At 36.1% G+C, this 141615-nt stretch overlaps 12 protein-coding genes, 3 long non-coding RNA genes, 3 other non-coding genes and 2 pseudogenes across 26 annotated transcripts; 7 read left to right on the plus strand and 13 right to left on the minus strand.

Moving 5' to 3' along the window:
* Positions 1 to 1873: 1873 nt before the first annotated feature.
* LOC130746991 (uncharacterized) lies at positions 1874 to 6350 on the minus strand. 3 transcript variants are annotated; one of them, XR_009022282.1, is made up of 6 exons: positions 6099 to 6350; positions 4757 to 5729; positions 4172 to 4605; positions 3288 to 3402; positions 2311 to 2352; positions 1874 to 2136 (listed from the first exon to the last, which is right to left on the minus strand). It is a non-coding gene; the product is annotated as an uncharacterized LOC130746991 (long non-coding RNA). The 3 variants fall into 3 exon arrangements; XR_009022281.1 differs by having other exon boundaries at positions 4757 to 5044; positions 5533 to 6348; XR_009022280.1 differs by having other exon boundaries at positions 4757 to 6345.
* Positions 6351 to 6609: 259 nt separating this feature from the next.
* On the plus strand, positions 6610 to 11583 carry LOC130746981 (G-type lectin S-receptor-like serine/threonine-protein kinase At4g03230). 2 transcript variants are annotated; one of them, XM_057599787.1, is made up of 8 exons: positions 6610 to 8421; positions 8956 to 9414; positions 9651 to 9791; positions 9887 to 10092; positions 10170 to 10380; positions 10478 to 10715; positions 10856 to 11006; positions 11100 to 11269. In XM_057599787.1, exons 1-8 carry the CDS (start codon positions 7095 to 7097, stop codon positions 11118 to 11120), a joined length of 2754 nt encoding a protein of 917 aa, XP_057455770.1. In that variant the 5' UTR covers positions 6610 to 7094; the 3' UTR covers positions 11121 to 11269. The 2 variants fall into 2 exon arrangements, with proteins under 2 accessions (XP_057455770.1, XP_057455769.1); XM_057599786.1 differs by having other exon boundaries at positions 6620 to 8421; positions 11081 to 11583.
* An 8925-nt stretch (positions 11584 to 20508) lies between these two features.
* On the plus strand, positions 20509 to 25926 carry LOC130746979 (G-type lectin S-receptor-like serine/threonine-protein kinase At4g03230). Its single transcript, XM_057599785.1, has 8 exons — positions 20509 to 21961; positions 22234 to 22734; positions 23456 to 23593; positions 23706 to 23917; positions 24008 to 24218; positions 24319 to 24556; positions 24679 to 24829; positions 25185 to 25926. Exons 1-8 carry the CDS (start codon positions 20632 to 20634, stop codon positions 25491 to 25493), a joined length of 3090 nt encoding a protein of 1029 aa, XP_057455768.1. The 5' UTR covers positions 20509 to 20631; the 3' UTR covers positions 25494 to 25926.
* Positions 25927 to 29184: 3258 nt separating this feature from the next.
* On the plus strand, positions 29185 to 29908 carry LOC130746992 (calcium-binding protein PBP1-like). The gene has a single exon (XM_057599796.1). It carries the CDS (start codon positions 29406 to 29408, stop codon positions 29778 to 29780), a length of 375 nt encoding a protein of 124 aa, XP_057455779.1. The 5' UTR covers positions 29185 to 29405; the 3' UTR covers positions 29781 to 29908.
* Positions 29909 to 32521: 2613 nt separating this feature from the next.
* Positions 32522 to 34826, minus strand: LOC130742941 (putative F-box/FBD/LRR-repeat protein At4g03220). Its single transcript, XM_057595049.1, has 3 exons — positions 33681 to 34826; positions 32979 to 33152; positions 32522 to 32876 (listed from the first exon to the last, which is right to left on the minus strand). Exons 1-3 carry the CDS (start codon positions 34746 to 34748, stop codon positions 32574 to 32576), a joined length of 1545 nt encoding a protein of 514 aa, XP_057451032.1. The 5' UTR covers positions 34749 to 34826; the 3' UTR covers positions 32522 to 32573.
* A 4520-nt stretch (positions 34827 to 39346) lies between these two features.
* Positions 39347 to 42236, plus strand: LOC130746994 (beta-amylase). Its single transcript, XM_057599798.1, has 7 exons — positions 39347 to 39554; positions 39688 to 40086; positions 40620 to 40784; positions 40878 to 41141; positions 41221 to 41430; positions 41543 to 41782; positions 41882 to 42236. Exons 1-7 carry the CDS (start codon positions 39495 to 39497, stop codon positions 42032 to 42034), a joined length of 1491 nt encoding a protein of 496 aa, XP_057455781.1. The 5' UTR covers positions 39347 to 39494; the 3' UTR covers positions 42035 to 42236.
* A 43-nt stretch (positions 42237 to 42279) lies between these two features.
* LOC130746993 (putative pentatricopeptide repeat-containing protein At3g11460, mitochondrial) lies at positions 42280 to 44794 on the minus strand. The gene has a single exon (XM_057599797.1). It carries the CDS (start codon positions 44732 to 44734, stop codon positions 42626 to 42628), a length of 2109 nt encoding a protein of 702 aa, XP_057455780.1. The 5' UTR covers positions 44735 to 44794; the 3' UTR covers positions 42280 to 42625.
* A 68-nt stretch (positions 44795 to 44862) lies between these two features.
* TRNAA-AGC (transfer RNA alanine (anticodon AGC)) lies at positions 44863 to 44935 on the minus strand. The gene has a single exon. It is a non-coding gene; the product is annotated as a tRNA-Ala (tRNA).
* Positions 44936 to 46524: 1589 nt separating this feature from the next.
* Positions 46525 to 51906, plus strand: LOC130746995 (formin-like protein 3). 2 transcript variants are annotated; one of them, XM_057599799.1, is made up of 7 exons: positions 46525 to 47080; positions 47211 to 47955; positions 48172 to 48619; positions 48721 to 48917; positions 49161 to 49396; positions 50125 to 51044; positions 51283 to 51906. In XM_057599799.1, exons 1-6 carry the CDS (start codon positions 46919 to 46921, stop codon positions 51025 to 51027), a joined length of 2691 nt encoding a protein of 896 aa, XP_057455782.1. In that variant the 5' UTR covers positions 46525 to 46918; the 3' UTR covers positions 51028 to 51044; positions 51283 to 51906. The 2 variants fall into 2 exon arrangements, with proteins under 2 accessions (XP_057455782.1, XP_057455783.1); XM_057599800.1 differs by having other exon boundaries at positions 51286 to 51906.
* A 584-nt stretch (positions 51907 to 52490) lies between these two features.
* On the minus strand, positions 52491 to 53760 carry LOC130742942 (protein VASCULATURE COMPLEXITY AND CONNECTIVITY-like). Its single transcript, XM_057595050.1, has 3 exons — positions 53434 to 53760; positions 53117 to 53322; positions 52491 to 52884 (listed from the first exon to the last, which is right to left on the minus strand). Exons 1-3 carry the CDS (start codon positions 53530 to 53532, stop codon positions 52707 to 52709), a joined length of 483 nt encoding a protein of 160 aa, XP_057451033.1. The 5' UTR covers positions 53533 to 53760; the 3' UTR covers positions 52491 to 52706.
* Positions 53761 to 56279: 2519 nt separating this feature from the next.
* On the minus strand, positions 56280 to 72241 carry LOC130746996 (histone-lysine N-methyltransferase ATXR3-like). 3 transcript variants are annotated; one of them, XM_057599803.1, is made up of 20 exons: positions 72025 to 72241; positions 69520 to 71860; positions 69328 to 69384; positions 67192 to 68355; positions 65355 to 65713; positions 64737 to 65270; positions 64528 to 64628; positions 63155 to 64184; positions 62906 to 62977; positions 62160 to 62270; positions 61959 to 62059; positions 61447 to 61546; positions 61256 to 61351; positions 59039 to 59206; positions 58821 to 58946; positions 58675 to 58728; positions 57584 to 57831; positions 57388 to 57496; positions 56978 to 57280; positions 56280 to 56739 (listed from the first exon to the last, which is right to left on the minus strand). In XM_057599803.1, exons 2-20 carry the CDS (start codon positions 71789 to 71791, stop codon positions 56563 to 56565), a joined length of 7182 nt encoding a protein of 2393 aa, XP_057455786.1. In that variant the 5' UTR covers positions 71792 to 71860; positions 72025 to 72241; the 3' UTR covers positions 56280 to 56562. The 3 variants fall into 3 exon arrangements, with proteins under 3 accessions (XP_057455786.1, XP_057455784.1, XP_057455785.1); XM_057599801.1 differs by having other exon boundaries at positions 65355 to 65716; XM_057599802.1 differs by having other exon boundaries at positions 65355 to 65716; positions 71945 to 72241.
* Positions 72242 to 77242: 5001 nt separating this feature from the next.
* Positions 77243 to 77330, minus strand: TRNAY-GUA (transfer RNA tyrosine (anticodon GUA)). Its single transcript is given in 2 exon segments — positions 77243 to 77278; positions 77294 to 77330. It is a non-coding gene; the product is annotated as a tRNA-Tyr (tRNA).
* Positions 77331 to 77373: 43 nt separating this feature from the next.
* Positions 77374 to 79029, plus strand: LOC130746998 (probable rRNA-processing protein EBP2 homolog; annotated as a pseudogene).
* A 1371-nt stretch (positions 79030 to 80400) lies between these two features.
* On the minus strand, positions 80401 to 80482 carry TRNAS-CGA (transfer RNA serine (anticodon CGA)). The gene has a single exon. It is a non-coding gene; the product is annotated as a tRNA-Ser (tRNA).
* A 305-nt stretch (positions 80483 to 80787) lies between these two features.
* LOC130747000 (BTB/POZ domain-containing protein At3g22104) lies at positions 80788 to 84432 on the plus strand. Of its 3 annotated transcripts, XM_057599806.1 has the most exons (4): positions 80788 to 81437; positions 81786 to 81849; positions 82458 to 83561; positions 83788 to 84432. In XM_057599806.1, the coding sequence occupies exons 2-4, from the start codon at positions 81826 to 81828 to the stop codon at positions 84241 to 84243; spliced, it is 1584 nt and encodes a 527-aa protein (XP_057455789.1). In that variant the 5' UTR covers positions 80788 to 81437; positions 81786 to 81825; the 3' UTR covers positions 84244 to 84432. The 3 variants fall into 3 exon arrangements, with proteins under 3 accessions (XP_057455789.1, XP_057455788.1, XP_057455790.1); XM_057599805.1 differs by lacking the exon at positions 81786 to 81849 and having other exon boundaries at positions 80789 to 81437; XM_057599807.1 differs by lacking the exons at positions 80788 to 81437; positions 81786 to 81849 and adding an exon at positions 82036 to 82289.
* A 6095-nt stretch (positions 84433 to 90527) lies between these two features.
* LOC130746999 (tricyclene synthase EBOS, chloroplastic) lies at positions 90528 to 94097 on the minus strand. Its single transcript, XM_057599804.1, has 7 exons — positions 93812 to 94097; positions 93436 to 93694; positions 92844 to 93219; positions 92432 to 92650; positions 92160 to 92298; positions 91390 to 91638; positions 90528 to 91072 (listed from the first exon to the last, which is right to left on the minus strand). The coding sequence occupies exons 1-7, from the start codon at positions 94046 to 94048 to the stop codon at positions 90764 to 90766; spliced, it is 1788 nt and encodes a 595-aa protein (XP_057455787.1). The 5' UTR covers positions 94049 to 94097; the 3' UTR covers positions 90528 to 90763.
* A 2550-nt stretch (positions 94098 to 96647) lies between these two features.
* Positions 96648 to 98870, minus strand: LOC130742943 (uncharacterized). Its single transcript, XR_009021306.1, has 3 exons — positions 98427 to 98870; positions 97140 to 97715; positions 96648 to 97067 (listed from the first exon to the last, which is right to left on the minus strand). It is a non-coding gene; the product is annotated as an uncharacterized LOC130742943 (long non-coding RNA).
* An 8250-nt stretch (positions 98871 to 107120) lies between these two features.
* LOC130743420 (uncharacterized) lies at positions 107121 to 107860 on the minus strand. Its single transcript, XR_009021472.1, has 3 exons — positions 107752 to 107860; positions 107387 to 107468; positions 107121 to 107292 (listed from the first exon to the last, which is right to left on the minus strand). It is a non-coding gene; the product is annotated as an uncharacterized LOC130743420 (long non-coding RNA).
* A 4768-nt stretch (positions 107861 to 112628) lies between these two features.
* On the minus strand, positions 112629 to 121670 carry LOC130742944 (tricyclene synthase EBOS, chloroplastic-like; annotated as a pseudogene).
* A 4698-nt stretch (positions 121671 to 126368) lies between these two features.
* Positions 126369 to 128396, minus strand: LOC130742945 (B3 domain-containing transcription factor VRN1-like). The gene is made up of 4 exons (XM_057595052.1): positions 128219 to 128396; positions 127505 to 128003; positions 126965 to 127104; positions 126369 to 126737 (listed from the first exon to the last, which is right to left on the minus strand). Exons 1-4 carry the CDS (start codon positions 128300 to 128302, stop codon positions 126516 to 126518), a joined length of 945 nt encoding a protein of 314 aa, XP_057451035.1. The 5' UTR covers positions 128303 to 128396; the 3' UTR covers positions 126369 to 126515.
* Positions 128397 to 141615: the final 13219 nt, after the last annotated feature.

Raw genomic sequence — 141615 nt, forward strand, 5'->3', positions numbered from 1 at the left:
TTTTTCCAACTTACATTCAACCACAACATCATGAAAAATAAGATCAAGAATCATGATTAATATAATGATGAATATCATGTCATTGCCAATGAATTTTTTTTATTCCTGGATGCCTCAGTCAATTAATAACTCACCCTCTACATATAAGAGAAAGTTGAAAGAATATGTAATTATCAACATGAGACTTGAAAAAGGCCAAATTAAAAAAAGTGAAACATTTCTGATATATAATATCCAAGTATCAATGTTCAAAAAAAAAAAATCCACGTATCAAACAGCTTTTAGTACAAAGCATGTTTTGTATTAAATCGCATGACCCGCATGCAAGTCTCTCCGATCTACTACCTCAGACTGCGCCAGAACAACAATTAAATTCAAGGGAGAAAAAAAAAACAAATTTGTTAATATTGAACATTCAGAATAGGACCTTGGAGCTGGAAGAACAGGTGAACACATAGCAGTACTCGAGTTCGCAGCTCCTTGAAAAATGGAGGAGTATCTATAGATTCATTTAGGAAGCTTGCAGATGTTCATTCCAAAGGCAATCCAAATTTGCACATGATTCAGTATAATTCTTAAAAGAATGATGACAACTAAAATAGGGTAAGCAACAAAAATGACACGAAAATGATAATCGTTGATGCTTATCCAAGTTATCATCAATAGAAGGCAGATTTGAATTGCTATTTATATTTCCAGAAAATCCAGTAGACTGATAAGCCATTCCAGGATCAGTATTAGCATGGCCATTAGCATGTCTCAAGCTTTCACAAAGTACAACATCCATAGCTACGCCATATAAAGGCCAATTAGTAACGTTAGGTTACCAAGAAAAAATGGTTATCACAGCTTGAAAAGAGTTACATTTTTATAGAATCAACAACCTTACTTCTAATATTATAATATTAGAACCTGTTGGACTTCTTCAGCTTGAAAACTAAAACTCTTATCTATCAAATGAGGTACTTTCAGAATCAAATTATAAAAAAATTGGCTCAAGTTTTTGGAAAGTTGTGATAAGACTTGTCCTCAGTAACATTTTTGTTTTTTTTTTATGCTAGTAACATTTTTGTTTAGTTTATATAAAGGGGTCTAATGGTCGTATTGTAAGAGGATGCATATTACATGGCAGAGTTCTTTTGTTTCTTTTGGCAAATAGCTCACAGAACATATTTTAGTTATCAAAACAATATACGCTTTCTTCTACTTCCAACCTGGGGTGAGAAGTGTTTCAAGTCTCATTCTTCTGTCAACATTTTAGTAGCCCATCCAAACTAATTGGTGCTAAATAAAGTGGAACATTAGGCCCACAGCCACATAGACAAAAATGAAGTTCTTCATGTTCCCTTATGAATCATCATTTAATCCAGAAAGAAACTTTATCATTTCCTCAATTGGTGCATGCTACATGAGAAGGTAGATTTGGACATGCTACATGACATGATACTCCTCAATGAAAAATACTAAATAGACATAAAGCTAATGCGTAGTGGTTAGCTAACAAATAATGATGACCCTTAAACGCACTTAATGCATAATAACTCATGACCATTCGTTTCTGTAACTGTCAAACCTTTAATTAAAAGTGACTTTATTACTAACAGTAACTCCCATTTAAGTGATTTAATAGTGCTCAAAACAGAAGCTGAAAAATGATTAAATATCATGACTATTTTAAACGGAAGAAGAGAAACAAAGCTGATTTTCTTAATTCTTGAAGATATATGTATATATGAGCCTCGAACTTACACTGGCCACATGAGCTTTCAGGACAATAATTGGGTAGTGACATCGTTGTTGCTACCATAAAAGGTCTTTTGTTCATAATTTGCTCAGTTTATTATCCTCTATACACTAAATAAGGCTTTTTAAGTGCGTCGAAATAATAGAACTAATTAACATGAAGAAGATATGAATACATGTCGTAAGGATCTAATTAACATCCCTGAAGAGAACTTGTATCCTATATGAATACGAATACATGAAGGAAACACATGTATCAATGATTCATAGATTATGTAGACCAAAGAAGGAAATAAGTCTTTCTACTCACCAAAAAACAAAAGGCTACAGACAGATGAATTCGAGAAACGGGAAACGGCACAGCAGAAGAGCAAAGCTTATGACACTGAAATCCTAGAAGAACATAGTCGACAAAACAACACATTGTGTAAGAACAAAGTAGTAAAAAAGCAAGGAGAACAAAGACGGAAAAGGTGAGCAAAATCAATATGTAGCCTTAAAATTAGTCACTTCGAGCAAAGGTGAGCAATAAAGTGCCAAATAGAGAAGGAAAAAAAGGCAAATCACCTCATCAAGGTATAAGCCAATTTAGAAAGCCTCGCTAGCGTTCTGCAAGACATATGCTTGTCAACCAACATAATTAAAGAGGCAAATGGAAAGCAAACTACGTAATAACAATAAAAAGCATATCAGGTTTATATCAGACCTTCAAAGACTTGCACATGTCAGGTGCATATATCATCCTTGTTTAAAACACATGCTTCTAGTCATAATTAGACATCAAAACTATTAAATATAAATTAGTATGTAGCCTTAAAATTAGTCACTTTGAGAAATATTACTCACTTAGTTTTTTCTTCCTATCATTCTAGTCATAATCAGCTTCTATCTTTCTCGTTATTTTCATGATTTTAATGCCAAAACTTTGTGATGAGCCTATTTCAATTCAGCTTTGTACATACATTTGAACTTTTCTATTTCTGATATCTTATTTGATCCTCAAGTATTCCATTGGTCACTTTTAAAGATTTCAACTCTAGTTCAAACTGTAAATTTTTTTTTATTCTCGACATTTTCTCAATACTAAAATCACTCTTCTTTGGGCGTTAATTATACAATGAGGTTGTTGTTCCTCTTATTCAAGAGTATCTCCCTTTTCCGTTCTTCAATCTCTTATTTTTCAAAATTTTCTCCTATACAGTTATCTATATATTTTAGACAATATACAAATAGATTTCAAAATTCCAATGTTAAATCTCTCAAATCTGCCTCATGTTATGCTAGCTCTAATTGATTACATAGATAGAAGAGTTATATTTATCTAGATTAAGGGATACTGAGAGTACATTCTATTTATTTGTCTGCAGGAATCCTAAGATTTTCTAATCAGTTATGTATTTAATTGCTTGCAATATTAGAAAGAAAAATAATTCGCAACTTCGACTCACAAACTCCAATACAGTAAATGCTGCATTTGAAAACGAAGGCGTGAAATAGGTAACTTAGCGCATATGTATCAAATGGTCATTGCATGTGTAGTTTACCTCTTCAGAAGATTTGTGATCAGTACTTGCTTGGGAAAATCCAATCCTTATAAAGCACAAATGACATCTCCATAGAATTTCTTAAATGGCAAAAGTGTTGCTTCTAGAACGATACCTGCATTGATGTGGATTAGTTATGCAAGTTCATTTATCATCATGGTGTCATGAAAGTAAGGAGATGATACTTTTTCATCAAAAAAAAAGAGACAATAATTTATAAATAGGCTGAAAGGACGCTCAACTTTCTCTTTACAGTTATAATGAAGGGATAAAGGACCACATCAGTATGCAATATGTGAAAGTACAAAGAAATGTATATTATAAATAAAAGTTGTATGTCTGTGTTCATCTACATAACCTTTAGCCAACTGCAGCATATTTACATTTGTCCTCAAACTTATGGCAGGGAGCTAAATTTTATGTCAGAAGAGCCAGATATGGATGGCATGAAAGAAGAGGTAGAAGTGTTCTTGAATCCTATAAGAAAAGCAGTATCTTAAATTCTAAATGAGTTTGATTTTTAAGGAATTGAACCACTATCTACCCAAATCATAAAACAATCATTTTGATTGGTGTCTAAAATCCTAAAGTTGCAATTGCAACAGTTAGATATGCAATCCAAGACCAAAGGGACAACAGGATTTAACTAACACAAAAATGGTGTGAAACATACCCTGCAGACACTGTAAACCAATAAGCCACCAAAAGAAGCAAAAGAAAAGCAATATTACAACACCCGGACATTTGGAAATAGATAGGACAACTCTATCAAGATAAAATTAAATAAAACAATGAATTTAATTTGTGTAAAAATAAACAGACAGCATAAAGAACAATGTAAAAAGGAGAGACAAAATTATGAAAACAGTAATCATAAAAATCACCTAGAAAAGTCTATGGGGCAACGGCCAAAGTGGCGTCATGGAACAACCGCACGGTGGAGTTGCTTCTGTCGTGCCCGGCTTGATGGAAGCTCTCGACAGACAGGGTGCATATGGAAAGGTGAGGAGGTGGCTATTGATGGAGGTAAGAAGGAGGAGGTGACTATGATGGTTCTGTCTGGAAATTGAACAGTCATCAAAGCTGTGAAGGGAGGAGGGGATCTGGAGATTTCGAGAGTGAAAGGGAAAGCTGTGAAGGGGTAGGAAATTGCCTATTGATAGAGAAGGATTAGAGTGAAAGAAATTACTTTTCCGATAGATGAAATGGAAGAGTGAAAGCTGCGGTGAGATTGCAATTTGCAGTGGAAGCAACGACATGTCACATCCATCTCTTCTCTATTCATTCCTAAAGAAATTGCTCTTTACCTTCACCAAACCTATCAAAGAGAGAAATAGGAGTGGTGGATTCGTTAAAGAAAAAGTAAGAATTCATTCAAAATTAATTACCTGTTAAAGTATGGGCCAAACCCCCTAGAGAAGAATTGAAACACAAAATAATCAGAGAAGAATTCAATCAAAGTCAGTTACCTGAAGATCGCTCTCGAGCTCGTCAAGGAATGCTGAAGCAGATCAGACTGAAGAAACACGGAACGCCTGTTGCGGCCACCGGAGCGGCAGTGATACGGTGAAATTGGGGTTTTGTAACAGCTATTCCGTCTGAATTCCGTTTACACTGCAATTCTCCGCAATATTGCAGCCGCACCAATGGAGAAGGTAGAGAGCAATATATTTTCTCCACTTCATAAATTCTGTTTCTTTCACTCACATTGACCGGTTTATACCCCTTTGTGCAGAAGCAAAGTGGCAAAAAGCTTCCTGCAGATAATTTTCCTATCAAGTTTTAACATTTATCATGATTGATATTCATGGTTGTTTACTACAAGTCTAGAACCATTGTTATGCATAGCTTGTAACAAATATTTGTTCTTAAAGCTATTGAACCAACAGCCCAAGTCTTCAAATTCAATTCCAATTCATCCCTTGGTGTAGCCAGATGAAAAGTTAGACACAGTTTCATGAAAAAACGCATCGATGATGATTGCACCAGCTAAGTAACCAACATGAAACTCTCTTGTACTTAGCCAGCCACAAACATCACTACTGCTCACGAGAAATCAATCATACTCATTCCATACTCAAAATACCACAATTGCCAAGTCCAATAACCGTAGTAATGTGGCATCTTTCCAAATTGTACAAATTGAATAAACTACACCATGTAGAGAAAAAGTATGTGAAAAATAATATCAGTCACCACAAAATTATGAACGGGGGTACCGTGGGAGAGACAAAGATATTCCTACCACAGATTTTTAGTGTTCACTAATCAATGAGACTTGCCCGCTCAAGGAGCAACCTTGCTCAAGATACAGGCGGCGGCGCTTCAGGGAAAAGATGGAGGTGTCTTTGATCTGTTATGAGCAACTTCGGAAAACGGCGGTAGAAGGACGTTGACAGTGTTGAACGTTAATGGTGACTGCCAAGAACGTGACAACGATCACTAGGGTTCCAAGAGAAAGGGAGCCATAATCAGAAAGAAACAAGGCCATAAGAAAACGGCTAGAACTAACAAGCGGAAGCAAAGTACGAAAAATAAATCCAAAGAGATTTGGAAAGCCCCGTGAGGGGGCTGAGCCATTGCCACGATTTAATCTGAACCTGCTCCAGAACTTGGGCTTTATCCACCTCTCCTCCATTAAAAATAACTCTATTACGCATACACCATAGTGACCAAACTACTCCCAACCAGATTGCAATTACACCTAATTTTTGAGCTTTATCACTCCCAATTGAGGCAAATTGCAGTAAATGGACCTCTGGATCAGTAACCTGGGCTGTGGATATACCCAGCCAAGCGTAGCAGTCATACCATATCAGCAGTACAGTAGGGCACGTAAAAAGCAAGTGAGAGCACGACTCCTCCACCAGGCCACACAGCGGACAAAGAGCTTCATCAGCAGTATGAATTACTTGTCTCTTAAGCAAATTATCCCAAGTTTGGATTCGGCCTAGCATTGAAATAGGCCACTGAAATTTACATGGACAGTTCACTTTCCCCGTACTTTATGTAGGGAACTACTGAGTTAGAGATATTCACGATGCCTATGTTTGTACACTGTTAATTAGCATTTTTAATCATAGTCCTCCTGTTAGAAAATAGAAGTTGTGAATTGTGATTGTTAGGCATGTAGTTTTCAACTGTTCTTGTCATGGCTCCCATCAGGTTTGTCCATATTTGGTGGCATGCATCCTTGCCTTGGATTTCCACAGATACACCTTGCATGTGACTCCAGTGGTCCTTTCAACTAGTTAAAGTCTGCTCTTCTGGCTCTTCTAATTATGTGGTTTTAATCATAAAATATGTACTGGTGGAAATTTGGAATCTATCAAGTCAATGTCACTTTATATTTTTAAAAAATCCTATGCTCTAATTTTGTTCTGGGAAGCAAAGAAAGCAAAAGCGTGGGCTTCGTACGGGTACAAAGTGGAAATCCACAGTGAAACAAAATGTGGGTGGACAGAAGCATCTTCCCATAACTTTTGTGACTTTCCACTGCAATTCTGGTTTTATTTTGGATTTGTACTGTGTATTCAAACATACACTAAAATTGTCTGTTCTTGTTGGAAGAGTCCCTGATGTCAAAAACATTTTGTATGCCAACTAGAGAATAAGAAAAGGTAATTGTTTAGTCTGAGCTTGAAAGAGAGGAAATGTCAAAGATGGCAGGCGCTATCCGTGAACCAGAAAACTCAGTGCTGTCTTGCAAAGTTCCAGCTTCATTGTCCATATTTTTTCTCTGATAGAAAGCCCGTTTAACAGAACCCAACAACCTTTATTCTCCTTCTCGTGCTTTTTTTTGCTTTAATGTTTTTTACACCCTTTACAAACATGATAACTATCTTTCTCTTTCACATGCATTGTTGGTTGCTATGCTTTTCTCAGCTGTGTTTCGCAGGAGACACTTTGAACGTCGGCCAGGAGATAACAGGAAATGGAACTGTTCTTGTTTCAGCTGCAAAAAAGTTTGAACTTGGCTTCTTTTCTCCTGATCTAAATGTTACTGGCGGTAAAGGAAGATACTTAGGGATATGGTATTACCGAGAAGAGGGCTCAGGACTCTCACCAGTGGTGTGGGTTGCCAACAGAGACAACCCCGTAGCTGATGATTCTATTGGTGTTTTCAGAATCGCAGACGATGGGAATCTGGTTGTTTTAGACACATCCGGTATACGCTACTGGTCGGCATCCAACCTTACAAACTCTTCTTCAGCTACAAACAGGAGTGTGAAGCTCATGGATTCTGGGAACCTTGTGTTACTAGATGAACATGTGGGAATGAAACTGTGGGAGAGCTTTGAACACCCAACTGACACGTTCCTACCCGGTATGAAGATGGATAAGACTTTGGAGTTGACTTGCTGGAAAAGCCTTAGCGACCCGGGAAGGGGGAACTTCACTTTCAAGATGGATAAAAAATGGGAGAACCGTTTTGCGATTTTAAACCAAGGACAACTTTACTGGCAGAGTGAAGAACAAGGAGACGGAGTGATGAATCCAGAGTCAAATCCTGATGACATAAGCAATGATGTTTACAACTTATTGACCAATTTCAAGGAGCTTAAAAATAAAACAGTGAGCAGCTACGACAACACGAGGCTGCTCCTCAATTCCACAGGCGTGATAAAAGTTCTTTATAGGGTCAATTTCCAAAGTGATATAGTTTGGTGGTATCAGCCTAGAACAACATGCTTGACATATAATGTTTGCGGGAACTTTTCAAGTTGCAACGACGACAATGATAAGTTATGTACATGTTTGCCTGGATTTGGTCGCAGGTCGCCTCTGAATGATTACACAGTAGGGGGAGATACTTCTTCTCTACTATGTACCAGAAAATCAACATCATGCGGAGCAAACACAAATACGTTCTTAAACTTGACCATGATGAAAATAGGTAGCCCTGATATAAAAGTCTCTGCACAAGACGAAAATGAATGCAAATTTCGTTGCATTTCCATGTGCTCCCAGACTCAGTGCCAGGCTTGTTCATACGTTCCAATACCTGTACAGCAGCGTGGTCTTAATCTCTCCCCTTGTTGGATCTGGACACAGAATTTAACTACTCTTAAAGAAGAGTACCTTGGTGGAGATGATCGCAAACTCTTTGTCCGGGTAGCCAAATCAGACATAGGTAACCAAGCTTTTCAATATCTGTCATGGTTATGGTAACAACAAAACCAACCAAGATGTGCTACATGCATCACACATGTTATAATGTTCATGTTGGGATACCAAGTCTGAGTAACAAGTGCTACATTGGATGAAAAAGAAAGTGTTTAGCATTATTTTATATGTGAGAGAAGTAGAGAACTCATACCTCAATGTGGTTTTGGGTGAGATATGTGGTGTACAATCCACTTGTGTGGTTAGTCAAATGTGGAGATTTCATCGGCATTTTTAAGCATCTCGCGGCCCAACAGTTCTGTCATGATCTGTTAATAGCAATTGTAATTTATGACTGGGTTCAACAACATGACTTAGATCATCCTATAATGTGGTGTCACATTAACTTTACACATTGATCATTTAATTCACTACCTCACATAATAATTTTGTAGTTTGATTGTTATATAATTTTCCTTTCAGTTGTGATTATGTAACAAATATTTGAAATTGTCTGAGTTAATTCCTGAAAGCATGTTTCCTAATGCCTGCAATATTGCAGCACCAACTCCAAAGACTTGTGATGCTTGTGGCATAAACATAGTCCCTTATCCGCTGAGTACTGGAGGAAGTTGTGGAGAGAGTTTATACTTCAAATTCAGCTGCAACTACTCAACAGGGCAGCTTAGTTTCTTCACGAGCACCAACTCCAAGCGTTACCAGATCACTCGTGTGGAACCGGATTCGAGGAAATTCTTCATCGAGGTCACTCGGGACAAACGTCACTGTGGTGATTTTAAAAAAGCTCAGAACGATAATCTGGATGTTTCTTTTCCGTTCAACTCGACCGACGACCCCTGCTCTGACCAAGTAGCTATTAGTTGGCAACCACCATCTGAACCCCCCACATGTGCTAATTCAAGTGATTGTAATGGTTGGAAACATTCAACTTGCAAAGGAAATAGATGTCGTTGCAATGCAAATTATTATTGGCATGGAGATCTTTTAAGTTGTACAGAAAGTAAGTAACTTAGTATGTTGAGGATTTGTGTTAAATATAAGATAATTTATGTGTTTTCATCTAATAGTTGGAATATTGGAGTGCCTTATAATTAACATGTTATAGATAATTTATATTATTTGTAGTAGTTAGAACTTAGAACAGTGCCTAGTTTGCTAAAGTTGATGATTAGTTAAGTTATTTTTGGTCGAATATGATTAGTTAATTAAGTGTTCGTTCTCCTAATGCTACTACAGAAGAGCCAACAAGAAAAGGAAACCCCAAGAGCACACTGTCTTTGATTCTTGGCATAGCTCTTCCTGGCGTGGTTATTCTGGCTTGCATATGTATTTTAGCTTATGTATGCAGGCGGAAAATAGCACTAAAGCTCAAACAAGGTAGCAGATTCTTTTTCTCCTTTTAGTTGCTTTAAAATCTTGAATCTGCACATCCAATCTCTGATTAAGGTTACAAATTTCTTTGACGAGTTCAGAAAGTGAAAGCATACAGAGACAAAGAGGGCGCTTTTATGACAGTGAAAGACATGTGAAAGATTTGATAGACAAGGAGGGATTAGAAGAAAAAGACAATGAAGGCATAGAGGTGCCCTATTTTGATTTTGAGAGCATACTAGTGGCCACGGATTACTTCTCTGATGCAAATAAGCTTGGGAGAGGGGGTTATGGGACAGTTTACAAGGTGATAAACACAACTCCCTTTTTACCTTTCTTGCTAAAACAAAATTTGGGAATGGCAAATGGAGATTTTTGTTTCAGGGTAAGCTTCAAGGTGGTCGAGAAATTGCGGTGAAGAGGCTTTCAAGTGTTTCATCACAAGGCATACAAGAATTCAAGAACGAGGTTGTTTTGATTGCCAAGCTTCAACATCGGAACCTTGTTAGACTCTGGGGCTATTGCATAAAAGGAGACGAAAAAATTTTGATTTATGAATATATGCCTAACAAGAGCTTAGACGCATTTGTATTTGGTTAGTATCTAAATATAATTATTAGTATCTTTTAATTTGTTTTAAGTCTTATAATTACTGATGAATTGTTTCAAATGGGAAATGATAATATTGAAAGATCCGACGAAAAGTGCACTCTTGGATTGGCAAATGCGATTTGACATACTTCTCGGAATTGCTCGTGGGTTACTTTATCTTCACCAAGACTCTAGACTAAGAGTAATCCACAGAGACTTGAAAACTAGCAACATTCTTTTAGATGGTGAGATGCAACCAAAAATTTCAGACTTTGGATTGGCGAGAATATTTGGAGGCAAAGAGACTGAGGCAAACACTCAGAGGGTAGTGGGGACATAGTAAGTTCTATGTGATTGTGAAGTTGAGCTTTTGATGATGCGTTTATGATAACATTATTAGTATTAATCCCTCAACTCAGTAATAGGGTTGTTTACACATGTCGATCTGATATACAAGTGGTTCTTTTTGTTTGTGGCAGTGGATACATGTCTCCTGAATATGCATTGGATGGACAATTCTCAACCAAATCGGATATTTTCAGCTTTGGTGTTGTCTTGCTTGAGATTATCAGTGGGAAAAAAAACACAGGATTTTATCAGTATAAAGGAACTTTAAGCCTTTTGGGTTATGTATGTTTTATCCTTTGCTCTCAATTCTTTTTGTCACCTTTAGGAATTTTCATCACTGGTTTGATTCTTATCAGGCTTGGAAACTGTGGACAGAGAACAAGTTGCTGGATTTAATGGACTTATCTCTAGGTGAAGCTTACAATGCAAACCAATTTATAAGGTGTACACATGTTGGACTCTTATGTGTACAGGATGAACCTGATGATCGACCAAACATGTCCAATGTTGTAATAATGCTTGACAGTGAAACTGCAACCCTTCCAACCCCTAAACAACCAACCTTTTTTACGCGTAAAGACTTATCTAGCACAGCTTCTTCAAGTTTGCAGTTTGATAGTAGCATTGTAGAAGGTCGATAGAGCAAGTAGAGGCTCAAGTTGGATACTAAGGATCAGAAGCTGGATTTTGATATCCTTAGTTCATTTTATTGCTTTTCATATATGGCGAGTTCAAATTCATGTATATAAGAACAATTATAAAATGTTAATTGTTTGTATCATAAGCAAGGTGCATAAGATGCCTTAGCATGTGAACACCTGATTTCTGAGACTATCACAGTCCCTTCACATTGTTCCAATTGTTCTTCTTTAATCAGTTAAGAAGCATAATATTGTAGACAGAAAACTGTGCCTGAGTGGTTCAAGACCACCATGATAGTTCTCTCTAATTTCCTGTTATCATTGAGAAGTGCTATATTATTCTATTTCAGGATGACCTAAATGAGATATTCCAACAAAAGTACTCTTCCATTTGTTTACATCCAATGCTTAATTCAATATTCTCATAAACTTTTACACATGAAAATTTCAAGGGTTAATCACCATTTTAGTCGCTAAAAATTTAAGACTTCAATTTTTCTCGTAGCAGATTTTTTTTTTTTGACTTTGTCTCTGCATTAAATGATGGGATTAGTCCTTACTAGATGGCTTGTCTCCGATGATGTCGCCTAGTGGCAAAATAGAGTTGGCGTGACACACCGGTGCTTAATTTTCAATTAAAATTTAATTTCATGTGTATAATCAATTATTAAATTAAAATATTAATAAAATAAAAATTAATTTTTTTTAATCATTTACATTCATTCACCAAGAACACTAACAAAATTAATATTCACAATTCAAAGTACACAAGACCAATTTACTCCCTCCGTCCCTAATTATAAGCTAAAGTTGTAAAAATCACACTTATTAAGAAAGCCTTAATTGATGCATTGGTTTTCAAAAAAAATGTACAACTTTCTATGTTTACCCCTATTTATGATAACACTTTTTCATCATTGTACTACTAATGGTGGTGCTCCACTACCAATAAATGCAAGGGTGAATATGGAAAGAAATATTAACTTTTGCAAGGTTAGCTTATATTTAGTGACACAAAAAAAGTCTCAATGTTAGCTTATAATTAGGGACGGAGGGAGTACAAGTTAGCTTTGAAACTATTGGCGACAAATGCATCATTTAAAATGGCTTTGCCCAGTATACAAGATCATGTTAGAGAACTTTGATAATCATTAATTGCTGAATAAAAGTCACAAAACTCCCAACTGAATATAAGTCACAAAAGACCCAACTACTAGTGCAAAACAAATTAAACGCCTTTGACAAAAAATAAAATAAAAGTTACTAGCTAGATGATGAAGCTTTATGTGCTTTTCCCTTTCCCTTCGCTTCCTCTGCCTTTCTCTTTTTGCTATATGCTCCTAAATCTGCTCTCATTTCATTCTCTCTGCACTCTAAAGAGCAAAAGGCCGTATCCCTGAAATAAGTCCAAGTGAGATAGTTAGTATAAATAAAACAAATTAAAATATGAGAGTATATGTCACGAGACTAAACATATTTTGGAACTTTTGTCCAATAATCATATAGATCAAATAGAAACAAGAAGTGAACACATATACTTATAAAAATGTATGGCTTTTCCAGGATCTAACGGACCCTTGCAGCGCCCACAAGTCTTCAAGAAATCTTTATCCATTGCTGAACTAGATTAATGTAAATTGACGAATTAGAGGTGAAGGAGAAGAGGTGACTCAATAGCATGTTGCTATATTTATTTTATTTTCAAATCTTTCAGAAGATTTCATGTAATATTACCACAAAAAAGATCTCATGTTATTGTAATTTTTTTTTATCATTATTATCTTTTTTTTAGCACAATTAATTGTAATTGATTATATAAATATATTTTATGCAATTATGGGTGATCGTTTTGCGGCTTTGTAGTTGTTTGTGTTTGTTTATTTTCCGATGTAGCAAAAAAAATAAATATATTTTATGCAACTAGCAATTAGCAACATTTTAGGCAATTAATAATGACTCCTACTATCCAACGAATTGAAAATAAAATATTTAGGCAACATTGTAATATTTGATATTTTTTTTGGTCGAATTGTAATATTTGATATGGATCTTGCAATAATGCCCTGGGCTTCATTCAGGGTAGGTTGAAGTAGCAGTAGCAGTAGCAGTTGCAGGGGATTTGATTCCAGAAAATAGAGGAAGAAATAAGGAAAAGAATCTTGGCAATGAAAAAGGAAAATATTAAGGCCCATCAATGAGTTACGTAATAATAGGGACAGCCAAAACATTATGCATGACAGCATATAATTGGATGGGTAATGAGTCAATTATGGAGACTTTTAATCCCCCGGGGGATTTCCTATTTTACTAAGGTTTCATTAATAACGGGGCTGTGTAATGTGCAAGGCAATCGCGTTAGGCCCGTCAAAATAAAAATAAAAATATTTGGTGAATGTTACCATACCATAATTGTATCATATATGAGTGATGTGGATCAATAGGAGTTGCTTTGACCGTAAAGTTTGACTTCTTTATTTTTCTTTTTAAAAAATAACGAAAAACAAAAAAAAAAGATTTGTATTAATTATGTTATGGTCCTAACAGTTTTGTAATTTCGTTAAGTGGTAACCCAATTTTATGAAACTTCTTTTTTGTGAGTTTTAGGGTTTTCACATTCAGGAAAAGAGATTAAGTTTCATCTTAATTAACCCAGAAATTCATCCTTCATCATCATCTTCTTCATCAACATCTCCATTACCAAAGTCAAAACCCCATTTAACCTTCCATAATCAAGATCTGGAAAAAAAGAAAGACAGAAAACATGAACACCAAAACCCAGCCACAACACAGATCTAGAAAAGAGAAAAAGAGAAAAACCCAGCCACAACCGGAGCTGCTCACGGGTTTTTCTTCATTCTCCGGCCACGTTTTTATAGGTAAGCCAAATGTGTATGTATAACTAGCACAAGAACTGCCACATGAAAAAGTACAAACCCAAAGGTCAAAAAAGAAATAGAGAAGAAGCTTTACATGAGGAGGAGGAGAAAGCATAGTAGCAAAGATTCAAACCAGAAAAATTAAATCCTACATCAGTAATAAAATACATCAATCTTCTCTGCCCACCGCAGCGAGTGAAAATGCATAGCAGAGTCTCTAGCACCCACATCAGTAATCATTCTCCGGCCACGTTGTGGGTGGCTTTAAGAAATTGGTGAGCGCTTCAGGTTCGCGAATCTTGATGGCAACGTGGTCGTACACCATGGCAGCTTCCTCAGCGGTGTTGAAGGTGTCAAGCCACAACCGCACGCGCCGCGCTGGGTCTCTTATCTCCGCCGTCCATTTCCCCCAAAGTTGGAGGAAAAGAAGAACATGAAGAACAAATTTTTTGCTTTTAAAACCCCAGATCTGTTATGTTGTGTAACAGAGAAAGACTCAAGATGTGGGATAAGGGAAACGAAATTGTAGATGACTCAAGATGTGTAACAGAGAATGATTCAAGATGTGCTGAAGATGAAGAGATTTTTTTTTTTTGGAGAAGAGAGGTTTGGAGACAAGGGGTATTCTCAATTAATACATTAAATGAGGACTATTTAGTAAATAATGAAATATTTGAAAAGAAAAAAAGAAGTACTTAATTAATTACACACTGGATTTATTTGATTGGAACACATCATCTCATGTATCATACCCAAACTAAATGTTGTGGTATGGTAGCAAGCACCAAAATATTTATATAGTATATATATAGTTTAAACTTTAAAAGTAAAAGAATAAATTAGTTTTTTAAGAGAAAAAATTGTACGAATAATAGAATAAAATAGAAAATCTGATGAAGATATTTTTTTTTGGTAATTACAAGAGGAAGAGTAAAAGAAAAACATGAGGCATTTAATCCATAAACAACACAATCATAAATGACATAAATCTGTAAGACTGTAACCACTACAAATTGAATTGGATTGTGTACTGCATTTTTCCACGGCCTGCTGACAATCTGGGATCTTCTTGCTGATATCTTCTTGATCAGATTCTTAATTAATCCATTCTGCAATGCAAAATTTACGGATGATAGGTTCTGAATTGCAGGGTCGGTTAAACCATTGCCAGTAGCAAAACCCTGTTATTGCATAGGATTAAGAATCAATAGCAGAACAGTGAGAAAACATCTAATTATCCTTTCATATTCATAATATAAATTATACTAGTAATTTTCACCCGTGCGTTGCACGATAATTAAGTTTATTGTGTAGATATATCTGTAGAATATCAAATAACAGAGAATATGTTCAAACATGTATGTGAATAGACCAACTAAATTATGAATATAATTTATATTCATAATATAAATTATATGAGAAATGGTGTTATACCTTGAGGTTATATCAGCTCGCTCGACGGGTTGGATAAATGAGACGAGTTGGGTTGGTTAAATTCCAGCTCGAAAAGAACGTGGGTTAGTGCAACCCGGCTCGTATAACCCGCGGGTTAGACGGGCCAACCCGCTGGTCAAGCGAGCCAACCCGCGGGTTAGAGTTATTTTTTATTTAAATTTTATTTTATTTGTCTTTAATTTAAGGTTAGTTTTATGGATTATTTTTAGATAGAAAAATGGAAATTTTCATTTCTTTAAATTTGAGACTATTTTTTGTGCTTTATTTATTGTTATTCTATTATTTATCTCATTTTAAATGTGACGGTAAAATAATTGTGTTCTTAAATCATGTAACTTAAATTCTTTTACTATATTTCAAATGTGACATAAAAATAATTGCGTTGATAAACCTCTTTCTTAGGAGTTGATACCAATTTCTATAGGTATTTTTTGGAATTATTTTTTTTATAATATTTTTAACATTTTCTAATCCAATTTCTCTATTTTTTATATTTTTTATATTTATTTCACTTAACCCGCGAGCCAGCCCGCCAACTCGCGAGCTTGTAGCGAGCCGGGTTGAGTTCATATTTTCTTGGCTCGTTAAGACCCCGGATTTACACAACCCAGCATATTTTCAACCCATTCCATTCAGGCTGACCCATATGGACCGGGCTCGCCCATATTGACGGTTCCAGTTGCCCTTATAAATGTTACTTTCTTATGTGAGATGTTTGAGAATGAGTTTAAGGAGAATTATACTTTGTGATTATGTATCCAATCCTACATGAAGTTTGTTAAGCATGATATATATTGGGCCAGATGTTAGGGTCAGGTGAAGAATGGATTGGGTTCATGATACAAATCCAAGTTTGCTTTTGTTTGTTAATATAGTAATAAGTGATGTATCAGTTGTCAAAAGTAACGCACGAGAAAGTAACACACTAGAGTCTTTGCTCGAGACTTGAGCTAAGCTATTCTTCTCGTGAAAATTGCACCATGACTAAAAAACAAAAAAGAATTCTGAGCACCTGGCAATGCATGATTTAGAACCTGCTTAATTGCTTCTGTTTCAATTGATCACATTGTACCAAAAAAACAACAAAGGATGACTAGATTGCACAATCATACCATCCAAATCCAAGACATTTTATCATTTTTTAATATAGCTCGGTTAAAGTAGTTTTTGGATTGGTGCACCTTTACGGCTTTACCATGGTTGGTTAATGATTTCAGTGTTCAGAGAGGCAGAGATCAAGTCAACTTGTGTGGGTCAACAAAGACAAATGGGTGGTGTTATTGGACATTGGACAGGGAATGACCATTGTCTTTGTATAGGAGACCTTTAACATCACCTAGAAGCTGATGCCTATGAAGAAAAAATGGTGATGGAGGATTTTATATGAATTTTCCTATTGGTTTTAGCAGAGAATGTTAGAAAACACGCACATATTTTAGTATCATACTATTGTTGGATGGCTCAATGTAAATGTCATTATCTTAACTCCATTAAACTTCAATGAATTTCAAATCCAGAACATTTTTTTCCAATATATACTAATTAGAATGCACATTTCTCTTGCCTGATACAACATGTAATTCCTAACAAAGTAAGCCAAATTTATTCCTCTACATTAGCTATGGATAGGTGATTCTTGAGGTCCATAGGAACACAATACAACAGACATGTTGTGAAGCTTCCTTGAAAGGATATGCACTCAATTTATTTTAAATTAACTGTCACTTGTAAGAGGATGTAGAGAGTAAAAAAAGTAAGCAAAGGGGACCCAGATGAAGAAAGAAAAAATTTACAAAAATCCAAAGAAATTGACCTCACTGTCTCCCCTCTGGCCTTCTTCATACAACTATTCAACTTTTGCTGTTACTAGGATTAAGACCCGTGCGATGCACAGACCCTTAATAGGTAACTTTATCTGATTTTATAACTACTTGAATTTTATAAGAGTTATGGCAACATATGAATTATGTCAAAAATAATATTAAAATAAGCAAAAGATGGAATTAGATGGCAAAACATACGGAGTGTGATAGTTAAGGACAACCTGTTCAAATTGATACAAATCACAAAACATTTAATTTGCAAGTTTGAATGATCAAGCAAGTCTAAAAAATTAGCAAAATGAAAGCCAACATTTAAGTTGATACTTAGCAGTATTGCTGGCTTTCTCCTCGTTCTCTACAGCGATATGTTTCCATTTCCTGACATTGTCATCTAATCATACTTGTATCTCACGTCGTCGATTCTACGCTCAGTCCACTTATCGTCGACTTTTGTAATAGGAGTGCAAAAACAACTGATTTAATGTATGTTGCATATGAACTACTGCTAGATAAAAACCCAATAGAGAGCATTGAACAAACCTCAGCATCAATTAGCACCAGCTGCACTGCAAATGGCTTGCCTGGCTCAGATATTGAGCACATCTCCCACATCCTCAACACCAGAACCCGAATTCTCCATGTGTGTTCCCATGGCAGAGGCTGGAAACAGGGTTAATTGCACAGTCCATTCAGCGAATGTGTCTCACAGAAATAAAAGTTGCAAAACATTCAAACAATATGGATTGAAATATTGATGCAGGCTGTAAGATGGCATGAGCTACAACATATACCGCTATTTATCGGGAGTGAGATCAACCAAACTCGTTTATCAGATAAATAAGTGAGGAGAGAGAGATAAGATCTCCATGAAGGAGAAACATATCACATACCTCACAATCTCCAGCAGGATATGGAGATGGAGAGAAGCAACCTCATATTTAGATTTGGTAGGATCTCAGTAAAATCCATGGAAGATATTGTGAAGATGCTGAATCTCTAGACCTGCATAGCTAGGAGAGATTTGAGAGAATTTAGAATTTATTTTTTCTTAACTGAAACAAAATGCATTTACTTCCATTTTTTGTTATTTTCAATCTCATGACAATTAACAGTTTTATCATAAACTACAGTATTGAGAGAGAAGTGGTGTACTAAAAAAAATAACAGGTGAGTTGAAGCACTTCAATTGGATAAAAAGAGAGTACTTCAATATCAAATATTTTTGTACCCCTATATATAATCTAAATTCACAAAAAGAGGAAACATAGTATCTTACTAGTGCCAACTCTGGACAGTCGTTCAGCAAATTCATGCTTTAATCTCCAAGCAACAGAAAAAAGTGTTTTTTTTTGTTCAACCTGAAACATAATGATTACAGAAATAGGGGGAAAAAGTCAGAAGCATAAAAGAAATGCTAGGAGAAATACAAAAACAAACAAATAAAATAGGAGGAGAAATAGAGATGCTAACACATAAATTTCTGATTTGATAAAGAACAATACACTCCAAGGAGCAACGAAAGATAGGCAGAAGGGTAGAGGATTTAAAACAGATAGAATGGGAAAAGGGAGCTAGCAATCATTTTGAAATTTGATGGAGTTCACATATCCAAACATCTCAGACATTGATTCAATGGAAAAAAAAATCATAAAAAAATATCAAAATCAGAGCAGGAACTCTACACCAACACGAAAGTTTTTGGGTCACTCAACTTCACAATGAAGCAAACACACCGATGAGATCCCTATTTATACAAATGTAAAAGAACGAAAAAGTATACACGCATATTGTCATGTCACCAGCTTTATAGGAGAATTTTGTTGCTTACAGTATAGAGGGGGTGAATTCAAAATAGAGTGTAGCACCCAACCTGTAAAGCAACTTGGAGAGCTGGTTTGGACAGCTTGAGATGATAAACACGATATAGGGTTGCAGCCTCGCCGACGAATGACCACGAAATTGACAATTGAGCAGCGAGTAAGGTTGAAGCTTCAAGGGGAGCCTTCAAAAACATATGTAAAGCAACATAAACAGCTGGTCCTGGCAGCATGAGGCAAGATGACGACCAACTTGGAGAGTATCAACCCACGAAATTGCTGATTGCAGATATACATCATGCCCTTTCTTCAAGGAAAAGCACGCCGGCGACATGATGACGAAAAGGGGAACGACATCAAGCTGTGCAAGTGATGATGAACGAAGCTGGGAGTAGGAGGGGGAAACGAAACGCACGTCGGCGACATCAAAGGCAAAGGGGGACGACGAACATGTGCAAGTGATTATGAAAGAAACTAAGGGAGTAGGAGGGGGAAAGGAAATTAACGACGACGAGAGGAGTTATGCATAGTGACGAAATCGCAGGTTTGCAGATGACATCAAGCTCTGCAAGTGATGATGATGTTGTGTGTGAAAATGGGCCACAAACTCAAAGGATGAAAGCCCAACAGATGGAAAAGTAAAGCTAGTTATCCCAAAAAAAAATTGCCCCGTGAACAGTAACCGGGATTTAGAAATTTAGGGTAGAAGATGCATCATCAGTCGTATTGAAAATCATTATTGTAGTACAGCATTAGACTTTCTGTAGGCTGATAATGAAATTTTCCTGTGTCTAGGCTTGATGATACTTTCAAACTGAAGACAGCATAATACCAAAAATAGATCCTAGAGGCAAAACAACCGTGCATGTTTGGAATCTCTTCTAACATTGATTCGGAAGAGAATTACTTTTGGAAAGAAGCTTCTGTAAATGGTTTCTTGATTCAAGAATTGATTATGATGAAAGAGAAGTTGATCTCAAACATGTTATAACCCTAACTAGGACAGCTTGTTGAACTAACTCTAAATAATATATGCATATTTATTATGGAATAATACCATTTCAAATACTTCACAAAGGGGTAGTGTCACACAGTAGTAAATGAATTACAGTTAAATCATACCTAAATATAAGTCAATTACTCCACCAATAAATTTCAAAAGCAGAATGTGCTGTCTGTTCAAGTGCTAAGTAAGTTTACTTAAGGTAGCCTTTGAATTCAACTAGGGAAGAAACCCTCTTGAAAATTGGGTGACTAGCAATTTAGAAAAACACTTACCATTTCCCTTCTGTCAAATGGTAAACACCAAAGAAGAGACCAGAAGGATAATCATCCTTAACTGGTCTTTTATTCACATGGTGCCAATCTTCCTTTTGTGCTCATTCATTTTCACTTTTAATCTTTGCTCAGCTAAAGATACCATAACCATTAACAACAACTTACAAGATGGAGGAGAGGACACTCTCATTTCAGAAGGAGGATACTTTGAACTTGGATTTTTCACTCCTAATGGAAGCTCTAATGGCAGAAGATATGTAGGAATATGGTACCACAAATTGGCTCCACAAACAGTTGTGTGGGTTGCTAACAGAGATAATCCACTTCCAGATTCTGGGGGTGCTTTTTCCATTACAGAAGATGGGAATCTCAGGGTTTTGGACAGAACTGGGAAATCCTTCTGGGGAACAAATCTTGAAAGAACATCATCTTCAAAGAACATGACAGTGAAACTATTGGACAGTGGGAACCTTATTGTTAGTGATGATAAAGTGAAGAAGATTCTTTGGCAGAGTTTTGCTAATCCAACAGATACATTTCTTCCAGGCATGAAAATGGATGACAGCATAACATTAACTTCATGGAGAAGCCATGATGATCCAGCACCAGGGAACTTCTCTTTTGAACAAGATCAAGGAGAGAACCAGTTTGTCATATGGAAGAGATCCATGAAATATTGGAAAAGCAGTGTTTCAGGTAAGTTTGTTGGAACTGGTGAGATGTCTTCAGCAATATCTTACTTGTTGTCCAATTTCACCTTGAGAATATCCCCAAACAACACTATTCCTTTTCTCACTTCATCACTATATAGCAACACAAGGTTGGTCATGACTTACTGGGGTCAACTTCAGTATCTGAAAATGGATTCAATGAAAATGTGGTTGATGGTTTGGGTGGAACCCAGAGATAGATGCAGTGTGTTCAATGCCTGTGGAAACTTTGGTAGCTGCAATAGTAAGTATGACTCTATGTGCAAGTGTTTACCTGGGTTCAGGCCTACTTCTGTTGAAAATTGGAGTGCTGGAGACTTTTCAGGTGGATGCAGCAGGAAAACTAATGTGTGTAGCGAGGATGCGAAGAGTGATACATTCTTGAGCTTGAGAATGATGAAAGTAGGGAACCCGGATGCTCAATTTAACGCGAAGAACGAAGAAGAGTGCAAGTTAGAGTGCCTCAACAATTGCCAGTGCTATGCATATTCATATGAAGAATATGAAAAGGCAAGACAGGGTGATAGCGTTGATCCTAATGCAATTTGCTGGATTTGGTCTCAGGACTTGAACAATCTGGAAGAAGAGTATGAGGGTGGGTGTGACCTGCATGTTCGCGTGGCATTTTCTGATATAGGTATCAATTATATCACCCTCTAAATTCTTATGATGTCTTGGCTGATGTTTCACACCCAGTTGAATATAGTTCGGATACATGGTGAAAAATCACAGTGAAGTTGCTTCTGTCTACCTTGATTTTTCACCATGTATCTAAACATGTACATGATTAGCAAACTTCAGAAATGTAGGTGGACTAACAATTTAAACATTGGTACTGTAATGGAAAAGTAGTTAGAGATTGTACTCCAAATTATTGTTTCTAAAATGCCAGAGATTTTACTTCTGCAGAATCCAATGGGAACACTTGTGGGACTTGTGGCACAAACTTCATTCCATATCCCTTAAGCACAGGACCAAGTTGTGGTGACCCCAAGTACTTCAGTTTTCACTGCAACACTTCCACTGGAGAGCTTGATTTTAAGACTCCTGGGGGAACCTATCAAGTGATAAGCATAAACCAAGAAACCAAAAGATTATTGATCCACAGAAAAAATGTACTTAAATGTGATAGTTCAAGGGACAAGCTTTTACTTATCAACCAGTCTTCTCCATTTCATCTTACTGGCAATTGTTATGCTGATCCAAGCACCTTTAGTTCTAATGCTCCCCAGAGCCATGGTGTAGAAATAGAACTAAGTTGGGAGCCACCACTAGAGCCAGTTTGCTCTTCATTGGTGGACTGCAAGGACTGGCCAAATTCAACTTGCAATACCACCAGTGATGGGAAGAAGAGATGCCATTGCAATAAAAACTTTATTTGGGATGGCTTGAATTTATATTGTACTCCAGGTATATAATTATCTGTCATTTGATGGATCTGTCCATTTATCTTTCTTCCCTCTTCATGTTGATAGATATGATAGCTGTGTTTTTTTAAGACACAATAAACTAAATTAGTTCCTGTGAGGAACTCAGTTGGCAGGATTTGAACCTAACCTCAAATTTATGGTTAAGGAGGAATTTTAGAACTTTGTTTACATTTTCAGACTAATCAAGTGTGTTGTGCTTATATAGTAACACAAATCACAACATATCTCCAAAATCTGGTTTTGTTAGAAAAACTGAGTAATGCAGGGAAAAACTAGAAAACGCAGGCAACATGCTTACAAGTGAAGACTGAAAAAATTACAGACTTTACATAGACTCTTACAAGTTGTTCATTGATAGCTTAGAAACATTTATACACATATTGACAGAGCATAGGAAATGTCTTGCAAACCAAAATTCTGCAACAGTAAGACAACGTTTTCCAAATTATAAAGAATAAAATCGTCTAGTCATTGTAAGCATATGAAATGTCTAACCGGTTTCTACTTAGCATTGTTTGTATCTTGTTCTCAGGTGTTTTGATAAAAATGTGGAACGGCAGCAGACTAAACTCTAAAGAACCCATACTTGGCTGTTGATTTTTCTTTGTTTTGTACATTATAAATTTTTAAATGACAAAAAACATTGATGAAATATTATGTGAGATTTCTACTCATAAGTTTCTGTTTTAAATTTCTTGCAGAAGGGGATAGCTATCAAACAGAAAGGAATCTGTCATCACCTACGATCATTTTAGTCACTTTTACTGCTGTTGTTTTCTTAATCATTCTCTCAAGTACATGTATTTACTTGCGGAGAAGGAGACAAGCCAAGATACGAGGTAATTTAATTTTCTCTAATCCTCATGAAAAATAGCATGTCCCAATATTCTTGGGGATACTTCACCAGCTGTAACCTGTAACTCAATCCACAGTTCATCTGTTTGACTTCAGAAAGCAGGTTATATGTTCAGAAAAACTCAGGCATTAAATTGTATGGCAGTGAGAGATATGTTAGGGACTTGATTGAATCTGGTAGGTTACAAGAAGATGATGCAAAGGCCATAGATATTCCACATTTTCATTTGGAAAGCATACTTGATGCAACTAACAACTTTGCTATTGCAAACAAGCTTGGACAAGGAGGGTTTGGTCCTGTCTACAAGGTAATTAAAAATCTCTTAATCCTCATGATTTTCATTCTCAACTTCATGGTGATAGTAATAGAAATGGATAATATTTTGAAACCTTATCAGGGTAAATTTCCTGGAGGACAAGAAATAGCAGTGAAGAGGCTTTCAAGTTGTTCTGGACAAGGTTTAGAAGAGTTTAAAAATGAAGTTGTGTTGATTGCTAGGCTTCAACATCGAAATCTAGTTAGGCTTCTGGGTTACTGTGTGGAAGGCGATGAAAAGATGCTAGTATATGAATATATGCCAAATAGAAGCTTGGATGCCTTTATTTTTGGTAAGAAAATCTTTTTGTATTGGAAATATTTTATTGGTTAAGCCTTTTTTCTTATGATTTGGGTTTTGAAGAATATACTAATCATACTATAATATCCAAGACCCGAAGCAATGTGTTTTATTAGACTGGGATATGCGGTTCAAGATTATTTTGGGGATTGCTCGAGGGCTTCTTTATCTACATGAGGATTCTAGGTTGAGGATTATTCACAGAGACTTGAAAGCAAGCAATATTCTACTAGATGAAGAGAAGAATCCTAAAATCTCAGACTTTGGCTTAGCTAGAATATTTGGAGGAAAAGATACAGTAGGAAACACAGATAGAGTGGTTGGAACCTAGTAAGTTTCATTAAAACACATAACTCAGTGCAATTGTTGTAGCATTATAATTTCCTTATAATTAACATGATGATAAAAGCCATGCCTTATTTGCTCAACATTTCACAATTTTTTAAATGCAGTGGGTACATGTCTCCAGAGTATGCACTTGATGGACATTTTTCAGTGAAGTCTGATGTGTTTAGCTTTGGTGTGGTGGTACTTGAGATTATTAGTGGAAAAAGGAACACTGGATTTTATCAACCAGAACATGAATTGAGTCTTCTAGGATATGTAAGGGCTTGTTTGATTCTCTTCTCAGTTTTCCAATTTAAAAACTATTTTTCATGAACAATTTTGAAAGCTCATTTGAACAAGATGTTTTGCAAAGGATACAAATGTGTCCTGAAAACTAGAACAGAAACAAAAAAAACCACTCTGAGATTCTCTGGTATTTTAGTTTTAAAATATGAAAAACAAGGTTTTGGAAAACTGTTCATATCAAACATGTTTTTCTCTTTTTTTTTTTTTCTGTTTCTAAAAACAAAAAACTGTTTTACATAACTGTAATCAAACAAACTCTGTATATACTGAATGCTTTTAGGGTAGGTAGTTCCTAACACATTTCATTCTTTTGATTGAATTTTAGGCATGGCATTTGTGGAAAGTAGGGAGGACATTGGATTTCATTGATCAAACACTAAGTCAAACATGCAAAGCAGAAGAATGCATGAAATGTGTGAATGTGGGGCTGTTGTGCTTACAAGAAGATCCTATTGAACGTCCCACCATGTCAAATGTGCTTTTCATGCTGGGGAGTGAATCTAATACTCTTCCATCTCCAAGGGAACCAGCATTTGTTATTAGGAGGTGCCCTTCAAGCAGAGCATCCACTTCCAGCAAAATGGAAACTTTTTCACGGAATGACTTGACTGTCACTTTAGAAAATGGCAGGTAGCTAATAATTCTAAATCGATGTCAGCAACATTACTGCAAAAAGGTTCTCTAGGAGTGCTCAATTGATGAGTATTTGGTCTGTTTTGGCATTGGTCAAAATATAGGCATGTAATCTTACCCCTCAAGATTTTTCTTTATTCTTACATGTAGCACTCCCACCCAAGAGATTTCTTTATTCTTACTTGTTACTTTCTCATTATCCATTCCTCTAAGTGCATGTTTGGAAATTTTTTGAAGTTGATTTTGCAGTCAAAATTAACTCTAGGGGTAGCTTGAAATGACCATTTAGACAACTTCTCGATGATAAAGTTGATTATGAGGAAAGAGGAACATGTTGTAAGTAGGGGGTGGCTTGAAATGACCATTTAGAACACTTCTCTTCAATTTTGGAAATTCGATAAATTTTCACACTGAGAGAATTGATTCTAGAAGAAGCTACTATCAATAGTTTTTGTAGGGAAATAAATTATTTTGGGAGGTTAAATGGTGGATCCAAACATATTTGGACATATTGGATCAATTTCAATCCATCATAGTGTCATAATGACAAAGGCCCAGATGCCCTTTATGCAAGAAAAATAAACCTCCAATATTGTAAGTTTAATCATGATAATGAAAGCAGAGTATTCATAAGAAGAAGAAAAACAAGTGGAAAACACATTTTTAGCCTGTTAAACATTGTTATCATGGTATAAGCTCCTATAAAATGAGCTCATTTGTAAGATAAACAAGTCAGAATAGATATACACAAAGAACTTTTTCTACTTAATGAATTTAAAAATGCCAGATGGAGTTAAAATAATGTCCACCTTTAATTGGCTGGTGTGGACGGAGTAAGTGTGAAATTCAAAAATTGTTTGTATGAGCAGTGACACACATTATTAGAATAAGAGAAGGAAAGAAAATTTAGAGAGAAATAAATAGCAGATGTGAACATTATAATTTATAAGATAAGATTTGCTGGTTCAAAAAGTAGGTGCAGGGAAACTTACACAGGTGTTTCTGAATTCTAAACGTTATAGAATCCACCGACTTCGCCCGTTCGGGACCAACCTAGCATCATAGTTGAACCTTGTGAATGAATTGGGTACTATAGGCTGTGCATTTTGACCCAAATTCTATGTGTTATAAATATGTTGCTAATGTTTATTTAATTTAATTTTAATTCATTCACACATCACTTTCTCATTATCCCTTTTACTTTTACCAACTTTCTCTTATATTTTTTTTATGTCGCATCACTTATTATATATTTCACTTACTTATAAGTGTGAATGAAATTTTATTGTTAAACTAAGAAATACATTAAATAAATATTGGTCCCATCCCAAATTAGTACCGTAGGACTTACAAGAAATTCAACGGAAAAAAATGTTGGAAAAAGTGGTAAGCTAGCACTTCTCCGGTTGCACTAGTTGAATACAAGGTAACAAGTTTTTTTGGAACAAACTTTTATCTCAATTCATAAAAAAAAATTATTTTTTAACTTTGAAGTGGGTGTGTAACATCCATTTACATTTGCCAAAGTCTTCTTCAATTCCTTAACAGACTTGATTAGAATAATCTCCCTCGTCATGAAAAGAAAAAAGAACAATCTTGATTGATTCACACTCCAAATTTTGTCCACTTAATTTTGTTGCTACCTCTCTTTTCTTTTAGGCTTAATCCTCAAATTGGTCCCTGTCTTTGAGTCGCCGTCTGATCTAAGTCCCTCATCGGAAAAATTTGTGCAAAAGGTCCTCATTATTGCAAAACGTATGGAGCGAGTCCTCGCCGGAGCCCGGAGCTCCGGCGAGTGATTAAATGGCACGCTGACTGGATTAATGAAGTTGACGTGGAATTAAAAAAATAAAATAAAATAAAAAATAAATTACACATAAGAAATTTTAATTTAATTAATAAAAATAAAATCAATTAACAAAATTAACCCTAATTTAATTTTAAAAAAAAATTCCTCCCAAATTAATCCAATTTCCCCAAAATTAACCTCAATTCTAAATCACCGATTCAGAATCTTGATCCCATTATCTCATAATCAACTACATTCATCTCATTATCTCATCATCTTTATCCCATCATCTTTATCACATTCAAAATCTTGAAATAAACTCATGTGGGGTGGCAACACAGGTACAGTACTAAGACAATAAAAAGAAGAAAGAAAGCATAGAAGACAGAGAGTTACAAAACAAAGAAACAAACAACCACAATTCAAAGGCTGGAACGAACACAGCATCAGCACCCCTTGGAACCTCCCACCGAGCTCAAAACACATACACGAAGCACTGTTAATTTAATAAAGAGAAAAAATGGTATGAACAAAACCCAGAATCTTCACAATAACAAACCCAAAAGAAAGCAAATCCACAACCTTGTAGGGAGGGATCTGCATAGCCATGGAAACCAGCGTTACCATCATCGTCTTCCCTGGATCTGTGCGCCACCGCCGCCTCCTCTTTGCGGTGTCGTCATTCATCCTCACCTTCACGAGGATCAAGAGCTGCAACCTCTCTTTTCCCTCTCTCGGGAGTGGAACCTGAAGCTCCTGCAATACCGTCTCGCGTCCTGGTCCGTTGCAGAATTTCTCCTCTTCCCTTCACAACGTTGAGCTTTTTCAGAGCGTCACAAGCGAGCTTTTGGGTCCCTTTCATCTTTATCTAAGTCGCAGATCTGGAAGGGCAAGGCTCTTGGATGGAAGCCCAGGGTTTGGTTCACCCTTTCATCACCCCCAAATTGAATCGAGTCTTCCTCTGTTGATTTCGACCTTGAGAAAGCGGTTAGGATTCGATTGAAACTGAGTTCGATTGTTGTTGTTGTTGGGTTAGATTGTATGTCCATGAGGAAGTTGAGATGAGAGGATCTGAATGAGGGGCTTCTGGAAAATTTCTGGAAATGAGTTTCTGGAGTGAGAACGTTCCAGATTACTAGATTAGGGATTTTTTATCTGGGAAAAAAAGTTGTTGTTTTTAATTATAGTTAATGAGTTTTTGTTTTTTTAGCTTTAATAAATTTATGGTGAAATTGGGTTTTTAAATTAGTTTTGGGCTTTTAAATTAATTTATTTTCCTGATGTGTAATTTTTATTTTTATTTTAAAATCCATGTCAGCACACTTAGCCCAGTCAGCGTGCCATTTCATCCCTCGCCGGAGCTCCGGTCTCCGGCGAGGACTTGCTCCATACGTTTTGCAATGATGAGGACCTTTTGCACAAATTTTTCCGGTGAGGGACTTAGATCAGACGGCGACTCAAAGACAAGGACCAATTTGAGGATTAAGCCTTTCTTTTATTTCTATCTCTCTCATTCCTCTACTTTTTATTGAGAAAACACTATGCAAAAGAAAAATATACAGATTAACGTGAAAATATCCTAAAATTAATTCATACTTCAATTTTTCACACTATTTTCACTTAACTTTATTTCTACCCCTCCCTTCTTTTTCTATCCTATCACATATTATATTTTATATTTTCTCTATCGTATTTTTTTCTCTCCTTCATCGTTTTTCCACTAAAATGAGGTGTGAACTATATATGTGAAAATGATACCAAAGTGTTAAATTAATTACTTTGGTGGAGCTTATTACTTATAGGATAAGGCATGCAAATTGTCTAAGATGCCCCTGATAAACTTTCTGGGAAACAGGAAAGCAGGTGCGGTTTCTTGTCCAGAATCAAAGCTGACGAGCGAATATTTCCCTGTTTCTTTGCTGTCATCCGTGGATGGATGGATCATTACTTCTTTCCTTTCCAACCTCTCCCTCTCCTACCTTGAACTTCAACCATCTTTACCATTCTTCTTCTACTTCACAAGTATAAATAGGACTCCTACTCCAACCTCACCAAAACAAACTCACATTACACACATTCAACACATTCTTAATTGTTGTTCTCTTATGACACAATCATCAAACAATGGCTGGAACTGGAACTGTCAATGGCAAAGGTCTTGAGTTTGAAGACTTGCTTCCGGTGATGGCGAACAAGCTAGGTGGGGAGGGTCTGATAAAGGAACTATGCAACGGGTTCGATATGCTGATGGACAAGGACAGAGGGGTCATCACACTCGAGAGCTTGAAGACCAACGCTGCTGTTCTTGGCCTGCAGGACATGAAGGAAGACGAGCTTGTGAGCATGATTAGAGAAGGGGATCTAGATGGAGATGGTGCTCTTACCCAGATGGAGTTCTGCGTTTTGATGTTCAGGTTGAGCCCTGAGTTGATGGAAGAGTCATGGATTTGGCTTGAAGAGGCTCTGCAACATGAACTTGACAACAATTATTCACTCTAGTTTCTAGGAATAACAATTCTGATAGTGGTTTCTCTTCTCCTTAGTTGTGTTAAGAGCTTCTGTTCTGTTGTTACTATTCTTCATCCTGTTGCCTATATTGGAAAGAATTGAATTAACCATTTTTTGTACTCTGCTTTTGATGTTCTTTTACTTGATGCGCATGAGAAATTGAGATAGAACTGAAAATGCATTGGCTAATTGATTGTATGGTTTTTGTTGATTCATAAATTGTGGCATGACAAAGGCTATAAGGAAAACATCGTTTTTCGTTTATAAACTAATTGTTATATGAACAAGGGGAAGAGGAATTGGGAAGAGGGTTCAAAACCAAAATAGCTAAAGCACAACAATAACAAGTAACAACTCATGGACTTGCCATTCCAATTGGCAGCTCAATTGTTTGTAAATGCAAGCTGCTGTGAGTTACCCTGTTCTGATATGAATCAAAGTGTTTAAATGCTTAATTGTCCTCTACTGTTTCTTTTTCCGTCCAGTCTCCTCGCAAGGTAAGGCACTAATTTTCCTAGGAACTGGGGAATTGGGTGAACTGTCATACCTTGACCAAAGTTTTATGTATTCACACCTACTTCCATTAACTTTGTTACATTTCTGTTCTGAAGGTCAACTTCTAAAGACAAACTTTAATTTACCTTTCTACTATCAAATAGCAGAAAAACTGACGGACTCAAATAGCACTTACAAAAATCGTACATTTATCTCACCCCAAGAAGACTAGGGGAGTTCGAATTTGCGATGTCAAGTACAAGACCCCACTAACCTAACCACTTTTCTACATTAATTCTTACATTGAGTAATATTGATAGCACATTCATGGTTAATCTACATTTTTATGGACAAATATATAAATTTGAAAATTATGTGTGGTACTCCGTTAATTTAATTGAATAGAGAAGAAGAAAATTGGGGATCAAATCATGAGTAAGGCTTCACTGCTAACAATAAATCCAGCCTAATCGTGCGCCAAATTTAGTTGGGTCCTAATCAATTATTTTTCTGCTGCAATTAGCCATTGGAACGTGTCAAATTGCATACAATCTCTTATTTCTTTAAGTTGAAGTTCAGAATCTCATCCTCATCCAATTCTCCATTATATGGTGGGAGAATTAATATTTTTTAAGAAAGATGGCTGTGCCAACCAGATCTGCTACAAATATTAAACTTTCAAAGCGGTCGGCAGAATTGAAACAATTTGATTAAACATGAAAAATGTTTGCCATTTCTTGTCTTAACATAATCAACAACAATGTGTTTGCAAAGTGGACATTCTAGGAAATCTCATATTCTCATTTGAGGCTGGTTCTATTATGTAACAAGACTGACTTCCCAGCATACTCCCTTAGCTTCCTTCTTCTTTAGTCAAACCTTTATTAGATTGTGGAATGATTCAGCTCACTTAACCCATTTTCATTGTGTCAGGCCCTAAACTATTCATACAAGTACAACTTAGAAACCCACCAAGGAAGCCAGTAGGAAACTCCAGAAATGAAAAATAGCCATGCATTTTTTCCCAGTCATATTATATGTTATGCTGAATTGTCCTGATATGAATATTTTTTATGGGCAACTAATCATGCTTTTTATGGGGTAATGAGTTTTTCTTTTCAACTAGCAACTGTTTGAATTACATTAGCCCAAAGGATTAGCCCAACAATAATGATTCATGAGCACATTAATGGTTTCGATATAAAAAAACACTAATTTTCTTGCGGATTTTGCTTCACAATTTCCTGCTCTTGCTTCTAATTTTGCGGTGGTTTAAAACCTCCACACAAAAAAATCCTACAAATATTTCTTTGAAAATTTTTATATCAAAACTTTCTTGCGGATTTACTTCCGAAAATTTCCTACGAATAATTTTGTAACAAAATATGAAATTGCAAAGAAAAATCCGTAGGAAATTGCCAAGCAACATCCATAGGAAAAGAAATGTGTTTTTTTTTTGTCTGGAATGTTGATGTGTTTATGAATCATTATTGACATCCCAAAAAGTGGGCTACTAAAGGCTCAATATAAATGATTCTCCGGGCAACATGTCACATACGGATACAAGTAAGTGAAACTGCTTAAAGTGTTTATAGCGTAGTCTACATCAGGTTTAGATCAGACCAAATCAAATTAATAAATAAACAAAACTAATAAGCCGGCTTATTCAAATAAATATAACTATGTAAGTTTATTTTTTTACTATTACTAAATTATATTTTTATTATAATAGCTTGAAATATATATATATAAATATATTTATAGATTTAAAAGTTGGACTCCATCACCAATCTCCTCCTCCACCGTCAAGACCTTTGTCGCCACACAACCACCCCTCTGTCGCCACCACCCTGTCCTGTCACCGCCGCCGCCGCATCCACCAACCTCCTCCCCCACCACCAAGACCATTGTCACCACAACCATAGCCATATTGCCGCCAACCTTCACCGCAACCACCGCCACCACCTCAATCACCAACAATCTTCACCACCATTGCTCTCCATCTCACTACTTTCGACTTTCTATTTTCTATTTTATGTTTTGATCATCAACCAAACATAATTTAATTAATTTCAACTTTATTTTCTATTTTTTGAAAATGTAAAATAGGAAATGGGAAAACTAAATAGACCTTTTTAATTAACTCCTAATTGCCAAAAATACTTCTCGTCAAAATAAATAAGTAATGACTGTAACTCCAAATACAACTTCTCATTATTGGAAAAGTATTTCCCCTTGAAACCATCCTCACTACCCTCCCTCCCTAGAATAAGCAACAATGTGACAAGGCTACCGAAACGTCACTTTTGCATTAGAAGAAGCCCAAGAAACACCCATCAACATATGCTGCCTTACTTTTTGTCGCCTAAGAGTACTACTTGTATTACAATGTCCTGTGAAATATACCATCTCTTCTAAGGCCTTCCCATTCTTGAGGAGAAACTTTGCTAGTGTAACTTCATTCTCACAATCAAGAAACCCATGAATTTCAACCACCTTCAAGTGTTGCAGAAAAGGCTTCAGAGTTGGGATCTCAGACTCCCAATACTGCTCTTCTTCATTGCTAGTCATGTCCAAGTCCTTATTCCACTGCTGCAGCAGATGAAAAGGAAATCAACAATAATATATATGATGTGTGCTTCATATGAAACATGCATAAAAATATAGTAATAAATAACTTATGACATGACTTACTTTTCTATCAAACTTATTATGGTCAATGATCTTGACAATGAGTGTGTGGAGGGTGGGAGAGCTCCTGAATAAGCATGCCAATCCCTGAATATTAGTTTTGTTGAAACAAGTATGCAGCTCTAATGATTTAAGATTATATAATGGCTCAATATAGAAGTTGCTATTTGATAGCATCTGCAGCCAAGGAGAGGAGCACATGCTTGTAATTCTCTTTTGAAGCTGAAAAAGAGAAATACATGAGATTGACCAGGATATAATATCATGTATATCAACATGAATGAATGCATGTTTGAATTCACATTAAAAAATCACGGTAAGTTGAAATCACAGTAAATAAAAACAAATTTCTTTTAATCAACGTTTTCTAGTAGAATATCCCCATCCGATAATATTGACCGAAAGTTAACGCACCCCAGTCTTTTGGCCAGTTCAGGTTGGGCTATAGGTGGACTACATAACCTTACGAGTAATTAGCTTAAACTTGGGACTGATAGCCATACTTGGAGCTGTGCATCGTTATTTCATCCATTATATAACTAAATATACACAAACTCCATAATGAGTTGAGTGATTATTGGGAATGTGTAAGAAAATATGCTAAAAAAAGCATATGTCAACCATTAATCCATTATCAAACATTATCATTTTGATTGGCAACCGGACCCATGCACCCATAATGCAAGAGAGCACAAACTTTATTACCTCTATAGTTTTGCTATCAAGTGTCAACGAACGGGCACAAGACAATCCAGCCATGAAATTTATGGCACTTTGAAGCTTATCCATGCTAACTTTATCATTCTTACTCATCACCAAAACGAAATCAACGGAAGCCTCATGCAACACATTCGAACGCTCAAAAACAGTAACATCAGCAACTGCATTATACTGCCAAAACAACGACTCAAGCTTCGGTGCATTGATCCTCACCCAACTCTTATTATGGTACCCGTGAAAACACTCTGACACTCTCAACCTCTCGAGTTTTGGCGTGACAACATCCAAACCGTGAAGGTTAATACATTTCTCCAAGCTCAAATCACGAAGAGCGAGACAACCAACGCGAAGAACTCGCAATCCAAAACACAATTGCAGGTGCAAGTTCCTCAGAAAAGGAAAAGCGGATTCAGTAAACAAATCAGATAAAGGAGCCTGATGATCCACCGGGCCTAATGTCAATGACAATGTGTGAAGAGATTGAAACGTTTCTTTCATGATTGATGAAGGAGGTAACCGAAAACCTGATCTCAATTTCAAAACCCTCAAAGTTTTACTCGCAATTAAGCATCTTGGAAAATTGAAATACTCATCTGTTCGCACTTCTGGTGTGACTTCGATGTCAAGCTCTTTCACATTGTGCCTTACCGCGCTCCGGATTAAGCTATTCAACCGCGAAAAGCTTAACCGGGCGCGGAAGCAAAGAGCCCTAATGTCCGAGTCCTTGTCGCGCGTCGAGAGTACTTGTGTGATGAAATCCATGGTTGAAGCTAATGGGTGACCTGACGTTTCGAAATCTGATGATTGCAGATTTCGAGAGGAGAATGCATGTGGATCGATGGTTCTGAAGTCGAGATCGGGGAATGTGGTCCATAGAAACTTCCATCTCTTGGAGAGAATGCTCGTCTGGGCGGCGGTTTTGATCGGGAGGAGGGAGAGAATGTGGTGGAGGACGGCGTCTGGGAGGTCGCTGATCCGATCCGTGGCGGCGGCTTTCGCTTCGTTCTCCATGATTTGAGCCATTTTCTTGCGTTTTGCTGATCTTGTTTCCATTGTGAATTGTGATAATCTAATCCTCTCTTGCTTGTTCTTTAGCTAGCTATGTGAGATTTCTTCTGTTTGTTTTGTGTAAGTGTGTGTGTGTTTGTATTTTGTTCGTTAGATTTGGAATTGGAAGAGAAACTTTCAAAACTAAACACGGCTAATCAGATTTGAAAGACGTTCTGTTATCACAAAACCTGAATAACACTCTAAAGACTCGGACACATATACTCTTCTCAAAATAAAAAATAGAGTTAATTTTTTTAGAGCTTAATTATTTTTATAACTAGCAAGTTTAATTTCATGTACAATGCAGAGTGCCTTAACATTTTGGATATAAAAATTATATGGAAATATATGAACAATTACAAAGTTTGAATTATTGATAACTTTTTTAAATTAATCTTATTGATATAGAATCAATTTAATGATTATTTACAGTGCCGGATACATGAATTTCTTGTCGTGGGGGCAAGAAATCATAGAAAATATAACATAATATTATTATAAATATGAATATTAAATAGAATTAAAAGTTCAAAAATTAATTGTGAGAAAATTGCAACAAAAATAATTTTAACCATGAATTGATATTTGTGGGACCTCTTCTTTCAATATAATATATATATATATATATAGTCTGAGATTGATATTTTTTCAATATATATAATTTTTATAAATTAGTAATAATATTGTGCCAAAGCTTTAAAAATTAGTAAGACATTTACTAAATTTTTGCTGGGAAAGTTAGTTTCATCATGATGTGTATTTTTCTTTCACGTGGTCACATGTTATTTCCCGATACAAAACAAATTCATTTTGAGTGTAGACACACAGATAGAGAATAGATGAAAAAAAGATAAGAGAGATAAATGATTAATATAAGAGAAGAATTGAGTGTGGATATCCTGACTTGCCCCTTTTCCTTTCCATATGCTGAGCCTGAGGGTGTTCTTATATTACCAATATATGATAACACAATTACAAATTATCTGTTGCTGCAATTTTAATCAATTTGACAATTTTTTTATATATTTCAACATCACACACTATAATTTAATTCCTACCCTAACTGAACTAGATATTAGAGAATTAATATCACTAACCACTAACCGCTGACCCTTTTCCTGGTAACACGAATGTAGGCAAAAACAGCAGCAAATATAGCAGTAACAAATCCACCAATGATGACACCCCCACCAGCCTCTGACTTGTCTATTGAATGGTGCTTAATTCCCAGCCTTCGAATCCTTGGAGCCTCAGCAGCTGCTTTTGTAGCTCCTGCAGGATGTTCTGCAACTTTATCATTCTTGGGAACACTTGTTTGAGTTTTATGCTCCAAAAGATTTAAGTTTAATCCTTGGAGTGGTGCCTGTGCTTCAGATTCATGGGCCATGGCTTGAAGAATTGTTAAGAGCAGAGCTAGTAGCAGAACAACCAAACCAAGCTTGCTCATTCTGAACGAATATGTGTGTATGATTCAATTAGTTTTGGAAGTTTGTGTTAAAACTTAGCTGCTTTGAAGAACTGAGATTCAGTGTTTTAGAGTACAGAAAAACGAGTGTTAAGCAAAGCTAATCCAAATTGAATATATAGTACTACTGTACTAGGTTACATTCTGATTATGGAAACCACATGGGGTGGGGTGGAGGGGATTTAAATAGATGGGAAAGGTTAGTTCACAAAAAATCTTCTAATAGAGAGGAATGTATGGCTGTGATCTTTTGTGGTTGAGAGTGTGGCTGGAATGAAAACTCTGGTGGAGTGGAGGTTCATCAATCTTGTCCTATGAAAGAGGATCCCTCTTGCATAATAAACTATCATCTGTTTTGAAATTAAGAGAGAAATTTCTGGCTGTCATCTAAAATCAATTTAGACATATACTGGTATGATCAGGGCTGTTTTTTTTTTTAAGTGGTATCTTGTATAAGAGATAATAATGTTTCACATCCCTGTGGAATTAGCTCTACCAATGGAGTTTCTATTCATACTCGAAAGTCAAATCCGAGACATTGCTTAAGAAAATCATGTATCACTTGAATCAATTATAAATTAATTGTTGGTTAATCAGAGTTGTGTTTGTCACCAACTTGTTTTTATAATTTATGGACGATGAATCAAAAGTGAGTTCATTATCCAATCTCAAAAGAGAGAATTATGAGGAAAGTCCTCCACCCAAACTTGGGAATGAGAAACAAACTCGGCATTGCAATGCCTCTTAACATGAAGAAGCTGACAAGAGGTAGAACTCTTGAGGAAATGTAAATACAACCACTGGATCAAGATAAATAAGTTGGATTGTTCAGCTCTCATGTTCAAGCACTATTTAACTGCAAAATACAGTATAAAATCTCTTTCACACACACAAACAGAACAGACCCTAGACACTCGAGAAACACCAACAAAACTACTGAAGATCAAGTACCTCAAACATCAAACAATCAAACAAGTAAGGGAAAAAAAGAAAAAAACTAACCTCTTAGTAGAGTATGTTTATTTCCTCTTAACCTATAGTGATTATTTCATGTAATAGTGATAACCTCCGACATCATGTATATTTTTAAAATTAATGACAACCAGGACTATTTGATAGTAATAAATTAATCATTGTTCGATTTTTGTATGATTTGACCCACATATTTAGATGACCACTAGACAACTATATATGTGCGTATATGTCTACAGTGTGAGGGTCCTTTCATAAAACTGAGTGATGGTGATGCTTTTTTTTATATGATCCAAATGCTCTCACATCACATGTATGAAAAATTGTTTTTCTCTCGGGAAATATTTTTTTCCGAGTTTGAATTTGTGCTATTATTTTTATGGCATCTAATTTACTTATCACTTGCTAAACATCTTTTTCTTGGTATGTTTAAGATTAAAAAATAAAAATTTGATTACAGTTTAAAAATATTTTGACTTGCTATGTGTATGTTGCTTGCTGCTCTGCTCAAGCGTTCCAGTGGATAAATGGTTGGACTACAGATGCATTTCTGTCAAATTTCTGGAATTAGAACAGTTATGCATGGAAGGTCCATTTTCCTAATTTCCAATTCTGAGGTTGGAAGAAAAGAAGGGTTGATACTATTATAGTATTACGTGTAGCTGGAAATTAACAGGTGACAGGTGATGTTTTGATGTCTATCACTTTCATGATAAAGATAATCAATTCTAACCTTTAGTCATAAAAAATTAACAATCCAAAGACAGTAATCGATTATCAATTTATCATTACACTAATTAACAATAAAATTTTATTAGTAGTTGGTGAGATGTCACCCTCATCCAGATGTCCAACCTTGATGTGAGGCACTAAAAATATAGTTAAAATAGCTTGTTGGAAGTTTTTTGGTTTGGTGTAGTATTGAAACTGAAAAAAGCAAAGAGTAAACTAGACTCCTTCCTCCTTCTGAAGCAAGCAGTGACAATCGATCTTGAGGAGGGAAATGACCACAGGAGGAACCAACCGCATTGTTTGCGCAAAACCAAAATAGCTAAGCTATCCGCATAAGAGTTTGTCTCAAGACGACCATACTTGAAAGAGATATTCTAAGAACGAACCGTAATGAAAACTATCTCATCCAAAACATTATACAATGGAGAAGGCATGATAGGGCCTCAAGCAAACAGATGACATCCGAGATGGATCAACTGTTTAATGGGCCTGAAGTGTGTACAACGTCCCACTAGCCCGTCTTGGGCTTCAGTTCTGGTTGGACCCGGTCTGGTTCATAAAAAAAAAAGACAAAAAAAGTTGGCCACCGACAAACCCAGCTTCAGATTGGAACAATTTCAGGTTGGATTATGGTAATGAAGTTTTCCTTTTACAATAATGAAACCAGTGGCAGTGGATGCCTGGTGACAGTGGAAACCATATCACCTGTCAAACAGAAAAGCAAGTTTTCCTTTTACTGAGAACTTATTTACCGTTTGTTCTGTTTCTTTTTTGAGGAAGACCACCAACACTTTTAATATTCTCTTTTTGATGGGTTAAATCCCATATATGGTCTACTAAATTTATGGTGGGGCCTACATGGACTTTAACTAATCAAAGAGAGTGTGAGTGTTAGAAAGAGTGTAAAAAGAATGTGTTAGCACTTACCGTCTTGTCTACTGCTAATTGCTAGAACCTCTCACATTGTGCCACAGCTACAAATGGTCCAATGGAGCTCATGTGATATTTTTTTCAAAAAATAAACATAAAAATAAAAATTGACCGAGTAACCACTTTTATACTCAAAGATAAAGATACAAGATCATTCACCTTAAAGACAAAAAAGAAATAAGCAAAATAGCCTGTAAAAGACAAAAAAGAAAAATCAATTTAGACCCTAAGATGAAGATTATGATCAATTTAGTCCTTAAAGATAAAAAGATAATCAATTTTAGTCCTTGGTAATACTAAACTGAACATCTTTTCATCTTAAGGAACTATTTTTCCTAATCCTAAATCTTGTAAGAAAAATGTTATTCCTTGATTCCTTGCCCCTTTTTTAATGCATTTAAGACATGGATAAAACAACTGAAGTTTAACTGATAAAAGAAGGAGCATCTTAATAAAATATTTTCAGCATACATTAAAACCTAGTCAACTTTCTTTTCCTTTTTTCTGTACCATAATTCTTCTCTCTTTATTTTCCTCCTTCTTAAAAAGCCCCCCCTTGATCGTGACTTCAAAGCAAGCAGCAACTTCTACTTAACATCTCCCTTTTCATCTTCACAGATATCATATCAGAGAGCTTCACAAGCGGAAAGATGGCCACTTCAGAGAGAAACATGCTGCTGAATTATGTCCCAGTTTTTGTCATGCTCCCAGTAAGTCATCCACAAACTATTGTGTTTCTAAGCTCCCAATTTATGCAATTGAATATAAAATACAGAATCAGCTTATATGTGTGTGCTAATTATCAATAACATGTTTTCCTGTTTTTCTTTGTAACTCCATTAGCTTGGAGTTGTAAGTGTTAGCAATGTCTTTGAAGACCCAGCTGGCCTCAAAGAACAGCTCCTGCAGCTGCGAGCAGCAGGAGTTGATGGGGTTATGGTTGATGTCTGGTGGGGGATCACAGAACAGAAGGGGCCTAAGCAGTATGATTGGGGTGCCTACAGGAGCTTGTTTCAGCTGATTCAGGAATGTGGCTTGAAACTGCAGGCGATCATGTCATTCCACCAATGTGGGGGGAATGTAGGGGATGCTGTTAACATTCCCATTCCCCAATGGGTACTTGACATTGGAGAATCAAATCCTGATATCTTCTACACTGACATCTCAGGTACCAGGAACAAGGAATATCTAACTGTTGGTGTAGACAACGAGCGTATCTTCCATGGAAGAACAGCCATTGAGGTGAGCCCTGTGAATTAGTATAATCTCTTTCTTATGACTAGCTTTCATGCCGTCATGTGATTTGCAACTCTGCAACAAAAATGACTAATATTACTTCAAACACAAAATTAAGTAAAATTTGTAGATTTGACTCGCATAAATGCATGTCTAAACAAAACATAACAAGTTTTATCCCGCTAAGTGAGGTCGGCAATATGGATCGCATTATCCATATTAAATACACGGTCAGTTTTACGTCGGCTGTCTCAGACCTAACACAATATTCCTCCTTTATCCAGGCTTAGACTGGCTATGACATATGTCCAGAACAAACTTGTTTGGGAATCCAGTTTCCAACAACATTGATATAGTATACTAAAACAAATAGATTCAGTATATCTGTTCATTTCAAATCAGATAATATTCATTTTGGATTTAAAAAGATTGACACAGTTCCGAGAACTTCTAAATGTACAGTTATAACTTATAATGATCTTGGACATTGAAGTAGTTGCTAATAATAATTTTGGGTTTAAACTTGTTGGTTTACCCAGCTATACAGTGACTACATGAAGAGTTTCAGAGAAAACATGTCAGATTTCTTAAAATCTGAACTTATTATAGACATTGAAGTTGGGCTTGGTCCAGCAGGAGAGCTCAGATATCCCTCTTATCCACAAAGTCAAGGGTGGGAATATCCTGGTATTGGAGAATTTCAGGTGAGTCTGGCCTGGCTTTCAAACAAAATTGATTTTAACTCGATCAAACTTGGATTTCAGCACTAAAAGCATTAGAAAAATAAAATTCTGCAGTGCTATGACAACTATTTGAAGGCAGATTTCAAAGCGGCAGCAACAAGGGCTGGCCATCCTGAATGGGAACTACCAGATGATGCAGGCAAGTACAATGATGTACCACAATCTACTGAGTTCTTTAGATCAAATGGCACATACCTCACTGAGAAAGGGAAGTTCTTCTTGACTTGGTACTCTAACAAACTGCTGAACCATGGTGATCAAATCCTAGATGAAGCCAACAAAGCTTTCCTGGGCTGTAAAGTCAAATTAGCACTCAAAGTAAACTTCATGACACCTTAATCAACACTTGTCCCCTCCATTCTCTGCCAATTAATTAACCAACAACCATTGATAATAGGTCTCTGGAATCCACTGGTGGTACAAATCCGAAAGTCATGCTGCTGAGCTTACTGCTGGATATTACAACCTTGGTAATAGAGATGGATACCGTCCAATTGCAAGAATGCTGTCCCGTCATCATGCCATTTTGAACTTTACATGTCTTGAGATGAGGGATTCAGAACAAAGATCTGATGTCGATAGTGGACCAGAGGAACTTGTTCAGCAGGTAATGCATTATTATAATTTTAGTTTAATGCTTGCTCTATATGTTAAAGATGACGCCAACGATAAATACTGTGTAGCAGTGGTAAAATTGCGATCCATTAACGTATGCTCAGGTATTGAGTGGAGGTTGGAGAGAACACATCGAAGTTGCTGGAGAAAATGCACTTTCAAGGTATGATGCCACAGCTTATAACCAAATCATATTGAATGCAAGACCACAAGGTGTCAACAAAGATGGCCCTCCAAAGTTTCGGATGTATGGAGTAACATACCTTCGTCTATCGGATGATCTACTGCAACAATCAAATTTTGACATATTCAGAAAGTTTGTGCAAAAGATGCATGCAGATCAGGTGAGCAGTGGTCATGCATGCACTAAAATAGATAATATTTTGAACTGTCTTCAGCTTCATAATACCTTGCTTCCTTATAACCCTCTCCTCGAATTGCAGGATTACTGTGCAGACCCTGGAAAGTACGGTCATATCATACCACCATTGAAGCGATCAGGGCCAAAGATACCCGATGATGTTCTTCTCAAAGCAACTGAACCTATGCCGCCGTTCCCTTGGGATTCAGAGACAGACATGGAAGTTGATGGTTGACTTTCCGGTTCCATGGGAAAATGATTGAAGATAACAGCTGGAAATAATATCTACCCTTCAGGTTAAGAATAAAGCAGCTACATCTGCAATATTCCCATCAATGTAGCAATCTCTAGACACCAGAAATATCTACTAGTGTGAAATTCTATGTGTGATTTCCGATCTACAAATTGAATAAACTATTTTATTGAACTTCCTCCAACTCTGATTTTGTCATGACATGAAAATTTCCATCCCTAAAATGGTGAAATCTATTCAAATGTGATTACTTAATCTTGTGCCCAACACCCAACATAAAGTTGAGTGTTGACGTGCCACCATAATCTGAGCGATCCATTTGAGAACCAAAGGAAAATAAGACACTAATCAGATTAGGAAGATACTCCTGCGGCATCTGTAATGCTAATGATGATGCCACAATGTGGCAATTTGAAAACATCTTAAAAATCTAGTCATGTAAGATAAAAAATCTGAAATTTTCTATGTTTGGACGTAAAATACTTATTTCTAATTATCATATTTCTAAAAACAAAAATCTGAAATTTTCATTATTTCGGATTTAATTTTGTATTTTAACAAACTTCCATCAACTCACCAATACCCACCGCATGAGCATATACCATCTCTAAAATGGTGAAACCTACAGATATCTCGCATGATAATCTCTCGACTCATAAGCTTAGAAACCATTTTCATTACAGTGTGGCAATCTACACACACACGAAGATTCTTGGTTATTCTGATTGTGGTTCCTGGACCAGTGTTAATAAGGGCAAAAGCAAGTGCCAACCTCTCACTATGATCCCAGAGCATTTTCTCCTTTACTTCTGCCTCAACATCATAAAGAACTGAACTAGTGTCAGGCATGTACCCCACTTTCTTCAGTTGCTCATTCAAGTCTTTCAGTTTGGCATAAATATCATCTGACTGTTGGTGGGACGTATCTCCAGCAAAAAATTGATGAACCATCTTATTTAGCTCAAAAAAACTGTAACTAGGTGGTTTCCTCAATCTCTTCTTTGTTACCTTTTTCCTCACCTTTTGAACATCCTTCCACCGTTTCTCAGCAGCATAGATGTTGGAAAGGCAAACATAGCCGCTCACTTTATTTGGATCCATTTCAAAAAGCTTCTGGGCTGATATCTCTGCTAACTTGACATTCCGATGTAATCTGCAAGCAGAAAGAAGAGCAGTCCAAACATCCTCATTAGGTTTCAATTTCATGTTGTCTATAGTTGCATATGCTTCATCTAATTTTCCTGCCCTGCCAAGTAGATCCACCAAACATGAATAATGAGTGGTTGTAGGCTCCACATTGTAGTCTCTGGTCATTTTATAGAAAATTTCTTTACCCTCATCCACTAATCCAGAATGACTACAAGCTGATAAAACTGCCGTGAAAACGCCCTCATCTGGAGTAATATTTTTACCTAACATTTCATTGAAAATGGAAATGGCCTCTCTTCCCTTGCCATGAATTCCAAATCCTGTAACCATAACTGTCCAGGAAGCCAAACTTTTATCAGGAATCTCATTGAAAGCGCGATGTGCACAAAGGAAACTTCCGCAGTTAGCATACATGCTTATTAGGGAAGTTCCCACAGCAGTATTCATTCCATAACCCTTTTTAACAAGATATGAGTGAACAGATGAACCCAATAGCAAGGCCGAGATTCGACTACAAGCCCCAAGCACAGAAATAACAGTCACTTCATCAGGAACTGCACCTCCTATAAACATTTGACCGAAAAGTTCCAGAACTTGAAAAGCACCCCCACACTTTTCATAGCCAGAAATCAATGAATTCCACGATACAGTATCCTTCACTGCTAACCCTTCAAATAGTTTCCTTGCACCAGATATGAAATCACAATTGCAGTACATATCAATCATTGAATTCGTCACAAACTCATTATTAGACAGTCTCCCACTATTCCTAACAACATAACCATGAACCGCTTTCCCCAGCTTCAAATCCATAAGATCACCACAAGCGCTGAGTAAGGCAAGCATGGTGGTCCCATCTCCAACCAAGCCAGATCTTCTCATGTGATCAAAAACCACAAAAGCATCCCCCGCCTCACCATTCTTCACATACCCCGACATCATCGTGTTCCACGAAGTCAAATCCCTCACAGGCATTTTATCAAACACCAACCTCGCAGTTCCCATATCACCAAATTTCAAATACATCGAAATCAAAGAATTTCCCACATAAACATCCGACTCCAACCCATCAACCACCACCAAACCATGAACTCTTATCCCCATTTCACGAAGCAGAAGGTCCCCACAAGCCTTGAGAACAAAAGGGTAGGTGAAATTATCAGCCTTCTGTCCAAAACTCAGCATTTCACGGTACAAAACAAGGGACCTCGAGCTCGAGTTTCCACCAGCGCTACAAGCATAGCCCCTGATCATAGAATTCCATAAGAATGAATTCTTGAAGACGATTTGATCGAATATGAGTTGTGCTTGAGGCATGCGGCCACAGGCGGCGTAGCAGGCGGCGAGCTTGGTGGAGAGGTAGGTGTTTTGGAGGAGAGTGCCGCAGGTGATGATGTGGGCATGGAGTTTCTGGGCTTGTGTGAATGATTTGGAGTTGGTGAGTGATTGCAACAAGGTTCCGCATTGTAGAGAATCGAGGGGGAGTGTGAGGGTAGGAGCATTGCGGAGAAGGGTTGTTGTTGTTGTCTTCATGAATGATGAAGGTGGAGATTACTTACTACATGTACGAGGAGAAGAGAACAGAACATGAAACAAGACAATGGAAAGGAGGGAAAACAAAAACAAAAACAATGAAAAAAAATTGGATGAAAAATTAAAAGTGGAGATGCGGGGTATCGATCCCCGTACCTCTCGCATGCTAAGCGAGCGCTCTACCATCTGAGCTACATCCCCATTTGATAATCTAGTCAAATATATTATATATAAATAATATTTAATTGTAAAAAAGATTTGAACCAGTATCTGTTTTGTTTGTTTCTTTTTCTTCAAAAGGAATAATAATTCTGAACGTGACAAAGTAGGGCTTGATGTGTCTGAACTGAACAAATTGTATCATGAATCATGATTAATGAGAAGTAAAAGGACTAATGTACAAACATTTGATAAATACCATGTTCTAAGGGCTTGTTTGATATGATGTATAGTATAAGACATTATAGTATTACATGGGTTGATGGGCTCAAAGGGTTGTGACGAGTTATGATAAATACACATCTCTCCACTTCTTTTCCACCTTCATTTCTATCTATTTCTCTTTTCTCTATTCATCAAATCACATATCACATCTTTACTTTCTCTCTCTCTTCCTTCACCTCTCCACACCTCATTTTTGAGGTGTGAAGGTATAATTATTCGGTTGTATAAGAGCATGGGCTCGCATATGCATCATAATGTGTTTCTGGAAGAGCTTACGACAGTGGCGACGACAGTGGATTGTGTCATGAGCATGGACTTGGAGCGGGTTGTGATTGAAACAGGTTCGCTAGAGGCGGTTAACCTCCTCTCATCGTCTTCGAGTTTAGAGCATCACCCCTTCGAGGAGATGCTGTAGTCTGTGGTCCGCCTAAGGGAGGAGCATGGGAGCTTGGTTATTCAGCATGTATACAAGGAGGCTAATGAGCTAACGAACTATTTAGCTCAAGTGGGGTCGAGTTTCCCGTTTGGGACCCATTGGTTTGATTCTCCTTTTGGTGAGTGCCACAAAATTTTAGTGACTGACTGTTCAGAGGGCTTGTCCCCGGTCTCTATCTCTGCGTCCATTTAGTGTGTTGAGTTTTCCCCCTTCCTTGTAACAAAAAAAAAGTCAATGACTCAATTCATATTTAAGTATTAACATGCCTTGCAAAACACCCTCGTCTTTTCCTAGTGTAAGATAAATGAGAAGAGTTGTGTTCGTGACTTGATCAAGGAAAATTAAAAAATCACCTGATTCGAATCAGTAACATTAGGCTTTTGTAGTGGAGCATAGAAAATGAAACCCAAATCTCAACACACATCGGTTTAAGGATGAGCAGTGGTTGATTTCAAGTAAGAAATCCCGAAACCGACACAAATTGAGGATGCATGAGCATCATCCATTTGCGACATGCTGACTCGTTAGGTGAATCAGGCTATGGGTACCTTGAGTGAATGGTGATTAAGGGGATATATCTATGGTAATAAATCACTATTTATACATACCGTTCAATGATTAAACTCTTGACTAAATGCTTAAAAAACTCAGCTATTTACCAATTGTACTCGCTTTGGTTCAAAGTGAGTTTTAGTTTACTCTATCTTCAAAAAGTGAAATTCCTTATTTAATGTCACTCATTTAATTTCAAGCACCAATAAAGAGCATATATGGCATAACAAGATTAGAAATATCATTGCATTAAATAAGATATAATATGAAGGGCAATGAAGTAAAAACAAATTAGTAAACAAAAAAAACATGAAAAGACATGAATGACATCACGGGTGTCCCACATAGTTCTCCCCACGCCCCTTTTTTGACTTCAACGCATCGTTGTCTTTCTCTCTCCTCTGACGCCTCCTCCTCCCACCACCCAGCGAGCACAACCAACAACAACAACACCAAGAAACTTTCGAATGATCATCATCTACAACAACATAATTCTTGCTAATTCTTAACATTTGATTGTTTCTTCCCTTCAACATTGCATTATATTCAATTCTCTCCTATTACATTCTCACATTTCCAGCCTCATTCTTGGGTTTTCAACCTTTGAGAAAAAGTTGCAAGAGTTTGGATATTTCTACAAGCTCATTCTGTTTCTGGGGTTGGATAAAAATATAGCAAGAGAGAAGGAACTTTGAAAGTTCAATGAGATATGAGATGGGAATTTTGCGTTTGGGTTGGTGAATTTGATAGCAATGGAATTGACAAGACCCGGTTATGCGGTTATTTATGTCATCCTCCTTTGCGCGTTGGCTCAAGGGGGCTCAGAGGGGAAGAAGGGGAAGGACGAGGATTTTTCTAGCTGTGCTGGTGGAGGACCATCTTTCTCATCTTCCTTTCATGTTCATGGAAAACAGGTAGTTTCAGCATTTCTCTGTTTTTGTTGGAATTTCTGAGCTGGTTTTTATGTTGTTTCATCATTCATGATCATGCTAATGATGTGTTTGCCAAAATTGCTCATGATATTCTCTTGTTTGGTTGATATAGGTAGAAAATGTGGGGAAACATTGCAGGAAAGAATTGGTAGAAAAGAGTAATGATGATGTTAAGGATTTTGACTTGCATTTACTGGAAAGAGGCAGTGACTTGAGGTGTATTCATTTACTAGAAAATGAAATTCCTAAGACAACAAAGTCTCTGTCTCCTGTTATGAGAAAAAAGGTTTTAGATTGCATTAGAAGGAGCACTCCTCCTGCTCCTCCTGTTTCTCAAAAGAAAACTGGCTCTAGATATTTGTTAACAAAACATTCTAGATCAACTTTGGGTTTGGAAAGTGGTCATCATGGAAGAAACTTGATTTCTGATCCTCCACATAATGAGTTATCACCAAGTCCAGCTGGTACAGTTCCATCCCCAGGGCCAGCATTGGAATCACCAACACCAAATCATGGTCCAACACCAGCAAATTCTCCATCATCACCAACTCCAACACCAGAAAATTCTTCACCATCATCAACTCCAAGTCCCACTGCAATGGTGCCGCCAACATCACCACCGCGCCAACATCCTCCTCCTTCTCCTGAAAAATTACAACATGTAACATATGCTCCTGATCCTTCACCTCCTGACAAAGGTGATAGAAAGCAGAAAGCAATTATTTTAGCTGTCACTGTATCAGGAATTATTATCATGATTGGCCTGGCTCTATGCTATCGCGAGTCCAGAAGAAGCGACAGAGCTGACAAAGATGAAGGGCCTTTACTCATATTAACTTCAAGTGATTACTCTGGAGGTATGCTCATGTAATGCTTTTTATGTTAGCCTAGTATATAATATATGACTATGAGTGTGAAACATTCATAACATGTTTAGATTAGCTTCTTTTTGCTCAGAATCAATTATAGCACCCACAAGCTTCTTTACAGAATTGATTTTGGTTTAGAAGGATTTCCTAACATGCATTAATCTGGTCCTTGAATTTATGATTTCATGTTTTTCCCCACTTCAGGCAAACAGAAGGTTGTCCGTTTGGGAAATGCTAATAATGAAGGATCTGGTATTAGCAATGGAAAGAAGCCTTCTAATGTTAGAAATTGGTCTATGAAGGCTGGAGATAACAACACCTCAGTGGTTGAGGCAACATCATCAGAAGGTGTGGGACAAGTACCGGAACCTCCTAATGGAAAACCACCCCCTCCACCCCCTGGCCCGCCTCCACCACCGCCACCACGGAAACCACCTGCTCCTGCTCCTCGTCCACCACCACCTCCTAGAGCTGGTCAGCCTCCTCCTGCTCCTCCCAAGCCAGTGAAAGTTGGAAACCAAGGAGCTAATCAGGGAGGTACTAGTGATGGTGATGCTCCAAAACCAAAACTAAAACCATTCTTTTGGGATAAGGTTGCTGCAAAACCTGATCAACAAATGGTGTGGCATGAGATCAGTGCAGGGTCATTCGTGTATGAACACTAACTCCTGTCGGAGATCAAAATTTCCTCGATTAATCAATGAAAAATATACCAATAATATTGGACTAATGTTTTGTAACTATACTTCTCAGGTTCAATGAGGAAAAGATGGAGTCTTTATTTGGCTGTGCCAACCAGAACAGAAATGAACGCAAAAAAGATTCACCATCTGTTGATACATCAGTGCAGTATATTCAGATTATTGACCCTAAGAAAGCACAGAATTTATCAATTCTTTTACGAGCTCTGAATGTGACAACAGATGAAGTTATAGATGCTCTTAGAGAAGGTAACTCTGTCTTTCACTTTTCCTTTACATGTTCTCATGACATTATTTGATGAATGTTAGGAATCACATCACATGCAGAGTTTAGATTAATAAGGGAGGGTGTTCCCCTCGATTCTGATTTACTTTATTGATTTTAGCATTAGAAACAATTCAAAAGCATCTTTTTATTTTATTTTAGCATTTCCCAAAGAATAGATTTGCATTTTGAAGCACGGACAAGTTACAATATGTTTCTTGAATCAGGTAATGAGATTCCTGTCGAGCTCATCCAGACGCTGTTGAAGATGGCACCAACAACAGAAGAGGAACTGAAGCTCAGGTTATTCACGGGAGAGTTGTCTCAATTAGGCCCAGCAGAGAGGTTCCTCAAAGTCTTGGTGGACATTCCATTCGCTTTCAAACGTCTTGAAACTCTGCTGTTCATGTTTATCCTTAGAGAAGAGGCCTCAAGCATTAAGGAGTCATTTGCAACATTAGAGGTGAGATTAAGTGAATTTCAATGTTTATTTCATTAGTCAAACACTAAAATTAACTAGATTTATATGGTACGCCATTAAACTTCACTTATGTTAAGAATGGTATTATAACCTTGTTTGGACCATGTAGTAACTGACCTCACAGAAAATGCTCTTTAGTACCAAGAAGTTTTCACACATATTGTATGCATGAATATGATTGTTTGAGAGAATGAAAATCGAGTGTAGTTATTTTTGAAAACATCTTTTATAAAGATCCAACTATGTATTGTTATGCATTCCCACTAATTGAATTCACTTTAAAGACTTTGGTTAATGTAGTTAAGTATAAATCAAGGTTTAAATCGCAGTTGCATCATCCTTGATATTGCATAAAATTGTAACAAATGAGGTTGATAGGAGTACAGTTGTGGTCGCATGCGATCGCAGAGACCTCCAAAATAATGATATTGTGGCTGGTTGGCTGCAAACGCGGTTGTGGACCTTGACTTAAAACTACCCTACAAGTTCAGCAAGTATGATCCCGTTTGGATGCGGACCAAAGATAATCTCCAATAAGTGTTTAGTCTGTATGTAAACGGACTCCATATATAAGTTGCATGCATTTATGAGAGGAAAATATTACTTAGATATTTGTTCAATTGTCTACATATCATTGTTGTTTATGAGATTTGTTTAACAAATTAAAGTGCTACATCATGGTTGTTTAATTTGTTGCATCTGAATGGCAGGTTGCTAGCGACAAGCTTAGAAAAAGCAGGCTATTCTTAAAATTGCTAGAAGCAGTTCTCAAAACCGGTAACCGCATGAATGATGGCACCTACCGCGGTGGCGCTCAAGCATTCAGGCTGGACACTCTCCTCAAACTCTCAGACGTGAAAGGAACCGACGGAAAGACAACACTGTTACACTTCGTGGTTCAGGAGATCATCCGTTCAGAGGGCATAAGAGCCGTGAGAACCGAGAGAGAAAGCAGAAGTGTTGTTTCCAGCGTGGGAACAGACCAAGACGTCGACGAAAGCCCCGAAGCATCTGAAGAACACTACCGCAGCCTTGGTCTTCAGGTAGTTTCCAGTCTGAGCAACGAACTTGAAGATGTCAAAAGAGCAGCGCTCATAGACGGTGACGCGCTGAGCAGTGCAGTCTCAAAACTCGGACACTCGCTGGCAAAGACGCAGGAGTTTATGAACACTGATCTTAAGAGTTTGGATGAAGAGAGCGAGTTCCAGCGCTGCACAGAGAGGTTCGTGGAGAAGGCGAGGGAGGAGGTGACATGGCTGCAGGAGGAAGAGAAGAGGATCATTGCGCAGGTGAAGAGCACTGCAGATTACTTCCACGGGAATGCAGGGAGGGATGAAGGGTTGCGCTTGTTCTTGATAGTGCGTGATTTCTTGATCATATTGGACAAGGTGTGCAAGGAGGTGAGGGATAAGACTCTGAGGGCGGTGAAGTCTTCTCAGAGGAAAGAGGCTCTTTCCGTGCCGTCTTCTCCTGACACTCGTCATCAGCAGTCGCCGCCGGCACCTTCTGATCTGCATAGGCGGCTATTTCCGGCGATTGCGGGGCGGAGAATAGTTGAGGACTCTAGCTCTGATGATGATGATGATGATCACAAGGAGGGCTCTTCTACATAGCTTTGCTATCTAGTTATGTAAGTGATTTTTACAAGAAATTAACTGCATGTTTGAAAATGCTTTGTGATTGATTCTAAAGCTAAAATCATATTGGATGAGAATTTATGATAAAATTTCTTTTAATGTTATCTTGAGCATTTTATTCAGTTATGCCTATAAATATTATGCTCTTGTAATTCTTGATTGCTCAAAGAGATCAAAACTTGGTATGAAGTTATTTGATTGTTATCTTCAATTTTTGATTGGTTGTTTTAGTAGACACGCACTTATGCAAGGATTATTGGAGAGGATGTTGTTATGCTTCATGAACTGGCACATGTGGCTGCTAGCAGAGTCAAGGAAACAGAAGCCTCGCTTGACACTGAAATTTTGTGTGTGCAGTTTAAATTGCCTCTGATTTCTGAAGGGAGGTGTAAATGTATATTATTACGGCCATTCCGGGTGAGTCCTGGCCAATGTTAGTTATCTGATGTCATAGTGTGGAGTTCTTCATCAAACCCTTGAGTTTCTTAATCTTCAACACAATATTACAAGAACTTATGAAGAAAGGTGTAACAGAATATGTGTATTTCTTGTTTGTTTTTGCCCCAACTGATTTGAATGATGATGTTTTGTGTTGGGTTGATGTCTTCAAATGTGAAGAGAAATGAGAAAGTGTGATAGTGTCTAGTTGAGGAGGCTCACCAAGGTTGCTTTTTTTATGAGTGATATGCAAACAACAAATTACATGTCACTGAAAAAAATCAACAGGCCACGTATATTCTTGCGTTTAGTCTTCCTATAGTTTAGGGTTTTCTGATGTCAAACTGTCAATGAATGTAGTTTGGAAACAGATAGGTTGAAAAAAGCATTCAGATTGATTGTTGTAGCACCTATTCATTTCCATTTGTTATTTTCTCAAAGTCCAAAACAAAGAGTGGCCAGTGAGACATTTCTGTTTCCCCATCATCTAAATATAAATATAGTTGCTCCAAATGAGTGTTTAGTTTTTAAGGAACAAGCTGATAGTTCTAGGCCATCAAATGTAATTCAATTGGCAAATGGCATTTCCTGCCATTACTTCTTGTTGTTTGATATTAGTTGAATATAATATGAGAATTTTCATCCTAAGTTTTAAGAAGAGTTAGTCAAATTATAAGTGAGGACTAGTCCTGCTCCTAAAGAATTTTCCGAACACCTTGTGGAGGTGAATCCTAGGTTAATGTTAGGTGGTTCTTAATTTAGTGGAAGTGAATTTGTTTATGGCTTAAAAGGATTGTTCACAAGTTCACCCTCCTAAATCTAGCACTGCAGTGAAAGAAAAGCATAAGAACAAACAGCTTTTTCCCAAAAATAAATTTCACCTACAACAATAGTTGTAGCCATTGGATTAAAAACTTAGTTAAGATTAAGAATGTAAGATAAATAAAATAAACGATAAAAAGATCTATAATTTTCCTATCAAGTAAAAAGAAAGATCTATATGCATACTTAAACAACTAAAACTCTGTTAATTAATGATCCATGATACAAGTCACTGGAGAGAGTAGTTTAATCATCCAAAAACAAGGTTCCATGTCTCCCCTTTTAAGTACAAGAAGCATGAAAGTCTCAGACACATTTTGTAAAGCAACATTTAGAAAAGCCAAATTCCAAAAGCACTACAGTAGGAATGATGTTAAAGATCATTATCTAACTCACTAATCCATGGAGGAAGTGGCAGAAACGTAATATGCAACACAGAATAGGCCATGAACAAAACATGAAATCCCACCAATGGACAGGAAGTGATGGTGTGATAAACCACAGGAACCGTCTGATCTGTTGTTTGACAAAGCCCCTATCACTAGCATGGACAATCCAACGGCCAACAGGACCCTGATCAACAACACAATCAAAATGAGTAAAGTAAAAAAAAATGATTCTACGATTGATACTGTTGATTCTGTAGCCAAAGTCAATTCCAAGGAGAAGATTTTGCAAGTGCATGTTTGGATATCGTGATTTTGATTTCACTATGGTTTTTCACCGTGTATCCAAACATGCACTAAATAATTTATGAGTGTTTGAATTGATTCTCAAGAAAAATAAGCTGATGCAAGTACATTACCAAGTTAAAATAAGGCAAGCCACTGAGAGTTGCCTACTGGGGGCAGCTTTCTCAAACTCTTGTTGAGAACAAATGCAACTGCAGCCACCTAGCAAATTGGCAATAGCATGGGCTAGTCCTAAAAGCACTGCTGCACCCAAACCCAGCATGAAGGCTTGATGACTTGGTTCTCTACACTCAAATATCCACAGTCTTAAATGCTTGACCTGTTTGTTCAAAACAAACATCGTAGTTTAACATAGATCTCAGTATACTATAGCTGTTCTGACACACATTTAGTAAATGCACCTAAAAAATAGTGCCAGCTTCAAGCATACCTTGTTTTGTGCTATTTCAGCTTGGAAGGCAAGAATCCCAGCTGCAACATCCATGATTATAATCAGGAGGCACAGAAAAATGCCTACCACTCTAGCCATTTGTAGGAGAAATTGAAATTCTTTGTTTTTTCTCTGCTCTGGCTCTCTTGTTACTAAGGTCAGCAACAGTAGGGAAATAGATGTAGTGGGGGGTATATATATAGGAATTACAATATATAATGATTAAAAAAGTATAGTGAAAGAGAATGGTAGGAGGTGGAATATCAAAGCAAAGCTTCTTTTGTTCACACTGTGCTACACACTTTAAATTTGCTTTATTTTCTACTTTCTCTTCTTTTTCTTGACTCTTGGATTCCTTTGACAGGGATAGAAGGAAAGCATGGTACAAACCAGCTCATTCCCCCGTACTCTAGCACGCTTATATAGTTATAGGGATTTACTTAAATATGAATACGTGAGAGTAAAGTTTCTTGACTCTTTGACTTTTAGGTCATATTTTGAAGGGTTTACCTGGAATTGTATGACGTACAAAAATAAGTTCTTGAAAAAAAAAATTCCAATTCTAAATCCCTGGAATTTGTTTTTTAATCAAAATAGGTCTCTACCAGTGTTACCATCCTATGTGGCTCTGTTTTTACACAGTCATCATGTCCACGTGGCTTTTATAATTATCTTTTAATAGCTTCTGGGTTAAAAAATTTAATTAAAAACTAAAAAAATAAAACCCAGAAAAATTCATCACATTTATCTAAAAAACCCAGAAATTTGGTGGTGGTGCTGAACATATATTGTATACACAAAAACCCATTGGAACCTCTTTTTCTCATTTAATTAAAATAAAAAAAATCAATTAACACAAAACATAACAAAATAACCCTGCAACATTCACGCGTTTTCTCTCCCTCCCTGCGCTTTTTTTTCTCACCATTGAAGCTTCAGTCTTTAGATGAAATCTTCTCCTCCACTGAAGCTTCTCAGTCTTCAGATCGCGCCGTCCCATCTTGGCCCAACCACCTCCCAATCGCGCCGCTCGAGCAAGGTCTTTCGACACATGCCCACCCCGATTCCGACCGCAAACGACCTACCCACCTCACCTCACCGCAACCCACCCTCCCCCACCGCAACCCACCTACCCACCTCACCGCAACTGCCACCCACCGCAACCCAGAACCCCCACCCCCAAAACCCAGATCTTAGAGAAAGAGATCGAGAAAGAGAAAAGAGTAAGAGAAACCAAAAATCCAGATCTGAAAAAAAGCGAGGTAAGGATGAAAACCAAGGACAGTTGCTAACGATGCTACATGTGAAACCCATATGGGTGGCTTTTCACGGCCACAAACAGAAAACTGAAACCTAGGTCATTTTGGGGCTTACGACGCTGTCAAGTTGTGGACGAAATGCACTAAAACCAGTATCAAGTGCGTCGTATTAATCACCAAGTATGAGCTTTATCTGTATACATTCACCTATCTCCAGTTTAATGTGGAAATCTACAAATTTGTACATAATGTAGTATTGATGATGATATAGGCATCCATTGCTTTTTCTTTTCCATCTCTTCCGCCACTCTTTCTTTCTTTCTCCTTTGCTTTTCTAAATGCCAAATAAATGGTTATTGTTGTTCATGTTGTTTATGAAAATAATTAGGGATGAAGAAGATGGAGAGAGGGTGAGGGTGAAGGTATGTTGTGCTTTGTGGCTTTGAAGTTAGGGATTGGTTTTTTATTTTTTGGATTTTTTTGGATTTTATGTTGAAGATGATAAGAAAGATGTTTGAAGATGATGAAGATGTTCGAAGAAGATGAAGAATGTTCTGGGTTTTTAATTTTTATTATTTTTTTTAATTTTCGGATTTTTATTTTTGAGTATTTAATAAGTTGTGGAGTTAAAAAAAATGACTAGGATATATAAAAAGCCACGTGGACATGATGACTATATAAAAATAGAGTCGCATAAGCTGGTAACATGGGTAGGGACCTATTTCGATTAAAAAAATTATAGGGATCCGAAATCGGAAAAATATTTTTCAGGGAATTATTTTCGTACGTCATACAATTTCAGGGACCTCCACAGTATTTAAGCCTATTTTGAATCATATAAGTTGGGATCCATTTGAATTAATACTTATTTTAGACAGATGTTTGGAAATATATTGAGTGAAAACCATCGGTTGAGGGATTAAATATGTTAGCAAGATGTATTTGTTGGGAGAGGTCTACCCACTTAACGTGATCTCAAAGCCTCGAAGGATTAGTCTCATGACTGTTGGTTGTAGGATACCTTGAAACAAAAAAGAAAGTATAAAAATGGAAATATTTTACACATCACAATTCAATTTTTGTTGAAGTAACATGACATTTAATTGAACTTTTCAAAAAAAACACTTAAATTCGATATTTTTTAAGAATTGACTTACTTAAATCTCATACTTCCCGAAAATGAAATTATTTGTCTAGTTTGTGGTTGATTTGGTACAATGAGTCAGGTGATATCTATCAATTCATTTTAATTTTATTATATTTAATTAAATGGGAAAAAATTCAACAATCACTTAGCCAAAAACACATAGCTCCATGGAAACGTTACAATGGTGTCATCTCAGGTTTATTGGGAGAGCATCCAACCCAGCCATAAGAAGCGAACTTTCTCGACACTCATCATTTCCAAATAATCTTCATGCTTTGTTAACTGCAGAATTCATTCACCATGAATGTTCACACACAGATTTAGATCATCCTAAATCCTGAAATTTTACAGTCAAGATGAGAAAGATTAAGCACTCCTCGTTTCAGTATAAGAAAGATTAACTCAGGCTAAACAGACAAGATAAGGAAGACAGAAATGCCTTGAAATAAACCCTTTTTACTTTCATTTCATTTCATATTAAGAGTTATGATAATGCCCTACAACCAAATGAATTACAAATCAAAAGTAAGGAAACGAACTGTACACAAGAATGACGGAAAAGGCCGAACAAGGGATTATGCTTTGGGGATAAATAATTATGGACTCCCCACGCTAAAAAGAGGTAGGAAGTTATGGATGATGAACTAATCCTTAATCTATAAAAAAGTTTTCACCAGGAAGGCTCTGTCAGCTTCCCCAATAGTCAAAACCAAAGCAAAATTTTCACTGATCCCACTTGGCCTGGAATATGGCAGGTCTGTGCTTCAACCAATGAACCATCTCCTTGTTCAGTGGAGAGTTATTAATTACAGCGTCTAACATTGGGCTACCAAAGAATTTCGGAGAATTTTTGAATGACCATATCTGGTCTTTGGGCCAAGGTCTTTGAGGCTGCTTCACCTGGATAAACAAGGTAGCAACAAATGAGTAGCCACCAACAGCAAATACTAGAAATCGCACAAAGCAGCAAAAGCAGTCATGATTAGCTTAAACTAATCAAACATATTCTTAGATCAGATTTGATAAGATCATATTGTTCGTAAGCTAAACCAAATGTAAAACATTTCCTATTTGACATTTTTCACGAAAAGAAAAAAAGAGTTAGAAATAAAAGAACTACATAAACAAATAAACCAACCATTCTTGTCAGCATGGATCTCACTGTCCTTGGACCATAAACACGATGTGGTGAAGGCTTCTGAGCCTTGGCATAGAAGGAACTGATGTCTGGTAAAGATATGCAACCCCTCCTGGTTCTAGCCAGGATACAATCTGGCTCCAAATAACTCTGATTATACCAAAAAATCAGCTGCCCTAGACAATAATTTTCACCATATATCTTCTGATACTCCTGAAATTCTGCTCCCAATTTGTCAGCATACTTAGGACCTAAGTCAAGTGGACTAATATAGACAGGTGACGAAGTAAAAGTTTGATAATCCTGCATGAAAAAAGTGTTTTAGATTGTAATCGAAAATTAAAATGATAGGAAGAGAAGCAAAATTTCAACATATTACAAAGCTTAGGGGCATTCACAGTAGAACATACCTGTATTCTAAGAAAGTACTTGGTAAAAGCGTAAATATGGATTAAGTCAGCAGCAGCATCATGCCGACATTTGTATGTACAAGGAAGATTTCGAACCTCATCCCTTAACCTTTAGAAAAGGGTAAAGAAACAATGTGAAGATAAGTTCTCCCAGGATAAAATAACACAAAAACAAACTAGAGTTGCAAGCACTTACCACAACAGAGATTTCTGAAGTTCTTTTTGAACATCTCCAGAACTTGAAGGATCACGGGCACAAACTTGGGACTTGAGATCATTAAAGGTAGACTCTTCCACATGAGGAGCCATACACTGAAGCAGCTCCCCAACAAATGAATCCTCTCCTTTCCAGAGGAAGGAAACAACTGCTTCAGGATTGAGCCTCTCAAGAGGAGGTGGAGCTTTCCTTGGATCGCCAAAGATACATCTCATAACATACCTTACCTGTAATACCACTTGTTAGAATATAATATAAATTCATTAAAGTGGGCCCTTACCCAACAGCTTAAGCTTTTGGGATAAGTGGTTACTTGACATGGTATCAGAGCCTGGTTGACCGAGAGGTCTAGAGTTCGATCCTTGCTCCCCTCACTTTCTAATTAAAAAGTGGAATTTTATTAAGCACATGGAAGGTGGGCCTGTGCATTTATCCACGCTTCAAGCCCAAAGGGCTCTTGCGTGAGGGGGCGTGTTAGAATATAATATAAATTCATTAAAGTGGGCCCTTACCCAACAGCTTAAGCTTTTGGGATAAGTGGTTACTTGACATTGGTATAATAAAGAAACAAGTTGATAATCAGCCTTCTCACATTCCTTCTTCTGAGAAGTTGAATGAGGCAAACTGTTGAAATCTGGGCCCACTTTAATGAATTTATATTATATTCTAACACGCCCCCTCACGCAAGAGCCCTTCGGGCTTGAAGCGTGGATAAATGCACAGGCCCACCTTCCATGTGCTTAATAACAGAAAGAAAAATTTAGTGGAAAATATTGTTCTGCATTGAAATCTGAAAGTACTGTTTGTATATGACTATCCACTTCAGATTACATGAAGAGACAAGAGCGTAATTGTGAAGTGTGTTTGGCAAAGAAAATGAGATCTAAAATTTTTTACCATCTATAAACTGTCATGTGTCATGCAGCTTGCTGTCTTTAACAGTCTTAACAAGGCCATATTGTTGGCAATAATTCTTACTAAAAAATTGACATTTGCCATTTCTTTATACCTTCACTTAAAGCAAGAATAGTAAAATAGAAAACACAAAGCAAAGTGGGAAGCACAATCACCTTTTCTAGGGTGACTGCAAGATTCTGAAGCCTCTGGTTGTATACACCCTCAGCCTGACACACACAAGAGACATGTAGAAGGAAATAAATGTCATTCAAAATAATCTTTTGATAATAAAACATAGCAAAAGAAACAGAAAGACTACCTGAACCTCTGCATCACTCCTCTCAACTTCATGACATATCTCTGAAAAATATTTTCTTTTTTCTTCCAAATTATGCTTTAGAATTTCCTCAGGAAGTTTTGTTCTTTCAAAATTGACAAATCTCACCTTCAACAGAGCACAAGTGTCAGCAAAAATAATGAAAATAACAGCAACAACTGAGAAACATCGATGAAACACTGAGGAAACAAGGCACATACAACGCGAGCTGCATAAGCAACTAGCCAATCTGGCAGGCCTCCAAGCAAACAACTGCCTAAACCAGCTCTTCCCAGATCATTATAGTCCTCTTCAGAAACACAGTTCAATTCACAAGCTTCTAGCATCATATAATGACGATCAAGAATTCCATGCCACTCCTTCAGTACCTGAGAGGACAGAGACAAGATATTCCAGTCAATAGCCAAAGTGATCAAACAAAACAACAAATTGTAATAATAAGACTGTTCCACTTCTTACAAGACGGCTCCGCAATGATTTCATGCATATGAGAACACAGCCAAACACAGAAAGCATGTCTACTCAACTAACTCTGATAGAAACTGGATCAGATAGAAGTAAATGAAAGATGGAACATAAATGAGAAAGTAATTCTCTTATTGAAGAATGGAATGCGTGTGTACAATTCTAACATTTGAGAGGCTAGTCTCTCCACAATCTGACCCAATTCCAGAATAATTCCAGAATAATCTCCCTAACTACCTCTTCATTATTTTTGTAGGAATGCTAACTAACAAACATTTACAAGCTGACTAACTAACGGTTACAATGGCCTATTAATTCAGGCCTGAACTAACAACTAACTCTTGGTCACCTGCTTAACAGGCCCAGACCCATTATCTCATAATTTCTTGTATCTTCTATGGTACACGGTACACCTTATTATTAGGTGATCTAAGTTTAACTCTATCAGACTTCAAGACTTTTTGCATTTTCTACTAAGAACCATGCCTACAATAAAGGATACCAACACCATACAATCATTTACAAGGATATATGGTTAAATTTAGCAAATATATGTGTGTAACGCATACGTACAACCAAATGCCTTTAGGACTCATTTTAATTTTTCAATCTTATTCCCATATATAATAAAATAATAAAAATATAATAAAAAATGATAAAGTAAATGATAAAAAGAGAAAACACAAAGAGCAACTATAAAAGGATAGTGAATCAAGAAAAGAGTACAAATGGCAGTAATATTTATTTATATTGTTGAAATTAAAGGGTTATTTAAGTTATATGGGATGTCTTTTATTAAGTTACAAAAACCAAAGCGGTAACCCTTACTTATACTAATACTAACTAGACTCCTAATGCTGATTAAATTAAGTAAGGAAACAAACCATGAAAATTAAGGAAATACAAACCAATTCTAAGAGATAATCTTGTTGGGGGAGACAGGGGAGCCCATGGGCTGAGGAGCAAGACACCAAGAGATATCAACGCCACATCTTAACCCAAAACCTTAAGGCATTAGGTTTATGGGTCACATCTCTTATAAAGTTTTCTCCTCACCCAAACTTAACCAATGTGAGACTCCAACTCCGCACTTGAATTCTCAACAATCTACCCCTCAAGTGCGAGTCACCTCCACATTATCATGGCCCCCCTCCGCGGAAGCTTATCCACTCTTGCACCGCCGTTCGCTTCACCGCGTCAACGGAACCCGCCACCTAGCCACACCGCTAGGAAGACTTTCGACACAAGGAGCCGTAAGTCCGTAACCATGGCTACACCAACCATCGGCTCTGATACCACTTGTTGGGGGAGACAGGGGAGCCCATGGGCCGAGGAGCAAGACACCAAGAGATATCAACGCCACATCTTAACCCAAAACCTTAAGGCATTAGGTTTATGGGTCACGTCTCTTATAAAGTCTTCTCCTCACCCAAACTTAACCAATGTGGGACTCCAACTCCGCACTTGAATTCTCAACAAATCTAATATAGTCTACATTACTCTATAAAACAATCAAGATACTATGAGACTTTTTTCAATTTATCGTAATATTTTATGTTTTATGATAAATTTATAACTTTATGTGAAGGATTAAATAATATATACTATTGATTGATAATAACTTATCAATTTTATCTTATTTTCATGTAATATATCCTAGCCATATCATTCCTATATTTTTATTAGTGTGCTGTGCTGTGCAGTGAATCTCTACTTCCTAGTCTGTAATTTATTTTACTGTAGTCTTAGTCATAATAATATAATAATAACAAGCAATAAAAGATAGTAGAATGCAGCTAGGAGCTTAGGATTATCTGTTGGTGTCTGATTTGCAACAGACAATTGCCCAACAGGCCAACACAAATACGGAGTCTACTTTGACATGTGCTTTCTTTGTTTTTTCCTGTTACTTTTTCTCAGATCTTAAAGTTAAAGATTTCCCAAGTTTAAACCTTTTGGAAAGCCCCTTCACCAGTCAGATTCAGATAGCTCCCACGGCAAACTTGGCTTCCACACAAGCAAACTGATGCTTCATATTCCTCTTTGCTCTGCAGTAAGATGAACAGGTATTAAGAAGACCAAGATGTAAAGAAGACTTATTTTTCGTTTGGTATGAAAAAAATTGGCAGGCAACTGGACAAACCTCGGTAACAGAATTGTAATCAAAAGTGATCTCTTCACCATGTTGAATTTTACGAACACTATAAATACCGATTTGATAATGACCATCAACTGCAGTAACTCTGAAAAAACAAAAGGAAAAGACAAAAGCTAAAAATTGTATTGCATCTCATACAAAAAGGTATAAGGATAGTTTCTTTTTATTTACATTATTTACAGCCTTCTAAAGCCATAGGCAGATCAAAAGAGGCTTAAACAGGTATTATAGTTTTTTAAGGAACCCAGGGAGGCCGGGACAGACCAATGCATGGTAAAAGCTCAAATGTCTTTTATACAGAGAACAATGATATGATGTCTACAAAAAAAAACTATCACAATTGCAGCTAGTAAATGAGTGTGCAGAATCATTCAAGCATGTGTCGCTCCCCAAAAAATGCAAGCAATTAATGCACTGAAATAGAAAACAATTATTTGAAGAAAAACATGACCACTATCTAGTGCTTAACAAATCAGCAAACAGGCAAAGCAACTTACTTTGCTTCACAATTAGGTCGGCATGAATGACATATTCGACTGGCATAGTTAGCCTTATGCATGGCATCAACAACAACTAAGTCATATCCATCAGCATCACCCTGTAATGCAAATTGAAGACTAAATCAGTACAGAAGCTGAAAGATCGGAAAACTATATCAAGTTAAAACAATAAAAATTCTATTCTGAAGCGACAGGCACCTTTGGCCTCTCAAGGTAGATGTTATAGAACTCTGGTGCTGGATCTTTGCTATTTTTTTGCAGAGATCGAATCCCATCTTGTTTCTCAAACCACTTCCACACAGGATATACCTAATACAAAGTTAAAAAAAAATGACAATTCAAGGAAAACAATAATGCCTAGCCATCACAAAACCATACAGGCATAGACTAGGTTTCTCAACAAGATAGCTTTTTATGTAAAGAGCATACACTAAACCATGATAGTACATCAACTCAAACAAACAAATACCTCATACAAGCATATATTGTCCTTGAGACATTCTGTTCAAAACATTAGCTGGAAAAGCCAGATTTAGTTCAGATCCCTGACGAAAACTAGAAAACAGGACGATAAAAAATTTCTTAAAGCAAACAAGAATAAAGGTGAAGACTCCATTGTAATAGGGAAACACCAGAAAACTAATCATTTCATACTTCATGCCTCAACTTCAAATCTAGCAACTCAAGAATGTCTTGATATGCAGAAAATCAATCATATATAGTTTGATCATGATGAAGAATATGAAACAACCATGTGCACACAATTTTGCTAGTACATACACTACTGGGTAGATACTTGATATTATACAGGAGACCTGTTAAGTAAGCATGTATAGTTGGCACATTAAGATTTAAGAATCATGAATGAAGCTATGTAGACTAAATATCACGACTATACGTACATATAGTCATATATACATATATTCATTCATATAAAGTCATACCTCTCCCAGAAACTCTACAATAAAATCATCTTCATTAAACCCTTCTTCCTTGTTGCAAACAACACCAAGTCCCTGCATGGTCCACATTGATACAGTTAAAGGGCAGGGAAAAATAACAGTTCAAACTTCAAACAAGAAGATATACTGAGAAGATAACACCTTGAACAAAGAAAACCAGTGGAAGACAACTATCAAATTGTAGTTATACATGTATCTATATATATGTAAGCATGCATCAAGAGCATTTACCTTTCTATAAGCTACATATTTGTCATCGGGACGACGGTCTATGCCTTTTAAGATACCTTGGCACATTTTCACCATTCTAGCATCACAGTGCTCCTTTGCACATCTTTCAATTTCTTCAACAACAGGCTTCAAAGTGTAGCTCATTGGGGTGCTTCCAGTTCCAGTAAAATGCCTAACTTGCTCATTCAATGTCCGAAGGAGCATGTCTTCTATAAATAAATGCTTCTCTTGTAGAGACCAATCTAACTCCTCTGGCATAGAATCAAGCAAGAGATTGTGTGTATAGGGATCAATTCCATAAACTTCTTGCTCAATGACTTCATTTCCAAGCTGTTTTCTAGGTTTGTAATCTTTCACTTCAGGCAGTTCCATATCAGACTCCTCAACACCATTCTTTTGTGCACTCAACTTCTCTGCATAGTCATCCGGTAATGAAACCTGCATCTTCCTTCGCACATCCTCTTCATCAGCTACAACGATATATTGATCAATGGCATCATATTTCCGAGTTACAGGAGGAACCAGACTAGCTTTTGTCATGCGAGCTCCCCATTCCCGCTCATCAGATATGAAATCCAACTTATCATCAGGAGTGAAGCATCCATCTCCTCTGGACTCCCCAATTTGACTTTCTGAATGGGTTTGTTGGTCACTTTCAGCATCGGAGGTTGTAGTACCACCATCATCTTCAGAAGATATATAAAGGTCATCAGATGTCTCACTCTCTGAGTCCATGGATTTCTTATTCAATTTTGATAAACGCCTCCTAATTTCTCTATCAGAAGCATATTCTCCATTAGCCAAATCACCAAGTGTGCCATTACTCCCATACTTCCTCTCAGTTACCAATCTATTCTTCTTGTACTTAGAAGAATTAGAACATAATGCTGATGGTGAGTCCTTTTTCCATAACTTGAACAGTGCATCTCTGCCACCCACATATTTAGAGCTCTCCTCCAATCGTGCTGCAAGCTGAATAAATAATGTGATAATGTGATTCATATCACTAGCATTACCCCGATTCTTTGCTCTGTAAGAAATAAGCGTATAAATACATTATAATTAAATAAGGGCAAAAACCACACTTTAGATGACCCAAGAAACATGTGCTGAATGAACAAATCAATAAACAGGCATCCAGCCACAACAACATATATTATAAATTTTCATAAAAAATATGAGGACGCACAATAACTAAAATGCAAATAAGCCCTCAAAACAAATCATTGATGACCTTTCATAATCTTGTCAGCAAACACGCATGCACAAACAGCACACATGCACGCAAAAAATAACAAAAGAATCATAAAAGAAATGACCAGAAAAATCTCCTTACAGAAAGGAAAAAGGGGGAACAGAAAACATAAACCTACTTTATTGCATCGCGGCACATTCTACTGATGTCCTCCTTGACAGAGCTCAAACCATACCCACTGTAATAACCGGTTTTCATTTTAGCCTCAATTTCAGCAACCTATAGGCAGAGAAGTAATAAAACATAAGAAACCATGAATAATATAAGTATATAACCACTTCTGACGTAGTTACTAGAAAAGAACTTATTGCAGAATTACTGATGTACCTTGGACACAAAAAAGTCACAGGAATTGGCCTTCATAATTTCCCTCAGTCTTGAAGCAAGAAATTCCTCCATCCTCTTGTAACCACAATCAGACTTCTTAATTGACCATCGTCTTGTGCGAGCATCCCTAGATAGAATGGAGGAGGACTTTCTAGCATCATATAATTTGGACCTCTTGTATAAGTTTCGACGGAATAATTGCTTCATGTCCCTCTTATCAACACTATCAAGATAATTCTTCAGCTCACCAAAATCATCCCTAATACCTAAACTACTAGTTTTGAGAACAGTAATCTGTTTAAGGCTACTGATTTCATGTGGCTCTTCTGCAATTTGTCTTATACAAGAACTTCGGCTCTGAATCCATTTCACTTTGGTAAATTTAGGAGTCAGCTCTTCAAACTGGCTGCACCCTCTAATGTATACTGTAGATAAACCAGGAAATGAAAGAAGAATTTTCTCCAGCATTCCAGCAGTGATATTGGTGCACCCCGTCAGAATCATAGATTTGATCTTGTCTTTCTCATAAGCATTCTGCAAGGAAATAATCAGATTATATGAGAAAGACAAGGAAACATTCCTGACAATTTTAAAAGGCAAAATATATGCCAAACCTACCACAATGTTCCACACTATGGAATCAGTGCAGGAATAGCCAAGGGATGACAAATCAATGCTTCTTGAGACTTCTTTGTAAAATCTTACAGACTCTCTCCAATTCTTGCAAGTCATTGATACAAAGACAAGGGACTTCAAATCAGACCTCAGAAAGTGTAAGACTCGTGCCAATAGATGACCATCCAATAATCCCCAGCTTCCAACCTCAGAAACGGTATTGCCACTTACTTCGCTTGAGAAAGCAGCATCACCACATAGATCCTCAAATGTGAACTCATCTGTCTCAGCATCTACAACATCTTCTTCACTGGCATGATCATCTACCAGCAACCTTGCTCTTTTGGAAGCAAATGCATCACCTTCTAAAATAAATATAACCCAACACAATAAAAATTCATCAGGACTCAGGAGTCATCTTGAATGAAAACTTTTTGAATGCTGGGATTGTCTTATAAGTGAATGACAATAGAGCAGAAAAATTGGCTACAGGGGAATAAATTGGCTAACCAGTGACTAAACTTTTAGTTCTATACTACACAAGGATAAAGGGAGAATGGGAGATAAATTAGTTCCACATTTCCCAAGCCCAAAGTTTACAAGTCATAAGATAAAGCATAGACATAAATTACACCAGCATATACAAAAAGTTGATTACAAGACCCTCAACACAGCATATTGACCTGCATACATGTGCAAAGAACAGCAATTCTCCGAAACACATAGTTAATCACAGTCAAAAATTACCAGCATACCATTATCAAGATGTTGCTAGTCAAAATAAAACTAGATTTCATAAATACAGTTCCGGGTACACAAAAATTCTAAAAGTGAGGTCAAGTCTGAGCACACAGGATAGTACCCTGATGTAATTAGTTAGTTAGTTAGTTAGAACTAATAGTCGGTTAGTTTGTTTTATCTTACTGTTAGTTTCAGCTCATGATGAGCTTATATATATGAATCATGATGTGAACCATTCAAGCAATACAATAACAATTGCTCAGACTTAATCTCTCTCTCTCAATAACTCTCCCATTCTACTTCTAATACTTCTCCAGCAGTACCACCAACTGAGAGCACTCCCTCTCATTGCCATCCAAACCCATGATAGCTTCTCCTTCTCTATTACTTACATAGCTTCAAAAAACTGCTCTACCTTGATCAACCACCCATAAGCATCTTCTCCTTCAAAGCTTTGTACCACTTTGCTTTCCCTCTTCAGTTCCCTCTTGAAACATGATGTCTCATTTCCAATTTCTTCAAGACTCAATGCCCCACAACTCCTGGATGGAGCTTTGATACCAATTGAAAGAAACTGGATCAGAATAGAAGTGTAGAATTTAATTACTGATGAAAAGTCCCTGAATCCCAACCGGGCAGTGCCAAGAAGGAACTACAGCAACTAGTTTTTCGAGAGAACCAGCTCGCTCCCTAGAGTTCGCAATATCAAAACTTTGGATTCCTCACATGAGACCCCTTTCCCTTTTCATAATCTACTTACTTCCTAGCTAACTGACTAACCCATTCATACTTTAGGTTAGTTAGTTACTAATAATAACAACCTCTATCAACCTAACTATCCAGTAAGGTTACAGAAACCATGTAAGAGTGTCCATGCATCAATTCAGCTGGTGAGTAGACTGTTAAATGAAGTAGTATAATAATATATTACATGTATCAGCAAACAAACTTTTGGTATCATACACGCTTACAACAACAGAGGTTCTTTAAAAGTTTGAAATAAGTCAAGGTAAAAGAAGCACAATGCATGGCAATATAAGTTTCTCAGCTGGTTGAACCATACACCAGGATAGCTGTAAATTTACTAAAACAAAGTTACCTGAGTTCCAATGTATTTGTTTCTCAATTTCTTTCTTTGTTTGTCTTGCATTGATCCACGGATCTAAAACCTCATTTATAACTGCAGCAAATTCCCGGCTCTTATATGATTTCATTACTAACTCATGTAGTTTCCCACGAGTATAACCAACAAACTGAGGGTGTAATCTGTTAAACAAACTTGACTTTGATTGAGGTTCACCAAATGAAACACCTTGTGTTTGCAATGATTGATGTCCAGAGCATTCACCAGACGCTGAACTGCTTTCTTGGTGGCTCATGAAACTGACATCATAGGTTTCTCTGGTAGAGGTAACAGGAACCCAGATTTTATCAAATTTTCTGAACACACTGCTATACTTTTTTATAATTCCTTGGTCTACTAAACACTGTAGCTCTGAAAATGATGAAGGCCCTCTTTCGTGCCCCAAACCATCAAGATAGTACCAGTCACCCAAACTTAACTGTAAGGCATGGACATTACAAAGATGGTCTTTACCAGTAGTAATAAATTCAATGCTCCTGCAGGAGCTTTGAGAACCTTGATCATTAACAGCTTTTGACTGATAATCTTCTTCAGTTGATGATCGCTTGCTATCACTGGCTGAAGACAAAGGCCAAGTTGACCTTGAATGATATCTATCATTGCCACGGCTCTTTTGGCGTGGCTCACAGTCCAATGATCCCTGATCCTTGATTACTCGTTCATTTATCCTGACCACTGAAAGAACATTTCCTTTTACTCCTCTTACAAAAGTAAGCTTACCTTGAACTGGTTTGCTTACAGCACTGCTGCAATCAACCCTCTCATCAGTGCAAAAAGCCCAAGGATGAAGATCAAGCATCCTGCTGTGAGAAGGATAATACAAGTCATCTTTCCGAGGCCAACGTGGATCTTCACACCCAGACTTGGGCATTTGGCATAATGGAAACCCATCATTTAGGACAAGTTTCTTCTTACTACATCTATCTTGGGCATCATCACTCCTCTTCCAGTCACCACCTTTGCAAGACCATCGAGATGAAAACAAGTCATCAGGGACACTGAGGGTAAATCCATTATCGTTGTCTGGAGGCGTACTTAGCTGAGACTCATAGTCTCTTGAGGCAAAATCAATTCTTGAATCAAGTTCCATGCTCAAGCAAGTATCATAACAAGGAAAACCTGGAGAAAAAACACAAGAATACTTATCATGGAACACAAACTTCTACTTCTAGGTGCATAGTCTGCATATCTGTTTGCTTTGTTACCTTCTCTAGATAAAATGAACGCATCAATGCATAAATTAATTTTGAGTGCATGAAAGATTAATGAAATCACCATTTTAAGTCCTCACCAGTGCACATCAAAATGAATTTGTTTTTAATATATGAGTTAAAAACATGTTATTTGATGCATCTAATCCACTTGCAATGTATAAACACATCCAAAAGTACATACTAACACCATATCACTTGTAAAGCTGCAATGTCACACTAACCACCATAGTCCATACGTGACTGAGTATAATGCCCTAGAGATACAAAACTCAGACATGCAGTACAAGAAGATAATGGAGTCAAAACCAATATTTGCAAACATATACACTAGAAATGACCGCCAAAATGTTACATAGACTATCAAAAAACAATTTTCATAACAGATATCAACTCCACCTGCATCTATGTATGCATATATATACACTTCCAAATTACAGTGCGCGCCTATTTGACTTGACGCATATATACAAGTTTCAAATTTTTCTCAGTGTCAAGGGGTAAAAATGTCAACATGTTGGCGTGTGAAAACAATAAAATATTAGATACTATTACAAGCTACCTTCTGTTAATCAAGTCAAGACAATGATAAGGAATAAGGATTACTTCTTAAAAAAATCAACATTTGGCACAAATGAACTAACAAAACCAAAATGGTAAAAAATAAAAATCAAAACCTTTTCCTACTATGTGAGCCAAAAAACCAAATATATATATATATAGATGGAGATATAAAGAGAGAGAGAAGCGCAATCTTATGAGTTAGATAACAGTATAACGCCATGTAATCCTTCAAATCAGAGGTAAAAGTGGAATATGACACCTGTCATTAATATATAGATATGAACGAGTAATGCCCCAGAAATTCCGTGATACGTACCTTCGTAGTCTTCCAATCCCTCCCCTTTTGTATAATCAAAATTCATTTGCAAAGCTCCTACGAGACAATAAAATAAACAAGTTCAGAAAGAGATATTGCAGCAAATAGGGAGAAATTTACAGATTGGTAAAAAAAACTATTTTATATTTTGTAAAAGAAATTCGGACAAATATTATTGATAGGATAAAACACCTTTAATTGCCTCAAGCTCCCTTCCAGGAATGACATCATAACCCTCTAACAGAACTCCAACCCTTTCATCAATGTGGAGGTCCTCCAACAGTTCGTCATCAGGGCATATCGTTGCCTGCAGCAAAGGAGCTGGCATTTCCTGATATTTCTCGGGATCACATTGAAAAATATCTCCAGTATCTGTCAAAAGATTACCAGGAGCTTCTGGAGGGTTTACCAGCTGGGTTACAGTGTCAGACAGAATCGTCGGATAATTCTGAGCTGCCAATGGTGATGCTGCATTTTCAACAGTTAACCATCGGTTACTATCCATGTGCTTAATAAAATGATCTGACATTAGTACACCATCATCAACAAGGACCTTTATTTCAGATAATGTAGAAGGTCCATGTTCTGCACCGCCATAGTCAAGGTAAAACCATTTCCCAGATGATGAATCTGCCACAACAGGAACATGTGGTGGGGTATTACATATGTCCATATCTTCTTCCATAGAAGACAGCTCCTCAGGAGATGGCTGCAAGCTAGGAGAGCCCTTGTAGCTTACAGTGGGGCTGCAGGACTGTTGTTCCTTTTCAGGTTCATTGCAGACACCTTTCTTAATAGACCTGTAGGCCTCATGCACATTTCTTTTACCTTGAGATTCTATATCTGAAAGATTTGACTCCTTTTGGATGTTCTTGTCTTCATGATTCTTACAGCTATATTGTGAGTTATTGTTTTCACTTGATAAGGTTTTACTACTTGTTTCTTGATGAATAATTTGTCTAATCCGATCAAGTGGGGATCGCTCCATTGAATTTGGAGTTCGGTCCCTGTGATCATGGTGTAGAACTCGATCTTGTGGGGAACCCTTAGCATGAGTAGGACTTCTCAATTTATGATCATGGTGACGACTTCTATCCCGATTCTTATCGCACGAGGATCTTTCACGAACACGTGGAGATCTTTCACGAACACGTGGAGATCTTTCACGAACACGTGGAGATTTCTCACGGCTATATGGAGATTTCTCATGGTCATAGTGTGATTGACGCACTTGCATGCGATCTTTATGATCGGAATACCTGGTTCGATCACGAGGGGACCGCTCCGATTGACCATGGCTGCATCCATGCTTATCATAAGCTGATCTGGTTGGCAAAGAAGATTCATGATGCCTGGAAGAATACTTGTCCATTGATAATCTTGAAGAACTATTTCTATAAGATCTATCCACAGACAGTCGAGAATGGTGCTCCGGATAACCATCGCGTGAGCCATCATTGGAAAGCCTTCGACTTTTTAAGCCATCATAATCTCCATTTTGCTTCCGCTCATAGCTATCTGATTCATTACCATGCCTTTTCAACCGACTACCAGAAGAGTAACCTCGTGAATCAGTCCTGCCATTGCTGTACTCATTTTTCTCCTCATCCACAATTTTTGAACCAATCCTTATATTTCTTTCTCCCCCATTCTCCCACCTGGGAGCACTTTTAGCATACTGACTTGAACTTGCATGCAGTTCCCTCTTCCTAAAAGACTCATCACCTGTATATCTCCCTGAAGGCGGTGTAAGTTCACGTTCACGTTCACTTTTCCATCCTTTGTCCCTACCTGACTGATGCCTGTGGATTCTCGCGTAACCATGATCATCCCTCCCCGTGTCCCTCCTATGCCACCTATCTGGAATGAACTCTCCCTTCTCAACTCCATCCTTTGTACCATCTCTCCACCATCCATATTCCCCTTTCTCAGCTCCTCCTTTCCTACCATTCTCACCAACTATCTCCCCATTCTCCACGTCATCCTTTCTCCATTTTTCAGAAACAAACTCTCCCTTCTCCACCTGCCCTTCCTTCCACCTCTCACTGACAATCTCCCGATTCTGAATTTCACTTTTTAACAGCGGCCACGGCTTCTCAGGCACAAACTCCCCATTCTCCACCTCACTCCCCGGCCATTTCAAAGTCCCCAATTCACCCTCCTCCACTTCTTCTTTCTGCCCATTTATTCCGCCACTCGCAACATCATTGCTGCCCCAGCCGCCGCTCACTCTGTCCACTGCCAATTCACTCTTCACCGCGGGTATCACTTTCTTCCTCTTCACCTTCACTTTCTTCTTCTTCTTCTTCTTGCCAGCACCCTTGACCAGCTCAGAACTGAAACCGCTCCCATTCTTAATCCCCGCATTCTCCACTGCTGCATTCGACAACCTCTCCCTAACATGTTTCTTCTGCTGCAAGGGCAAACACGCCACTCCTCCATCGCCCATGGGTGATGGCACCATGAAACCTCGAAACTCAAGTCCTACCCTTCACCGGGGCTATCAATGCTCATGCTGCACCAACTCCAAACCCTAAATTCCAAAAATCCACAAACAAGTGAACAAAATTATCACAAAACCAAAGAAAATGTAGGGTTTAATCGAAACACGAGCAACCTCCAAGAAATTCGCGAAAGTGAAAAACACGCGCAAAGCGAAGTTCGCGCCTCCGTTAACGAAGAGGAGAAGAAAAATACCGAGAAAACAAACGTGGAATGAGAAAACCACGGATCGGAGAAAAATCGAAGACGGTGCGAATCGGAAGAAGGTGGAGGAAACACGGATCGAGAATTGTGAAGGGAACTGTGGCGGTTTTTGGTGAGTTTCAGAGACTCTGTTTTGACGAATCGATAGAAAGAAAGAAGAGTAAAGAAAAAAATCTGTGTGTGTTTCTGGCGTTTGCTACCTCTCTGTGCTGTTGTTATATATATATATATATATATATATATATATATATATATATATCTTGGTGTTTATGAGTTCTGGCTTGAAGGAATGAAGAAACCTTCGTATAGCAGCTATTTTTCACTTGATGCATCCAATCCAAGTATTTAATTTCTATGGACTTACAAGATAAAAAGTCAACCTAATCAGATTTTTAACAATGGAAAAATTAATTTGTCATTAAGTTTAATTAGTGGATGTGTAATAGTCATATTATTACTCCCTCAGTTCGTATTTAACTGTTCACTTTTAAAAAAAATATATTTTATTCCTATTTAACTGTCAACTTAGCATTTCAAGAGAGTATTAAATGATGTTTTTACATATAATGCCCTTAACAGAACAATAAATGACGAGAGATGACACACACTTTAAGGGGTAAACTAGGAAAATAAGTCTCACTTTTTCTAAAAATCAACAAAATTAATTACACCTTTCATATGTATGCCTCCACCCAAAGTGGACAGTTAAATAGGACCGGAGGGAGTAAAATCTACCAATAAGGTCCCCGTAAGATAGCTCAAGTGGTAGGAGTTAGGGACATATAAGTTGGGTATGAGGTCCATGATCGAATTCCGGGTGCAATTTATATTTCCGATTTAAACAAAAATCTACAAATAAGGTGTCGGTTTATAATAAGTAAGTAGGTTTATAAAGACACATATTAAAAAAAGATTAATGAAGGCTAATATGACAAGTTTGATATCCGTAAAATATTTTAGAGAGACAGTTACAATTTTGTGAATAACTTTTTTTTGGTTAACCGATAACATTTGTTATAAAAAAATATTAAAATCTTATTGATTTACATTATAAAAAACTTAATATTGTCGGTTTTTACTATAAGCAATTTAATATTATCAATGCATGTATTATCTTCGTCCCTAATTACAAATACTCATTCGACAATTACATTTATTAAGAAAATATGTTCTGGAGTTAATTAATGTATTGGTTTTAAAAAAATTATTACAATATTTCTTTACACTTAGTTTACCGTTAATTAATGTATTGAGTAGTGGCAAAAAAACACTAATTTTTGATGATAATTAATCTTTTAGAATTACAAAAGAGTAATAATAAGATGAGGGACATATCTTTCCGATGTACCAAAAAAAATAAGATGAGAAATGATAATAAATGTTTTTAAAATATTACAATTGGTCTTTATATAAAGGAACACCAGTATGTCTTTAGTCATTATGTGGGTTGGTGGTGGGTTTATATTTCTCAGAGCAAGGTGTAGCTTGGTTGCCTTCTTTCAGGTTCTGATCGTATTGCACTATGTTCTTGTCTGAAGCTACTTCTGCCTCAAACTGCTTATATTAATAATATCATTTCTTTAAAAAAATGTTTTTAAATGATGTAGGTACCTTTTACTCTTTAATAGTATAAATTTATTTCATTACAATAAATTATAGAAAGAAAAATGTTAGTCATTAAATTCAATGTTTGAAGATAAACTTTCTTCAAGGAAATCTTTTTCAATAATGTCATGGTATTGAATACTCACCATTCTTTCACAAATTGATAGTTTTGCTTTCTCTTTTTTTTTCCCCTCCAAGATAGTTGCTTTATAATTAAAAATAAATAACCATACTAAGAATTTAATAATTATGTGGATATAATACTAAGTTTAACTTTACGTTATAATTATTAATTAAAACCCAATATGTATCCTTCGTAGTGGTAAAAAATAGTTGTTTGAATCTATTGGTTGAGAGTTCGAATTCTAGGAACCGTAGGGGAGGCGTTTGGCCTTGCATTTAAGTGAATGACAAAAGTAACATACGATAAATTTGTAGATTATATTGATTTTTTGAGTTGTGTTTTACAAATGATCATCTCATTATTTATAGGGAGTAATTCGGCTAACTACAACAGTTTATAAACAACCAACAAACCACTAACTCACGTCTTGCTTCTTGTAAATCATCATAAATTATGGGGTATTAGTGTTTAATCTCTCTTAGTCAAGCTGGAAGATTATTCTAAACGACCTTCATTATATGATTTGGTTTGGTAGTGAAAAAATAATTCTTTCTATTATTAAGGAACTAAACATTTGCTATTTTGCACGTGAGCATATTCTACAAGCTTTGAATTATCTTTTCATTTATGCCCAAACCTTTATATTGTCCACAAGCCTTGTGCAACAACTAATCTAGCATCGTTGGTTGTTCATCCGACGATTAGTTCCTATATTATGACTAGTCTATTTTTTCAGCTGTTAAAGTAGTCGTTGTGATTTTTTAGGCGTCAGCAAATAAAGTTCTATTACATTATCATACTCATACGATAAATATTTATTAATTGTTTTCTGTGTTTATATTAATAATCGGCATAGTAACATTGCTTTGTCGCCACGTTAAAAAAAACATTGTTTTGTCATAATCATTATATTATTTTCTGATTTTTTTTTTCCTTATATGTATTTTCAGGTGGGACGAAAATATGAAAATACACCATGAGAGACTTTTTGCACGTAGACTTTCTTCACTCTACATAGTAAGTGAGTGAGATTGGAATGTTTAAGTACTGTTTACTTTTTTGAAGGACACTCGTTGAATCCTTCATTGTCCACTCGAATCCGCAGAGAGTAGTGAGTAGGAAGTAGGAACAACGAGTTTGAATGCTAAACTGAGCTTATTGTCATCAAGTTGAAGATAGAAGCTTTCTGGCACATCATGATAAATCAAATGATGCAATAATACCAAGTACAAGGCAATGTATAACTTATTTTTACGTTTTTTTGTTGTTGTAAATAACGTATTTCAATTAATCCAAACAACATCCGCTAATAGAGTTCAAGTGATCGAAAAAGGAAAGTTAATTATCTCATTTAGTACTCAAGCTGAAGAGATAATAATAATTATTATTATTATCATTTTTTTTTGTAAGTAGGAAAAATAAACAACAAAACTACACCAGGCCCAAATCCTTCAACAGGTGAGGCAACACCGCAATAGGACGATTCACTAAATCTGTAACAGCCCACTGCAATCCGGCACCTAACCTTGTAAGATAATCAGTTGGTTCATTGCCTTCCCAAGAGACATGGCAGATATTAACCTCACAGTTTCGCGAAAGGAGAAGATGAATCCATCAACGCACTGCCATACTAGTGATAATCACATCTCTTCTTTCCAAGAGCTCGAGCCAACTCTAGACAATCCACACCGCATATCGCCTTTCGCCAATTATTCCTCCCAATAAATTACAGTCCCATCAATAAAGCTTGGATTTTCACAAACAACAGGTCTCGACCACTACCTCTTGCATGAAACTCACCGAGCCAATTCCATGTTGAGTCTCGAGCATGTGTTTTCTACGATAAGATATTGGAAACCAAATTTGTGGGATTTTGCTCCCACCAAATATAAGTAGGTTATATTAGAGTCCATTTGACTAGAATTAAAAATATTTATGCTTTGAGTATTAAAATAATTTTTAGTTATTTGGAAAGAATGGAAAGCAAGGAGTATGGTGCTCATGGTTCTATCTCGACCGGTTTTAGGTGAAACCAAGAACGTGTCCAATCAATTTTTTTTGGTTCGGTTGTTAGTAGAAAAATCTAAAATTGAACCAGACCGAACTGATGATGAACGGTTTAGATTAGTTTGGTTTATCAGTTTCAATTTTTTTTTAAAGATAATTTTAAATATATATCAATAAACAGACATATAACAGTACATGTAGGACTGCAATCATATATGATTCACAACATAATCACAAATCTATAATCCATAGTCAACAACTTAACAATGAAGAAGTATTGAAAGAAGTGTTTAATATTAGTACCATTACAAATTGATAATAGAAAAGATAATAAGTATAACAAACATAATAAATCCAACATAAACAATATTTCTTGAAAACTTGTCTTCATTCTAAGCAATGTTCTTCAAAACACTTAATATAAATATCTATATCTGTCCTATTTTTAATTGTTTTTAATAAATATGTATCATTGGTTTGGTTTTTCAGTTATTCAACTTAAAAAATTTCAAACCGTTAACCGAACCAATCTTCATTGGTTTCCATCAGGTTGAATTAGTTTTGAACTGAACATCAAAAGAACTGATCTAATTTAATTTGTTCGATTTGGTTTGTTGGTTTTATTGGCTCAATCTGGAACAACACTAGCATGGAGGGTGAGTGCAATAATTAAAAGGTGTTAATTGCTTTTTTTAGGGGCAAAGATGTTAATTGTTGTTCTTAAGTTATTAGCTTAAAAAAAAAAAGAAGGTGCATGTGTTTGAAAGGACCACCCAAATGTGTGACTTGTCACTAGGGATGACAATTTTGCCCAAACTCATGGGTATCTTTCCGAACCCGATCCGATTTGAAGGACAAAAACCGAGTTGTCTGGATTTGAGTTTGAGTTTGGGTTTTGCCCGTTACTATAGCAGTTTATGAGTTTGGGTTTTGTATTAGTTAAATCCGTGTCCATACCCGCCCAAACCCGAACCCAAAGATACCCAAAACATAAAATTACAAAAACATTCTCATACATGTATATATTTATAAACTTTGTTCTCAGTGTTTGATGATTAATTGTACTTTTGTATGTTTGAGAAAATAAACTCTAAATTATTGTTGTCTCACATTGGTGATGAATGAGGATGAAAGTAGGTTCTTGATCGGGTTGCTATTTCACGTAAGGAATGAGTTTGGGTTTGGGTTTCGGGTAAATCCGAAACCCAATGAGTTTGGGCATGGATTTCATTTTATCGCCCATAAGAGCTTGTGTTTGGGTTTGGGTTTTGAGATTTGGGTTTGGTAATTGTAAAACCCGTGCCCAATCCTACCCATTACCATCCCTACTTGTCACCTTCAATATCATGTTGTGCAGAATGCATTTAAATGCAGTAATTGTAAAAATCATGTCAAGGAAATGAAGGTATTAATTATGCTTGGACAACATAAAATGAGTGTTTCAGAAAAAATTGAGAATAATAAAAAAAGTTTTCCGACCTGCCGGATTCGAACCAGCGACCTAAGGATATCTGACGTTAACCACTACAGTCCTCCGCTCTACCAACTGAGCTAAGGTCGGTTTGTTAATATCAACTAGTATTTACACTAAGTAGATAGTAACCAGTGTTTGTTAATATCCCCAATATATTTTCAATCCGAATTGACCAGTTTTTTTAGGGATTAGGGTTTTCATTCTCCGACTTCGCTGCACACCGTTTCCGACGTTCCTCCATCACCGGCCGGCTACGCCACGGCCTAAATCCGTCGCGGAAGCAGTCTCTCACGTTCAGTGTTTAGGAAGTGAAATTGGTAGAAGCTTTACATGCTGTTTTGAAACTGGTATTATGTTAATTGAAATTTTGTTTTTGAAAGCTTCTGATGAGCTATTTTGGGTTCATAATTAAGTTGAATGCTGTGTTGGGAATCATTCTAATTTTTTTCCAATAGTGTTTACCTTCACTGTAGTTTTGATTAGCTTGTTAAAGTAAGCAAGCAAGAGACTGATAGTTGTAAATGATAGGGATTAAAATTGGGATTGCATTGCGGAATTGCGGACAAATGCTGGTTGAAATGGCCACAATTGCGGTCCTGATGCCGTTGCAGGGACTTCAAAACCCATTAAGTTGCGGCGGCAATTGCAATTGCGGACCGCAATTTAGAACTCAGGTAAATGCTGTACTGCAGTGATTTGGTGGTCTAAACTGATCTTTTTTTTTTCTTCCAATATCTGCATACAGATTGAATGGAGGCGCTTTTCGAAAGAGATGATACAATGATTGACAGTGAAATTGGCGATATGAATGGGGAAATGTCACCATCTGAATCAGAATCAGAAGATATGAAATCTAAAAATGCTGTATATAACATAGATGCTCTATTGGATAAACTTGGAGACATGAGGTGGCCAGTGAATGTGGAATGAGTACACAAACTCTCCATTGATATTGATCAAGAGCAAGAAGTAGATGTCAACGACGACTTGTTACGAGTGCTTGCATTTTACACACAGGCCTTTGAGATGCTTCAGACAATTGTTCTCCCTTTTCTGAGACCTGCAGACTATTATGTTGAGATGATGAAGACAGATAGCCACATGGAAAAGGCAAAAGATCGAATATTACCAGAGGCGAAGAGATTGGCCAAACAGCTTCAGGCACAGAAATTGAAAGAAAGGGCCTAGCAGACAAAGGAGGATAAGAAATGGAGGAAGCCGAGTCAACGGAGTGGGTTTGCTGACAATGCCAATGATGCATACACGGTTTTCGACTTTGAGAGCGGAAAAGTGTACTTCGAGAGGTTGAAGAAGAAAAGGCCAGGCGTGTCTCCAGGTGATCGGTCAAGAGGTAAGGCAATGCAAGGTGTTAGAAATGGGAAGAGACAGAAGCATAGAGAGTTTCGAAATTCCAAATTTGGTTTTGGTGGCAAGAAGGGGTTGCAGACGCAGAATACTGCTGATGATACAGGTGCTGTTGCAGCCTGCAGGGAATAAGAAGAGAAAGAGGTAAAATGCAATCTTCTTCGATTTGTTATCTGAGGAAGCAATGTCATCAAATGTCCCAATGGTGCTATCCGGGGAATTTCCATCTACTGTTTTAGTTCTTTTTCCAATTATGAGTGCTCACATTTGCACTCCAATTTTGATGCTTTGTTAGCTGATCTGTTGCTGTATGCTTTTATGCTTCCCATTGCTAACAGGTATATGATGTAGCTTTTGAGTACACACTACATGACTACACTAATGTTGACATATATCTAGAGTAGTTCTTCTTTTTTTTCAATTTATTTTTCAAATATGAGTACTGCTTTTCTTATGCGATTTTTCCTGGCTAGACTACATAGGCGTATGTCCATGCTAATTTTCTTTAAAATGAAACAAAAATGTGTAGTTTTCACTTTGGTTATCCTATCCTATCATTCTATTTAGTATGTAAGAGCAATTAGAGGTGCCATCATTGACAAAGTTATGAATTTTATTGAATTTGGAAGAAATGAAGAGATAAATGTTGAGAAGAAAAGAACTATATACACATTTTCAGTTTGTAATACAAACCGACAACTAACTTGCTGATGAGACCAAATCTTGTATTTACAGCCAAACAATAAAGATTTTGGTGTAATTAAAGTAAATGAAAATAAAATATTTGCTTGGTGTGTGGGGCTCTCTTCATTTATTGTGTCTCATGGTCATGTAGCCAATGGGGACATCATCATGACAGATTAAAGAATAGTACAGGGAAGGGAAGTCATTCTAACTCTGTTTGGAATGATAGAAAAAGTAAATGAGAGAAGAAAGAGTGTCTTTGGTAAGACTTTTGCCTTAGATTAGAATTGTTTTGATTTCTTAAAACTTATTTGACTAACTCATAAACTAATTAGAAGTGTTTGGTAAATAATCATTTTCATCAATTTATAGGGTTTTTTGAAATGCTACTTCAGGTAGATTATGACTTATTGAATTTACTCACATTTTTATCCTTGTTATTTTAAGGCTTATTTTAATAAAGTCCTTTCATTACTTAATTATATAATGATAATCATATGATACTATTTTTCCATGATTATTGTTTGAAATTTTATGCAAACTTTAAAAATAAACATTTAATTTTATTGATCTTAGAAAAATATAAGTTCATCTATTTACATTAAATTTATATTATATCATTTAACTTAATACAAAAATGAAAATATTAAATATCATATATTTTGAGATGAAAAATAATTTGAAACATGTGAAAACATTTTAAGTGATCCTTATTTTATAATTAATTAGTATTGTAGAAAAGCAAGGTAGTAGTCACAATTTTTCAATTGACCCCCAACTAAATGCATTAGGGATAAACTCCTTTCATACGGACCATGGAATTTGGAATTTAGATTGTGAGGCGCAGATATGATTTTTAACTTAAAAACAAACATGCACTTAAACACCACCATATCAATTTTCATTTTGTTTTGGCAAAATAAATTATTACTTTTAAACTAAAATAATATAATCTTTGAGTTAAAAAAAAATTCTTTAAACTAAAATAATATAATCTTTAAATAACATGAACACTGTTTCATATTAAAAATATTGTAGAAAAGAACGTGGTGTTATGTATCAATTCTCCTTTTGTTTTGGGAAAAAAAAAAACTAAAATAACAAAAAACGTCGACAGCAGGATTCGAACCTGCGCAGGCACAGCCCAACAGATTTCGAGTCTGTCTCCTTAACCACTCGGACATATCGACGCTTGTTGTCAAATCTCTCAGTATATTATTTATATTCACATTAAACGTACAAAAGACTGGGCCATAAAAGTTTCCACTAGTGGAAGCTTTGATGGGGTAACAATGATGGGTACAGAAGCACATGCCTAGAAAAAGTTTTCTACTCAGTGAATTTGGTCAATTAGTTGACATCCTCACAAAGAAAGGGTGGGGGACCTGAGCCCCACTAGAAAAATATGGTAAGTGTGATGCTGGTGTACAAATATAAAAATCTTGCAACAATGAAAATCTAATAGAGAAGAAGGGGCCAAGCCAGATACACAAAACTTGAGTTCTAAGTTTTTTCTGTTTTCATACATTAATTTTCTGTGACTTGCTGAAGAAAAAACACCAGAGTTATTCATAAACTATGTTATTATTCAAGGGGACCCTTCAACTGTTAGCAGGAATGTCAGAGAGAGGTTTATTGGTTCAATATTATAATTATTATTATTCTGCTATATACAAACAAACAAGTTTCCCTTTTTCTTTTCCTACTGGCTTTGTGTTGTGTGTTCTCTCTGACTCATTGCCCCTCCTCACACATTTTATATGTGACTTCTCTGTCTTTACATGCCTTGTTGCTTCTCATCCACTTTGAGCTTTGTCTTTGTTTGTTGTGTCCCTTTGGAGAAGAACCCCCCCATTAGTTGTGCTCCAATTGACCACAACCCTTTTCCCTGGACTTGTGTCTGTGTCCTCTTTTGTTTGTCCTTTTGTCACTCTCAGAATATCAAGTCTCATTGCATCTTCATCTCCATCTTCCTCTTCCATGTCTCTCCTTTGCTTGGATTTTCTTTCATGTAGCTTCCCATTAGACCCCCTTGGTTTGTGTTGAGTTTCAGTTATACTTGTTTGTTTTGAGTTATTAATTATGGAAGCTTGCTGCAATCTTGAAGTGGATGTAAATGGAGAAGAGACCTTCATGGTGGACAAGGTAACCCTCCTCCTCTCTCTTCTTTCTCACCTTTTTCAAAGCTCCTCTTTGTAAATCTTGTCATTTTTTTGTTTACAAACTTTGTCGGTCTTTTTCTCTTTTGGTTCTTGCTTTACTTCCTTTATTGTGAAAAATTATCAATCTTTCTAGTTCTTTTATCTCTTGTGTTTGTTTGTAGGATCTATACTACAATGTAGTAGTCACAAGGTTGTTCCTTTCTTTGGTTTGGTTTATGGTTTCAGCTCATGCTAAAATGTTGCTACTCTTGAATTTAGAAATGATTATGGTTCAATGATTTATACTACTTTGTATAATTTTTAGTTTCTGTTTCTCTCTTCTGGTTTGTAGCTACTAGCCAACTCTCAGTAACTATGAGGTGGGGTAACTGATGCCTGTCCATCCCTGCAGTGAGGTGGGGTAACTGATGCCTGTCCATCCCTGCAATAATTTTCCATCACCATTTTCACAAACCACAAGCCTAATAAGACACATTTTTTCTATCTTTTTTTTTTGTTTTGTTTTTATTTATTTATTTAATGCAGCATGTCACATTAAATGCCCCTGCTATGGTCTTCTGGGGGCTTTAGTGTTCTTTACCTATAGAGTTGCTTTCAAGGCATTTATTTCTTTTCTATACCCTTCTATGCTAGATGATTAATAATTTAGCATAAATAGATCCTTCATGGTGGTCACTCTATTCAACAATTTATTGTCTATAACGACTCCAATTCATCTTTTTGGTTTCTGAGCTTTAATTATTGGGGAACTTTCCTTTCATTCTCTCCATTTTCCCAATTTTTTATCTCCAGTTCCTTTTCTTGTCTTTGTGCTCCAGTAATTCCAATGTCTTTGGTGGGTTACTTTGGTGTTTAACCAATTGTCACTGATAGCTTTTTCCACAATGAAAAACTCCCCTTTACTTGTTTGCTGGAATTTCTTTCTTGTGTAGTTGTTCCTAAATTATTGTACATTATTTGTTCTATAATAATCTAACTTTGTTCTAAATGGGTATTTTTGCAGAGGATTATTACTCAGTACTCAAACAAATTGGCTAAATTATTTGGAAAATCTGGTGATGCTACTGGAAAGCTTAAAGTCATTTTCCATGATTTTCCAGGAGGCGCAGAAGGTTTTGAGCTTATGTTAAGATTCTGTTATAACAATGGCACAGCTGATATAAGTCCTTCCAATTTGTTACTCTCACATTGTGCTGCTGAGTATATGGAAATGAATGAATCTGTTGCTGGTGTTTCTAACTTGTTGAAGCAAACAGAGAAATCACTCCAAGAGATTAACTATTGGTCATGGTCAGAACTTTTGATTGCTTTGAAGCAGTGCCAGGATTCAATAGATGCAGATTGTTCTGTGATGTTAGAGAGATGCTTGGATACTGTAGTGGGGAGGCTGGTTTTGGCCAGTGAAGCAAGCCCCTCTCCATCAACTTGTTCTACCGATAGTTTCGGGGTTCGGTATTCGTGTGATTCTAAAAGTACCGAGAGCATAAAGACAAGTTTCTCGCGTTCAACATGGTTCGATGATCTCCTGTTTTTGAATCCCTTGTTGGTTGCAATGTTGGTGAAGTCAATGTTTTCACATAAGTTGGACCATGTTGTCATCAGCAAGTTTCTTCTCTATTATCAGAAGGCAAAATTATTTACTGCTAGTGCGGAAGAGAAGTGTGAGATCATTGAAATGGTCATTGATATGCATTATTACATGGACCAGAGCTCTATTTCCTGCAAGACATTGTTCGGGATTCTTCGTGTTACTTTGAGTTTGAGCATAAGCAAAAGTAGCAGGAACAAGTTGGAGAATATGATTGGTTCCCACTTGGACCAAGCAACCTTGGACAATTTGCTTATTCCATCTCCCAATGGAATAAGCTACTTATATGATGTGAACCTTGTTCTGAGATTTTTGAAAGCATTCCTGCGTCAAGGAAATAGCCTACCCACTCCCATTCAGATGAGGAAAGTTGCTAGGTTGATTGATTTGTATTTAGCAGAAATAGCCCCTGATCCTTGTTTAAAAGCTTCAAAGTTCCTGGCTCTTGTCACAGCACTTCCAGATTCTGCCAGAGATTCTTATGATGAACTTTACCATGCAATGGACATGTATCTTGAGGTATAATAATTTTCCAATTTAAGTTTTAAGTAGGAAGTCTATAACTTTGGTCACTTGTTAACTACTTCATTAAGAAAATGACTCGAATTTTCATGTTCTATTCTTTAGGAATTTTAATATGATGTATATAATATTTAGTCTTTAAACTTTATCTTATCGAATCTTCCCCCCAAATTTAAGGCCTACTTAAACATGGTGTAGTTGAACTGAATATGTTCTGTTATAGGTACACAGTCAATTATCACAAGAAGAAAGGGTGAAGATATGCTGTAGTTTAAATTATGAGAAGCTTTCATCTCAAGCTTGCCTGCACCTTTCTCAGAACACAAAATTTCCTTCAAAATCTGCAGTTCAAGCTTTAAGCTCTCAACAATCTAAGCTGAAAAACTTGCTACAAGTTACTCCTGGTTCAACTCCATACAACGATTCTCCGTGCAATTCCAAGGGGGTTGCTCAGAAGGGAAAGAAAGATAAAACCAGTGAACAGCTTGTGTTGTATGCTGACAATCATGATCTTTCAGCTGATAATGAGAAACTCAGAGCACATTTGCAAGGAATGCAGTGGAGGGTTATGGAATTGGAGAAAATCTGTAGGAAAATGCAAGTCCAGATGACAAAGATGACTAAATCGAAAGTATCAGGCAATAGTTATGCAAAATCTTTGCCCAAGCTATGCTCATGAGTCTCTTATTTTTGGATTGTATTTATTCTGCTTGAAATTTTTACATCTGTACAGCACAGGAATCAGTTTTGTGTGTTGTAGTTCTTCCTCTTTCCTGCTTAGCTGAGGTTCATTGTGTAAGAACTGTGATATTGATTGTACAGTCACTGAATAATGAAAGAGATTGCAACTCCTTTTCCCCCTTGTTAGAAGTTTGGACATTTATCTTTGGAAATAATACAAGTCTATCTTCATCTTAGTACATGTTTGAAATCCTTTCACAATTGATTCTAAAGACAAAATCAATTGTGGAGAGAGGCTTCTAGCATTGTGCACATTGTTTGTACTTGTACTTGATTCTTGATCTATGAATTGTTAGTACTTCTACTTGAACCTTGATCGTTGAATTTATCACTTTAGCTTTACTTCTCATAATCAATTGCCAATTATCTCTCTCAATTGGGAAACTTGATCTTTGAATTGATCACCATTCCCACTATCTTGATTCTTTGTCCTTGAAAATCACAGTTGACCCCCTAGATGATGACAAAGTAGTAGTTGACACACCTTAGATATACAAGTATAAGGCCAACCAGGGGGGGCCACGTAGTCACTATAATCACCAGCCACCACTCCACCACTATCTGAAGATGCATGAGTTGAAGATGACTTCAGAAAAATATCCCAATTCCCATGAGGTGATTAGTTTTAAGTATTATAATATTTGGACACACTAATGGACACTGTTTTAGGTTGAATGGAATTATTTTGGTGACTTATATTTAATGGTGGAGAATTTTTCTGACTGAATCATGAAGAAAATTAGTTGTAAGCTGTGCATAGAGGTCCCATACATTGCATATTAGTGATAATGCCATTGATAGTGCATTAGAGGTGGTGGAGCTGGTCACTTTTGTTTTTCCTGCTCCATTTCCATGCTTGCCTTTATTAGGTTTGGCAAAATGACAATTGACAACTTATCAGGAAGCTCAGAACATTGTTAGTGTCAATTAAGGTTTTAAAATTAATAGCATGTTTGAATTAGCTTATCAATTCTGCTGTATACAGATTTCCAGCAGTAACACTACTAGACCCTTGTTATCTTTTAATTTTAGGCTTAACATTTTTTGGCTGCAGCAGTACTGATCTGGCATTGCGGGTTATTGCATGCTTGGTTTCGCAATTTGCACATAATTCAAAGTGTGTTTATTCAAAAGTGAAGACCGGTAGTCACCAATGAGAATTGATTCTAGAACATTTCACCATGAAACCAGATATGCTATTAATGCATGTCAAATTGTCATTTGTAGCTTGGTTTGATAATTTGATAACATTATGTGATGCAATTGTAATGTGCAATATTTTATTTTGATGTGGATCCTCTGCTCTGAGGTCTTAAAATCCTGGTTTACATACCCTATAAACTCTTGAAAAGAAAAGCATAAGACTAATTTGCATTTGGTTTGAGCATATGTAAAGGCAAGTGCATCGGTAAGGCATCAATTTGGTGTCATGTGGAACGATGTCTGAACAAATAATTATAAATATATAACGTCCTTTCATATCTACAGAATCGAATATTCGTACAGCAACAGCATGGTGGTGTCAAAGACAGCACATGTTTCTGTGGGGCTAGGTATAGTAGTAACTGGAGTCCCAATTTAATACACTGGACCATGCATATATGGGTGAATGTTTTCTCCCCCTTCTTTCCTGTGTGGTTATTTTTGCATAAAGGAAGGTCTAAAAGCTGATATGTTCTGCAAAGGTACACAAATGAAGTAATGAACAACCATCCTTTTCTGATTAGAGGTACATTTGTGCTGGTGGGTCAATGGGTCATAATCCCACCGCCATATCATTGGCTATCTCAAGTTTTTTGTAGTCCAATTTATTTGTAATGGTCACCTCCATCAATATTAGAAGCATGAATGATGAACCCATAAAGGGTGAAATTCTTTGAAGAGCAACATCTACCATGTCCATAAAGGCACATAGAAATTTTCCATTTCCTGCAATAACATCTCAAGTTATCAAGCTTTAGCTCACCTAGTCCTTAATCATTAGTCAGGGGTTCAATCTTTGCTCAATTAACACATTTCGCAGTTAGTTATTTACCATGACTTGCGAGCATCCAAGACAAGATGATTAGTTACTCTCAAGAATGCTCGCAAGTCTTATGTAATATATTAGGTACAAAAGTAACTCATTGAGAGTTACTCCATTTCATAACTTTTTTGTAATATGAATTTAATAAATTTAACCACTGAATTATTTAATATTATCGTGATAATTATGCATGTCAAAGGTAATTATTAAAATACTCTTGATAAAAAAGAGCAAGGAATTAGATTCCTTCCTTAGGCCACTAATATTATAATCATTCATGTATGCTTACTATAATAGATATTCTTTCCTAGTAGTTGCACTGAAGAAAATGCAAACTGTGTCATTTTCTGGTCACCTTGTTCCCTTGGCCTTATTATAAATGTATAATGAAGAGGGCTAGCGTAACATCTAGGTATGTTTCCCTCTGCAGTATCATTGTGTCAACGTCCTAGAAGTCGGTTCATCTATAATTTGCCGTGAAGATGAAGGCATGCAATATTGATAAAGAAAGAAAATCAACTTGGTAATTTTGAAGAATGCAGTTCATATACATAAATAAAACAGTTCAATTTGTACCAGTAGTTTTTCTTTATTGAGCATAGTGTATTTGCACGCTTCATAAGAATATTACAGTTCCATCAGCATACCAAGAGATCTTATAGTAAAGAAAATAACAAATCGTAGCCGTTGTGCTGTGTTTCCCTTAGACGCTACTCTTCTCCCTCTTTCGAGGTCTCACCACAATTTCCTACATTGGTTGTTGACCCAAATTAAATTACTTTATAATTCAACTAGGATAGGCTTATTATGTTGGTGACTTGTAGTGTAGAAGGTCTCTCACGGATTATAATTTTTTTTAGTATTATTCTTGTAGTACCCAATTCCAGTCATAAATTATACTATTTTATTTTTCTTTTGGTAAATTCTTACTATTTTTTTATCGGTCAAATTTCTCTTTCAGAGATTTGATCCCGGGACATTCTCCTTCCTAACTCATGTCATTTGAGTTCTTGTCACTTAAGTTATCCTTACTATCTAACATTAGTTTTTGGGTTGTCTAAGCCACCCAAGATAAATATTGGATTAAATCACTCTTCAGGTAACCCAATAATATTTTGAGACAAGCCACAAGTAGAATTTTCTAAGACATGTGTCAAAATATTATTAGGCCATCTAAGCCAATGTAATTTTTCTAAAGTGATAAAATTAGTATTCCTCGGACAATGTTAGAATATAATATAAAACCATTAAAGTGGCCCTTACTCAACAGCTTAAGCTTTTGGGATAAAGTGGTTAAGTTAGGCCTCCTTCATGGTATCAGAGCCAATGGTTGTTTGACCATGGGTCTGGGCCCCTATCCTAGATCCATTTGTTGTGGAGACCTCCCATATTTGGGCCACCCGTTTTATTCCACGCTCTAGATGTTCTACACTGGGCGTGAGGGGGTGTGTTAGAGTCCCACATTGGCTAGAGATGTGGTCAAGCAATTGCTTATATATGGTTGTGCAAACCTTAACTCTTGAGCTAGCTTTTGGGTTGAGTATAGGCCCCCTAATTTCTAATATGGTATCAGAGCCTCTATGGCCGAGAGGTCTAGAGTTCGATCCTTGCTCCCCTCACTTTCTAATTAAAAAGTGGAATTTGATTAAGCACATGGTAGGTGGGCCTGTGCATTTATCCACGCTTCAAGCCCAAAGGGCTCTTGCGTGAGGGGGCGTGTTAGAATATAATATAAAACCATTAAAGTGGCCCTTACTCAACAGCTTAAGCTTTTGGGACTTGGTTGTTTGACAGGCAACAAAAAAAATAGAGAAGTTCGACAAATTCTGTTGGCTCTAGTTTGGACTATAAATATGACAACTGATTTTAGTTGGTTGAACCACAAGGCCTTAATGGAAGGTATGTTAATTAGTTGATTTGAATTTTCCGGACTAGACATTTGATTTTGTATAACTTGGACTATCGACTGATAATTTATCATCAGTTGACGATGGAATAGACGCTAATCACCCGATTTGGACTTTCTGAATTAGTGGATGTTGTTGTCTTGTTGGGTCAGCTCTTAGCTTATGAATGGTTGTAATCAACTGTTAGCTGATTGATTAGTTGCTATTAGCTGATTTGGACTTTTTGATTTGGTTAACTAATTTGGGCCTTGAAATAGAGAGTTATTAGCATAAATTTATTACTCGAGTAAAATCCCTAGATAAATCACATGCTATAAAAGATGATACAATTGTTGATAATGACAAATCCCTACTTTTTAGGAAGGAATGTGCTGCATAGATATTGAAATTTTTACTATAGTCAGCTAATTTTTAAGTGATATTTTCGTTTACAACTTGAAGACAAATTCAGAATGGACCCACTTGCACAGATATAGGAGCTTCATGTCAAATGGAGGCGATGGAGCCAACTGATCAACTTGGAAATAGAAACCCGCTCGTCAGTATGACGGGTTTTGAAGGATGTGATAAGATGCTACTGTCCTGAATGTTTGTATACACGCTTAGTGCCTAGAGACCGTGGTAGACTTCCTTAATTACCCATTTGAGGCTCATTTGTACACACAATCAATTTATCAATCAAGCATACAAATTTCCCGCATTTATTTCCCTTTACTTGCCAACACTTTACTTATTTCAACACTTTAGCTTTCCAATACTTTATTTATTCAGCTTTCCGCATTTACTTTTATGCCATTTATTTAGCCATTTCCATATGTTTTTCTCCATTACCTTTGTTTCACTCAACTAGCGTGTACTTTACCTCTCAATAGTAATAGCTAAGAGCTTTTAGAAGTGTCTTAGGAATCTGGATTGAGGAACAATGTTTCTTCCTCAAATAACTGCTTATATAGGGATTCAATGTATTGGTTTTTAATTCGAATCACACAATAGTCCTTAAACAAGAATTTATTTGAACCAACAAATTCGTACACCTAGTGGGACTTGTCTTGCAATTGAGAAGTTTCCATATCCAAATCACGACCTAGTTGGTGCATGCAATTGAAAACTTGACGTCAAATGGATTCTACAAGTAATCACATATCAAGTAGCAGTTGTACCTTTATATTCAGTACGACTTCCTCAACGACACAACCAATACATTCAGGACCAGTGCTAGATTCTGCAGGCAACGCCGTCTCCACGACAACTGCAACAACTGCCATATATAGAGGTTGAATACATGGCTAATAAGAAAGAGGATCAAAGCAGGTCCTCAACAACAACGACTACTTCCATTATACGACAACAAATTGACATGGGTATCAACGACATCGTCGCCCAAGTAACCAAAAACTTGTCCATAATCGTCAGACTCATGGTTCATAATGAGTTGCACTTTGCAAGGGAAGAGTCGCAGAAAAGACAACATGAATCACCAGTTCATGTTGTGCAATCCCTAACCCCACTTGGGGAGGAACTTGTCCAGGAAATACCCACTTTTATCCCATTTCAATATAGGCAAATTCATATCGCAAGGAGAGTTAGAACCTCAAAACCATCAGCTTCCCACAACTGAATTTGACACCTCGATCATAACACCTTGCTCATTGAAGGAAGTGTGCTGATGCAGCCGATGCCTATAGGGATTGAGATCGTCTAGGCTAACAGAACACCATTGATCGGTAGAGATTCTGTCCAACTATGGACGCTTGTGAAAAACTAAGGTATGGAGGCATCCCTAAGAATATGTTTTATGAACAACAAATTCCACCAACAACTTAGTATTAGACACCTCCACCTCAAGTTAAGAAGACACAACTAACTGTTGTGGCCAATCTACCGCCTAACGATCATGGGCTTGGACTCTAGGTGAAACATTTGAATGTTAGGGATTTTAAGGGGCAAATTTGATTGGCCCAAACATGATTGGTGATGCCATAAAGCAATATTTTGACATTCAGTTGCGGTCAATCAGTATACTTGTCTATGAAAAGTCGTATCCTAAATGAATTGGTAGGATTATACCATTGTCGATGGGCTTTAAGGTCCCAGACTTTACAACTTTCTCAGGAGAAGACGATAAGTCTACCATAGAGCATTTAGGCCGATTCGCAACCAAACGTGGTGAGGCCAACAAAAATGAGTTTTACAAACTCCAGTTGTTCCCCTTGTCTCTCACTAGAGCGACTTTTAGACTTTTAGTTGGTACTCCTCATTACCTTCCAATTATGTACAAAACTAGGTAGACATGGATAGAAATTTCCATGACGATGTTTATAGATTACAATATACATTTTTTTTGAACTTAACTACATTGTATTCCAAATTCATTGCAAACACAATCAAAATGTTGAAACATTGAAAATTAACGTAATAAAATCAATTATAGAAAACTATACGTTCAATTATACCTACACTAACATATGACATGCCAATATTCATCTTTGGCATTATGTACAGTCATATTTTCTATATCTTTGCGATTAATATATGTCTCCATTGAGAACAATGGGTTCAATTATCAATGATTTGACTCGATTCTTTGCTATACTATCCGGGGCTCCATGCCCATCTCCAGTTTGGTACGTACACTGAGCAATTCTGGCTAGGTTGGTTGCTATTTCCACAAAAGGTTCTGGGAAAGGTGAGTGGATGAACCTATCTCTATTCATCTTCTTCCAAGTTTCATTAAGCAAACTATGAATGTGTTGGTGAGCACTCTCTTCACCAATATCATTTTCATGCATGCAGGATAAAATTGAATTTGCTACTTCACCTCTCTGTAACTCCGCCTACAAAATATAAAAAAAAACTAATTAATTAACTCTTGGATGATCTTAATTGTCTCAATTTAACTTAAAATTTATAGTTTATTACTTGCAGAGTGCTGATTTGTGGACCATTGTTTTTCTGGCAGACACTCAGACACCTGCAGTTTGTGGCGTTTTTTTATTGTCAAAAATTGCAGTAGAAACAACCACAAACTACATGTACCTGGATGCCGGACAAAAATGAGTAGTTCACAAATCAATTTTTATTATTGGCATGTCATGCATGATAATGTTGTAATAAGAATCAGAGAGTGTATGATTAGGTTGCCCAGAATTACCGTTGATGTACCCAAATCATTGCAAAGTCGAAAAATTATGGATGGTCTTTTGAACAGAGCATGGTAATTTTCCAAGGCCTCAAGTACCTCCTTTGTTGTGTTGTGATTCAGCAAGAAATAGGCATGAGTTAGTATAACTACACCAGACACTGAGACCCAAGCATTATTGAGATAATGCTCAAATTTTGGCAAGTGTTTTTCTCGGCACCACTTTGCTTCTTGTAGGAAAGCTTTCAACATATCAGACCACTGCAATTGAATCGAAAAACCACATAAAAAAATAGTAGTTCATAATTTAGCATTAACACACAAAAATTAAAATTAATTATTGTATTATTAATTAAAGTTGACTTTTTTGTCATAAGACAATTATGCTCCACAAGAGACAATTCAATTCGAGTATGATTCATCTACATCCCGGTAAAACTAACTTAATTCACAATACTATTGTAGTATGTACTCCCTCTATTCACAAATTGACATGTGTCTCATGAATTGTAGTCTCCCCTTTTCCAATTTTTTTAAAAAAATTAAAATAGAAGAAAAGTGAATATTTGTAGTTGAGCTTAGTGTTCGGTGCTAGAGTACTGTGAAAATTTGAAAGTAGATTTAAGTGCATTATATTGTTACTCTATTTTTCCTTTTGTGTTTGAATTCTCAAAATTCATTGTAGGCTTGACTACTGAATTTTTTTTTTGTACAATTCAAATTAAAACTTAAGGACATCTAAATTCTACTATATACATAATGATTATGGTTTTAGCACTTACTGCTTTAGTGAGGTAGGGTAGGATATCATGCCCTTGTTCTCTAAGTGCATCATAAGCCAATTCATTGACTGTGTTGTAGAGGGCTAAGAAGCTTATCTTCATGTATTCTGGGAGAACTTGCATTGCTTTAATGTCCCAACTGAAAGTAACACCATTTGTAATCAATGAATCAATTCACAATGTCACCAATTCAGCAACATTTTTAACCATCAGCAATAACTTGAGGAATATAATACACTTTATAATAAGTAAATTAATGAACAAGAAATTACCTTTCCACAATTGCTGTGAAAAGCTCTAATTCTTCCAAGGTTCCATGCACATCATAAATGTCATCAATTGTAGTTATTAAAGAGGTGACTTTGGTTAAACCTTTGCGAAGATCACTGTATTTTGGCTCAAAAGCCATCCCAACCGTCCAAAAGAAGCACTCCATTAATCTATCACGACTGAAGCTTAACTTTGGGGCAAGCCCCATCCCCTTCCACCACCTTCATTAGACCAATGAAAAAAATCTCAGCATAATATGTACAAATATATGTAAATAATTATGAATTGATTTTGTTGGATAAATTGTTGGAAGAAATTAATTAATTTGACTTTTTCAATATCCTAATTGTGGCCAATCTCGAAGTTTTTTTTATTCAAGAAATGCTTAAAAAAAACCTCAAGAAATTAACCTACCTTGACATTTCTTGGAGATCTTTTTGCAGTGTTGATTGAACCATGTTGAAATCCAGTTTAGCTGCTTCAAGCAACACCCAATTTGCATCCTTTCTTCTTGAATATGACTCAGTGTACCACCGGGCCTCAAGCCTGTGGATACGACGATGTAGTGGAAGCTCCAATGCATGATTCACTTGTTCTAAGAGAATGTTATTTATATCTTCTTCATGGATGCTCTTGAGATGAAAGCTAGTGAAAGCATTGGCCTTATCCAAAATCTGTTCTCCTTCATAAGAAAGAAATGATGCCTCATAGAGACTCAACATTCCTTTTACATTATTGACAAGACTTGTCTTGAAATTACCATTTTGGTCCAAGAATCTCTCAAAAATATCTACATGATGAAATACATGAATTAATTTTCAAAATTCAATTGTACTTTGCTAACTAAATAAAGGCACTACTCCTACATGTGTATATCATGTATAACTGCTAATTTGCTATTTTCATGGTTAATTTGCATCAATTCGATAGTATTGTGCGACCCGAACATGTGGTGAGCGCTAAACAATAACAATGCGCTAAACTGCTGCTCCGTATTTATATATACCTGCTGATACATCGGAGCCGTATTCTCTCAAGAGCCTAAAGCATAGAGCAGTCTTATCCAAGCTTCTATGAACACATGTGTTCAAAGATAGAAACTTGTTAAGAACCTCTCTTATCTCCTTTTCAAAGTGATAGCCAAGACCCAAGCGTTTCACATCATCAATAAGCTCTAGTGTAGTCCAAATCTCTGCTTTGTCATCCTTAATTATTCTTCTCACTTCCTCTTGCAACTTTTTAGCCATATCCTCATAATGTGCATCCTGCAAATGTAACACATAAAGCAAATCACATGTCATAAAATTATAAATACATTGAAATGTGATAAATCTATTTATTAATCAAAGACATTATGCAATGAAGATCGATTATTTAATTACCGCATAACCAAGCTTTAAGGACTGCAAATAATCGTAATTCCAAATGTTAGGTTGGTAATTGGCTGATTTTCTTTGTGACACACTTGTGCTGCTAGTGCTTGCATAGCATGGAATTGGGGAATTAATTCTGTGCCCTTGAAGTAGATTATGCCCTCTTATAATTAGCTTTTGAGGTTTGCAAAAAATAGGATGTGAAGTGAAGGACGAATTGAGCACCATGGAAAAGCTCTGGGCCATTATTATATGCTCACAACTATGGATATTGAAGTGTTTGTGAACCTTTGCTTTTGGTGTTGGAGTGTGTCACATTTGCAGTATTATATATAGCTTGAAGTATGCTACTGAAGGGGCCACATTTGGGTACAGATAGTAACTGTAGCTATGAAAAAATTGATTCGCATTTTACTCGTGGTTCTGGTTTTTGTATTAATTGATTATGACATGACAGTGTACGGTGTACCGTTTGTGGTTTGTTTTGTAAAAGAAAAATGTGAGGAAAAAAAGTGGGAAAACATATTATAGAGGGGTGTTCGTAGCACGGATTAGGATGAGTTGAGCTTGTCTTTTATCCAACTCTAAATATTGATTGGGCCAATTTTTAACCCGATGGAATCCGATAAGGACAAATTTAAAAAAGACCGAGTCACAAAAGATGGGGTCCAGTTGACCTGAAAGACGAATTGCATCTTAACCCATTCTCACATAAAAGTTATAAATACATTTTATTTTGTAAAAAAATAATTTTTATTAATGAATTATAAAAGAAATTACACAATTATAACATCATTTGCACTAAACTTTGTATCACACAAGACTCTAATCTAAATATATATATATATATATATATTGAGATGCATTATTATATTTCTAGTATAAAATTCCATCATAAATACAAATTAGACTACTTGAAGGTTTAAGTTACTATTACATGAAATTGTTTCTGTGTGATGTTAATTTAAGAAATTGCAATTCTTCGTGCAAAGTTCCGACAAAGCCATGTTTTGAAGCTAGTGGGTACACTAGAACATTTTTGTTTTACATGGAAACGGCTGGAAAACGTATTGTAAAGCCGAGAAACCATTTGTCGTTTCTTTCAAAAACGGTTTTAGACATGTGATAGTTTAAGGTGTTACCTATGTTTTGACAACGCTTTTCTCCAGCAGTAGAAACACTTGATAAAACCATTGTTATTTCTTGATCATATACATTAGTTTTCTTGTTACTCTAAGAGAACATTTTTCAAACTTAAGGAGTGTTTGTGAGACGGGTTCAGACGAGTTGTGCTCGTCTCCCACCTGACTATAAATATTGAACAGTCCAATTTTTAAACCTGAACCTTGACCTGGCGAAAACCCAATAGAATGCGTGCTTGGTAGACATTGGCTAGGAAAGGTTAAAGGTCAACCGAGCTGAGTCATATATAAATACCTAAATAGAGTTAACCAAAAATGAAATGAGATAGTTTTTTTGTTTTACATCAATTAATATAAGAGAATGTAAAAAGAAAGTGGAAAAAATTGTAAAGTAATATAAATGGAGTAGTTAATTTTTTTGGTCAAAACTTAATTTAAATTATAGTTTAAGAATGTAATCAAGATTTTTTTTTGGTTACCAGAGAAATGAGAATGTAATCAAGATTATTATTATTATTATTATTATTATTATTATTATTATTTTTATTTAACGGATATTTGGTGGGACAAAGCCGTCATTTTAACATTATTATTATTATTAAAATAAGATGTAAAAATTAGGAATATTTTGCACAAAATTGTCTCTTTCTCACATTTTCCATGGAGATCATAAGGAGGGATTGCTTTTCAACGTGGGGTCATTTTTCCAACTCCTTTGCCCGTTGCCACTATATATCAAACGACGATTATGATCCTAAATTTGTATTTTTCTTTTACGCGTCTTAGTGTTTCATGTTTATATCGTGCTTCTTCCAATTCCAAGCGTTTTTTTTATAGGAATATATTGAAAAAAAGTACAAAGGATACTTTAATTCAACCCAATATAAGAGGAGAAAGAAAAAGAGTTAACTAAAAGTTAGAGTAATACAATGACAAAAACCTGCTACTATCAAAGCTGAACCTACTTCTCCATGGAAAAGATCTTAGAAAAATGACTCATTAAAACCTTATTAGGAAAAATCCCTTCGGGAAAACTTTGTGAAGAAAAAAGAGCACCGATTTTTCAGATCACAATGAAATTCCATGAAGAACTACAACCGATTTCCAAGCGTAATATTAAGTTGACAAAACTAAACTACGAAACTCTATTTTAAATTAAAACATGTTCATAACTTGTGTTTTACTAGTGTTTTTTGCCTGTGCGTTGCACCGCGATTGGTGATTGAAGTTGACACCAATCAGGAGTTTCATTAGAGGAAAATTTAGATTCTAAGAATGATAGTACAATCTTAATCAGAGGACTAAATATTTCAAAAACATATATTAAAATACTCAATTGTAGTACTTTGAACTCAAAGATAATTTTAACTTATATTATTATCCCTAAAACTAAAAGGATTAAGTCGTTAAAAACTTCAATTCTGCACCTATTAATTTATCCGTGTGTTGCATAGAGGATGTTGATCTTAAATTATTTGAAAATATATTTTATTATTACTTTTAACATGAAAGTATTTCCAGATAAAAATGTTTCTCTCCATGAAAGTATTAATTTCCAACCCCCGTATTAAAATGATTGTTAAAATCTCCAACCACCAGAATTGTGAATTAGAAAAAGATGCAAACATGAAAGAAGAGATTGAATGACAGAGAAAATAACACACAACCAGATAAAACAACTCATGATTAACATAATTGTCTTCTATTGCATCCTTACGCTATATTAAAATCCATATTTTAGGGGAGGAATTCCTTTTAAAAGTATGGAGGTTGATCATGCTTAACTAAATAGATGCATTTGCAATCAGAGCTAACCTCATCAATTTGTACAATCCCTTTGCCAGTGTTTCACTCTCTCTGCTTAACCATATGCACACTGTGAAATAGAGGCCATTAAAGAAAAAAGAGGAAGCTGCTTAAGATCTTCGATCAGACCATGATCTCTCAGTGAAAAGCTCGACCAAAGCTACTCAGCAATGTATATCATCAAATGTGCGTGGACCAGCAGAAACTAACGCTTTTGATGAAAATGCTAATGAGAGTGATCATGGGAGCAACGGACAGGAGGGAAGCAATACCTTGACAACCAAAATGATAAAATTTGGAAAACAACCATGTGTTAGCTGCACAAATAAGTTAAACATGAGCTCATGTCAGTGAAACAATGGTGAAAAGCAGCTAAAATATGAACCAACCTGATAGAAAGCACCGATGTAAGCATGCTTCACCAACCTTGGATTGGGAAAATAAGTAGAATCATGAGATCAAATTACCACATTTCCAAGCTCTACACTACAATAAGCATGCTTCACGAACTAAGTAGATCAAATTTCAAAATTACTGAATATGGGGAATACTTGGAAATAAGAGCTGCAGTACTCACTGTTTTGACTTACCACATCAACATGCATATCAGAGAGCACCGACTTGAGCTGCTCTGCCACAAAATCCTAAGGTACCATGTTTAATCCCTAGCAATTGTCACTGATTTCAGAAAAGGGAACTAAAGCAATATAAAACACAATTGGTATTAGGGGTTTGAATTGACTATCTGCAAAACCAATAGTTGGTCACAATCTATTCATATCAAAACACATTGATTCTTGTTTAGACAGTGAAAAATAATCCAACTCAATAAAAAAAATTATCACCTTCGAAAATGTGTGAAATTAAATTCTTTTTGCTTAACCACAATGTGGGCGTTTTCCTCTCTGATGCTACGTCTCATTCCAATCAATATAAATCCACCAATAGTATTTCCGTAATCACACCTATCAGTGATTGGATTAAACTCGTCGTAAACAAAGTGATATAATTATATAAAATCCTCCTCAAATAACACATAGCTCAAAACACATTACAAAGAGAGGAATGTGGTTGGTAACAATGAACCAGCTCCTTACAACCAATACTCAATAGAAATTCATCTCTACAAAAAAGTATGATACATTAATGGATTCGCCACATTAGACGTATTCACTATCAAATCATCTCAAATGGACTATAATACTCTTCCACATGGAACGTAAAAAAAACTTGACAAACAAGATATTTCATTAGATTTGTTCTGAATGTCAAAAACTATCTTATAATTGAAAGAATAAAACCACATAGAAAAAGAGAATACCATTATTAATTATTAATACAGAGTAAAAAATGACGCCAAGAGGAATTAAAAAAAAAGCATTATTAAAAGTAGACTTTCAGAAGGTTGTGGGAAGAGCACAAAGTGGCAGGGCTTCAAAATTTTGAATTGCAAGAGCCACGTCTCAAATAAAACTACCATTTTTCAAGATATATCATATAACCAAGGAAAACCAATTAATTAAGAGAAGCAGATTTGTTAAGTAGTTACCAGAAAGAATTGTTCAAGCTCAAGTTGTTGAAGTGTTATCTAAGCATATACTTTGTTTCTGGATCAACAAAAAAAGGGCAAATTGAAATAGAAATTCTAATCGGGGGCACTTGAAAAGTGTACAAACCTTGCTTCATCGGAAGTACAATAAAAAATCTGATTCCTGCAACCTGTCCAAATGAGTCGTCCTTCTTCGTGCACCCCAAGAAAAGGGAAATCAATTCTTGAATTCAAATAAAAAAAATAAATGGTAATGAAGGGTTAATATAAATACTCCAAGACTACTTATTGCAGAAAACCGCTTGGCGGAGGCCGCAGGTGAAGAAGATAGTGCAGCAAAGATTATTTCGAAGATGAATCTTGGTTCAAACACAAACGTAAAAGAACAATTCCCAGCCTCACCTGAAAAAAGGAGACTCGGTGAAAGAGATGAGGGAAGGGGAGTCACAATCGGGGCAGATGGCGATGGCGATGTCCCCGAAGGTTAGCATAAAGATACATAAAAACTACCAAAATCTAGCAAATCACAATAAAAACTCATAAAATCCAATTTTAAATTTAAAAATGTACTAATTAAAGATAGATAAAAACTACCAAAATCTAGCAAATCACAATAAAAACTCATAAATTAAATAAAAATCCGAAAATTCAATAAAAATTAATTAATACTCTAAAAAAATCAAAAAATAAATAAAAGACTCATAAAATCCAATATAAAATTTAAAAATGTAATAATTAAAGATAGATAAAAACTACTAAAATCTAGCAAATCACAATAAAAACTCATAATGTAACGCCCTGATTTCTCGAGCGTCACACAGTAACCAATTAACCAATTTTCGTAAAGAGTTTTCGTCGATTCACTTATAAATCTTGAATTAATGACAAAAGTTCAATTATTGTGAAACTCTTGAAAACTTTACGATTTAAACTTGTGGAATAAATAAAATATAAATTTATGAATAAAGCAACTCTTTAATTAAAACAATAATCTAACTGTACATAAACCGAAACCTCGGGCTAAAGCCCTAAATCATAATACATCAATAATCTCTGAAAAATTAAAACTAGTAAAGGATAGTTCAGAACTACGTGTCACTCGACCCCCAACAAAACAAACGTCAATCACTCCTCAAGCCACCCACAAAGTCTCTGCCGCTTCTTCACTGTGACCTTGACTTCTGGCTTAGCAAGGTTACCCTTCGTCTCTGCCTCCACTGGTATAGCAGCTTCAGCAATGGATGATGGGGCAACAACCTCCGCATGCTCGGAAGGATCTTCATCTGCGTCAGCCAACTATGGAGAGTTCGAATCGGAGCTCTCATCACCTGGGTGCAGAAAGCGGCAAGGCGCAAATGGCATCTTCACCTTGCCCCATTCCATCTTCTGAGTCTCGATGATGTTCCCATGCCGGTCTCGCCCGGTGATCGTAGCACTTCTGACGTACAAGCGACGTACCTGGCTAGAGTCGGTTTGCCAGACGTTGTCCTTCCCCTGATCAGGAAGATCGATCGTCCATGAGGTCACTGAGCTCTTGATCTTCACCATCTGGGCCCCCCCAGAATAACACATAACACATAAACAGAATCTCATGTTCAAAATATAGCAATCATATTTCTCATAAATAACAAGATTTAAATGGGAAATCTTAAGTCACATACCAGTTAGTCACCTAAGTTTAGTTAGACTAACGCCATCACCATTCACTCAACCACCTCAACACCCTGGCCAAATCACGATCATCCGCAAATGAACAATCACAAGGGGACACTCAGTACAACCCAAGTCACATGGGGACACTCAGTACAACCCATAATCTCGAGGAGACCGCAGCCAACCTCATCACGTGGGGACACACAGTACAACCCACAAACACCCTCGTGTGCAAGTAATCGTTTGTCTCTAACGGCACCATCGTTCTCATGGTTCATAGTCATAACTAGACCTATGTTCCAATTACATTATCATTTTACTTGCAAGCGATTAAGTTCTCATTACTCTTTGTTCATGGCTCTAGTATGTCAACCTAGAGTCTTAACACTTTCCAACAACAAATAATGAAACATAAACGACAAGGATTAATCACAGCTCCAAAGGAATTACAGCTGGATGAGCGACCTTTTGGCAATATCTCAGTCAGGCAACATATAAGCTATATCAAAACTCATAGTCATATCCTCATGCATACCAACACTTAAATCATGGAAGATTCATCAATCAAACCATCACATCAACTTGTGCATGAATTGAAAGAAAGAAAACTCACCGACAACCACAAAGGTGGCTCGACCGAACCCTAAGAGGGCTCAAGGGTTTTCAAAACTTTTCCTTTCTTCCATTTCAACCTCACAAGCCAATGTCCAGCCAACAAAATCAAACATATTCTCTCAAAAATCCAGAACTGAACATACGTCAATTTCCATGCTAAATCATGTGAAAATCAAGCCAAATTTAGCAAATAATCATGGGTTTCATACATAAGAACATAGGGTCGTGTAATATACATCAACATCTTGATCATATCATCATACATGCATCACAAATTTGGTAAAACTCCAGTAGTGATCAACAATAACTAATAGCACAAAAGACTAAAGAAAAATCCACCAAAACCCCTATGCTGGGTGTGGCCGAGAGCTCCAATGCTCTAGGGTTCCTTTCCTTTTTTTTTAAAAAAACAAATTGACCATCCTCTAGGCCATCATACAACAAGCATACCATCATGTTCTTCATCAATACAATGAATTCCTAAGCATGTGATACATCAAAGAATTCATTCTAGGCAAGATCATGGCAAAATTGTGAAGTTTGGTATCAATTACAAGCGATCATGGCATCAACTTTTGATCATGTTTTAAACAGCACATATCAAGTTCCTAAAGCATATGATCAGCCCTCAACCCTCATACATCATCATCACAAAACTCACACTATAGTTATGTAAAACATGAAAACCTTCATCATGTAGGATCCTAGACTCTACCCACTAGATCCACCCTTAACTTGGCTTTTGGGTGTCAAAGGATGATAGAAAGATGATGGAAAAGATGAATGAAGAAGCCCTATCCTTACTGCTCCTTCAGCCTTTGCTTGGTCTTCTTCTTTCTCCCTTGATCTCTCTTGTTTTCTCTCCTTCTTCTTCTTCTTTCCTTCTTGCCGCCGCCTCTCTCTCCCTCTCTCCCTCTTTCTTTCTTTCTTTTTCTGAATGTGTGTGGAAAATGAGAGTGTGGGATTGTGTTTCTAACTCAGCCCTTTTTGGGATCTCTCAAAAAGCTGAAAACTTTTTTCCTTTTACCCTCAAACTCGCGGCCACACTAGGTCATGCAAGGGCCTTCACAAATTTCACCAATTTGAAAGGAGACAAGGCATTAATGACTCATCATTCTCCCATAATTCTCTTGTCCAAAACTGATCTGCAATAACTAGGAGACATAATCCCTCAATAATCCCCTTAACTCAAGCAAAACCAGTCAACAAACAAGTCTCCTCACTTCTCCTCTTCACATACTCGGCCATAACAACTTTCTTGGCCTCCAAGCAACCCAAAATCACTTATCTTGAAGTCCTTGACCTTACAAATAATTATTTCCTATCCCCCAAGTATTATCACTTCAATATTAATAATACTATACACTTCAATGCATCAAGGAAAATTCACAATTCACAAGCAAGTCACACTTTATCATTTATTCTAAAATAAATAATTTTATTCATCAAAGTAGGGCCTTACACATAAAATCTTAAATTAAATAAAAATCCGAAAATTCAATAAAAATACCATAAAAATTAATTAATATTCTAAAAAAATAAAAAATAAAAATAAAAGACTCATAAAATCCAATCTAAAATTAAAAAAGTTTTAAAGAGATAATGAAAACGGTTTCAAGATTTGTTTTGGAAATAAATTTAGTAAGGAGTAATCTAGGTAAATCTTACATAATTAGGGCAAATCTTTTAAAATTCGGTTTCAAGATAAAATAACACAACATAAGAGAAGCAATCTAATGAAATGACACGTGGAATATTTTTATGAAAATTAACTTGAGAATGACACGTGAGATTTTTTATGAGAATTAACCTGAGAATGACACGTCACTAAATCAACCTGATGAAAGTTCTTCTTTTCTAATATATATTGATTGATATTGATATTGATTGATTGGAAAGCATTCTGTTAAATCAAAGAGTCCCTTAATACACATATGCATGAGACACTAATTCACGATACAAGAGATGCATGCATTGAAAGGGAAAGAGGGGAAAAATTCATTCTTCAGCGAAATGGCCAAATGCTAAAATCCACCACATCAAATCCAATTACACAATGAGGTGCAGAAATAGTGTTTGTCTTTCATCCTGTCTTAAATATTGATCAGACCAGTTTTTTAAACTTGAACTTGTCCATAAATCTCAAGAAATCCGATAAGATGCGAGTTGAATAGACTTTGCTCACGACGGGAAAGTCGGGTCATGTATACCCATACAAGAAAAGAAAGTGTGGATATTTCTTCAAATGGTGAATCATATTTAATTAGGGACGCATGCATCTCTCTTAAGGGAATTGTTATTTTCGGATTTTCAGTTTTTTATTGGGTCTAAATAGCTTGAAGTGCGTGTCTATCGCACATACCCATGGAGCAACGGAGACGCACCTTAAACATGTGTTGCGAGCGCACGTTCAATGTGCGATTAAGTAGTGCCAGAGTTGATGTCTTAGTGTCTGACTATACATAGGAAAGACACATATACGCACTTAGTGAACTGCGTTAGTCGCGTCGTTACAAAGTCGTAATATGCATCGCTCTTTATAAAGGTGTTACCATCGCACACTGAAAGTGCGTTGGTCACGTAGTTTTAAAGGGCGAGATTTTGCAGAAACTTGACAGAAACAAACAGAAACAGAAACTTCAACAGAAACGGAAACTATAACAGAAACATAAATGTTACATTATAATCTATCATTGATACATTACAACTAATACGAAAATTTGCAAATGAACTACTACAATATTGTGATGGTGTTGGGTGAGGACGACAGTGGCGGTGGCGTGGGTGGTGGAGGCAGTGGCCGACAACAATGTGGGTGTGGTAGTTGAGAGTGGGTATGTAAGTTGAGAGTGAGTTTGGAAGTTGAAGAAGAAAGAGAATGTGGTGAGAGGGGGTGGGTTGAACAAAACATTAGGAAGAAGGTGAGGATGGAGAGAGGGGTATTTTCAAATTTTCTCTTTTCATTAAGGGTATTTTTGACATTTTCCAAATTTTTGGGGGTCTGAATAGCTATGGGAGGTCTGAATAACAATTCCCCTCTAATAAATTGGTAATGTTGGGATGTAATGATGTATATTGGCTTATTGTACTGGTTTCTTTTGTCATGAATATTTTTCACCTTAGGAGTGGACGCAAAGCACTTTTTTATAATTTGCTGAGTTGAGGCCAGTGTTGTGAAACTCAGACCAACCAATTGGTCCAACCGGTTGAATTGGGATTGAGATACTTGATAGGGCCGATTTCAAGTATGGATTGGATATGTTGCGACTCGGACATGACTCAGTTGAACTGGCTAAGTTTACTTGAAATTAATGAACTCGGCCAGCTTGTTGACTCGTACTTGACTCGCTCACACAGTAGTATCTTGAAAAATGACATTGGTTGAGGTAGTGTCTCATTTGCCATGTTTTATAGTATACTGCAAAGGTAGAAGAAAAAATCAGGGGCGTAGGATCAGAAAAGTGGCTACACATCATGTGGTTGAGTTTTGGCCTTTTAATTAATAATCTTTTCTTTCATTTTTGTCCCTTCGGGAAAGCGGCGTTTTCAACTTTGTGTATTAATTAAATAAATTTTATTGTTCACAATTTTTTGGACATTTTAATTGTATCTTGCATCTTTTTTATTTATTTACTAGTATTTTTTACCCGTGCGATGCACGGGGATATTCATTTATATTTATTTTGTGTGTTTTTATGATTTTTGTGTTATTTTTTAAAAGATATTTTTATATTAATATATTGTTTTTATATTAGAATTTTTAAGATTTTTGGTTTTTTTGTTTGGTCGTGGCATGATGATGGATTTAATGTGTTTGCGGTGTCTTGTCTCCCCTGTGATGACACACCACACACTTTTAACTTGACTTGTATTACAACCCTTGTCGTTTGTGTGTTGTCTTGGCAATATAGTGGATTGTATTCTCATTCGAGTAAACTATTGACATGTCCTGTTACACATTCCAACTTCTAGATTAATGTTTCTTATAATAATTACTGGAACACCAATTATTAGCGTTAATTGATGATTAGGAAAACTTAAAGAGTTTATTCTATTCAAAAACTCATTAATTTGAGGCTAAAAAAGTACGATGCTGAAAAAATTAGGGATCTGTGATTTTTTTAAGCAAAGATAGATAAGTAATCTGGACTATAAGAGTCATCAAAAGACATGAATGTGTGATAAAAAATTCATGAGGGGATGTTGAGGCTAATTCTATTGCCTATCTGTTCACCTACGATTATGTCCTCTATGCTTAATATCTCTATTATAAAAAAAATAGCTCGACATATTGTTTGTGGTAGTTTGTTAGTATAGTTTTATTATATCATTGTTAGTGCCATTGATAATTGTGTATGGTAAAATAGGTATTTAAACTTTCATTTTAAAATATTCAATTCCCTCAGTCAAAATTGACAATAGCAAAACATTTAACCAATATTAGTTTACGTTAGAAATATATGCTTTCTAATCCTTTTACCCGTGCGATGCACGAGGATATTCATTTATGTTTTTAGTATGATTCTTTTTTAATTTTGTGTTTTTAAAGTTATTTTATAGATTAATATAACTAAATTTATTTTAAATCAAAATTTGAATTTTATTTTACTGAGTGCACACATTAGTGACCTTTTAATGTATAGAACCCGTAGTTACAGATATAACCTCAAGAAATTGAATATTGCTTTCAGATCTCTTCACCAAAAGCTTTCTTCACTGTAAAAAAAGGGAGATAGGTCATATTCCACTCTATAGGAGTTTAACAGACTTTAAAGGAATAACACTGATTAAGATGACATTTAACTTACAATTAGAGACCCGCATTTTAATGGAAGAGTTGTTACTCCTTAATTTAATCACGAATAAAAGATAAAAATAAAATAAAATAAAATCATAAGAATGTATCCCATTGTCTGATATTCTGCACTAAATATTGTACACAAACTTTAATAGCAATTATCATGTCTTTTAGTAGCTAGTTATTTGGCAGTTTAAAAAGTTCTAGAATATAAAAAACAAATAGTGAAAAGGGGTAGGATAGGATACAATGATGATTTACATGCAAATTGGTTATTTGAGGACTTGATTTGCTTCATATGGCCATCATCTGAAGATACTCCAGATGCTAAGTCAGCATGACATCCAAAGCGTACATAATTTTTCTTCTTTTTAGTTTATGTGGCTGGCCAAGGAGTAACTTAAACTGCCTTCTTTTCAGTATGAAGGTAACTTCCTTGCATTTAGTCAAGAGTCTTGTTGAGTGTATAGTCATAGGGATGCCAAAAGGAGGAGCAGGCCAGGAATGGGGAAGGGGGATATTATATTCATAAGATTTGTTGATTTGCTGAAACTGCACCTCACATTTGCTCCCTTGGTACTGAAACACAATAAAACACCAAAATCAATTTTTTTGTCTTCTAAAAAATAGCATCCCCCTCTCAGATTAATCGAATGATCAAATAACATCAAGCACTCAAATTTCGAAGAGACAAAGTAAGCAGCTGCATTAGAGAAAAGAAATGAGAGAATTTCATAAAATCATACTTAACCTCAGTCAAGAAAATGGAAAATGGAAAAGCAATCCAGGTGGGCATGGGAACAATAGTAAATATTAAAAGAACCCTCAGTCAAGGAATATGCATAAAACCTGCAGAGTAAGGTGTCTAAAAGCATCCTTAACCTCAAATTGAGAGGCACTTGGTTGGACTCTTAATGTCCCAAATAATAAATCACCTAATTTACATCACCTATATCATGTCTCCTTTTTTATAACCCCTACATAACCCAAGAATTAGATCACATACTGAGGTAGCCTAGCTACTTGGTAAAAATAGTCTAATTAACAGTTACTAACAAAGAGATATAATTTATAAAGCTAAAACAAAAAGTGATAACTTTTTTTCACTGATTTTGCCCGGTTTAGACTTCTGAAAGTACTGCATCGTGCATAGTGAAAGTCATGCACAAATAGGCAACTAAGAATCAAACAACTATGAATAGGGATGAGGTCTATAATTGCATTACAGGGCTTACCTTTCAAAATTTTCACCGTCCTCAAAGCAATTAAACATAGTACCCTCTAATTACCTGAAAATATGATAGAATAATTATAAAGAAAAATTGAAAGACGAAAAGAGGCGAAAGAGAAATCAACAAAAGAGAAAGGACTCTGAAAGAAACAAATGAACTACAACATTAAAGAAAGTACAGCACAAAAAACTAAAGCAAAGAACGAAAGGAAGAGAACAACATTAGAGTCACACATACTCAACAAAATGCAGAAAGCTTTGCATAAAAAGATTAAAAGAATGCTTTAAAGAAATTAGAATGCAAAAAATAAACCAAAGCAGGAACAAAATGTATATCTTGAATCATATAAATATTTTCTCTCCATCCATTATTCTTTATTTCCATTCTTAATCATTTTTACACATGACATAGCATTCCCCTCATATCCACTTCCTCCCATTCCAAGATCTACCCGTTCTCTTTGAGCACCCAACTCTTGTATCATGACAAACCCTCATACATAAAAAAATTATGTGTTAAAGAGCAATGTTTGCTTCCAAACATCTGAATCAAGTTTCCAATGACATGGATATGGGATTCTTGTATATTTCATCGAAGTTAACTCCAAGAGCTGCTTCTTGGGCTTGTAAAGTAACCTCCAACATCCAAGTTGCAGGATTATAACCATTCTTAATTTTTGGCACTCCATTAATTCCCTAGACCATGCACATCTTACTTTGATGTAAAAACTGATTGATAATACAGATGGTATTTAGTACTAATTCAGTAATTAGAGATACTGCTGCTGACCTCCAAGTAATTGATCAGATGAGAACACTGCCAGCCTAAAGGCCCCACATATTTTCTCACCTCTATGCTTCAAGAGAAGTATCTGTGATATCACAATATAGAAGCTTAGCCTTGAGATATGAATAAAAATGTTACAATAGCAGCAAAAGAGAAACAAAATTACAGTTGCAAATGGCTTAACGAAAAATTCAAAATGATCCAGTTCACAAAATAGGCATAAAGATGTTATCTTTAACCTGATTTAGTAGAAATAACAACATGCAAGTGCCATATAGAGAAGGAATAAAAAAAACAACTACCCAGCTAGAGAAAGAGCAAAGCAAATAAAAAACAAACAAACAGCAGCAAAAGAGAAATAAACTTACAGTTCAAAATGGCAATCTGATGAATTCTAAAAGTTTCCCCTTCAAATCCCTTTGAAGTTATCCATGCTTAACATCTTCCTTAAGATCCTGCTCTCTGTTAGATTGAAGCCCTGCGTGATCTTTGGATGAAATATAAACTCATCAAGCATATAGAAAGAAGCAAAATATAATTTAGGAAGATAAGTAGTGATTGCAGCAATCATATTATAACACAATGAGCAAGAGCGATCATAAAAGCATATTCATATAAGTGTGTAACAAAAATAACTTACACATCCACTCAAATAGCTTGTGGGCATGTATAAGTACAGGTGTTCACCACAATTAGTTTGAATTTTACCCATTTAACTTGCTTCCTCCGTCATGCACTCACAGAAATATGCCAAACTTGTTCAAGTTGTAAGTTGTGCGCATTACCTAAGGAAAATAGAAGTATTAAATGCAAATAATCTAACGAAACTGAAACAGAACAAACAATGATAAAAATGACATGAGCATGCTATTTCATGGAGAAGATCACCAACAATCCCCTTTGTCAGGACCAAAGAAGGTGAAGAAAACAGGCCAACATTTCCCTGACCACAAACACCAGTGCAGTCCTTGATAGATATTTACCTTAGTGCAGGAGCACTTCGCAGTGGCTTGTCGACCTTCATTGCCAATTTTAAGACACCATTCTAATGATAATCAGTGAGATTCGGGTTTATTGCACCTGCAATCAAAGGCTTGTCAGAAACTGTGGAGCATTTGAAAAGGTCAAGCTTCTCTAGCTGTTGACAACCACTTGCAATCTCAATTAGGCAGAAAATAACAGGAAAATAACCAACTGGTTTTGTAGTCCACCTTCTTCCAGCTTGATTTCCTAAAATTAGCAAATTACCTACGTGAACTACTTATATCCTGCCACTGTCAAAGTTTTTCCTGCCCCAAATTAGCATGTCTAGAAAATATGGTTAATAAGCTTCACCTCTTATTCTCCATTATGTTCATAACATATGAAAACAAAAGATTCCCTAACAAACTGATCTTTTTTCCTATTTTTCCACACCAGAATTAGACCACAAAAAATCATTGAATAAAGCAACACTAAGATTATAAAAGATTTTAAAATAAGGTTAGCAGTAGGAATCTCTTACTCTGATTCTTAGCTCTCGGGTGTAGTTCCTTAATTGATGTACCAATCACTCCAATGGCTGAAGTCAGAGCACACTGACATCTGCTTCAGGAAGCAAAGTTGTCTGATCATATACTTCATCTGTTTTAGGTTCAGCCTACACAACCAATAACATAGGTAATCAAACTGTGCATAGAAATAGGTATTAGATCATGCATTAATTAGTTTTGTTAATTTGAATGATTATAAAAGAACATTATTATTTGTGAATCAAAAAAAGATTTCAAAAATAAAATATTGCAAGATGAGAGATCTTTACTCTATGTATGCTTTGTGTGGCCAAATTGAGGCAATTGACTTCTCCATTTAAAACCTCAAAACCATGATCCTTCAATTTTGCGGGCATCAAATAATCATTTAAGGGTGTATAAGGAGCAACTTTGGTGATGAATAGATTCCCAATATTATAGTCAACCCCCAAGCCTGCATCACAGATTGACATGAAATTTGATCAAAACTCCAACGTATATCGCCCCTGTAGCGTAGGATGAAGAATAAAAGCTTATATCTAGCATCATTTCCTGCCAACAACTGAACACCATCTATTTGCCAAAGTTTAATTGATAATTTTACCATCTAACTGCATTTCCAGATAGTAGAAAGCATAGCCCAAAAAGACTAATACTTACCAATTCAAGTTTCAAAAAAAAAAAACTAATGTCTGGCCCTCTGGCCTAAAAATTGCACGGCCAAGATATCTTGGCTCTGAAATAATTTTAATGTAGTCTTTAGTCTTTAGTCTTTCCCAAAATCAGCACTATAGTGAGTGCATGATTCAAGTTTCTTTGCCTTGTTTAGTTTATAATGGCCATCATAAAACCTTTATGGATCACATAATCATGTTCTGCACGCTGCAATTGCAGATTCCGTGCAGACATTTCAAAGATCAGCCCCATCAAATCCCACGATAATGCTTAGGAATCCTAGTTTCAAAATTGATAGATTTAGAAAAAGCTTCAAAGGTTCACACCAATAAAACAACAAAAAAGAAAAGAAAAGGAAAACCATATTAGTGAACCCAAAATTTGTATCAAACTGAAATAGAAAATGAAAAAAAATCCAATCGAAATTAGCAAAAACAAAAAGAGGGAGGTAAATTAAAAGAAAGAAACAGAGAAGAGAAAAGAGTGTTACCCTCTGTAGAAGAAGAAATAGATGTTCCATCCGCGATTCGTGAGCATTTACTCCTTTTTCGTCCTTGACTCTTTCGTTACGCTCTTCTCTCATCTTCTCCGTCGTCCTATTCTTCTGATTCCAAACCCTACGTCGCATTCACTCTTCATTCCCGTTTCCCTACATCGAACTCAGTTACTTCTTACTTGTATCCAAGACCAGCGCCGACATTTTCCTCCCTTGGTTCTGCAGCGCGCCGTATCAAGAATGAAAGATTTAGAACCCACGAAAAGGGGTTGAAAGAGAAGCCGGCGAAATAAAATTTAAGGAAAATGGTGGATAAGAAGGTTCTCACCTGATGCGTCGTGAAGGAACGAAATTCTTTGTTTTGCAGAGCGGAGACCTCTTTAGGTGATGCGATGTGCGTACATCAAATCCAAGCTTCTACAAATCCAGCAAACATTGTCTTTTGGTAAATTTTCTACTTTTATTACTTTCTTTCTATGAATATATGTGGTTCCTTGGAATGGGTAGGAAGAAAGAAAGACGCGACCGCTGGCGATTTTACTACGGAGAAGAAACGATGAGGGAGTTACAAAAGAAGAGGAAATGAGAAACTGAAACAGTAGAATAAGAAGGAGAGTAGCTGAATCGTTGCCACAAAGTTATGAACGGTTAAGGATTGAATCCTAGGAAAATAATATGGGTTTTTACTAAAATATCCATCTAGAAATTTCAATTGTAGTGCAATAGATTATTGAATTCCTAATTTGCCCCCAAGGCATTAAATAAATTTTATTGTTCACAATTTTTTGGACATTTTAATTGTATCTTGCATCTTTTTTATTTATTTATGTTACTTTTTATCTATTTCCGTGTATTACATTGCATTACATCATTTATTTTTCTCTTTTTTATTTTATTAATCTTATCATGACAATGTGTTAAACCATTTCAACAAGTCTTCGTGTAAGATATTCAGCTCCTTTACGGAATTAATTTAAAGAGAAAAAATACACTAGATATATACTTTTTTCAATTCAACTTTTTATTTACCTTCCTCTCATGTACCAAATAAAATTTATCTTTTTATTTTTATCAATTCATCTTACAACTTATATTAGACATAACTCTACTCGGAAAAAAAATTCTTTTTATTATTTTATTTTTTTCAATTCATCTTACAACTTATATTAAACATAATTCTACCCGTAAAATTATGAGAGTTGCCCTATTATATTTTAAAGAAAATGAATATGTCGATGATGTTGTAACTTGCCCCCTAATCAAACCTTCTGTTGAGATGTCAAGTGGTGAGTAAAGAAGTCTCATATTGGAAGATTAGGAGAGTAATGAGCTCTTTACAAGTTAGAGGATCCATACGCCCAATGCCTTAACATTTTGGATGAAAGATGTGGTGTCCAATCCACTTGTGATGTGTTCTAGCTTGTTAGCCCAATGTGATGATCCCCCAATTTTATCCTCTTGCGTCCCAACAGTGGTATCAGAGCTGATGGTTAGTGCGATCATAGTGACAACTCCTTGTGTCGAAAGTCTTCCTAATAATGGTGGCTAAGTGACGTTAAATTTGAATATAAAGATATCAATTATCAACAAATCAAAAAAACTTTGAGAACAATTTCATTCAAATAAGTTACAACAAACACATTTTTTTGAACTTACCTTTTTTTTATAGGTCAATATTGGTTGTTAGTGATGTTAGTAAATTAATTAGTTTTTCCTCAGTGTTCGAATCTTGAACCTTAATTTCACCCTTTAAAATGTATATTATCTTTCCTCATTTATTGTTCCTGTAAGGGCATTTCTTGGAAAAACATCATTTAATGTTCTCTTGAAACTCTTAGTAGACAGATATATATGAACAAATTTTTTTCTTCAAAGTGGACAGTTAATAAGGAACGGAGGGAGTACTATATGACATGCCAATAGTAATCTTTGGCATTATATGTACGGTCATGTTTTCAGTGTCTTTGTGATTAATATAGGCTTAATTGCACTTTTGGTCCCCAACTTTGACTTTCTTGCAAAAATCGTCCCCGAACTTCAAAATTAGCAAAAACTATCCTCAATGTTTACACTTTGTTGCAAAATCAGTCTGCTGTTACACTTCCGTCTAAAAACTAACGTTTTCTGGGTAAAAAATAATAAAATAATAAAAAACTTCATCATCTTCATCTTCTTCATACCTTCAAACCCAGAATCCCAGAAAAAACAAAAAAAAAATCATGATTCAAGAATCTCATTACAAACTAATAATTAACCCAGATGATGAAGTTTTTTCTTATTTTATTATTTTTTACCCAGAAAACGTTAGTTTTTAGACGGAAGTGTAACGACGGATCAGTTTTGCAACAGAGTGTAAACGTTGAAGATGGTTTTTTCTAATTTTGAAGTTCGGTGATGATTTTCACAGAAAGGCCAAAGTTGGGGGACCAAAAGTGCAATTAAGCCATTAATATATGTTTCCATTGACATGCAAACCGTTGTAAATAAAGGAGAGTGAAATGGAAATTGAAATTCACACAATTTTATTGTTCATAAGTATGCAGCATACAACTAACCACCCATAATTCCTATAGTTAAAAGTTAAAACTAGTAACCATAGAAATTATAATAAACACTAGTAAATTAAACTTTTATGGTGGTGATGATTCACATTCTCAAAAAAAAACAATGGGTTCAATTATCAATGATTTGACTCGATTCTTTGCTATGCTATCCGGGGCTCCATGCCCATCCCCATTTTGGTATGTACACTGTGCAATCCTGGCAAGGTTGATTGCTATTTCCACAAAAGGTTCTGGGAAAGGTGAATGGATGAACCGATCCCGGTTCATCTTCTTCCAAGTTTCATTAAGAAAACTATGGATGTGTTGGTGAGCACCCTCTTCACTAACATCATTTTCATGCATGTAGCATAGAATCGAATTTGTTACTTCACCTCTCTGTAACTCCGCCTGCAAAATTTCAAAACAATACCAGTTAATTTACTCGGATGATCTTGTTTCTCAACTTTAACTCGTAATTCAAATTTATAGTTAATTATTGGAGTGCTGATTCATGGACCGCTGTTTTTTTGGTAGACACTTCTAGTTTAATTTCAAACTGCTACAAATTACAACAGAAACAACCACAAACTACGTACATGTGTCTGAATGTTGAACAGAAAACAGCTCTCCATGATTTTTTTATTATTGCCATGCCATGCATGGAAATTAATAGTTTATGATTAGGTAGCCCAAAATTACCGTTGATGTACCCAAATCATTCCAAAGTCGAGAAATAATGGATGGTCTTTTTAGCATAGCGTGACAATTTTCCAAGGCCTCAAGTGCCTCCTTTGTTGTTTTGTGATTAAGCAAGAAATAGGCATGGGTTAGTATAACTACAACGGACACTGACACCCAAGCATTGTTGAGATAATCGTCAAATTTTGGCAAGTGTTTTTCTCGACACCACTTCGCTTTTTGTAGGAAGGCTTTCAACATATCTGACCACTGTAATTGAATTGAAAATAACATTAACACAAAAATTCCAAATTAATCATTGCTTTACTAATTAAAGTGGAATTTTTGTGGCGTAATACAATTATGCCCCACGAGAAACAATCTTATTCGAGTAGAAAGCATCAATATAATTATAGCTGGTATGAGAATAACTTTTTGACCGAAGGTTGTTTTAATACACAAACCTTAAAACCAAGACATTTCTTAAGAAAAATAAAGCATGTATATATATGACTTGAACCAACATATTAAAATTTGGGAGACTTATAAACTCAACTCAATAGCTAGCTCAAGAGTTAAGGATTGTTCTACCATTTATAAACATTTGTTTAGTCATATATCTAACCAATGTGTGACTTCTAACGTGATGTTAATTAAATTAGATTTAAGTGTACTATTACTTTATTTTTCCTTTTGTGTTTGAATTCCTAAACTTCACAAGTCCTTGTAGGCTTGACTAGTCTAGAGTTGACCAAAATGAAACTGATCATGAGTGGATATAAAATAATGATGCCTTTTTTTATTTACAATTCAAATTCAAACTTAAGGACATCTAAGTTTATTTACAATGAGGTAGGGAAGGATATTTTGCCCTTGTTCTCTAAGTGCATCATAAGCCAATTCATTGACTGTGTTGTAGAGGGCTAAGAAGCTTATCTTCATGTAATCTGGAAGAACTTGAATTGCTTTAATATCCCAACTGAAAGTAACACCATTTTTAACAATGTCACCAATTCACTAAAAAAATTAACCATCAACAATAACTTGCGGATAATACACTATAATAAGGATTAAGGAAGTTAATTAACAAAAAATTGCCTTTCTACTACTGTTGTGAAAAGCTCTAATTCTTCCAAGGTTCCATGCACGTCATAAATGTCATCAATTGTAGTTATTAAAGATCCCACTTTGGTTAATCCTTTGCGAAGATCACTGTATTTTGACTCAAAAGTCATTCCAACCATCCCAAAGAAGCACTCCACTAGTCTATCCCGATTGAAGCTTAACTTTGGGGCAAGTCCCATCCCCTTCCACCACCTTCATTAATGTGAAACAATGAAATAAAACTAGCAAAAAATGCTTGTTAATTTTTCAAATAATAAATACTTGCATACATTTCTTATAGAAATTAACCCACCTTGACATTTCTTGGAGATCTTTTTGCAGTGTTGATTGCACCATGTTGAAATTGCTTCAAGCAACACCCAGTTTGCATCCTTTCTTCTTGAATATAACTCAATATACCATCGAGCCTCAAGCCTTTGGATTCTATAATGTAGTGGAAGCTCCAATGCATGATTCACATGTTCTAAGAGAATTTCACTTCTATCTTCATGGATGCTCTTGAGATGAAAACTAGCGAATGCATTGGCCACAACCAAAATGTTCTCTCCTTCATAAGAAAGAAATGATGCCTCATAGAGACTCAACATTCCTTGTACATCATTGACAAGACTTGTTTTGAAATTACCATTTTGGTCCAAGAAGCTCTCAAAAATATCTACGTGATGAAACACATGTATGAATTTCAAAAGTCCACTTTATATATACTTTGCTAACTAATAGCTAAAAAAAGTACTACTCCTAGTAGACATATATATCATGTATATGTATAGACTTGTCACCAGTCACCACCAACTGTTGGGTTGTTTGGGTGGGTATCAATACACCACTCGTAACTTGTAAATATATAATTGTTACAGACTTACAATCAACCAAGAAAAACACTGCTTACGAATAAAAATAATTTCTCTGCATATTAATTAGTTTTTTTTTTTAAATTCTGCATATTAATTAGTTGTAGCATATAAGAAGTTGTAAATTAAATATCATGACACTAATTGTAAAAACATCGTTAATAGATTGATTAGTTTTTAATATAGTCCAACATAATTATCATTTGTGACCATGTGAAATAATTGTAATTTGAAACATTGATAGTATAATAAATGTCCAAAAATTAACTATCAAATGGCTACAAATTTACTATTTTCACCGCTAATACGCAGCAATTTGGCAGGTGGATGTGTTAAATTCACCACCCGAATAGGTAGTAACCGGTAGACAGTCCCGTATGTATATATATACCTGCTGATATATCGTAGCCATATTCTCTCAAGAGCCTAAAGCACAGAGCAGTCTTATGCAAGCTTCTATGAACAACTGTACCTCCACATATGTTCAAAGATAGAAACTTGTTAAGAACCTCTCTTATCTCCTTTTCAAAGTTACTAGTGCTTTTCTCCCGTGCGCTGCACGGCGAAGTTTACTGTTGTAAAAAAGTAAAAAAACATATCAATTTACTCTAATATAATATAAACTTTGGGATGATGAATTGTAATCAAATGAGAATTAAGTTCTTTCATGTATGACAACTCAGGTTCAGTACATATGTTTTTGCTTGATTTTAAATTGAATAATTCCCCTGCATTGGACGTTGCTTGAGTCATGCCTACATTGTTTGTTGATATTATATTACTGCTACTCCACAAAAAACTCATAAGGATATTGAATACTCCACGTTCATACATTCCACATTCATATATTATACTACTGCTACTCCAGCAAAATCATATCCTGAATTGATTTTTCCCTTCCATGAAATGATAATATGATAATGAAACAACGCTAACAAAACATATGAAGTTGGGGCCAGTTTTTTACTCCTACTCTTGATATGAAGATAAAAAAAATTATTAAATATACCACAGCCAAATAGCAAAACATGATAGCTTAGAGTAAAAATTGGAGCTAGTTTCAAATAATATCTTCTGGAGCAAACTTCTGTTTTGAGCCAGCTATCCTATAAGAGAAGTTTTTTACTCCTACTCTTCATATAACTCTGCAGCGAAAAATAGAAATATTAATATTAGAATAAAATTTCTCCGAAAGCCAAATAAACATATTAATAAAATGAAATTATTAACTATTTTGACTAAAAAACATTTCATTAATTTTTTTAATACCCATTAAACATATTTTAACTCTTAAAATATAATTTCTGAAAATATATCCACAAATGAACTTATTAAAATAACTATAATAAATGTAATGTGGTTCACAGGTAACTTGGATTTTTCGTTTGTCTTGATGAAGTGCAATTGTTTCTACTTAAAATCGCAGCATATACTATTTTGACAAAAAACATTTCATTACTCCCTTTTAATTTGATTCAGTCTATAGGTAACTTGGATTTTTCTTTTGTCTTGATGAAGTGCAATTGTTTCTACTTGACATATACTATTTTGACTAAAAGCATATACGTACTTGAAATCGCAGCATATACGTACTATTTTGATAAAAAACATTTCATTACTCTCTTTTAATTTTCTTCAGTCTACCTATTATAGTGCCCTTAATCTTGTTGAGTATATATTTTATCTAATTAAAATTATTTGGTGGACAAACCGCACGGAATTTGGCAACTTATCATGAACTAAATTATCACAGGAAGCGTGCTTTTTTTTTGGGGCACCAAGGGGTATTTTCTTAGAATTTTTAATAAACAAAAATCTCAAACAATACTCTGATTGATAATGTAGAAGGTAAAAGAAAAGCTCAACTAACTAAAATTAGAAAAATAAATAAATAAAAAGCATACAATTTCATAGCTAGCCAAAGGTCATTAAACAGTAAATAGTTGAAATAATAAGAACACAACAATTAAAACTATTATCAGAGAGTAGGGAAACACAAAAAAAAAAACAAAAGCAGAAACAAACACAGCCTGATAAATTGAGCAAATCATAAGCTCAATAACAATTTCTGAAATAAAATTCATAATAACACTAATTTAGGACTCATGCCTCATCTTCAAAAAAATTGAACTGCTAATTCCAGCTACACTGAAAACATTCACCAATATTTTTTCTGAGATAACTTTAGAATCATAAATATGAACAACACCCGCTAGATCTTCAATTTCAACACCTTGTTTAAGAAGAGGGAGGTTCTGCAGAATCTTCACAATCCCCAACGCTTCCAAGCCATGGCACATGGGAATTGAATGCAACAACACTATCATGGTCATTTCCTCCAAGATCAATCTAAGAGAACTTGCTCAAGAGATCCTACATATAAAAAAGATACACAATTACATTATCATTTGCAAGAAGAGATGATTGAATAAAATAATGGCAAAAAATGAGAAAGCACACATCATGTCACATATTTAATTTTTCAATATTCAATCAATTTTCAAAACGAAAAAATTATTGTTAAACTGTTCGCCTTAGTGAACATTGAGCTCCAAGGTAGTAGTAAACCATATATAAAAGAGAATCACTGGATTAGGCTAACAGTTTTTGAAGGGATGATTTCCATCTTCCCCTTACCTTTTTTGTACACTGCTAATTTCCTAACTATAACTCAATAATGTACTTAAAGAAAGTAAGAACTTATACGAAATTCACAGCTCACATAACACAAACATAATTTATCACACACCCAATAATAGTTTCTTCATTAAAATTCATAAACATAAAGATGAAAACGGAAAGATTTCAATATGAAATGCATCTTCCGTGGTCCAACCAATATTGTCACTCTCAACACCACAATCAGCTCCCCCATGCAATAACTAACACACATAAGAGGACCATAAGCAAATGTAGCAGTATGAAAAATACCAAGTAATTAAGAAAATCAAGAGAAGAAAAAAAAAATAGAACCACATTGCTAACAGAATTTGATACCTTAAGTAATAGAAGAGAACATATCTCCTAGTAAGTCCCCTCAGAAGTATTCTCACATGCGGCTACAGTTCAGATCTGAGAAAGAGAAGAATTGCATAAAAACACACTTCCCTCCAGGCAAAATGCATTCTTTGCAACCTAGGAATGTCAACAAAACATTACCTCAGGGTGAAACTTGTTTAGTGTAGAAGGCAAGTAAAAAAGGGGGAATGGCGCCATCCCTAAATTGAAATTTGGAATTAAACACATTATTTGGGTGTTCAGGGTTCCGAAATCTTTTTATCAGATACAGAGAAAGGGCTAAAATGCTTGTTCAGCCGTTTATAGGGAATCAATAGTGGAGAGATCATCAAGCTTAAATGCCATATTGCCATGGCAAAGAAATTCCCTTATTTCACTCAGTTCGAATGCTAGAGATCAAGCAGAAGATGAATGAGATAACATAACCATATGAAGGGCTTTTATAGGGAGAGAAAGAGGAGAGAGAGATATTGGAAAACCAAGAAACAATTGAATTGCCTGTTCTTGGAACAATGCACTGGAAACTGGAATGGTTTGGAGTGGGAGAGAGAGATATTGGAACAACCAATAAAGAAACTGGAAAAATACGTTGGGAACAGGGCCGGCCTTGGGCCTGTGCAAGCAGGCCCACAGCCCAGGGCCTCCAAAAAGAAGGGGCCTCAAAAAAAAATTTGTGAGATATATTTCCAAACATATAAATTATTAATGTTCAAAACTATTCTAATATAGTGAGCTAGTTCAATGGAAAAGCACTATGCTCTGGAACCTGAGTGGTACAGGTTCAAATCCTCCTGGTGGTAATTTTTAGCCATTAATTCGAATTTAAATTCAAAATTTATGCAAAAAGTCAGGGGTCTCTGGGATTCGAACCCGCGCGAGCTGCATGGCCAAGAATTGCGTTGCCAAGCGAACCAACGCATTGCTAGTTATTAATTCCAGACATTAATTCTATATAGCGGTGTTTTAAGAGCTTAATTAGCATTGGAATGTGGAAGGTTTCCTTGGGTTCTTCTACCTAATTTACTAGATAAGTGGATATTAATTGGTGAACCAATTAACTCTGAAAATGCTTAATGGGTTAGCATTGAAAGCAATTGAGAATAATATGTTGGAGAATATACAATATGAAACTTGATTGAAAATTTTGCTTCAAAAAATGCTAGGAGAGAGGCTTTTTTTTAGTTAATTTTTTTTTTTGAATTATATTGACTAGAATATGACATTTTATTTATGTTAGTCACATATTTTTTAAGTTGTTGATGCTATTTATAATTTAAATAGATAATGTTCTTTAAAAAAAATTATTGGGGGTCCATTTTTATTATTTGCACAGGGCCTCCAAAATGTCGGGACCGGCCCTGGTTGGGAAACTGAGAAAGAAAATGAACAAAGAATCAGATTTTATTTTAGTCTCCTTGGGGAAGGGAAAAAACTCAACAGACTCTTAAGTTTAAAGCTTAATGAACCTTTTTTGAATTTAAAAATTGGACAATTATATATAAATTTTTGTATGAATTAATATAATTAAAATTGAAGAAACCAATAAAAAATGAGGATTTATAAGGAGCACAAATTTTTAAAACCGGAAAATAATATTTAAGATTTAGATATAATTTTTATATTTTTACGATGACAAAATTGAAGCACAAATTATATTTAAGATTTAGATAAAATTTTTATATTTTTTTAAAGAGAAAATTGAAGCACAAACTTTGTGGGTTTGTAATTAATTTCAAAATTAATTAGTATTATAATTTTTTTTGGTCCTTATTAGTATTATAATTTTGAAGTGGAAAAAGGAAATCATTAATAACAGAATTCAAAATCTGGATGTAAATGAAATGATAAGCATTGAAAAAGGAAGGGGTGGTTTTAATGGGAGAATGAAAAAAGGGAATATGAGAGATTTATGCATGGAGAAAATCAAATGAATGAATATGAACATCCCTTCATTAAAGCATTAAATGATAAATACGGTTGGGGGAGTGTTAGTGGGAGAGAGAATGAAAAATTAGATTGAATTAAAAAAAATGAAAAAACAGAGGAAAAGACATGTGTTTATATTCATTTGATTTTGGAACAAAGCAAATGAAATTGTAAGCGTGAGAGAGAGAGTCTGGAAAACCATAATTGAATTAATTGATTGAGAGTGTATCTAGAAATTGGGAAGAAAAAAGGGTTGGAATCGGTGAAGAGTTTGAAAATCTAAACATGAGTCCAGATAATGACAGTCATTTTAAATATGGGGGAATATGAAGAGATTCAGAACAGATTTGGAATACAATCTAGACTGTTCTTTTGTTATTGGGAAAAAACAACTTAGGATGAGGGAGGGAGTAAATGAACGAAATTAGTGGGGAAATATCTTTTTCATTTTAATTTTAATTGAAATACAATCAGATATTTTAAGAGCTTTTAATAATTTAGTGAAGGAAATTAGTTTTTTTTTTCTAAATGCTTCTGAATGTATTGATCACCGGATAGTTAGAGCAATTTAGGGGGGGAGATTAATTTTTTTTGTAAAGGACCGAAATTAAGGGAAAGAATGAAAGGGGATTAATAAGAAGTATTGGAAATAGATTTAAATGGGAGAGAGAGAGAGTGGTAAAACCAAGATTATAATGAAGATTGTTCATAATTTGAAAATTGAGTAATAAATTGGGAGATAGAGATATATATAAAGTTGAATGTGAAATAGAAGCATTTAATAATGCTGAATTAAAAAAATCGAAAAAATGGAGGAAAAGACATGTGGCCAAGGAATGGAGGGAAGCAATATCAGGAAGCCACCTAGGATTTCCACTATAAAATTACACCAATAAAAAAAGAGGATTTTTGTGGAACTGACACCTATGCAATTGGTTCTCATAACCCTTTCTGCTTTAATAAAGTTATAGATACATAGATAGCCAAGGCCCAAACGCTTCACATCATCAATAAGCTCTAGTGTAGTCCAAATCTCTGCTTTGTCATCCTTAATCATTCTTCTCACTTCCTCTTGCAACTTCTTAGCCGTATCCTCATATTGTGCATCCTACAAATATAACACATAAACCAAATCACATGTCATAACATTATAAATACATTGAGATGTGATAAATCTATTAATTAATCAAAGACATTATATATGCAATTAAGATCGATTATTTAATCACCGCATAACCAGGCTTTAAGGACTGCAAATAATCGTAATTCCAAATGTTAGGTTTGTAATTGGCTGATTTTCTTTGTGACACACTTGTGCTGCTAGTGCTTGCATAGCATGGAATTGGGGAGTTAATTCTGTGCACTTGAAGTAGATTATGCCCTCTAATTAGCTTTTGAGGTTTGCAAAAAATAGGGTGTGAAGTGAAGGATAAATTGAGCACCGTGGAAAAGCTTTGGGCCATTAATTATTATGCTCACAACTACGGATATAGAAGTGTTTGTCAACCTTAGCTTTTTTTTTACCAAACAAAAAACCTTTGCTTTTGATGTTGGAGTATGGAGTGTGTCACATTTGCACTATTATATATAGCTTGAAGGCGAACCATATATGTGCTTCCGAAGGGGACATTTGTGTACAGACAGTAATTGCAGCTATGGAAAATTTGAAATGTCAAAAAGAATACCAAGAAAATTTGATTCGCATTTTACTCGTGGTTCCAAGAAAAATTGATTCGCATTTTACTCGTGGTTCTGGTTTTTGTATTAGTTGATTATAACATGACTTTTAGAAGACCCACATTGGTTAGAGATGTAGCTAAATAAGTGCTTATGTTTGAGTAATTCTCAACTCTTGAGCTAGCTTTTGGATTAAGTTACTAATTTTAATATGTTATCAGAGTCTATCATAGATTCATTTGTTGTGGAGACCTCTCATTTTTGGACAACTCGTTTATGTTTATTTCACGCTCCAAATGTCCAGCCCTGAGAAGTCCACATTGGCTAGAGATATGGTCAAATAAGTGCTTATAAATGGTAGAGTAACAACCCTCAATTCTTGAACTAACTTTTGGGTTAAGTTAGAACTCCTTAGTTTTAATAATGACAGTGTACTGTTTCTTTCTTCTGGAATTCTTAATTCAATTTGTGGTTAGTTTGTATTGTAAAATAAAAATGTGAGGAAACAAATATATTAATGGAGGTGTTTGTACGTCATTTTAAAACGAGTGAGGTTGTGTTTTATCCAACTTTAAATATTGATTGAGTTAATTTTTAGATATGAACTCGTCTCTAGACTTGATGAAATCCGATGAGATGCGGGTTTAGAAAAGATTGGGTCACAAAAGACGTGTTTGGGTTGACCCGAAAGGCAAATTGCATCTTAACTCATTCTCACAAAAAAGTTATAACTACATTTTATTGGGGGCATCTAATATGCACAAAGAAATCTTTGTGCAGCCTTACACAACCCAACAAATTGTCCATTTTACCCTTATTTCAAAAATTAATTCCACCTTCATCCTTCCCATCATCAACAACCCATTTTCATCCCTAATTTCATCTTCAACCTCACCCACTCCCACCACCACTACCACTGCCACCACCATCTTCCTCCACCTCCTCCCTCCCCCACCGCCACAACCATCAGGGAATATTCCATGGCACCTCCCACCCACTTAACCCAGAAACCCATAACAACAAACTCACCCAACGAAACCCAACCACCCGAAACCCACCCAAACCTCCACCCCCACCCCCACCCCCACGACCCAAACTCACAACCACTACCAAAACCGAACTCATCCCACCCTAGATCTGACCCAGAGAAAACAAAGATACAACTTCTCCATTTCGTATGCGAGAATTTGAATGGAGAAGGAGAAGGAGGAGGATGGTGAAGTGGGTATGGGTAAGAGTATGATGATGAAGTGGAGGTTGGTGATGATGGATGTAGAAGCAAAGTAGCGTTCATGGTTGTTCCTCCATTTGGGGAAATCAAATCAAAGCTTTACTCTGTTTGTGGATAGGAGGAGGTGGTAATGGAATTGCAACTAGCTACGTTTTGGTTGCTCCTCTTGTTTGCAATCAGAGCTCCGCCACACCTTGTGCTATGACTGGGGTTCAATCATCAATGCTAAAGAAGATTCTGTTTCAGAATTAAGAAAAAAATATTTATTCTGAGTTATTTTAAAACAATTAATTTTATTTTTCTGAATTTGGGTGGGTTTGGGTTGAAGATAATGAAGATAATGGGAAGGATGAAGATGGGACTAAATTTTAGAATAAGGGTAAAATGGACAATTTGTTGGGTTGTGCAAGGTTACACAAATGGATCTTTGTGCATATTAGAATTTCCCCATTTTATTTTGTAAAAAACTAACTTTTAATCTTATAAATGAACTATAAAAGAAATTACACAGTTATGAGATCATTTGTACTAAATTTTGCGTGTGACTAGACTTTAATCTAACTATATATTGAGTGCATTATTATATTTCTAGTATAATATTTCATCATAGCTACATACAAATCATATTACTTCCGGGTTTAAGTTACTATTACATGAAATTGTTTTTGTGTGATGTTAATTTAAGAAATTGTAATTCTTCGTGCAAAGTTCTGACAAAGCCATGTTTTGAAGCCTGTGGATACACGACATCATTTTTTTTTACGCGGAAACGGCGGGAAAACGCATTGTAAAGTCGAGGAACCGTTTTCGTTTCTTTCAAAAACAGTTTTAGACTTGTGGTAGGTGGTACCTATGTTTTGACAACGCTTTTCTTCAGCAACATAAGCACTACTTGATGAAACCGTTGTTATTTCTTGATCGTATACATTAGTTTTCTTGTTATTCTAAGAGAATGTTTTTCAAATGTAAGGAGTGTTCCTGAGACGGGTTGAGACGAGTTGTGCTCGTCTCTCACTTAACCCTAAGTATTGACCGAGTCCAATTTTTAATAAACTCGAATACGTCCCTTGACCTGGCGAAAACCCGATATAGAGTGCGTGCTTGATGGACTTTGGGGAGGCAAGTAAAAGACGACCGAGCTGAGTCATGTATACCCCTAAGTAGAGTTAAACAGAAACGAAATGAGATAGTTTTTTACATCATTTAATATGAGAGAATGTGAAAGAGAAAGTGGATTTTTTTTTAAATAACATAAATGGAGTAGTTAATTTTTTTTGTTAAAACTTAAAATTATAGTTTAAGGATGTAGCCAAGATTATTATTATTATTATTATTATTATTATTATTATTATTATTATTATTATTATTCATATTATTATTATGTAAAATTAGGAATATTTTGCACAAAATAGTCTCTTTCTCACATTTTTTCCATGGAGATGATCCTCAATTTGTATTTTTCATTCACGCTCCAGTGTCTTTCATGTTTCAAACGTGCTTTTTCCTATTCCAAGCGTAATATTAAGTTTGCAAAATTAAAGTAAGAAACTCTATTTTAAAATATGCTCAAAACTTGTGTTTTATTGGAAAGCATTCTAATTAATCAAACAGTAGTCTCTTAACACACAGATGCATGGGACACTAATTCACGACACAAGAGATGCATGCATTTTTATTTTGACGGGGAGATGCATGCATTGAAAGGGAAAGAGGACAAAAAATTCATACTCTACATACCGTGATAATTACAACTGCTTCGTAGTACTTCCGCGTGACACAAGAAAGTGTGGATAGGTCTTCAAACGGTGAATCATAGACTAATTAAATAAGTCTTCAAATATTTTATACTCCCTCCGTTCCTTTTTATTTGTCTTTCTAGCACAATTTTTTTGTTTCCTTTAATTTGTCATTTGGTGATTTAAGGTTACATTGTACCAATTATACCCCTAACACAATCTCATTATTCCATTCAAAGTTTAGTAGTGGAAAATTGAATTTAATGAGCTTCCTGAAAACTGTGTTGTCTTTCTTGCTTCAAAATTTCATTGTCCAATCTGATTTTAGCTTTAATTATTCTATATGACTATTCAACTTGACTATAAATACATACTCCAATGTTACTTTGCGGTTAATTATGGAGTACATTTCATATAATCACATCATAAAATTGCATGATACTTAGTGGTTTAAAAAAAACTGCAGTAGAATTTGATTGAATGGAAACTGGCCTTTGAATTTAAAAAATAAATGAATTCAAATAATTAAGTTTTGATTAAATTGGAATTCGAAGGAATTGGAGTGAAATGTACACGTCCTTTCTTGGAGGGAATTGGAGTGCTGGAGTATAATTGTATAAACCTTCTGCGTTTCCTTTTTTTTTTTGAAGTCTTTTAGTCTTTCTTTGAGGAGTGCATGAGACAATGTAAAATTAATGTTGTTGAAAACTGAAATAGTTTAATGATATGAGAGAGAGTGTTGTGGGAAAATTAGGAAATTAATTATTGGAGAGAGAAATTCTATGAATGAAGATAAAGTAAATAGTGAATTGAATTAGGGTAAAATGGGAAAATTAGCTCTAAAAGTGCAATACCTTGGTGGAAGAGCTTTGTGCTAGAAAGACAAATAAAAAGGAACTGAGGGAGTACTTTAATTAGGGATGTGTCCCTGTTATATTGGTTTAGTTGGGATGTATATTGGATTATTTTTACCGGTTGCTTTTATTTAGTGGGTATGATCGATATATTTTTCACCTTAGGAGTAGGTGCATAGTTGATGTCACTGTTGCAAAACTCGAACCAGCCAGCCGGTCCAATCGGTTTGACCGGGACTCTGACACCTGATAGGGTTGTTTGATATAGATAGATTATGTTGTAACTCGAACATTACTCAGTCGAACTGGCCGAGTTTACTTGAAATTGGTGAACTTGGGCGGGTTTGTTGACTCATACCTGACTCACTTGCACAATTGAGTAATTTTGAAAAATGACAATGGTTGAGGTAATTTCTCATTTGTGGCCAATGTTTTTTAGTGTACTGCTAGAGTTGAAGGAAAATTCAGGGGTAGGATAAAAAAAGTGGCTACAAAATGTGGTTGAGTTTTGGGCTTTTATTGATAATCTTTTCTTGTATTGATCAGCAAGTAAAGAAAAAATTAAAAAAGATCAGCAAGTAAAGAAAATCTGGGGTTTAATTAAACTTGTAGTAGAAGTGTGAAATGGACCATAACATCTTCACTCAAATTTCTCAAGACTAACTTCACCCAAACGATCAAGTCTATTTAACTACATTCAAATGTCACTTTCAACATTAGATGATGAAATGAAAAAAAAGTCACATTTCTTGCAAAATTCAGAGAAAGCTAGCTCCTAGAGGATGATGAATTGAATAAGCTAATGGGAATCTTAGTAAACATGAACTTCAAGCTTTGGAACTTCTCTGTCAACCAACTCAAAGACACAAATGTCTCCATCTTGCAATTTACTCTCCGTTACAAAAGAAGACCAGCCACAAGTGAGGAGATATGCACCATTACGCACCACCTTCACCGGCCACGTTCTTTCTCCATGCTGCAAAATCACACGAGGCTCCTTGTTCTCAAAATCTATGAACTTTGGTACTCTCTTCTGCATAATGTAACATTAATGCTAGCTACAATCAAAAGTTCATAACATATAATTGTATATGAATGCATAAATAAGGTAACATAAGTGTTTAACCATATATTTTGATGCTCTAATGTCACGTGATATATCATGTGAAACATTGTGTTAAATAGACACAAATTTTCAACATAACAATATGATGTGTAATTTCAACATGAAAGGATCCTAATCTGTTTAATCATATATACCACTGCATTTTCAACCAGATGACATGGCATAATGACCACCGTGAAAAAAATATTGTTTGTGACAAATTCCTGAGCTACTGTCTGAGCTTTAAGTGTCTTGGGCCTATTCAACGACGATGTTCTTTGAGAAGTGCTCCCACCTGGAAAATGCAAACCAAACACGTCTAAACTTAATTTGAGTTTAGTGGTTTTAGTGGTTTAGCTTCAGATAATTATTTCATAGTTAGCAGAAAGACACAGAAAATGTTAATTTGTATGCAATCCTTCAAGTTTGTTCCATGTACAAAGAATTTCTTAAGATAGAGGTCTTAGAAATAGTAGAAATTAAAGCTATATATATGTTATCCGAAAAGGTTAAATTTTAGCATAATGAAGGTGGGTTTCATTGTCCACCATCAAGTCTAATAAACTTCTTTTGTGCAAAGTATAAGATAAAATTAGTCATAATTTTCACTTAACAATTTAATTTTTTTGGATAACCACCACAAGTGTTGAACAGAAAGCTTAAAAAAATATCTAAGCAGATCATGAATTCCATACCTTTAAGTTTAGGCTTGACAGTTCTGTTAAACTTTGTCCCTTGATCATATTGATCACCTTCCCCTGCATGGAACTTTGGCATATTGGAATTTCTTTCCACATTCACAGATGAAGCATTTCTCGTTCTCTTATAAGGTTGAGAAGACGGGAATGGAGGATTTAGTGTAGCCTTTTGGTCTGCAAGGCTTTCCCCTAAGAATTGAACTTCTTCATCATCACCCTGATCATGGTTTTTGTCACAGGAAGGATAGTCTATTTCTAAGGCACTTTTGTCAAGTATGAATACATCAAACTTGGAAGTCCCTTCATATTTAAACACCACCATGCACCCATAATCAAGAGAGTAATTTTCAGCAAATTGTTTCCAGCCATTTTCCAACCAAATCTCACCCTTCTGTTTTGTCCAATAAACTTCCCATTTAGTACTATCAGGAGGCTTCAGAAACACTGGATTTGATAAATCACCTCCATACATCTCTGTAAACTTTTTGGGTATTTTCTGTGCGAAGAATGGTGTTGGTCAGTATGTGAAACAATTTCAATATTCCTATCATAAATATAACAATAATCCAAACACAACTTCATAATTTCTAAAAAAATCCGTAGTAATCTTAATTAACTACAGTAACTTGTTCCTGAGCAAATAGCAAATATATATCATATTCAAATGCATATGTATGTAGCACTCCTTAGAAGCATAACAATAGTACTTACAAGCCTTTCAAGATTAGTTTTAAGGACGATTTTGAAGAAGTGAACAGGCAGAATTGCACGTGGCTGAACAAGATTATGAGCCATGGATGGAATGTGAAGTTGAAAAGTTGGTTTACTTCAATACAGAGAACAGAGAAGGTTGAACATGTGCATTTAACTTTGATTCTGACTTTTGAGTCACCACACATCTATTTGTAATACAATTGCTATGATTATTTGATACACGCACAATTAATACTAAGTTAAACTAGGCTCATTTGGAATTAAAAGAATATTGAAGGGCACTGGTGTCATAACTTACCTCATAACTCATTGGCTTTTGATTTATTTTAAATTGCTTAATGCTTGATTGATTATGTCCTCCTCCGATAGTGGTGTAACCGCCCATGCTGGCCAATTATCAAGACTGCTTATCACTCTATTCAAACCCTATATTAGGCCACGCTTCATTAACCTGTTAGCAGAAGTTGCTAGCAGATCATTTCTACGGTTCTACTACTACCTGATATAGCACACCTAGAAATCTTGAGAATCCAAATCCTTGAAAACCTAAAACAATATAAATGGAGATCCCCAAGAGCACGCCTCAATTATTTTCTTTGTTACAACCTCCACCCACCACCACCCATCATCTGAATCCCATATGAACATCAATTGGTAATAACATTAATTACCCTATGGAAATTCCTGCGCATGCAGTTGCTAGCTGGAGCAGATAAGTGATCTTTACCTGCCACTGACACTAGTTTATCTGTTACTCCAAAGGGGCAGGGCCAGGGCCAGTATAAATTCAGGATTAAGCATGTTTAATTATGGATTCACTCTGTATTTAGCTGCCTACTATGCAAGTTACGTTCCTCTTCTAATGCTTTTCAACTTTATACTTCTTCCGTTCCTATATAACTGATACTTTAAGGTTGTGGCACAAATATTAAGAAGTAGCAATTAATATTCTTATTTTACTAAAATTACTATCTAACTTCCTATTATACCCTTTATCTCTCTTATCAATTCTAACTTTTCAATTTTCCTACCAACAATAAATGAAGGACACAATTGATAAAGTAGCATTAATGCTCTCTTGAAATTGTAAAAGTATCAGTTAAATAGGGAAAAAAAAAAGAACCAAATTAGTATCAGTTATTTAGGAACGAAGGGAGTAATATACTTTGATCAGTATTTGTGCCATCATAATCTAATCTAACTGCATTGATGTTTGATGGTTTGGTATTGTCGCTTCCTCAAACCAATCTCCACACTTAGATTCTTTTTTATTTTTTCACAAACGGCTGATTCAATAGAAAAGAGACTAGCCCAAACCAAGACTACAAGAGTTAAGATACATAGATAGTTATATCTATTGAAAGCCCAATAGATAAAACAAGCAAAGCTAATGGGTCTGCTAGAACTTTATTTGACTTTCAATCCCTCTTTTCTCTCTTTTGCCCAGGTTGAACACCAAAATATCATTTTATTCACTGCAGCCCAAATAATTTTTTTTTATTGCCACAGAAATAGTCCTTAAGAAAAGAAAAGAAAAGAAAAACCTTTTTTGCTCATGAAAAAAAATTGTTTGATCATAAAGTAGTCCATGTGATGTCATAATGCCAAGATTTGTATCTTATAATAATATATCAACTATCGGAGAAGGCTGAGCTAGAGTTGTGCCTTGAATTTTAGATCTGTATCTTCTAACAAGTCATCATCCCAACCAAGATCTTAAATAATAATTACTTTTCTTTATAAATTGAAAATATAAATTACACCCTTCAGGGATTGATCTTTCGACTTTTCCCTCATCAACTTATATGTCACTCAGCTTTTTTCACCAGAGTTATATTATTAGGGGACGATAAAAAAGTAACTTTTTTCTCTTTTGTACTTCAACCAAAATGGACATTGGAGCAAACTATAGGACCAACCAAAATGTGCATAGGATTTAAAAATAACAATATATTGAATATTGTAGGACCAGATAAAAAATAGCGATAAGTGCACACTAATACATTGGATATGCTCTTACCTCTTCTGACTAAAAAATCCTCCCTTTTATGCATATTTAAACTTTACAAACAACAAAAGCTAGTAATAATACGTCGTAGTAGACTAGTAGTACGTAGTCTAGTAGATGGTAGCATTCACTTCAAGGTCTGATAATCTTCTGCGCAAGAAACCAAACGAATTATGCAATGCTGGCGTGGTGATCGAGAATTGAAGCTAGTGATAACTAAGCGTTGGATGGCAGTGAATGCTGAAAAATGGGAAGCCTATTTTCACAAGTAAGAACTGGCCTTCTCATGCTCATGTCACAGAAATGTGCAAATTTAGCATTCATTTCATTTGCTTCAAAAGGCCCCATACGCTACTACCCTAGTAGCATTACATCACGATAATAATTTCACTCTATTCCCAGCTTCCCACAGTTTCAGATCGTAAACCAATGAATGCCACAAGAAACCATCAATGCGATTAGATTGATGGTGATTTCAAAAAAATGATTGATGGTGAAAAACTGAAAATCACCTGGTATAGGGTAGAACTCTCAATGAAGTCTCAATCCACTCAAACAATACCAAAAAACAAAGATATTTTGCTAAAAACACATTTTAAATATTTGTAATTATTCATATCAACTATAAATCTTATACGAAAATATATATGCAAAGGAAATTATTTGTGAGATATTTGGTTTTGTTCACCAACATATTAGCTTTTAGTATACACTAACTTGGATTGCAAATGAACCCACCCGATTTAATCCTAACTTGTTCAACATACAATTGTGATTTTAGTTGCGCCATGATTTTCAACTGTGTATGTATGCAGTTTGAAATGATGTCAATGGATCATTGTACTTGAAATGGGAAGTGCTGATTGTGGCATGCTCGATAAATATCTTGCATATACTCCCTCCGGTCCTATTTATAAGCATAAAAGAGAAGAAAAATCTTGGTCCTTTTTATAAGAACCAAATGAAAGTTTGAGCTATATTAATTAATTTTTTCCAATGACGCCCTTATTAATTCTAACTTGTAAAATGTGTCTCATTAATTATTCTCTCTCTTTTCCACTTTTCAACACTAATAACAAAGAGTAATTTTAGAAGTTCATTTTAATTTAAGACAAATTTAATGCATTTTATCTAGTTTAACTACATTTCTTAAACTATGTGAATTTTTTTTTTGTGACTTATAAATAAGACCGGAGGGAGTAGTTAGTTTGCAGATTTTTGTTACAAGTGTACGTGAAATTTTGCAAGATAAATTACATTAAAACAGACTATCCTACTATATTTATTATTTTATGGATATGCGCAACTCACAGCTTTCCGTGACGAGTAATGATATGTACACATCTCATTTTTTAAACACTTCATTTCCACCTCTTTTTATTTCTATCTCTCTCGTCTTATCATCTATCACATCTCATATTTTTTCTCTCTTACTTTTTCATTTCTTCCTATCTCTCTCACCATTCCACCTCTCCACCTCAAAAGAGAGGTGTGGATGAAACATTATCCTTCTGTTACGAATCATGAAAATGGCCTCAATTACGAACCGTACAATCATTGTACAATACGGCCAAAGCAAAACCACATGAGATATTGAAAAGAAAAAAAATAAGACATGTGTTAAATTATGCACATTCATTCTCCCTTTTAGAAATGGAAAATACTTGATTTGCACCCTCATCCAACTCACATTCAATCAATAGAGATATATCTTTTCTTTTGTGCCGGAAAACTCAATAGAGAGATATTAATATAAGAGAAATGAAAATTAAGAATAAAGAAATATGAATTAAAATGTGATTGAAAATGAGACAGATGCACAAGTGCATTCAGACACACTATATAACTTTATCTTTTCAGTTAATTTGTTAAGAAAGTATGAAATTTTAGGTGTTTTGGATGTTATTTTCTGTATTTTGCTCAGAACTCCTCCTTCCATTCTCTCTTTTTCGTGATTTTTTTCCTAGATAAATAAGCACATGCGTCCCAACAGATCTAAACCACTACCTGACCAATCCGAACCCAACAAACTCGATGCTATTGGGCGGACAATGGCAGGCTGGTGGTTTGTTGTAATTTCATCGGACCAAAACCGATGTTTGGGCCTAAATCCGTCCGTAACTTGCCGATGGACGTAGTTGAGTTTTTTATGACACAAGCATCATTAAAGAACACACAGTAACCTAAAATTAACCTCATGCTTCATTTACAGAACTTTATTTTTTTTTACCCCTTTTGGGTTTGATGAGTAAGTGGGTTGGTACAATCCAGTTGGCAAAAGTAAAAAAACTGAGAATCGTGATTCGTGATCAACAAACTCCCACGCCTTCCTCATTTGTCCTATCTCACAACCATTGAAGAAAACTGTGCCATGAAATATGAATTTTTTGGACTTTAGAGGAAGAAAACTGGACTGATATGGGCGGACCGAATGGGCTAATCAATATCATGTAACTAATGGGCCGGGCAACCCATGGTCCAGCCGGACCAAAACCCAAGCTATAAATAAAAGAGGACCGCCCAAGCGGTGGGGACCTATCATTTCACGCATTTTTATTCACTTTGTTACTTTCGTTTGCTCTCTAAACTGGTTAGCCTTTAGTCTGTGGTTCCATACCGGAACATTGGCGCCCACCGTGGGGCCCTGGATACTTTCCTAGGCTTCAATTTTCACCGCAATGGTGACTCGATCCGGGGCGAACGGAGAGAGGAATCATGTTCAACAAAATGATGTTCCTCCCGATGTTCTTCAGCGGATCATGGACGATCTCAATGAACTTCGTCAACATAATCAACAGTTACAGAATCAACTTACTGACATCAATCAGACTCAGGGTTTACAAGAGGGCGATCAAAGAATGGCTGAGACGGTGGTGGACTTTCAACCTTTTACAGAGAAAATAGCGAACACTGCCGTCCCAGACAATTTAAAGACATTGAAACTTGACTCGTACTATGGCGATTCAGACCCAAAGGACCATTTAGTGTATTTCAACACGAAAATGGTCATTGTAGGCGCATCAGACGCGTTGAAGTGCAAAATGTTGCCATCAACTTTTAAGAAATCAGCGATGATTTGGTTTACCACTCTACCGTCAAGGTCAATCGTCAATTTTACTGAATTATCTACAAAGTTCTTGTCTCAGTTTTCTACCAGTCGTGCACAAAAAGTAACTCCGGCGACATTATTTAATGTTCGTCAAGGACCAAATGAGACTTTGCAGTCTTACATGGGGCGTTTCAATCAATTATCTGTTCATTTGGAGGATAAAATGCCAGAAATTTGCATTGCAGCTTTTGAATTGGGCTTGAAGCCGGGTGGTTTGAACAGTAATTTGAGTAGAAAACCTGTGGAGACAATGGTGCATTTGCGCGAAAGGGTACAAGGATACATCAGGGAGGAGCAGAGTGATCGGATCAAGAACAACCGCCCGAATGCAGCGGTTCCAGGGCAGAAACAGCAGTTTGAGACGAAGAAGGGAGCGGTTACAGATCAATATTCGAAGGGATGGACCGAACGTGGCAACGCAGGGTATAATAATCGTAACCGTTATGACGGCCGATTTGATAACCGTTCTAATTTCAAAAATCGTGCTCAACCGTATGGAGTGCGTGGGCCAGGACATTCGATGACGTGGACTCGGAACCAAAATGACCGTGCAGTACCTTTGGCGGTTAATTTGACTGAAGCTTTGCACACGTGTTTGGAGGCGAATGTTATTCGTTTTCCACGGCAGCCAAAGCCGTCAACGGGTTACGTGGACGAGAAGAAGTGGTGCGAGTATCATAGGATTTCAGGGCATAATACTGATGACTGTTTTACTTTGAAGAAGGAGATTGACAAATTGATAAAGGCTGGGTATATGAAGCAGCTTGAAGGGCGAAGCAATTCTGATGAAGCAGGAACTTCAACAAGACGAACTGAAGATGGAAAAGAGATTGAGGGCGATGGTCAAGATAGACAGTCAGATGGAAAAGCAAAGGGGCGAATTCATTCTATTTTTGGTGGATTACGTGGCGGAGGAATGACTAATTCAGCTCGTAAGAGGTACGTTCACTCCATTAATGCTGTTTACTCTAACGATTGGGGAAGTTGGGCAACCAATCAACCCGATATAACGTTTACTGTGCGAGATTTTGAGGGCATACAGCCTCACGAAGATGATCCAATTGTTGTAATGCTGAGGACTGCTGATTATGAAATTGAGAGGGTACTTCTGGATCAAGGAAGCTCGGCGGATTTGATTTATGGTGACGCTTTTGAAAAGTTGGGGCTAAATGAATCTGATTTGTTGCCTTATGATGGTTCTTTAGTGGGTTTTTCTGGAGAAAAAGTATTTGTTCGAGGATATGTGGAATTGAAAACTGTCTTTGGAGAAGGGAAGAATGCGGAGGCATTTGCTATTAAGTTTTTAGTAGTAAAATGTACTTCACCGTACAATGTACTTATTGGGAGGCCATCACTAAACAGATTGGGGGCGATCATTTCTACAAGACATTTAACGGCGAAGTATCCATTGAGCAAAGGAGGAGTTGGAATTTTAAAGGCTGATCAAATGGTTGCTCGAAAGTGTTATTCAGAAAGTTTTAAGCAGTATAGGCACATGGGTAAGAAAGCAGTGAAAGAGGGGCATCGAGTCTATGAGGTGGATTTAGAACAGTCAGAAATTATTTTGGATCCTCGAGAAGGATTCAGTGAGTACAAGATGAAATCAGAAGAGGAAACTAAGGCGATCCAAATTGGTGAGCGAAACTTGAAAGTTGGTGTCAATTTAACTACAAGTCAGGAAAACAGGTTGGTAAAATTATTATCTGAGAATATGGATTTGTTTGCATGGAGTGCAAGAGATTTACCAGGAATCGATCCGGAATTTATATGTCACAAATTGGCTTTAAATCCCGGGGTGAAACCTATTGTTCAGTTTAAAAGAAAGATGGGCGAAGAAAAGGCAGAGGCTGTAAAGGTGGAAACAAATAAGTTACTGGAGGCTGGATTCATTAGGGAAGTAAAGTATCCAACTTGGTTGGCGAATGTTGTTATGGTGAAGAAGGCTAATGGCAAGTGGCGAATGTGCACAGATTATACAGATTTGAACAAGCACTGTCCTAAGGATTTTTATCCTTTACCGAATATTGATAAGCTTGTGGATAGGGCATCTGGATTCGGAATGCTTAGCCTCATGGATGCATACTCAGGATATCATCAAATAAGAATGTATCAGCCTGACGAGGAGAAAACAGCTTTCATGACAAATCAGGCGAACTATTGCTATCAGACTATGCCGTTTGGGCTGAAGAATGCGGGAGCAACATACCAAAGGTTGATGGATAAGGTGTTTGACAAGCAGGTGGGGCGGAACATGGAGATTTATGTAGACGACATGGTGGTCAAGTCAGAGGAAATGATGGCGCATTGTTCTGATCTCGAAGAAGCTTTTGGCGAACTAAGAAAGCATAACATGAGACTTAATCCGGAAAAGTGTTCGTTTGGAATTCAAAGCGGAAAGTTTTTGGGTTTCATGATCACGAGGAGAGGAATTGAGGCGAACCCTGATAAGTGTAAGGCGATACTCGATATGCAGAGTCCAACCTCAGTTAAAGATGTGCAGAAGTTAACAGGAAGAATAGCAGCTTTATCCAGGTTTCTTCCGTGTTCTGGGGAAAAATCAGCACCATTTTTTCAATGCTTAAGGAAGAACAAAACTTTTCAGTGGACTGAAGAATGTGAGAGGGCGTTCCAAAGTTTGAAGGATCATTTGTCCAAGCCACCAATTTTAGCCAAACCAGTTCCAGATTTGCCACTTCGCCAAGTTTTGCAAAAGCCTGATCTGGCTGGACGAATGGTTTCTTGGGCTGTTGAATTGTCAGAATTTGAAATCACTTTTGACAGGAAAGGTCTAGTTAAAGCACAGGTATTGGTGGATTTTGTTAATGAAATGTCTTCCAGTGAGAAAAATATGGAAGTTGGCGAATGGAGTTTGTCTGTAGATGGTTCGTCTAATGTCAAGGGAAGTGGAGCTGGCATAATCTTAGAAGGACCAGGTGGCGTGACAGTTGAGCAGTCACTCAAGTTTGACTTTAAAGCAAGCAATAATCAGGCAGAGTATGAAGCTATAATTGCAGGTTTGAAGTTGGCGATCGAGATGGGGGTCAAGAGCATAATGATTAAAACAGATCCTCAGATAGTTTCCAGGCAAATTCAGGGTGAATATCAGGCGAGGGACGCACAGCTGGCTAAGTATTTATTGAAAGCTCAGGGATTGATAAAGCAGATAGGCACAATGCAGGTCAATTATGTTCCGCGGGAGGAGAATACAAGGGCGGATATTCTATCAAAGTTAGCAAGCACCAAGAAGCCGGGAAACAATAAGTCAGTTATCCAGGAAGTCTTAAGTAGCCCAAGTATCGAAGAAGATGAGACAATGATGGTGTTAAATTTAGCGAATTCAGATTGGATGGGGCGTATCAAACAGTGTTTGGAGGCAGAAGGCTCTAATGTGTTGACATTCTCTAAGGATCAAATTCGCGAGGCGAGTCGTTACACATTGTTGGGCGATCAATTGTACAGAAGAGGGATTGGAGTTCCTTTATTGAGATGTGTTTCTAAGGATGAAGCGGAAAGAATTATGTTTGAAGTTCACGAAGGTGTGTGTGCAAGTCATGTAGGGGGAAGATCTTTGGCGGCGAAAGTGCTCAGGGCAGGGTTCTATTGGCCAACTTTACGAGGGGATTGTATGGAATATGTGAAGAAGTGTGGTAAATGTCAAATTTATGCAGATTTACATAAGGCGCCGCCTGAGACTCTTAGCTCAATGAGTTCATCGTGGCCATTTGCAATGTGGGGAGTAGATATTCTGGGACCGTTCACTCCAGCAGGTTCTCAAATCAGATTTATTTTGGTGGCGGTGGACTATTTTACTAAGTGGATTGAGGCGGAATCAATGGCGAAAATAACAGCAGAAAAAGTCAAAAAGTTTTATTGGAGAAAATTGGTTTGCAGATTTGGCGTTCCAGCAACTATCGTCTCAGATAATGGAACACAGTTTACAAGCAGGAGTGTGAAGGATTTTTGTGCAGGAATGGGAATTGAGATGCGTTTCGCCTTAGTTGAGCACCCTCAGACAAATGGACAAGTGGAGTCAGCGAATAAAGTCATTCTCAATGGAATTAGAAAGCGTCTAGGCGAAGCTAAGGGATTATGGGCTGAAGAGTTAATCACGGTCATTTGGGCGTACAATACTACTCCTCAATCAACTACTGGCGAATCACCTTTTAAGTTCACTTACGGGGTAGATGCGATGATACCAGCAGAATTACAAGATGTAACTTTCAGGGTGGCAACTTATAATGAAGAGCAGAACGACATGAATAGAGTGGTTGATCTCAATTTAGCAGAGGAAACGCAAGCAGAGGTTCGTTTGAGGCAGGCAATGGTAAAACAGAGGTCGGAAAGGCGATACAATTCTAGAGTGGTTCCGAGGCAAATGAGAGTTGGTGATTTGGTTCTGCGTAGGAAGGCAAAGGGGCCTGATGATTCGAAGTTATCACCTAATTGGGAAGGACCTTACAGGATTCTGCGTGAGCTTGGTCAAGGGGCGTATCAATTGGAGGAGTTATCAGGGCGAAGGGTCCCAAGGGCTTGGAATGCGCAACATCTCCGTTATTATTACAGTTGAAGTGCAAAGTGGTTCGTTCGGTTTGTTTGGTTTTGTACAGTTTGTTTCAGTGTATGTTTGTCCAAGACTATGTTTCGTTGTTTCAGTTTGTGTGTGTTGAAGTCTACGTTTGTTGGTTGTATTGTTTAAGACTATGTTTGTTGTGTAAGACTAAATTCGATGCACTTTTTTCTCTACCCCAGGCGGGAGAGTTTTTAACGAGGCATAACCTTTTTAAAATGATCAAGGGCTTATCATTTTATTTATTTCTTTTACCCATAGCGGAAACTTATCAACTAAGGTCTATCAATTGGGCGACGTCAGACAATTGAGAAAAAAGTAAGTCTCTTAAAACAAGAGCATTCGGCCACGAATTCATAAGCACAGTCTTAAATTGGATTTAAGCTTGTCCAAACTAAGCACAAGTCTCCACGCGAGCATACTAATGAAATCAAATATGTTGACTTTGATTTCCATGAGTAACTATGTCAAAAATGAAAAATTTGACTAAGTTATGTTCACAAAGGCCTTATGATTCCAAAGTAGTTGGTTAAGTTTAAACTTTACGACATTTAAAGAGATTCATTCAAGGGTATTTTACTATGTACAGTAAAATGTGGGCGTAACATACTCGACTAATCGACGAAGGCGGATCAAATTTGGTTAAAGGTTAGTAAATGTTATTCATGCTAAGTTATACTCTGAAATTTTTGATGAAAAGATTGGTAAAGCGCAGTATTATTAATTATTTTGATTGTCTAATTGATATAGTTGTTATTAAATGGATCATGTTCTTAAGTTAGAAGGAATAACATAGTAATTTTTGTATTAAGTTAAGATATGATGTCTTCATTGAGAATGGATAGTGACAACAATAATTTAAGGGTAGAAATTATAAATTTAAGTATTACAGTTATCTAAGTATGATGCAGAGCCATCAGGATTAACCAATTTGCAGCCAATGATATATAGAAAACATATTACCTTAATAGTACTTAATAAAACATTACATAATATTTTAAGACAAACTGTGGAGCTACTCGCTCAACACTTACAAATACAAAAGACAAACTATAAACGAGTTTAAACTAACTTAGGAAATAAAAGAGAGTTAAAGGATGGATTAGAACGGTAGTCATTCTTAAACAGAGACAGAACTAATGGTTTTCCCCTTCGCCTTCGTTGTCGTTGACATTTTCATCTTCTTCATTTTTATCTTCTTCTCCTTCGTCTTCCTCATCACCAGTGTCAGGGCTGATCAACTTGCCATCGACAATCCTAGCATAAGGATCGGAACCGGCAAGGTTGATGGAAACTTGAGGATTTAGGAAAAGAATTTGTTCTTTGGCTTTTGCAAATCCGGCTTCAAATTGATCAAGGACAGAATTCTTCAGTTCAGAAACTTCTGAATGCAATTTAGAATTTTCATTTTTCAATTCAGCATTGGAGGAATTGAGATGAGTGATTTCCGCTTTGGATTTCACAAGTTCTTCCTCTTTAGCTTTCTGAGTGATGTTTAAGTCTTCAACATGCTTCTTTAAGCGTTCATTTTCTAGGGCTAAATCTGCGGCTTTCTTCTCATTCACTTTGTTGGCAGAATCCAACAATTTCATAGTAGCTTTCATCTTCAGGATCTCTCTTTCTTTCTCTTCTAACTGCTTGGCGGAATTAATCCCATCAAAGTCAGCGCTCTCCAGGTCAATCATCTTGGAAATCGCCGCAATTTCAAGTCCTTTCGTCATGATGGCTTGACAAGCTTCCTTTAATCCGATCTTCTTAACCTTTTCCCGATCCGCCTCAAACACCAAATTTGTTTCCACCAGCGAATTAAAGTCAATTTTGGAGTCCCATAGCGAGGTCACTTCTTCAGAAGTGAGTTCTTCAAATTCTTTCAGCAGGCTTTTCCATGAAGGGGGCGGAGCACTTGAAGACCCAGCTTTGAGTGTCATATGTTGAGGATTACCCTTCACCATAAATTTTTCCATTGAGGGCTGAGAAGAGTCTTTTCCTTTCGCCGATTCAGGTGTTTCATTCTTTCTCTTCTTCTTTTGAGGGCGATTCGATTCGGTGCCTGAATGACTAGCATCGGCATCTAACAGAGTCTTCGCTGGGTTTCTTTTTTCCCTTGCAGCCTGTTGTTCTCGACGGAAACGGAGGATATCATCATCAGAGAGGCGAGTCATTTTTGCTGAAACAAAATGGTAGGGTTAGAAATAAAATAAATACTCGAGATACAAAGATGTGGAAATTTAAGAATCTTACCCACATATTCACCCAATCTGTTTTCATAATGGGCATCTAGAAATTCGGTGAGATTCAAGTCAATGCTAGATAGAAAGGTGCAATCCACCATTTCCTCAGGGGTGAGGGAGTCATCAGGAAGTTTGATGATAGCCTCATAACGGGCGGTCCAGTAGAAGGGGAACTTTGGGCTTCCATCATTGAAATAAAATACATCCTTGCATTTCTCTGTTTCGTTTAGCCTAAAGAATTTCCCTTTAAACTGTTTGTAATGGCTTCTAAATAAGGTAAATAGGCCTTTTCCCCTAGCGGCGGCTAAAGAAAGATATTCGCCTTTTATGCTTCTACCACTAGTTTCAAAGAAGTAAAAAAACTTATTGCTAGTGGGTTCGATACCTAACACTTGACACAGAAGTTCGAACGCCCTCAGGTATGCCCAGCTATTACAATGGAGTTGTGTTGGTGCAACATTTAGTAAGGTTAAAACGGAGCAAGTGAAATCTGAGAGAGGGAGTTTACATTTTAGATCGGTGAAAATGTTTTCAAAGAAATAGGTGTGGTTTTTGCCGGTAGGGTCAGGAGCCCCAAAACAAGAAGGTTTAGTAGGTAAACAGGGGACTATGTCAAGGTACACATCTTGGCCATCAGAGCGAAAAGTGTTTTCAGTGATTAAATCCATTACAGTTTTAACATTGCAGAATTTAGTGAACCTAGTTTTAACTTTGCTAGTGACCCATGTATCGACTGCAATGGAAGAAGTTTTAGGAGCTTTAGAGGTCCTACGGGTGTGTTTTGCATCCATTTTCAAAAGAATTCCTGAAATTATAAAGGATCCAGGGTTATGAAATATAAAAGGGTAAAATGTAAGTTGGAATTATGGGGAAGAATAGATTTTAAGTAGAGTTTGGTTTGGATAAACAAGCGAATGAGGAAGAAGAAGAATTTAGATGAAACCTTTTAGTGTAAAAGGAAGTAAGATTTCATGAATAAACAGAGTGAAGAATGCTTACCAGTGAAAAAGGCTGCGATGAACTCGGTTAAATCTGGAGGACTTATGGTAATGTGCAAGAACACTTGTAGTTAAATGCAAGAAATTTGGTAATTGCGGAGGAATGGTGAAAATTTTGAAATGCAAGAGTGAAGTGGTTTGGGGGTAAAAAGGATTGCTATATATAGAGAGAAGGTAGAAGATGAAAAGGTGTGTCAAAAAGGTGTGGTTAAAAATACTTGAGGCAAACTGTGAGCATGCGTGTGGTTTGTGTGAATCCACGCGTTCATTCAGGCCACACATTTGAATTTGTTGAGGCGGTGAACCGGCGCGTCATTAAGAGGTGACGTTTGGAAAAAGTAACGCTTGAGCAGAGAGGGGTGTCAGTTGGCAGGTAAACGTCGTTTCGAAGAAGAAGAGTCGTTTAAGAGAAAAGTTATCCCATGAGTGGATTTTAAATGCACATTTCAATTAATGCGAATAGCATAGCTTAGGTAGGTTT

Source organism: Lotus japonicus, chromosome 3, assembly GCF_012489685.1.
Source record: "Lotus japonicus ecotype B-129 chromosome 3, LjGifu_v1.2".
In the NCBI taxonomy this organism is placed as follows: domain Eukaryota; kingdom Viridiplantae; phylum Streptophyta; class Magnoliopsida; order Fabales; family Fabaceae; genus Lotus; species Lotus japonicus.

Excerpts from the sequence above, each read along its gene's own strand:
- LOC130746981 (XM_057599786.1), top strand. The coding sequence starts at position 7,095 with ATGTTTTTTACACCCTTTACAAACATGATAACTATCTTTCTCTTTCAC. Across the intron at positions 9,792-9,886 it reads AGCACTAAAGCTCAAACAAG|AAAGTGAAAGCATACAGAGA; the intron begins GTAGCAGATTCT and ends TGACGAGTTCAG. Across the intron at positions 11,007-11,080 it reads CTTTAAGCCTTTTGGGTTAT|GCTTGGAAACTGTGGACAGA; the intron begins GTATGTTTTATC and ends GATTCTTATCAG.
- LOC130746979 (XM_057599785.1), top strand. The coding sequence starts at position 20,632 with ATGGTAAACACCAAAGAAGAGACCAGAAGGATAATCATCCTTAACTGG. Across the intron at positions 24,557-24,678 it reads GATAGAGTGGTTGGAACCTA|TGGGTACATGTCTCCAGAGT; the intron begins GTAAGTTTCATT and ends TTTTAAATGCAG. Across the intron at positions 24,830-25,184 it reads AATTGAGTCTTCTAGGATAT|GCATGGCATTTGTGGAAAGT; the intron begins GTAAGGGCTTGT and ends ATTGAATTTTAG.
- LOC130746992 (XM_057599796.1), top strand. The coding sequence starts at position 29,406 with ATGGCTGGAACTGGAACTGTCAATGGCAAAGGTCTTGAGTTTGAAGAC.
- LOC130742941 (XM_057595049.1), bottom strand. The coding sequence starts at position 34,748 with ATGGAAACAAGATCAGCAAAACGCAAGAAAATGGCTCAAATCATGGAG. Across the intron at positions 33,153-33,680 it reads TTGATAGCAAAACTATAGAG|ATGCTATCAAATAGCAACTT; the intron begins GTAATAAAGTTT and ends CCTTGGCTGCAG. Across the intron at positions 32,877-32,978 it reads ATAATAAGTTTGATAGAAAA|CAGTGGAATAAGGACTTGGA; the intron begins GTAAGTCATGTC and ends CATCTGCTGCAG.
- LOC130746994 (XM_057599798.1), top strand. The coding sequence starts at position 39,495 with ATGGCCACTTCAGAGAGAAACATGCTGCTGAATTATGTCCCAGTTTTT. Across the intron at positions 39,555-39,687 it reads CAGTTTTTGTCATGCTCCCA|CTTGGAGTTGTAAGTGTTAG; the intron begins GTAAGTCATCCA and ends TAACTCCATTAG. Across the intron at positions 41,431-41,542 it reads CAGAGGAACTTGTTCAGCAG|GTATTGAGTGGAGGTTGGAG; the intron begins GTAATGCATTAT and ends ACGTATGCTCAG.
- LOC130746993 (XM_057599797.1), bottom strand. The coding sequence starts at position 44,734 with ATGAAGACAACAACAACAACCCTTCTCCGCAATGCTCCTACCCTCACA.
- LOC130746995 (XM_057599799.1), top strand. The coding sequence starts at position 46,919 with ATGGAATTGACAAGACCCGGTTATGCGGTTATTTATGTCATCCTCCTT. Across the intron at positions 47,081-47,210 it reads TTCATGTTCATGGAAAACAG|GTAGAAAATGTGGGGAAACA; the intron begins GTAGTTTCAGCA and ends TGGTTGATATAG. Across the intron at positions 49,397-50,124 it reads AGTCATTTGCAACATTAGAG|GTTGCTAGCGACAAGCTTAG; the intron begins GTGAGATTAAGT and ends TCTGAATGGCAG.
- LOC130742942 (XM_057595050.1), bottom strand. The coding sequence starts at position 53,532 with ATGGCTAGAGTGGTAGGCATTTTTCTGTGCCTCCTGATTATAATCATG. Across the intron at positions 53,323-53,433 it reads CTGAAATAGCACAAAACAAG|GTCAAGCATTTAAGACTGTG; the intron begins GTATGCTTGAAG and ends TTGAACAAACAG. Across the intron at positions 52,885-53,116 it reads GCTTGCCTTATTTTAACTTG|GGTCCTGTTGGCCGTTGGAT; the intron begins GTAATGTACTTG and ends GTTGTTGATCAG.
- LOC130746996 (XM_057599801.1), bottom strand. The coding sequence starts at position 71,791 with ATGGTGCCATCACCCATGGGCGATGGAGGAGTGGCGTGTTTGCCCTTG. Across the intron at positions 59,207-61,255 it reads GTGAAGGGGCTTTCCAAAAG|GTACTGAAGGAGTGGCATGG; the intron begins GTTTAAACTTGG and ends CTGTCCTCTCAG. Across the intron at positions 57,281-57,387 it reads AGTACTTTCTTAGAATACAG|GATTATCAAACTTTTACTTC; the intron begins GTATGTTCTACT and ends TTTTTCATGCAG.
- LOC130747000 (XM_057599805.1), top strand. The coding sequence starts at position 81,375 with ATGGAAGCTTGCTGCAATCTTGAAGTGGATGTAAATGGAGAAGAGACC. Across the intron at positions 81,438-82,457 it reads AGACCTTCATGGTGGACAAG|AGGATTATTACTCAGTACTC; the intron begins GTAACCCTCCTC and ends GTATTTTTGCAG. Across the intron at positions 83,562-83,787 it reads CAATGGACATGTATCTTGAG|GTACACAGTCAATTATCACA; the intron begins GTATAATAATTT and ends GTTCTGTTATAG.
- LOC130746999 (XM_057599804.1), bottom strand. The coding sequence starts at position 94,048 with ATGGCCCAGAGCTTTTCCATGGTGCTCAATTCGTCCTTCACTTCACAT. Across the intron at positions 93,695-93,811 it reads CCTTAAAGCTTGGTTATGCG|GATGCACATTATGAGGATAT; the intron begins GTAATTAAATAA and ends TTACATTTGCAG. Across the intron at positions 92,651-92,843 it reads GATCTCCAAGAAATGTCAAG|GTGGTGGAAGGGGATGGGGC; the intron begins GTAGGTTAATTT and ends GGTCTAATGAAG.
- LOC130742945 (XM_057595052.1), bottom strand. The coding sequence starts at position 128,302 with ATGGCTCATAATCTTGTTCAGCCACGTGCAATTCTGCCTGTTCACTTC. Across the intron at positions 127,105-127,504 it reads TGTCAAGCCTAAACTTAAAG|GTGGGAGCACTTCTCAAAGA; the intron begins GTATGGAATTCA and ends TGCATTTTCCAG. Across the intron at positions 126,738-126,964 it reads ATCTGGTTGAAAATGCAGTG|AAGAGAGTACCAAAGTTCAT; the intron begins GTATATATGATT and ends TACATTATGCAG.